At 45.6% G+C, this 143381-nt stretch overlaps 2 protein-coding genes and 1 long non-coding RNA gene across 9 annotated transcripts in view; 1 reads left to right on the forward strand and 2 right to left on the reverse strand.

Annotated features, from left to right (window-relative positions):
• Positions 1-4140: 4140 nt before the first annotated feature.
• Positions 4141-52828, forward strand: CRHR2 (corticotropin releasing hormone receptor 2). 5 transcript variants are annotated; one of them, XM_045388976.3, is made up of 13 exons: positions 4141-4341; positions 14910-14988; positions 22247-22372; positions 37308-37393; positions 38976-39085; positions 39428-39545; positions 41765-41918; positions 42392-42452; positions 43985-44057; positions 48765-48850; positions 49065-49200; positions 49683-49724; positions 51157-52828. In XM_045388976.3, the coding sequence occupies exons 1-13, from the start codon at positions 4258-4260 to the stop codon at positions 51295-51297; spliced, it is 1296 nt and encodes a 431-aa protein (XP_045244911.2). In that variant the 5' UTR covers positions 4141-4257; the 3' UTR covers positions 51298-52828. The 5 variants fall into 5 exon arrangements, with proteins under 5 accessions (XP_045244911.2, XP_045244912.2, XP_045244914.2 ...); XM_045388977.3 differs by having other exon boundaries at positions 38979-39085; XM_045388979.3 differs by lacking the exon at positions 49065-49200.
• A 12054-nt stretch (positions 52829-64882) lies between these two features.
• On the reverse strand, positions 64883-105311 carry GARS1 (glycyl-tRNA synthetase 1). 3 transcript variants are annotated; one of them, XM_074035295.1, is made up of 18 exons: positions 105003-105311; positions 104205-104322; positions 101245-101346; positions 100099-100201; positions 98930-99071; positions 97308-97396; positions 96857-96933; positions 90364-90509; positions 87839-87988; positions 84330-84492; positions 82782-82946; positions 78420-78528; positions 77454-77598; positions 73264-73349; positions 70646-70755; positions 67390-67483; positions 66494-66684; positions 64883-65191 (listed from the first exon to the last, which is right to left on the reverse strand). In XM_074035295.1, exons 4-18 carry the CDS (start codon positions 100154-100156, stop codon positions 65066-65068), a joined length of 1851 nt encoding a protein of 616 aa, XP_073891396.1. In that variant the 5' UTR covers positions 100157-100201; positions 101245-101346; positions 104205-104322; positions 105003-105311; the 3' UTR covers positions 64883-65065. The 3 variants fall into 3 exon arrangements, with proteins under 3 accessions (XP_073891396.1, XP_065398230.1, XP_065398231.1); XM_065542158.2 differs by lacking the exon at positions 104205-104322; XM_065542159.2 differs by lacking the exon at positions 104205-104322 and having other exon boundaries at positions 77454-77594; positions 78416-78528.
• Positions 105312-141299: 35988 nt separating this feature from the next.
• Positions 141300-143381, reverse strand: part of LOC135970178 (uncharacterized) — a 5054-nt gene continuing 2972 nt past the window's right edge. Inside the window, exon 2 of the long non-coding RNA XR_010585712.1 lies at positions 141300-141770. This is a non-coding gene — a long non-coding RNA (uncharacterized lncRNA). The remainder of the gene's footprint in view (positions 141771-143381) is intronic.

Here is a 143381-nt window from a genome sequence, read left to right on the forward strand (position 1 = left end):
TCATTGTCCAGCTTGGTCAATAGCATTTGGCCAATCCACAGTGGCTGGCTGCTAGCCAGATCACATGGCTGGAGAACAGCATGCCTGTTCTTTGCTCCCAAGGGAACAAAATCGGTTCTTAGGAGGCAGAATCATCTGATATGAGAATGGTCCATGGCCCTCCAAAGAGGCAAGTACATGACAGATACACAGTTTGTTTGTGGTGTTAAAATTTCATGGTAGGAGGGAGGGCAATCAGGAAAATAAATATCTAAAAAGCCTTCTTGTAAATAATAACGGGGATAAAAAAAGGCTGAGCATGGTTGGAGTAGAGGATGGAGCATTTCTCAGAAGAACAGTACCATCTTGGGACAAAACAAAGAAATTTCCTGTTTAGCTCCCACTTCCCACAACCTCTGGCCTCTCTTAACCCTGTATCCAACATAACCCAGCACCTCCCCTTTCACTGCTGGAACAGGCTGTTGTGTTTTTTTTTTTTTTTTTTGAGACGGAGTCTCTCTCTGCCGCCCAGGCTGGAGTGCAGTGGCCGGATCTCAGCTCACTGCAAGCTCCGCCTCCCGGGTTCACGCCATTCTCCTGCCTCAGCCTCCGGAGTAGCTGGGACTACAGGCGCCCGCCACCGCGCCCGGCTAGTTTTTTGTATTTTTTAGTAGAGACGGGGTTTCACCGTGTTAGCCAGGATGGTCTCGATCTCCTGACCTCGTGATCCGCCCATCTCGGCCTCCCAAAGTGCTGGGATTACAGGCTGTTGTGTATTGTAGATTTTTCTGAAGATGAAGCATAACATTCATTGACAATTCACCACCATAGGGAAGCTCCCAGTTCATCCATGCTAGGACCCGGCCAGTGCCCACAGTCCCTGTCTCCTCTTCTTTTTCCTCCTTCTTTCTAGAGCCTGGCTCCTAGCCCTCCTACACCTTCTCCATCTTGGGATGCCATGCTCAATCTAGTCATTTCAATAGCTTTGCTTTACAAAGCTAGTTAGGTCTCTTTCCACCCCCTTCTCTTTTAGATCACGCTGAGTTTGTCTTTCATCACCAAAAAGGCCCATGAAGGCATTTTCAAAAACATAAAGCCTCCTTTCCACCCTGAATCTACCCTTACTCACATAAAGCCTATAAATGACAATGTTGTTATTAACTTGCTCAGATCACATTGCTAGGCAGGGTTTCTTCTACCACCAGCAGCCTCAGAAAGTGAAAGCCTGTCTAGAGGAAACCCCACAGGCTCACGGTTTTTGTTTTTTTATTGTTGTTTGTTGTTAACACCTTCCATTTAGAGGGATCAAGTCCAGACTTCTTTGACCATTTAGGCTCCCTTAGATGGGGTTCCCCAAAGGTGAAGATTCCTGTGCAGAGATGCGTAAAGAAAGTGCTCCCAGGAGTGACTGGTAAGAGACGAGGCAAGGCAGGACAGAGAATGGAAAAGACCCCAGGCAGAGTCCTGGCCTCTGCCTGGCTCCATAAGGAGTTCTAGAATGCCCATTACACTTCAGAGTTCCTTCCACCTCCAGGCAAAGGAACACCAATCAGTCAATGCTAAGGATGCCCTTAGGGGGTTGGGAGAATGTAAACTCCTGGGTACTTTGTGCAAAAAGTGGTTCTCATTGCCCCAGAGGAGTTCTAAGAAAGTTCTAGGTTGTGAAAGGGGACCTATTTAGAATCACAAGGACAGCCAGGGGACTGGCACTGCCAGCATTGAATGTGTGTGTCCCCCCAGATTCCTGAGTTGAAGCTTTAACCCCTAATGTGATGCTATTTGGGAGGTAATTAAGGTTTAGGGTTAGGTGAGGTCATGAGGGTGGAACCCCCATAATGGAATTAGTGCCTTTAGAAGAAGAAGAAGAGACAAGAGTCCAATCTCTCTGCCATGTAAGGAAACAGCAAGAAGGCAGCCACCTACAAACCCAAAAGAGAGCCCTCATCAGAGCCTGACCATGCTGGCACCCTGATCTTGGGTGTCACAGCCTCCAGAATAGAGAGAAATCAATGTCTGTTGTTAAGGCCACCCAGAGTATGGTACTCTGCTACAGCAGCCCAAGCTAAGACAGGCACCGAGAACACCCCACCCAGAGAGCAAACGGGGCTAAGCCCCACAGCGCCTACTGCTACCTGGACCCTTCTAAAGCTGCAGAGAATCTGGCTTCCCTCCAGCCTACCTCACCCAGCCAGGCTCCCAGCTGCATGAGACTTACCTTGCTCCCTGCTTCTGCTCAGGAGACTTCCCTATTTGCAGTAAGGGTCTCCCCTTCCTCCATCTGTTTAAACCCTTCAACGTGCTCCTGCAGTACCTTCCCAGGAAGTGCCCTCTCACTCCCCTGAGCCGGCCCAGCACCTGTGCCATGTCCCGCCTCCCATCAGTTATGGATGCCCAGGTCTCATGGGTTCCCTATGCCTCTCCTTCCCATGTCCCTGCACACTCTGAGGCTGGCCTCTGCTCTTAGTGCCTGCTATAAGGCTGGCCCCTGGAGACCTCCAGCTGAAAGCTGCTGAAGGGAACTGTCCCAGCCATCTTTCAGAGTCTTTCCAGCCCTCAAAGTCCTGCCAGCTTATGATGTTTTACAGGAGGTATCCATCTTCTACAAGGAGCCCTCTCTCACCAAGCCCATCTGGCTGGGTCCGGGAAAGCCAAATCCTGCCCCAGGACTTGGGACAGGGTTTTCACTCTGCCACCTTCTAATAAATGAGGAATCTGGTCAATTCTTCCTCCACTTTTCCTGTAAAGATTTCCCTGTACCACTGAGACTAAGCTCTGTAGAAAAGAGGAGGGAAGGGAGAAGGAAAAACGAGGAGAGGAAGGTATGGGCACATTCACATTCATCCTTATCCTTGCAGAGCTTAGAGAACAGTTCACAACAGTGAGGCGAGGCTTCAGACTCATATCTGCGAGATTTCACAGGAGAGGGAGGTGGGAGCTGGAGCAACCAGGAAGGCTGCCTGGAGGAAGGGGCTGAGGGTAGGGAGGAGGCACTCAAGGACAGAAAAGTGTCCCATGTCTCAGATAGGGAGACCAGAAGGAGCACAGAGTGTCTGAGTTACTTAAATTGGGACTGAGTTTTCCAAGGTCTTGGCCCTGCCTGCATCTCTAGGAGAAAGCTTGGTGCCCCACTAATCACATTCCTCACATGCTTTCCCCTCAGATCCTAACAACAAGCAAGGTGCAACTGCGGCTTAAGCTTTTAAACCCCCTGCACCAGGCCCATCTGTCAGGAACAGCTCCCAAGGAGGCTTCCGAGGCTCCAGAAGAACAGACCTCACCTCATGAGCCATGACCCAGCCCCAGGTTGAACCTGTCCCCACAAGAACAGCACTGCTCCGCAAGATCCACCTGACATCAGGATCCCTAGCCATTTCCTGAAACATACAGACACCCGGGCCCCATCCCAAGCTACGTCATTGGAATCTCTGGGTGAGCCCTGCCATGGCTGTGTTTGCTGTCAGTTGGGTTTTTTTTTTTTTTTTTAAGCGTTTCATTTTGATAGAATTTCAAACGTACAGAAAAGTTGAAAGAATGATCCAAAGCATATCCATATACCCCTTTTCCAGATTTACCAACAATTTACATTTTGCTTCATCTGCTCTCTTGTTCTATCTATAGATCTATCTATGTGAGTGTATTTCTGAATGATTTGAAAGTACGTTAGAAACATGGTGCCTCTTTAATCCTAAATGTGTATTTTCCAAGAATGAAAACATTCTCTCACCTACCCACAGTACAGTATCAGAATCGGCAGATGTAGCATTGATACAGTACTACTATTTACCCAGCATCCACCCTCCCATCTCAGTCATCCCAGTAGGCATTAGCACCTGTTAAAACTCCCCGGATAGGTGTTAGGCAGTGCTGGCTCAGCTGAGACCCAGGGCAGCCCAATCCTGTGCTCAAGCAGGGACCACAGCCTAGGCCCCCTCCTCCTTTTCTCAATTCCTCTCTCCCACCTGGGGAGCTACAGCCCCGGCAATGCTGGAAGCAGATAGAAGGCATTAACCCCTTCTCTGCAGGCTGGAGGGAGAGCATAGCCCCTTGGCTGGCTGGGTAGCAGCAGCTGTCCTGCACCAGCTATAAATAACCTGGAGGCTGTGGGCTGTGGGGCGGGGCCACTGCTGCCCTGTGGAAGAGGTGGGTGGAGAATACCCCCTCGTGCCCAGGGCCTTACCTCAGGCCTCCCCTCCAGGGCCAGGTTGGGTGGGGCTGGCCGGGGTGTGGCCACTGTGCTGGGCAGCACTCTCGGGGCCCTAACCCCCATCCACTACTGGCATGAGGGGTCCCTCAGGGCCCCTAGGCCTCCTCTACATCCCACACCTCCTCTGCCTGCTCTGCCTCCTTCTACCGCTGCTCCAAGTAAGTGCAGGGAGTGGGAGTCCACGAGGTGGGGCACCAGGAGCGCAGAACTCCCAGCTCTCATGACTAGGGGCGGGGGTCTCAGGGCATGGTGACTGGGCTGGATCGGGGATCCCTGAGTCTTGATGATGAATTGGAGATTCCGTGCCTGGGTGAGGGGGCAGGGGAAGGGAAGATGAAACTGTGAGGCCGGCCAGGATGAGACTGGGAGTCCCCTGTGGATAAGCAGAGGGTTCTGGGGTGACACCCTAGTGTCCAGAACTTGCCTACCTCAGGGCCCAAGGTTCCCTGTCTCCTGTCCATTCTCTCCCCACCCCCATGATCCCCCCTCCATCTCTCCTGCAGGATCCTTGACTTCTTTCCCCAGCCCATTCCTAGTTCTGACCCTTACCCGCGGGGACCCGCAGAGCCACCTCCTGCCCCTGTTGCCTTGTCTCCACCCTTCCTTTCAGTGCCTGAAATCAGGCGGCCCCCAGTACCAGATGAGCGATGGGGACAGAATGGGCTCTGGGAGAACCAGCCTCTCCAAAGGTTTCTCGAGACTCTGAGCTTTGTCCAGCCACACCCCGTGCCTTTGTCCAGAGTTAGGGGCCACCGATGGAAGGTGGGGTGAAGGGACACAGAGCAGCCATCAAAAGAGAGCTGAAGAAGTAGGGGAGAGGCTGGTGGGAGTGGTCCACCATTTTACAGATGGGGAAACTGAGGCTCAGAGTGGGAGGGGGACCTGTCCTAGGCCTCACAATCTGGGGAGTGGTGCCAGAGTGGAAGCTAAGAGGCCTGTCCCTGTCCAAGACTCCCCCCACAGACCAGCCTTGGGGACCATTTTCTGGGGCTTAGTGTCCCTATATGTATAAGGAGGATAATTCATTCAACAGTAATTCAACAGATATTTGCCAACAAAACCAATCCAAATCCCTGCTTTGCTGCTTAATGTGTGACCTCGGACAGGTTACTCAAATCCTCAGTTTCCTCATCAGTCAAATGAGGATGACAACGGTGCTTACTGAACAGGCTTGTTGTGGGGAACACTGAGGTAATACAAGTAAAGCACGCAGCATCATGCTTGGTGTGGTGTGAGCACGCAGTGAATGCCAGCTACGCTTTTGTGCCAGGCACCACAGATACAGCACCACAGAGGGTCCCTGCCTTCCTAGGGGCCTGGCCAGGTGGAGGAGAGAGGTGGGAGGCAGGTACCATGCTGAGCTGTGGTCAGTGTCCCATAGGGAGATGGCCCCCAGACCGGCTGAGTCCTTTGAGTGACATTGCAGACTGCAATTGGGATGGGTGAAAGTTGTGCAGGGGGTTCACCATCCACCCCTCTGCCCCCAAAGACATCCTGGGCTTTGAGTTCTCTTGCCCTCTCCCACTTGTTCTCCAGATAAGTGCCTTCCAGGAGATCCAAGTATTGGGGCAACGGTGGCCCCCAGCCCGTCCCTCTGGGGGCCATGCCGCCAGCCACCCAAGCTAGTTAGACGGAGGAAGCTTCTGCTGGCGGCTCCAGAGGTGCCCTAGGATTCTCAGGGCAACACTGTGGGCTCAGCTTCCCTTGGGGTCATCCCAGGCCCTGTCCCCAGCTCTCCCGGGGATCCCAGACTGGGATAGAGACCAGTTACTTGCCCACAGCCACTCAGCACGTAAGCAGCTGGAGAGCACTTAAACCCCAGCCTTTCTGACGCCAAAGCCCAGCCTTCCTCTCGCTGGGCCTTCATGGCAATGGGACTTCTTCCTGGGTCCTGAGACGATGAGACCTGGAGCAGGAAGTAGAGAGAGAAGGCAGCCCAGGAGAGTCCAGCCTGGCCTCGGAGGCTTCTCAGTTATTCATCCAGTGTTTAAGGAGGACTGTCCATGGGGAGGATCCAGGGTCTGAACGCTAATCTGGTTCCTGTTCTTGTGGAGTTTATCGCCCAGAAGGGGGTGTGGCAGGAAAGAAAGGAGTCTGTATTTACAAGTTCCAGTAAATGGGCTCAGAAGAAGTATGTGTAGGTGTGAGGGCCCTTGACAGGATTGGGGGAGCCTGGTAGGAGGTGGGCAGCACAGCAGGGATGGAGATGGGTAGTTCAAGGGAAGGGATGGGGGAGAAGGTAGGGGGGAAGGCCCCAGGGCCCCAACCCAGAAAAGACATCTGTGCGAGACTGCAGAGCTGTATGGATCTGAGGACATACCCTGAAAAGACATCTGTGGGATCTGAGGACATGGGGCGCTCTCTGAGCAGGGGAGAGGACTGGTCTGATCTGCAATTGTAGGGGTTCCAGCTGCTGTTTTTGAGTGAAGAGGATGCCCTGGCCCAGGACACACTGAAGGCCTGGAGGAACCCACCCAGCCTTGACCCCAGTGCTCCCTATTCTCCAAGGAGGACTTTGGGAAGCTGCTCTGGAGGCAGGCAGTAATCTGGCAGCTTTTACGTGGTGTTAGGCGCCTTACTCAAACACTGGGAAGGTGGGGCCACTTATTCACAGACAGGAAACAGGTTTAAAGAGGCTCAGCAATGCCACTTGCCTCTCACTCTGTGAAGATCCCAGGAGCTTCTCAGCCCCTGCTGACTGAGTTCAGCTCCTTGGAGCTTTGGACAGCGAGACACCCCCATAGCGTCTCACGATGGTGCCTCTATGACCTCTTGCCCAGGTCCTGGCTTCTGGTGGGCCCATCTGCCCCAAGAAGGCTCAGCAAAGAGAAAAGAACACGGAGAAGTCCCTGGCAGTCCCTGGACCATCCCTGACTTGTCCGGCTCACACCAAAGACCAAGTCCACCGTGTGCCCTAAGACGCACACACTGAGAGTCGGCAGGGCTGGGGCTCCAGGGCCATTTGCCAGCAGCTAATGCATTGAATGACTCTTCCCAAAAATTCAACTCCCTTCGGAGCGTTTTCTAGCCTATCTAGCTCGTTTAGTCTCTGTTTTTGCCATTTTGTTGGTGTTTCGGTATTAAAAAAAAAATTCTGTCTGAGGGCAATGCCTACTTAATTTTGTATTCCTCCTAAGTCTCAAATTTGCAGCCTCTAAGAATTATGGGACTACTCTTTATCTTCTTAGCTGTCATATTCTACTTCATTTAATTTAAACCATTTTAAGCATTCCTCAGCCAGTTTATCTACAGTCACTTCTTCCAACATTCTAACTTTTTAAATGTTAATTATAATTATAATTATTTTATTTTATTTTGTTTTGTTTTAGATGGAGTCTTGCTCTGTTGCCCAGGCTGGAGTGCAGTGGCACAATCTCGGCTCACTGCAACCTCTGCCTCCTGGGTTCAAGCGATTCTCCTGCCTCAGCCTCCTGAGTAGCTAGGACTACAGGCACCCACCACCACACCCAGCTAATTTTTTTTTGTACTTTTGGTAGAGATGGGGTTTCACCATGTTGGCCAGGATGGTCTTGATCTCCTGACCTCGTGATCCACTCACCTCAGCCTCCCAAAGTGCTGAGATTACAGGCGTGAGCCACCATGCCTGGCCTTAATTTTTATTTTTAATTTTTGTGGGTACATAGTAGGTGTATATATTTATGGGGTACATGAGATATTTTTATACAGGCATACAATGTGTAAAAAACACATCATGTAAAACGGGGCATCCATCCCCTCAAGAATTTATCCTTTGTGTTACAGATAATCCAATTGTACTTTTAGTTATTTTTAAATGTACAGTTAAAGTATTGAGTACAGTCACCCTGTTGTACTGTGAAATACTACATCTTATTCAGTCTTTTTTTTTTTTTTGGTACCTGTTAGCCCATCCCCTAACACCCTTCCAGCCTCTGGTAACCATTCTTCTACTCTCTATATCCATGAATTCAATTGTTTTGAATTTTAAATCCCACAAATAAGCGATAACATGCGATGTTTGTCTTTCTCAAAATGCTAATTTTTAATGATTGCAAACCCGTGGGGAACAGATGATTCAATAAGCTTATTTTATTTTACCTAGCAGCCCTACAGGGCCTATCATGGGCACTGACTCACCTCACCTATGTTTAGTTTCACATCAACCCCACGTGTTAAAACCATCCTATCCCCATTTTACAGATGAGAAAGTAAGGTGAGCTCATGTGCCCAGGGCCGCTCAGCTGGTACGTGGCAGGGCCAGGATTCCAACCCACAGCCTGACTCCAGATTCCCTTCCTTTAACAAAAGTTTAATTTTAACGTTATTTAATTTTAATATCGAATTATTTTTAGGACATTCAGACAGATGCCAAAACAAATCAGAAGAGATGTGACTTTTAGGCAAACTGGACATTAGATGTGTTGATAATTAAGGAGATAACTTTAGGCCAAGTGGCCTGTTACAGGACCTCCTGCTGGCCAGTTCCTGCCCCTATGTTGGGCCAAGTCACCTCTCCCTCCCATCCCCGTCCCCCTCCTTCCCCATCAGTGTTCAGGGCCCAGGGCTCAGCACAGGGGAGGCAAGCAGGGCTGAGGGGAGAAGCATTCACGGGCGTTTGGAGAGAAGAGAGAACAGCAGAATGAGGAGAGGCCTAAAGCCTCCCGGGGGAGCTGGAGGGGAACTAGGAATGTAGGAAGACGAACTTGGCTGAGCACAGACTCAGGGACGACAAAGCCCCTGGGAGCTGCCTGGGGCGGGGGTGGGGGTCCTCACTCAACATCCAACACCCTACAAGTTAGAACTGAGTATCTAAAGTCTCCTCTTCCAAGGAGCCTGCCTGGACACGCCAGGAAATAATGACCCACTTCCCTCATCTGACTCCCCACCCCTCACCCTCCCCTCAGCCAGTCTCAGCTCCCATTACTGCCCCCTATGTCTATGCAGGGCCTGACTGCCTCCTCCTCCCCCTCCTTGTTCATGGCCACCTTCCTCCCTTCTTCCCCCTCCTCCCTGTTCCTGCATCCTTCCTTCCTCCCCCACCTCCTCCCCTTTCTCTTCCCAGTCTCCCCCACCTCCTTCCCCCATACTCCTCTTCCTCCCCTTCCTTCTTTCTCTCCTCCTCATTCTCCCCCTCTCCCTTTTCCTACCTGTTCTTCTCTCCTCATCATCATCCCCTCTCCTCCCCGCTCCTCCTTCCTCCTTTCCTCCCTTCCCTCTCCCTCCTCCTCTGCACTCTTCCTTCCCTCTTTTCCAGTCTTCCCCTCCAAGCCTCCTCCTTCTTCTCTTCCTCTCCTCTTGCTCTTTCCTCTAACTCTGTGCTCCCTAAGGGGCAGGGCCTGAGCTCAGGCTCAATGAAATCCACTGAATGAAAGCAAACATGGGATGGAATCCTGCCCCTCCCAGCTGAGTCCTTCTCTGACCTTGGGAAGCAGAGGGAGGGAGCTCACCCCATTCCCCTCTGGTCCCTGGCAGCCTGGGCCCAGGACGTGTGGTCCTGTAAATCTCCCCAGCTTAGACCAAGGGCTAAATATAGACAGAAGCTTTGTCGCCAGGTCCTGGAGGGAACACTAGACTGGGCCAGATCCCCAGGCTCCAGGGAGGCGACACCTTTGAGGCCTGTCTGGGCCCCGGGCACAGGTTCTGTTTGGATAGGATCCAAGGTGGAAGAAGAGCAGCTGGAGTATTGGCTCTCACTCCTGTGTGCTTCCCCAGCCAGGGCCTCTCCTTTGCCTCTTCTAAGGTGAGGGCCTCCCATGCCAGGCACTGAGAGGTGGGAACCAGGACCTGAGCCCTCACACAGGCTAGGCTCAGAGCAAAGTTCAGAGAGAAGGAAATATAGCAAGCAGGAAAAGCCCAGAACCTGGGCTCCCAAAATTAGGGGTGGGGATGTAGCTCTACCTGGCTGAGGGGGCCATGGTTTCATTAATCCATGCAAGCAGTTAGTCAGTCGACAAACATTTATTTAGCACCTGCTATGTGCCAGGCTGTGAACTAGGGACTGGGAACACAGATGTGGACCCTGGGCTCCCACAGCCTACAGTCGGTCTCACGGGCTGGGGTGGATGGTGGGGAGCTCTCTGTCCTAGGACAGCCAAGAGCTAATTAGCACACATGCCCAACATGTTTCCCTCAGAAGAGAGAATCATGGAAACAGGAAAACAGTCTATTTCTTCTCTACACTCTTACACACCTCTGACACCAAAAGTGTGGATTTTCTGCCCCAAGCAATTCTGCACTTCTCTGGGGACCCCAACTGGGTGTCCCCCAATTCAATTCAATTCTGATGCTATCTTCCTGGAGTCAGCATCAGCCCCACAGGTAAAGGCTCAGTCCCACAAGACTGCCCCCAATTCAGATGCCAATTACAAGACAGGGCTTCCCATTCTCTCGACCGACAGGCTATGTAAATCAAGAGTTCTCATAACCCTCTCTTTGGGTTCAATAATGTGCTATAACATTTTGCAAAACTCAAGGAAACATTTCTATTTCCAGTTTATTTTAAAGTCTATCACAAAGGATACAGCTGAAGAGCCAGGTGGAGAGGCACACAGGGCAAGCTGTGGGGAGGGCACAGAGCACCATGCCCTCGCTGGATGCCACCCTCCCAGCACCACCAAGTGGTCACCAACCAGAAGCCCCCAATCCCACCTTTGAGGGGTTTCATGGAGGCTCCATTACTGAGGCATATTAACCCAATCTCCAGCCCCTCTCCCTTCCTCAAGGCATAGGAAGGTGCTGAAAGCTCCAACCTTCTAACCATGGCGTGGTCTCTCTGGTAACCAGCTCCATTTGGTAGCTCACCAAGAGTCACCTCATTAGAACAAACAACACTCCTGTCACCTAGGAAATTCCAAAGGTTTTAGGGATTCTGTGTCAGGAACCAGGGGCTAAGACCTAATATTTATAATTCCTCATCTCTCTTGTGCAAGGTCCTGCCCACTGGCTGGGTCTGCCTCCCGTGACCCAGCTCTCTGCCTCCAAGGCCTCTGCTCCTCTGTGGCAAGAGAGGGGCTTCTCACTTGAGCGGCCTCCTGAGCCCCACAGCAACCCTGTTCTGGGGCTGGGGTCCTCTCAGCATCCGTGACCCACAGGTCTTCACTTCCTCACCCAGGACCAGCTCTTCCCATGGGTACCTGACCAAGCCACAACCTGCTGACTGTCTGGGCTTGAATCCTGCCTCTGCCCCTTACCTGAAGTGGGACCTTTGGCAGGTGACTTTGCTTCCCTGGGCCTCAGCAGCCTCATCTGTGAAATGGGGTTATTTGCAGCTACCTCAGAGACTGCTGTGAGGATTAAATCCGCTGTCTTCTGTAGGGCATTTAGAGGCAGGTCTAGCGCTAGAGTCAGTGCTGACTTTGCATGAAAGAAGCCTCCTCTTCCTGCCTGTCTCCCCTCTCCTTCTCTTGGCACCCCCAAACCAGATTCTGCAGTTTTCTGTGTGGGCCTTGGACTTGCCTGCCTCTGAGGCTTTGCTCTCTCAGCTCCTGCCTGTGTCCCTTTCTCCTCTTCTTGCTGCCTGCCCTACTTATGGCCCAAGTCCTTCCATCCTCTTAGATTCTGCTCCAGTGCCCAGTTCTCCTAAGGGCCTTCGGTTTCCTCAATGAGCATTCACTGAGCGCTGCTGAGGAGTGAGCTCAGCGTGGGAGGTGGAGGGTGTGCCTTCAGGGGCCCATTGTCCGAGGGAAGGCTGCTGAGGGCAAACGGAGTCCCACACTGACTAGAGAGCTGGGGAAGAGGGGCACAAGGTTTCCAGGAAGCTTTTCTGGGCAGGAAGAGCTTGAGCTGGGCCTTGGGAGTCCTCACGAGGGGACTCGACCTCCCATCACTGAGCTCTCGAACTAGCCCCCTCCTAAAGTCCTCGCCAAGAGTCACCATTCAGCATGTGCAGTCTACGTGCCAGGCTCTTGACCTACAGTCATTTGTTGAATGCACACAAAATCGTATAGGATTTGTATCATCCCCATTTTAAAGATGAGGAGATCAAGGCTTAGAGAACTTAAGTGGCTTGCCAAAGCCACACAGCTAAGCCCAGCATCCCCAGAACTCTGCACACAGGGATGAGTGCACTCTACCCGCTCTGAGAGCTCTTCTCAAGTTCTTGGAATGGGATTATCCAAGATGTGTCTGTCCCTGACTTTCCTGGACCATGTGTTTTCTGAGGACAGCAGCCTCCCTTTCCTCCTCCTCCCTGCCCAACCATCACCACCACCACCAGGGGCTCTGCCCAGAATTGACACCTGCAGGGTATATTACAACTTGGAACTGAGTCAAATCCACCCAAACAAGCCCCTTGAAGAGAATGAGTATCTTTGGCTGTGCCAGCTTTCGGGGCCAGCAGAGAAGTTATAGGAGATGAAGCCAGGATCTGGGATTATTCCAAAAATTACTTCTGATATGCCTGCCCTAAATTTTGCTCAGACCCAAAGAGCAAGCATCAGTTGCAGAATATGGTAACCCTGTGCCCACTCCCCACAAAGTGCTTGCTCAGCCAGAAGATGGCCACAGCCTGAGACCACCGAATCCAAGGCAAGGACAACCCCACATTGCCTGAGTCCTGGGGGAGGATGCCCTGACCCCATCATGGGTTCAAAGCAGGCGTCAGAACCCCCAGTAAAGTCAAACAGGAGATCACCTCAGTGATGGGGCTACAAATGTCACAGCTCAGGGACTTTGAGAGAAGGCACTAACATCTGAGATGGAATGGCTGTGTCTGCCTAAGGGCGCACCATGGACACTGCATGCTTCTGGGTTGCCCATACCCTGACCTCCAGAGGCTGGGATTCACTGGGAACCCTCCCAGGGAGGGTTCTCAAACAAGGAGGATGGGGGCCGTAAAGAGGGTGATGGGTCAGGCCTAGAACCCTCACTCTCCCCAGACCCAACCGAAAGCAGGGCCTGAGAATTCTTCCTGGAAGGTCTCAGTGTCTGGAGTGTTCCCTCCCTTCCCCACGCCCCTGACCCCTGGCAGTGGGTCAGCAAGGTCTTCCTGATGCCAGAGAAGCTGGAGCTGAGGAACTCTCAGCAGCTCCTTTGATATGCAGACAGCAAGACCATGGCCCCCAGGGTTTGTCCTGCAGGCCAAGAGGCCAGAACTCCTGGCTGACAGCTCAGGAGGCCCCCACAGTGCCAAGACACACACACAACACACACGCCTGCTCCTGTGCATTTCCCTCAGTACCTCACATTGTGGGTGGGAGTTTAGCGGAACACAGGTGCAGTGAGTGCCTCTAAATGGTGTCTGCCTCACCCTAGGCTTCCGGGAGGGGTGCAGGGGGCAGCACTCTCCTGTCTGCGCATGTGGGATCATTCATTAGAAGCTCCAGGCTGACGTGGTGAGGCTGAGCGTGCAGCTTCCAGGCCCAGCACAGGAAACAGACTGAGCCCAGTGTGGAGAATGTGATGTTTGAGGGCTTTTGGGCTCTGGCCCCTGGGGACATCCTGGGGCAAACATTGACCCAGCTGCCAGGAGGAGCACATCTGACAGGCAGCAGGAAGAGAAGGGGCTGCCCACTGATGGAGCAGTGCCTTCTGGAATCCCAGAATCAGGAATGTCAGGGTTGGGAGGGGCACAAAAGTCACACACACGTGTGCATGCACACACACACACGCTGACCACAGAGCAAGAAAGGAGTGGTCTTGGGAGGAATAGGGCCAAGGGTTAGAATTTTAGAGTGCATTGCTCTCGTTCAGTCATACACCATGCATTTTCCAGCCTCTCTGCCTTTGCACATGCTGTGCTCTCTACCTAGAATGCCCTTCCTGGCCTGATCAGCTTGGCAAGCTCCTACTCACCCTTCAAAACCCACATTAGCATGACCTCTTCTGTGATACTACCCCTGCCCTCCTCAGTAAATCATACATGCTGTGAAGCTGTACATCCTATCCATCTTTCCCACCGGAAGATGGTCCCTTCACGGGTGCACATGCCCACATCTACTTTATCCATGCACATCTAGCACCCATTCTGATTATTTTTTAGGAGATGGGATCCTGGGTGCTTCTCTGTCTTTGGATGGAATTGCCATTATTGCAACAATCACATCTCTTCCCTAGTGAGTGCCTAAGTTGGCCCTATGGTCCCTTCTTTTGTCCCTACTCATCTTTCTGGTTGCCCCAAAACGCTACCTCTTTCAGTAAGCCTTCCCTGTCTTCCTGAATCCAAGTTAGGCACCTCTGTTGTGTATTAACCTAATGCTGTCTGTTGCAAGTACCTGCTTACCTGTGTGACAGGGAAACAAAGTTAAATCATGCATTTGCCTCCTCTTCCTTCTGCACTCTCTAAGTCTAGAGGATCCCTACCTGGCCTGGGACTACCTGAAGGACACCCATCAAGTCCCACCAGCCAGGGCCTGACACACAGTAGGTGTTCTGCAAATATTTGTCGGTTGAATGAACAACTAATGGAACTCACCCTTCACCTGGCTTTGCTGACAGAAGGACATGAGCCCCATCACAGGGACACATCCCAGCCTGAGGAGGAGACAGCCTTGGGAGCTGAGGGATGGACAGAGCAGACCCTTGCCCAGGAGACAATGCTGCACTGGGCCACTTCTGAGGCCTTTCTTGGGTCTAGCCCAGGCCAGGCTGCTGCTACTCCATGTGGCCGTGGGCATCTCCCTCCTCGTCGTTCTCCCTCTCTGTACTAACAGGAGTAAGGGATGAGTGATAGGATAGGATGGGGGCAGACAGGCACTGTCAATGGCTAGCCTGGGCCTGATCTCTGACCCTCCTCCCTGCTCTCCCCTAGGCAGCTGGGCAGAGCCAGAGCCCGTGGGCACTTCTGGAGCAGTACTGCCACACCATCACGAGCCTCACCAACCTCTCAGGTAGGCACCCTCCGCCACCACCCTTCAGCAGCTTCCGGAGATGTGGGTGGATCCTAGGGGAGGAAGAGGCTTTCCTGAGGCCAGCCCAGGCTCAGCCGGGTAGTGGGTGGGGTGCTGGCTTCCAGTCCTGGTTTGATTTCTGCCTGGCTGGGGGCTCTTAGGCAGGCGCCTTCCCCATTCTAGGCTCAGGCCTGCCCCTGATAATGAAGGGCTTGACTGGGAGGCCCCTCCCCATTCCCAGCTCCCTCGAGGTCAGTTGGCTGGCATTCAGGAGTTCAAGGAGGGGATGACCCCTCTGCTTTCCAACTCCGGGGAGACTGGCAGAAGGTGCTAAACATTCTCTGGTTGCCGTGGCTACAGGTGTCACTTCCTGGTAAGGACTTGCAAAGCAGCAGCCCGGCCCTGAGTTCTGGCCCCTCAGAGGTTTCCAGTGGCTGATTCACAGGGTCAGGGCCAGCCACTGCAGAGCTACACAGAGCCCTGGATTCTGCTGGGTTCCAGAGAGGTGTCTCCAGTGTCCCACCCTGTATCCTGGCCTTCCCAGGTCTGCATCCACAGGATGGGAGTGGGGGTGACCCTCGCTCGGGCCTGGGGCCACCGCCAGGGCATGAGGAGACAAGGGTACTGGCCAGCACCCAGACCCAGCCTCCAGGCGCTGCCCAAGCCAGGCATCAAAGAGAAAGTCTTGCTGCCTGTTCTCCTTCCACTGGGGCGGTCAAGAGCTCAGGTGTTGGGATCAGGTAGACCTAAGTCTGGATCCTAGCTCTTCCACCCAGCGGCCTCACCCAGACCCTGGAAACTCACCTAACTCATCTGTGTTAGTGTCCTAGTGTCCTGGGGTCACTGGAACAAAGCACCGCAGACTGGGGTCTTGAGCAGAAGCTGATTTCCTCACCATTCTGGAGACTGGAAGACCAAGATCAAGCTGTGGGCAGGGCTGGTTCCTCCCGAGGCCTCTCCCCTTGGCTTGCAGACGGTCTTCTTCTCCCTCTGTCTTCACATGCTGTCTCCTCTGCATGTCTGTGTCCCAATCTCGTCTTCTTCTAAGAACACCAGTACTATCGGATTAAAGCCCACTTACCTTACTTTACTTTGATCACCTCATCGAAGACCCTAAATCCAAACAAGGCCACATTCTGAGGTATTGGGAGTTAGGACTTCAACATATGAATTTTGGAGCAACACAGTTCAGCCTGTAACACCATCTGAAGCTAGTTTCCTCATCTATTTAGCAATGGGTCTAAGTCCACCTCAGAGGCTCCCAGTGAAGGCTGAATGAGATCCCACATGGACACCCAGCACAGGCCATGCCAGCATCAGACAGGAAATGGAGGCCCCTCCCTTCAGGAAGGCCCAGCCTTCCCTCACCCTCAGAGGCAGTGCGGGTTTGTCAGCAGACCCACAGCCTTCTCCCTGCCTTCCCCTGCCCTCCCTCCAGCAGGTGGCACAGACCCTTCCCTGTCTCCCTTGGGGGATGGTCCCCCCTCTGAGTGCAGTGGATAGGGTCCCAGCTTCTCCAAACATACAGCCTTGCCTGTTCAGCTTCTAACAGCATTCATCCATTTGCAAAAGGGATCCACATGATTTCTATAAAATTGGGCACAAAAAAATGTAACTCTAAGAAGAAGACAGTAAGTACTTGTTCTCCCGCAACCCAGGAATTTTTATAATGCCTCATATCTCTCAAGAATTTATGCATCCATAGAGCCTCATGTTCAACTGTTTTCTTCATTTTCTTTTTCTTTTCTTTTTTTTTTTTAAATGGGATAATAGTGTGTCCATAGTTTCGTCACCTGCTTTTTCCTCTTATAACTCAGAGTGAACATTTCCCCATGTCATTAAATATTCAACCACTTCATCGCTGGTGACGCTGCCTAGCAGCCACTCTGGGGATGCATTACCCCGTATGAACCATGACTGGATGGTGGATGTAGAGGCTGTTAGGGAGCCCCTCGAGCTTCAGGAATCATTTCTCAAGTCCCCACATGATAATGACCTTCTTTTCAGTGTCCACTCTTTGAGGAAATATATCATGACTAAACAGAGTTCAAAACCAAGTAAAACCAAACACTATGTCTTTTAGATGTACATACCTGTGAGAAAACTGAAAAAAAAAAAAATATGAGCCAGAGAATGACAAATGCAATAGTCAAGGGAATGTTTCCTCTGGGGAAGGAGAATAGAAATAAATACATAAGTGACTAGTAATGATGTAGTTTCCAATTGGGTGGTAGGTTTATTATATTGTCTACTACATACAATAAAAAGATTAAATAAAATAAAGACTAAAAAATAAAGTTAAGCCATGCATGGGCTAATGCACGGGCTAATAATGACAAAGGGTCATGAAACTATGATCAATTCAATTGTATGCCCCTGAAAAAGGAAACACGTGCATAATCACAAGAGCGATTATGACTTCAGGCAGGCTTTAAATAGATTATTTCTATTTTATTCATCACAGAGGCATCTACATATATTTGAAAAATATTAGGGCATATATTATGAGGCATATTATTTATCCCATCCGTAGACAATACAAAAATCCAAATGGACTATTCATTTATTTATTATTTTTTGTAGAGATGGGGGTCTCACTGTGTTGCCCAGGCTGGTCTTGAATTCCTAGACTCAAGCAATCTCCCTTCCTTGGCTTCCCCAAGTGCTGAGATTATAAGTGTGAGCCACCGCACTTGGCCAAGAATCTGAATGGATTCAAAGATACCTTGAAATAATTCCTCAATGCAACACACACACATATACAAGGGTTGGTCAAATGGGAAGAGAGCCGTGGCCTGAAGACAGGGTCCTGGGCTTTCCTCAGCTCTTCTGCCAAGGTATCTGTTCTTTCTTAGTGATTCACTGGGCTGAAGCCTAGAGCATTCCAATGGGTGCTGCAGATGGGTTAGTGAACAGGACCAGCCCTGCCCTTGGGGAGGCATGGGCTGGTACATGAGATAATGAATAAAAAGCAACCTGGATGTGACATAGGCCCAGCACCCAGCAGATGGGGTCACCAAAGAGCTGCATGTCTGAAGGATGAGTGTGGAGCTGTAAGGCCATTTCCAGTACAGGAACACAAACAAGGAACAGATAGCGAATGGTTCCTGGTAGTGACATATTGTTCTGGAGGGTCTTTCAAATGAAGTAGGAGGGTGAGGATGGGGAACAATGATCATGAAGAACCTTCTTTGCAATACCAAAGATGGTTCCTAGGAATGACACATTGTTCTGGAGGGCCTTTCAAATCGAGCAGGAGGGTGAGGATGAGGGATAGATGATCATGAAGGACCTTCTTTGCAATACCAAAGAGGTGGTCTCCATCTCAAGGGCCATTGGGTGGGGGCACTCCTATGAGGCAGAGTGACAGGATCATAATTATAAAACATCGTTTCATCTGCCATGAGGAGACAGGGAGCCCATTTGGGCTGCTGCAGAGATGAGGATGACCTGGGAGAAGCAGGGGAGGGAAACCTCTTTTCCTTGTCTGGGAATCCTATTGTCCATTTGTAAAACAAGAATGTGGGACTGGATGTCACTAAGGGTCCTTTCTGTCCCCACAGCTTAGTCCCATGGTTTGACATGAAGACACCAGGCCACTTCCTCTGTCCTGCAGTGGAGTAGGATAGGGTGAGGAGGGGGTGCCTGGCCTGGGACCCCTGTTTCCAGTGCTACAGGGCAAGAGTGAGGCACCTTCAGGCCCCTCTGGAACCTCTGGGCCCTCAGCAACCCCATCGTAATTCCCAGGAAACACCACGACTCTTCCAGCTGTGCCTGAATAGACTCCCTGTCTATGCAGTCTAATCAAGGACAGTCCCTTAGAGAGGCAAAGATGCATCCTGTGCCTTTAAATCCTGTTTTCCAGCTGACATTTGAGTGGTAGGGGATGAATGAGAGAGAGAATGTGTGTTTATGGTGAAGATGCATAACTGTGGTTCTGTGTGCGATTCTGTTGTGCCTACATGCCTGTTTGACGCCACGTAGTAGGCTTTGCAAGTGTGTCTGAGCTGGCCTGGAACTGTCCACTGCCGCTACAGCTGACATCAGAGGTGGATCATGGGATGGGATACAGGGCACCAGAGGCACCTGCCTTACCCTGCTGCTTATGGTACACAAGGGTCTTCCCGAGCACCTGTCACACTTCCCTGAACCTATTTGCCAACATGTCCCCAGTAGCTTGGGGAGACACAAACTGTTCCAAATACTTATCCCCTAATGCCTGGCCTCCAGCTGGGATGGGGCTGGCCTGCAGCCCGGGGAACCCATCACTATCCCAAAGCCTCTAATCTACCTCTGCTTCTTTAGTTAGCAAAAAGGCCCCTGTCTTTGTTTGTTTGTACTTGGATTTAGTAAAATTGAGGGAAGTTTGGGGCTTTTCCCAATTTCCTCCTCATTTACCTATTTGCAGACACTAAAGTGAGCTGTAAAATCAATTTGTTCCCAAACTGCTACCTTTTCTAGTTTTTCCTGTGTCACATCTAGAATGACAACTGTGCCTATAATAATATCCATGAAGTAATGGCCCCACATCCAGGGGACCTTGGGTCTGTGGGTCTGTGCTCAGACCCCAACTGCTCATTCAGGATGCAGAACAGCCTTTGACTCTGCCGCTGAAATGGTTACTTCCCAGAGGAATCTTTGGTATGTGAGATCTCCCAGTTAAGAGCGATCCCGTTCACCCAGGCCAACCATCTGTTATGAGCTTTCCCAGTTAAGAGCGATCCCGTTCACCCAGGCCAACCATCTGTTATGAGCTTTCCCAGTTAAGAGCGATCCAGTTCACCCAGGCCAACCCTCCGTTCTGCAGAAATCCACATGAGATGAGAAGTCCCTGGCCTCTGGTCATTGGGAGCACACCACCTGTGGACATAGCTGCATCTCAGGAGGTGGTGCACTTTAGGCACCACCCAGGCGGTGGCTCCAGTAACAAACAAGGTTAACAACTTAAGCTTGGCTTAGGATTTCTCCCTTCCCCTGTGCTGCACTGTGCTGTGTAAAGGGCCGTCCCCTGTATATGAGGGACACTATTTCCCTGTGAATACATGGGCTCACCTGGCCAGCCATACTCTGGCCTGTGTGGGATCCTGGGTAACAGGGCTCAGTCTAGGAATGGAGGGTAGGACTCTGCCGAGGTCCTCCCCTGCTCCTGGCACTGGATAATATGAAGACCAAGGAAATTCTACCTCTGCAGCTGCCCAGAGCTGAGCATGAGCTCTCACTGTCCATTCAGGAGGCAGAGGATAGACCTGGCTGACTGCTCAGCACCTTGTACCTGCCAGTCAGCAGGCCCTGGAGAGATTCCAGGGCTCAGCCCTGGTCTTAGTGTGGCCTCGCTCGCTCTGCCTGGGCAGTGACAGAACCATTAATATGGAGGCTGGTGAGAGCAGAGCACACAAAAGCAGCCTGCCTGCCGCTTCGCCTCTCTTTGCCCAGGGCATGGTGCTGGTTCATGGTGGATTCAGCCCCTCCTAGCAGCTTAGGTTTATGTGGAGCGTGGCAGGGGAACAGGACTCATTCCTGAGACTGGGTCCCAGCTCTCCCTGCCCTCTAAAGATAGAAACACACAACACACATGTATGTATTCCCCAGTCTCTCCATCTCATAACTCAGAACCAGAGAGTCTCAGAGCTGAGAGGGGCCTGGGGGAAGATTTCACTGATGGAAAAAGCTCCAGAAGAGAGGGCAAGAGTCCTGCCTGGGGTACCATGGCAGAGAGAGCAGAGTCAGAAGCTGGACCAAAACGCAGCCTGAGTGGAAGCATGCCTTACTCCAGGCCCTGCTGCCCCAGCCAGATGCCCCACTCAGCAGGAAGACACAGCAGGCCTGCCCTGGGCACTCTGAGGGTGCAGCCACAGCAGAACCCCAAGGAGGCAGTCTGGGGTTAGGGGACGTGAGCAAGTTCCCTGGGAAAGTTTCCAGCTCCTCCACACTTGCTGTGGGGCCTAATTCTCCCGGCCCCTGCCCGTTCCTGGTGTGGAAACCAGGGTCAGGTGAGGCCCTGCCCAAGCCTGGAGGAAGAGAGACACATTCTCACTTTCTTCCTGGTGCCCAGGGCACCAACACCTGAGTGTATAAAGCCTTCCAGATAATTTCAGCCAATTTCTCCCCTAGACTTACTCCATCTGATTAAATGGCCACCCGGTCACTCAAGCGGGAGACCCGATGTTATCCCTGCTTCCGGGCTCCTGCTTAAAACCAGCCACCCACTCCAGTTCCTCCTCACCAGGTCTGGCTGCCCCTCGGAAATCTCTCTCCATTCCAGCTTCTACGGCCTGATCCAAGGTCTTCAACCCACTCAGGCCACTTGATCTCATTAGACTCTTGGGTGTCTCCCTGTTTCCCTCCAGGCCTCCCCAATCCATTTCCTTCCAGGAGGCTATAGAGGCTTTTGGAGGGTGCAGATCTGCCCATGGGCTCTCGGTCCCTGCCTCCCTCCAGTGTCCTCTCTCACGGAGGGGAAGCTCAGGCGGAGAGCTTTCGAACTTTGGGTCGCGGCTGTCCCTCGGTTAGGAGAGCTGCAGTGTTCTCCTCCGGCAGGGGGGCAGGTGGGAGCGCTTTGCTGCCCCCTGCAGCTCTGGGGCCTGCGATCCCCGAACGGGGCATTCCATCACCCCAGGCCCACGCTCTCCAGCCCACAGCCCTCCTCTGGACGCCGCGAGTGGAAGACAGCCGGGAACTGAGAAGCCGTACTCTGGGCAGGGTGGGGGGCCCGGGGGCTGGAGTCCGAGCCCCTCCGAGAGGAGCCGCCCGGCCCCGCCCCCCGGCGCCGCCATTGGCCGCGGCGGAGCGGCTGTACCCGCAGCTGGGTGCGCTCCGCAGCTCCTCTCCGGGAAGGTCCCCACTTGACAGCTCTGGGCGATCGGAGGCGGCGCCCAGAGGCTGCCCGGGAGACCGGAGCTGGGCTGGCGGGGGCCAGGTCCCCGCGCCCTCTCGGCCGCTCACTCTCGCGGCCGCTCCCTCGCAGCCACGCCGAGCGCGCACTCCCACTCCCTCTCCGCGCCCGGCTGCGGGGCGCGATGGACGCGGCACTGCTTCACAGCCTGCTGGAGGTTAACTGCAGCCTGGCGCTGGCCGAAGAGCTGCTCTTGGACGGCTGGGGGCCACCCCTGGACCCCGAGGGTAGGCGGGAGGCGAGAGGTCGGAGGCTGCCCGGGCTCCTTCTCTTGCGCGCTTAGTGCGCCCCTGACCCCGCGCTCCGAGAGCCCGGCATCCCTTGGGGCGCACCTCTGAGCCCTACTGCGCTCTCTCGCGCCGCCAGGTCCCTACTCCTACTGCAACACGACCTTGGACCAGATCGGAACGTGCTGGCCCCGCAGCGCTGCCGGAGCCCTCGTGGAGAGGCCGTGCCCCGAGTACTTCAACGGCGTCAAGTACAACACGACCCGTGAGTGCCCCCGGCTCTCGCTGCCTGCTCTATACCGGCCTCCAGGGAAGGCGGTTTAGGGAGTAAAGAGGATTCCGGACCCAGTGGCACAAAGCAGCTGAGGGCCGTGGTACCTCAGACCGCTGGCGTTAAGGACCCCTTACAATGTTGGGGGCGCGCCTTCTGCTTCTACCCCCAATACAGCGTCTAACCTCAGTAAGCCAGTGATTTGCCCACAATTCCCGTGCTCCATGCGGCGACAGCCCAAAAAGGGGAGAAGGAAATACTTCCTCCTCTTTAAGTGTAAACCTCCCTCCCTCATTGTAGGTTCCCGTTGCCTGAAGTTCCCCATTAGGGCTTCATTGTTTAGATAATGCTTCCCCTGCCCAGAAGGGGGACCTGTCCCAGGAGGGCGGATATGCTAAGTCCCAAATCCCCCAGAGTGAGTGCAGTGACCAGACCTTACTACCAGAGTGGAGAGGAGGAGGGCAGGAGGCAGGAGGGCTGGGGCGAGCGCATATTTTGTGGGAAGGACAAGCAGGCGTAGGTTATGCTAAGCCAGAGGGTGCGGGTGTTGCATCTTCCCTAATCCGAGGTCTCAGGACTGACCTGCTGGGCTGAGTCAGGGGCTGTGGGCAGCATTATTCCTGCGCCCCCACGATGACTGGTGTCTGAATCAGCCCCCACCCCTACCCCCCACCCCCAACACCACCTCTCAAGGAGAACAACCTGTGCCTGCCTTCCTCCTGGCAAGTCACGGACTGGCTTGAGGCTCTGGGGGAAAGGGCAGCAGAGGTTGCTGGAGTTACACAGCCTCCAGGTGGGGTCGTTCAGTGTGGGTTCTGGGTGTGTGCATGTGTGTAGGTGCCTGTCTGTGCCCTGTGGAACAATGGGACGGGAGCCAGGCGTGTGGTCTGCAGGAGGCTGTGGGGGCAGAAATCACTGCCCCACCTAGAACCCCCCTCACATCTCTAGCCGGACCCCAGTTGTCAAGCACGCTGAGACCCTATCTGGATTGTTTGTCTGAAGCCTCTCATCCTGGAACCATCCTTAGAAGCCATCTCAGAGTGTCTGTGTCTGAGTGGTGGCCCAGCTCCACCTCCACCACCCATACACACACACATACACACACAAGCTTTCAGAAGCTGAGGCTGAGGGCTTTGATATGAGGGATGGTTAGAAAGCAAGAGAGATGCACCTGCACCTGATGCCAAGCTGCATTCCCCTGGCTGCACCAGCTGAGGGCTCTGGTGGGCCCAGGGAGCACATGCTTCCCATCCATGATTAAAACAGATCTCCCTGGAAGGAAGTAAGGTCCTCAAGCTAGGAAGTGTGCAAGCAGAAGGAATGATTTCCCTGTACCTTCCTATTCCTGACCTTATAAAACTGTATTTTTAGGATTCCATGAGCTGTGTGGGGTGGGGCAATGGAGATCAGCGTGCCTGATTCAGACTGGGCCCGGAGATTCAGGGCCATCCAGGGTAAAGTGGGGTGATGGAGCATCTCAGCCCACAGCCTGTGAACCTCAGGGAGCTCTGCTTTGGTTCTTACCCCAGCCTGGGCTATGCCTTGTTCTCCCCAACCAGCCTGGAGGCCCCCCTTTCCCAGGGCAGAGCCTGGGTCTCTTCTTCATAGCCGAACTGAGTACAGTAATATTCAGTCAATTTGTGGAACACCCACTATGTGCCAGCCACTGCACGGGCACTGTATTGAGACTCTCACTCACAATTGCAACAGACAAAAAGAACAGAATGATGAATGCGCTGATTGGGGGGAAGCACAAGGTCTATGGAATTGGGGTGGGGGTGGGTGATAAGGAAGACTTCCCAAAGGTGCTGCAGACAGCACATATCAGGCCATTCATATCAATTAAGTCTAATGAGAAGCTGATAAAATGTTGGCGCACCACCCAGGCTGGTAAAAGTAGGGCCAGTTAGCCCCTGGTATCTAATGAACAATTTTCTTCATTTAGACCAAAGTGCTCCCGGCACTGCAACTGCTGGAGAATGAGAGGAGCTGGTGGAGGGTGGGGAGCACTTACCATTAACCAGCACCTATGAGGTCAGCCTAGGTGGGAAGAGCAAAGGCTGCTAATGGCTGTGGAAATGCATGATTGATTTCCGTCCTCCCCATTCTTCACATCAGTGCTGCTTCCTTCTTCTCTGTTTGCCTTTTCCACGGGATCCTTCCTTTAAAAAGAATAACAGAGGGAGAAAACTCCATGAGAAGCCTAGGGGAAGAACAGGAGCGTTCAGGCTCTACTTCCTGCCCCAATTTTGTCATGCTATAGCCAAACCCCCACTGAAGCCTCATTCCTTAGCGAGCAGGAATCGCCCGGGTGGGGATGGCAGTTTAGATATTAGTCTCCGCAATTTTTCAACTCAACTGAGCACACAGAATCTGCCACAAAGCTATCAAGTGTTGATCATTTTCCAGGTGCCAGCTACTACTGAGAGAGCTTTGTATCCATATCTCAGGCATCCATAATCCCACTCACCCACACTCCCTCTGAGATATACACTGCTTTTATGCCCATATGGCAGACAAGAACACTGAGTCTCAGACACATGAAGTAACTTGTTCAAAGTCCTAATCAGCTCCTGTGCACCAGTGCAGGCAGGTGAATCCACAGCCCTCACTATTAACCATGGAGCAGTACTACCTCCATAAGAGGCATTCGGTTTGTGAGAAGAGCTTAGAGATTTGGAAAGAAGACTTATACCTCCGGCCTGGAGGATCAGGGAGGACTTAGCCCTCTGAGCTGGACTTCTGGGGACAGGTTGGGTTTTAGCAGGTGAGTGTGTAATAGGCACAGGAGAGGCCCTCTAGGCTGAGGGGACTGGGCAAAGCATGGAGAGAGGCCGGGCTTTGTGCCTTGAGGGGAGTGAGTGTTGTATGGAGAACAGGGAGTAGGAGAAACAATGAGGCTGGGGAGGAGCATGGAGGTCAGGTGATGCAGGCCATTCTACAGGGCTTCACCATCTGGAGAGGGAGCCTGGGTGAGCTTGTGAGCAGGGGAGCTCAGCTTTGGGAGCACACTGTCCTCTGGAGGGAAAGGAGAGGTAAGGGGACTTCTGCACAGAGCCAGGTAGACTACAGGTTGTGGGAGCAAATGAGGATGAAGACGCCAGCAATCTTGGGCATTTGAAATTGACAAGATATGGTGAGAAACAGCAAGGTAAAGCGTTGGGCACACAAGAAACAGCTGAGCACAGCTGGGGATGTGTTGGCTTTGAGGAGCTGGAGGGACACCTGAGCAGAGATGTTCAGAAAGCAGCCAGCTGGGTTGGGAAAAGCTCAAGAGAGCGCCAAGAGTGGAGATAAGGCATTTAGAAGTCCTTAGGATGTGGGGTTAGCAAATAGCTACAGTGTGTGAGTTTGGGAGGCTGGGTCAGAGCCTTGAGCCATCTTACCCAGAGCTATTTCCAGATGCAGCAGGGCCAAGGGAAGGGAAGGGACTAGTGCATGGCCACACATGCTAGTCAGTGGCAGAGCCAAGTTAAGCACAAGAGTCTCCTCGGGTGTTCTCTACACAACCTGTGCTGGCGGTTCAGTGGCTGAGCTTCCACGTGTTTGTACTGTGGTTTAACTCATTTAATCCTTGCACCATCCAGTGACAGAGACATAGCATTATCCTCATTTTACACATGGGAAAAATGAGGTGTGGAGCAATTAAGTCACTTATAACAGAACAAGGATTCAAACCCGGGTTCTGCTGCCTCTCAAAAAGCAACTCTGCTAGGTTAAGCAGAGAAGAAATTTTTAAAAAATATATCGGGGAGCTTATGGAATCCAGAGTGGGCTAGAGAACCAGATTTGGGGCCCCAAGCCAAGAACACAGGGCAGAGCTAGCCCAGTGAGGGGACCTCCCTCTCCCTGAAAGGCCCTGCCAACACCACCAGCCCTGGCCACTAGGTGGGACACAGCCCTGCTACCACCACTGCCACCACTACCACCACTACTCTAGAGTCTTTTTTTTTTTTTTTTTTTTTTGAGACAAGGTGTCAATCTACTACCCAGGCTGGAGTCCAGTGGCATGATCAAGGATCACTGCAATCTCAAACTCCTGTGCCCAGGTGATCCTCCTGCCTCAGCCTCCCAAGTAGCTGAGACTACAGGCACATGCCACCACACCTGGCTAATTTTTAAATTTTTTGTAGAGGTGGATCTTGCCATTTTGCCAGAGCTGGTCTTCAACTCCTGGACTCAAGCGATCCTTCTGTCTCTGGCTCCCAAAGTGCTGGGAGAATAGGCGTGAGCCGCTGCACCTGGCCAACCTGGAGTCTTTTTTTTTTTTTTTTTTTTGGAGACGGAGTCTCGCTCTTTCACCCAGGCTGGAGTGCAGTGGCTGGATCTCAACTCACTGCAAGCTCCGCCTCTCGGGTTTACGCCATTATCCTGCCTCAGCCTCCCGAGTAGCTGGGACTACAGGCGCCCGCCGCCTCGCCCGGCTAGTTTTTTGTATTTTTTTAGTAGAGACGGGGTTTCACCGTGTTAGCCAGGATGGTCTCGATCTCCTGACCTCATGATCCGCCCGTCTCGGCCTCCCAAAGTGCTGGGATTACAGGCTTGAGCCACCGCGCCCGGCCCAACCTGGAGTCTTAAGCTTCCTGCAGTTATCTCTGGAGAGGCTTTCTCCCTGTCTCCATCTGGGGGCCCCCAGTTCACTAATTCCCTCAGGTAGGTGCATCTGATGGTTGGGGGAGTATGTGGAGCCCCAGGTCCCATGCCAAAGCTCTGGCTACAAGGGAGCCTGGGAAGTAAGGATCTGGCATTTTAGCTCTAGGTGGGGAGGTAGCCTCGGTCTTCCCCCAGGATTCCCCGAGCCCAGGTTCAAATCCTGAGTGGCTAGAAACAATCCTAAATGTCCATATTCAATTTAATCGGGGCAAGTCTTATCCCTTTTGTGGGCCTCAGTCTCCCTATCTGTATTCAGAAAGGAGGTGGATTAGCATGGAAGTGGTTTGGCCAGAAGTGGGGCACTTATATCCCATTTTCCTCTCACCTCTCCCCGTTCCACATGGACTTCTCTGAGCCCATCTCTGTGCACATCTCTGTCTCTGTGTCTCTCTCGTTGTCTCCCTGTTTCTGTTTTTCTCTATGTGTGATTCTGTGTCTGTGTGTATGTTTCTATGTCCTTCTCAGTTTCTCTTTTTTTTTCTACCTCTCTCTCTCTTTCTCTGTCTTTCTCCTTCTCCATCTCTCCTTACTGCCTTCTCCGTCCCCCAGCTCCATCTCCAAACCCACCATCTCCCAGCTCACATCCCTCACTCTATCTGCCCTTCTCCTGCACCTCATCTTGCCTGTCCCTGTGGTCCTTTTGGCTGCAAAGGAGGGTCCTGCCACCTCCCTCCTGGCCATGGTCCATTTTCCTTCTGTGGAACCACTAAGTGCAGCTTGGCTCAGCCTCGGCCTCCTTGACCTCAGGCTCCACAATGTCCTACTGGGAACGGCTGGGGTCATCTGTACTGAGGCATCTGCCAGGACAGGGGAAGAAGGGGCATCCCATCTAACCTAGCCACATGGGGAGGTTAGGGGTCCTCACTTCCCAGAACCCCATTCTAGAGACATGCTGAAACACTGGTTGTGTTACAATGGAAACACATAAGCTGAGTGGTCTCCAGCCAGAGGGGTCTCTCCCATTGGGTCTGCCTGCTTAATCCCTTCTTCAGTCCTCAGGGCCAGAGGTGATAAGAAAGGCTGAAACCTGCCCTCAGGAAGCCCCAGGCTGCTTATCTACCAGGCTTGTGCAAATCAACAGTCAGAGATCAGGAAGAGGGGTTTGGTGGACACTGGGACATTCCTGGGAGGCTTTCTGGAGGGAGTGGGGGTAAACTTTAAAGGTCTTGGAGCAGTTGGGATGCCATGTTTGTTGAGGACAGGCACAGTACAGGAGTACAAGCCTCAGGAGGACCCCAGATAGACCCTGCCCTCTGGGTTGAAGAAGTAGAAGCTGTAAATCCGGAAACTTAGGTCTGCATTCTCAGACACCGGTGAGACCTGATCCCGCCCTGACTTTATTCCATTCTCCAAGGCCCATCAGTTACTCCATGTGTGAGAACAGCTTCCCTGCTGGGAGAGAGGGAAGGCGGGATGGGCACAGCCATCACAGAGGTTTAGCTAAGAGAAGAAGGAAGGAAGAGAAATAAAGCAGAAGTGGATGCCCTTGTGGCCACCCTACACTCCAGAGCTGCCCGGCTGCAGAGCCCTCTATACATTGAGTCCAGCCCTCCCCTCCCCACTTAAGGGTACGAAATGAGGAGAGGGAAATACAGCTGCCCAGAGTCCTACAGCAAGTCTGGGCCCTGATGGGCCTCTGCTGGCTCCGGAAACTCCTGGCTTCTGCTCTAGCTTCTACCCACCTCTGCATGCATCTTGATCTTTCCTGTCTCCTACTCTCCCCAGGAATCCTCCAGCCACCTAATCATCTTGCTCAGGCTCACCCCTTATTGAGGTTGTATTTCACCCTTTCCCCCAGAAAGCATTGAGGAGCCTAGAGACAAGCTTTTCAAAGATGCATAAGACCTGAGCCTGCCTTCCAGGAGCTCCTGTTCTAGAAACAGTGACAGGCATTCTCTCAAAGAGAACTTTCTAATATATGCTCTCAAGTAAAATAGCGCAGTGAAGACAGTCGGAGCACATGGAAGGGAATTATTCCAAGAGGAAGGGAGAGTAAGTTTGGAAGACTTCATGGAGAAAGTCTTGTTGAACAGTACCTTGAAAAATTGAGCTAATGATGTGTCAGATGGAAGGGAGGAGGGGAGCAGAAGCCAGATCATGGAGGCCTCATATGTTGGACCAGGGCATGGGCCTTGATTCTGCTGGCTTTAGAGACAGCAGCTGTTTGTCCGTAGCCCTATGGTGCAGGACCAGAATACTCTGGCCATTTCCTCTCCTATCTCCTGCTTATTAATTCAGAGGTCCCAGCATCCTTCCCTGTGCACTCCCTACCACCAATGCCACAGGGCAGCTTGGATCCCTGAGAAAGGACTAAAGGAGGAGCCCCATCTCAGTAACCCTCAGGGAGCTCCCCACAGGGCTTCTTGTCAGGGCCCCAGGTGCAGGCATCTGGGCCCCCCTGACTGCCCACCCCCACCAGGTGCTCCAGAGTCAGGCAGGCAGTCCCTTTCACACACAGCACCTGCCAGGAGAGCCGCTGGGGCAAGGGAGAGTGGAAGGAACCTGGGCTCAGATTCAGCAGGGCTGGATCTAAGTCCTGGGTTTGTCATGACTCACTGAGGGACTGGTAGACCCTCCTTGTCCAAGTCTCGGTTTTCTTATCTGTTTGAAGGGGACAGCAAACATGCTGACCTCGTGGGGCCATGGCACACAGGGGAGATGATGCTGCTTGGGGCTCCCTGTGGACAGCTAGGACATTGTCAGCAAGGGGAGGGGAGTTGAAGGTGGCCTGGGGCCCGGAAGGAGAGGCCATCATGTCCTTGGGGAGGGGAGAGTCCCACCCACACCAAGAATGGCTATCCTCATTCTGGGGTGGTGCTCTCCTGCTGTCTCTGAGGGCACCCAGAACTCTGTGGTTTCTGGGGATGTCCTGGGAGGGGGAAGTCTGTCTATCTAGACTGAGAAGGTCTGGTGCCTAAAAGCCTATAGAGAAAGGCAGCCACTTGCCCCCCTGGAGGGATGCTGCTGGCATTCTGCCAGCCAGCTGTCTTCTCCCTGCATTACTTCACAGGAACCATGAACTGAAAGCCAGTTCTAATTCTGACCATCCTACTGACTGCTTTTCTCACTTTGGGCAGGTTGTCTCCCCCCTTCAGACCTCAGTTTATCTGCACCAGGTGGGTGGAGGACTTGATGAGTTCTAGTGATGTTTCTCAGTTCCAAGGCAACTTCTGCCACAGGGGTCCTCTGTTCGTCCTCTCCCCACCTTCCTCCATAGGCCGGCGTCATGGCGACGAGCCCACTGAGCATTGCTAGGATGGCTGGAAGGAGGGAGCCCTGTACAGTAGAGGCAGGAACATGAGGTAGGGGCCTCCTCCCACTGCCCCTTCTCTGGGGAGGGCAGAGCTTACACAGTGAGCTGGGTTCTGCTCCCCCTTCCCTTTTTCATAGACTCAGTATGGTCTTCATTAAACTGCTCAATGCCTCTATGACTCAGTTTCCCCACTGTCTCCTGTAAGTATGCTTACAGATCCTGCTTAAGGATGGCAGGGCACTGTGAGTGAAAAGTCCTGTGAAAATAGGGAGCTGAGGCTCTCTGGAGGTCCAGAACAGGCAGTTGAAGTTCAGAGAGCTGTGTCCATACAACATTAAGAAATGGAATCCAAGCTCCCTGGCCTGAATCTCAGACATCACCAACAAAGGGCCCTGGGGATGCCTTTCCCACCCATTGGCTGGGGTTGGCAATAGTAGACTCCCAAACTCAACCTAGCACTTCTATGTCAGTCTGGGTCTGAGCTTGGGTGAACATCACCAGCTGCCTGTTCCTCTCTGACCACCAATTTGCTGTGATTGGATCAAGACAGAAATATGCAAGGTGGGCCTCAACGTTGGTCAGTCCTCCTTAGCCTGCAGTGGCCTCCAGGCAATGCAGGGTACTGACTCAAGGAGATGCACCTCATTTGGGAAGCTCAGGAAAACCATGCTGTTAGCACCAGGACTATACATCTGACCACCCCAGCTCTGGCCACACTTCCCCAAAAGTCTCTTAACTGGGGATGAAAAGCAATCCAGTCCAGGAAGTGAAGGCCAAGCTGGGAGGAGACATTGGCTGAGAGGTTTTTCCCACAAAAAGCAAGAAAGATGGCCAGGCATGGTGACTCATGCCTGAAATCCCAACATTTTGGGAGGCTGAGGCAGGAGGATCACTTGTGGCCAGGAGTTTGAGACCAGCCAAAGCCACATAGTGAGACCCCATTTCTACAAAAAAAAATTAGCAAATTATCATGGCATGGTGGCACATGCCTACAGTCCCATTACTCAGGAGGCTGAGGCAGGAGGATCACTTGAGTACAGGAGTTCAAGGCTGCAGTGAGCTAAGATCACACCACTGACCTCCAACCTGGGTGACAGAGTGAGACCCCATCTCAAAAAATGTAGGTAAGAAAGGTGACTCAAAGTCAAGGTCAAAGATTTCCCCACCAGGCCCCAAGCCAGACAAGAAGATGGCTGGATCTGGAGTGGCCTAACTACAGGCAGTAAAATGAATTGAGAGTGGGATATCTGGCCCCTAAGGTATTATCTTCTGGGAATCTGGACACTAAGTGGCAATGACACTGAAGAGGTGGCATAACTGGCGGCACCTGCTGAAACACAGGGTCATAGGGAGAGCCTCTCTCCTAGGTACACCAACTCCAGGGTCTCCTGTGAGGAAGTGTGTCCCAGAGGAGAGAGATCTTCTGCCTCTTCATGGTTGAGTGACCCCAGACGTGTCAGTTTCTCTCTTCAGGTCCCACCAGACCAGATGCAGAAGTTGCCTTCCTAATTCCCAAGGAGATCCCTGATGACTCAGTTTCCAACTTGCTTCCCTTGGAACAGTCAAAGCTTTCATGCCAGGAACCTGGAGGATGGTGCCCACAAGTTTGCTGTTTGAGACTGACACCCCTCCCCCATGTGGGATTGGACTGCAATGTCTGCAGTTTGGCAGCTGGGTCAGCCTACCCGTGGTGTCTTGTCGTGTGATCTGGCTTCCTCCTGCGTGTGTGACTGTTTTGTATTTGCCATGCATCTTGGTGGAGCATGGGCATACAAGGTGGCAGACTGTCTTCCTGGCCCACTCTGAGCCTCCTACCTTCGATGAGTTCCCAAGTAACCTAGGAAACAGCATCAGCCTTGGTCCATCCTAAGATCTTGTGTACTCAGCTTTGTGCAGTACTTAAGAAAGGGCCAGAAATGACAGCAAACCAGGCCATGCCTTTAGGGGTTCTCAGCCTTGTACAAAATAAGGCAAACTTCTGCTCCAGAGAACCTGGGCTGGTTAGGAAAGTACAACACCTTTACAGGGGTCAGTGAAAGAACAATCCCAGCCTAGCGTGAGCCAGGCAGACACAAGCAGCCAGACCCTTGGGGAGCTGGAACAGTCATGGAAGCTACCTGGAGGAGCTGGGGCTGGAGCTGGGCCTTGAAAAGGGGCATGAATTGGTGTGACCTCATTGGGCCGGGCCCAGGGCCAAGATCTGAATATCAGGTGGGAAGGCTGGTTCTTAGGAGCTCTCCGAGGTCCCCAACCTTAGAGATAGGCAGGGATGAAGAATGGCATTACGCTGTCCGCGGTGCTGAAAGTTCCGATCCCATGTAGTGACTTCATTCCTTCTGTAAATACTGCTTCTGGCCCTCCCCACCTCAATGTCATCACTTTCTCTCCCTCACCACTACTACTACTAGTACTACCTCTTCTTTTTCTCCTCCTCCTCCTCTTCATCCTCCTTCTTCTTCTATAATCATCATCACAGGGTCTCACTCTATCACCCAGGCTGGAGTGCAGTGGCACAATCTCAGCTCACTGCAACCTCTGCCTCCCAGGCTCAAGCAATCCTCTCACTTCAGCCTTCTGAGTAGCTGGGACTATAGGCACACACCACCACGCCTGGTTTTTTTTTTGTTTGTTTTTTTGTTTTTTTTTTTTTTTTTTTAGAGAGAGAGAGAGATGGAGTTTCATCATGTTGCTCAGACTGGTTTCAAACTCCTAGGCTCAAGCAATTCACCCACCTTGGTCTCCCAAAATGTTGGGATTACAGGCATGAGCCACCATATCCAGCCTTTCCCTCACTTGCTGTACTTTTCTTTCCAAATAGCCAATGACCCCATTGCTGTGCCTCACCACAGTCCCATTCACTCTTTTCCCCATGCCTACCCCTGTCCCTTGTACTCCTTCCCCCAAAATTACTACCAAAAATAGCCCCTCATGGTCCTTGTCTCCTATGGTCCATGTCTCTCCAGACGGTATCAGAGATAGAAGTGCCAACCATTTGAAGGTGATGTCAGGGTGCTTGGAGTTGTCACAATAGCTTGGGGATGCTAACTGGCATTTAGTAGACTGGGGAGTCTCACATAACATATAATTGATACACCTGAGATGCCAAACATCATAGAGAATCGATTTACTGTAGTTTTTCTAAGAGGCAAAACTGAGACTAAGAGGGAAGGGACTTAGTCATGGTCACCTAGCTATCCAGAGACAAAACTATAGCTAGAATACAGGCTCTCATGTCCTATCCAGGCTTCAGGACCACCCCAGGTAACAGCCTGAACTGGGAACTCTTTGCAAAGTGTCAGCATCTGAAACGGGGAGAGCCCATTGTAATGGAGGTTTTTGGCAGGCCTCGGCCACTCTGAGCATGGAAACCAGGCCTCCCAGACTACAGAGTCCTGCAAGAGAAGACCCTGCCTGCATCATTCAGACCCTAATGCCCCTGGAAGCCCACACTCCACATCATCAGCATTGATCCTCAGCAGGGGCACTTGTGTTGCTATGGTAATGGGCACCCACCTCTCTGCATCCAGCTCCACAATTTTAGCCTTGCCATCTGCCCTCAGAGTGTGTGCCCATCCATCTATGGTTTCCAGGGAGTGGAGGGGATTCTTTCCGTCTTACTCTCTCCTGTCCAAGGCTGTGCCTGAGGGCCCAGTGCCCTCATTAGCTACAGCAGACAGCTCCTCCGAAGAGTGGGGCACATCTGTCCTCCAGTCCTTTGATACCCAGTGTCTATAGCCAGAAGCTTATCTGCAGGCAGGGCTGGGCTGCCAGAGAGGGAAGTCCCCTCCCACTACTGCATCCTACCTGCTTTCCCAGGGGTCAGCAGATCTGAGTCAATTCTGTTCAGCCCACATTTCCTCAGTGGCTCTGTCCTGAGGGAGATCTGGTGGCTCCAATATGGCTTCTACTTACTTGTCTGTTCCCAAGGAGCTCAAGTCCAGTACCAAAGAAAAGAATGATTAGGTCCAAAGATGTGAAATTCATAGTGAATTATGGCAAATGCACTAAAACAGAATTTGTGTTTTTCAAACTATGGATTGTGATGCAAGAGTGGACTGTGGAGTCAATTTAGTGGGTCATGATCAGCGTTTGTGTGTGAAATGAATAGAAGGCATTAGAATAGGCTGGATAGGAAAATAGTACAGTTGTGCTCAAGCTAAATCTTGCTTTTTGAAACTGGATTCTGTGTGTGTGTGTGTGTGTGTGTGTGTGTGTGTGTGTGTGTGTGTACTGGATTATAATATAAAATGTATGTGTTATTGTGGTTCAAGGGCAATAAAGTGGAAAAACTACATTACAAAGGAAGGGATAGAGGGGGAAACAAAGAAAGGATTGCTTCAGACCTAGGGGTGTTGGGGATGGCTCCATGCAGGAGGTGGCATTTGAGAGTGGGTTAAAGATGGGTAGGAGTTCATCCGTGAGCAGTGGGTAAGAAGGAGGAGGTGCTTTAAGAGGTGGATCCACACAAAGAGGGTATGTGCCAAACCTGTTTGTGCCAATGCCAGTGGCCATGCAGAATGCTGGAGATGGGTCAGGGCAGCTAGGCTGGGGCCTGTGTATCAAGGGCCTTGACTATCATGCTAAGAAATTAGACTTTATTCTTGAGAGCAATAAACAGCCACTGATGGCTTTTAAGCAGGAATCAACATGGTCAAGGTGGCAAGAGAAGAAGCAGGGAAGTGAGAGAGGAGGCCGTTGTGGCAGTCCAGGCAAGAAGACTAGAGAGCAGATGGAGGGATGGGCAGGAGGGGAGTGAACTCTGGAAAAAAAAAGGAGGAGAAAGAATCCATGGAACTTGGGACCCCATGGACATTGGTGTGAGGGAGAGGAAAGGTCTCTGATTTGCAGCATTTCTATCCTGACCCCCTCCCACCTGCAAGTCCACCCCACTATCAGTGCCACCACAGGATATCATATTTGGGAAACAAGTGTTCCGAGGTCCCATCCTCAGGGAGCCCCCACACTGATCAGAGTGACCAGACTCACTCACCTGGACAGCTCAGGGCTGGTCATCGGGCAAGGTTTGGAGTGTGGGGCTCAGGCGGTCAGGACTGGAGGTGCTCGGGAGAGAGAGCTATAGAGTGAAAGCAATCAAGGTCTTCCTGAAGGAAGGGGCCTAGCATTGAGCTTCAGGAAAGCTAGATAGTATTTATGAACACATAGAAGATAAATTTTTCTGCCCTTTGAAACACAGACAGGATTCTGGTCTGCCTCACCTCACATAGACTGTTCAGAGACACTGTAAACCCCCATCAGGGAGGGACTGTTCATTTCACAAAAGAACTTACCCTCCTTACACAATTACTTTTTTAGTTCGGTGACATCACCATCACCGACCCTCACAAGTTGAGGTAGCCTCTCCCTTTCATGAGCATGAATGTTGGTAAGAAAAGATGGTCCTAGGTATCAAATTCAGAGCCCACCTGGGGAGTTGGGCACCATGGCTGGGGGTGGGGAGCAGGCTTCCTCTTCCTGGGAGTCAGAATCAGCATCAGACCAGGGCATTCCCTGACTCACTTGGCAGGGGGAGGGCAGGGCCCTGCCAGGGATGGGCCTTGGCCCAGGAGGAAGGAATAGGCCAGTCATGACCCTGGGTTTGAAGAATGGATGAGCTCCAGGCACCAAACTAAAAAACAATTAAGCTAATAGAATCTTCCCCATTGATTTTGCTCTTCGGCAAGTGCTCTTTCCCAATTCCATTGCTTCAAACTCATCGGGCTCAACGGAAGTGGGTTTTTAAGTAAACTTAATTATTTCAGAACACACTGCTTCCAAAAACAACCTAAAGTTCCCCCTCCAGCTCTGCAACTCTGTGATCTGCGAGCTATTTATTTTAATTAGCTTTACATTGTATATCTAACATATGCTAAAAAGAAAAATTCACAGACAACTGCCCATTAGTCAGAGAGGTGAACCCTGGTAAAAATCACCCCCAAACAATGGAACATTCAGCATTTGTAACCCACCCGGGAGGTCAGAAACACACTAGTGAGGAAGGCAGAGCAGAGGCAGACTTGGAGAGCTCCGGGCCTTCTCCGGTGGGAGGGCTTCCTCCTGATTGGAGCTGGCGTATGGAGGGGGTGTCTTAGGAGCCAGACCTTGACAGTTGGAGCTGAGATAGAGAGAAAAGCAAATATGAGCATTTTTCAACTTTCCTACCATCCCCCTTGACAAAACCTGCACTTGTGTGCACAGGACAATGCTCCTTGAAACGTCTTTTCACACATCGTATTCCAACTTGAATACAGAGGCTGGTTCTTGAACATTGAGAGACATCACATGGTGGCCTCCCAGGCAGCAGCGGCCCAAGAGCAGCGGCCCAGCCCTGAGTGCCCAGCATTCACTCATTCCTGTTTGCCACTACTTGATATGGCCTAAAGGTTAAGAACAGAAGACCTGAAGCCAGAACTTCTGGGTTTGAATCCTCTTGTCATCTTTGTATCCTTGGCCAGCAGCTTAATCTCTTTGTGCCTCAGTTTCCTCCTCTTTGAAATGGGTTCATATTAATGCCTACTTCATGGGGTGGTTGTGGAGATTGAATGGACATGTGTATCCATAGCAGTTAGAAGAGGACCTGGCACATGGGAAACACATGCTATGTAAATGGTAGTTATTATTAAAATGGAAATGCTGATATTGGTGAAGTATGGATCTCAAATATAAAACAATTGAGGTGAGGATGTAAATTATGTGGCATGCTGAAAGCAGTGAATCTTCAGGCACAACCCACTGCTCACAATTGGATTCAGTTTTGAAGCAAATGAACAAAATGGAAGTGTACAAAGTGCTAGTCAAAGATTGTATCTAAAATGGGTTTTAGCATGCCTTTAGCAATCTTGTAAGATGAGTCTTTTGTGCTATTTTCACATAAGTGGCTTACATGTAAACTTTCAGATGCACATTGTATTTCCTGCCCTAGGAGAGCTGAGGTGTGTTTACCTTATCCTGTGGGCACTAGGGAGCCAGGGAGGGCTCTTGAGGAGGGGAGTGACCTGACTCTTGGCAGTTGGCATTTTTTTGTAGGGAATGCCTATCGAGAATGCTTGGAGAATGGGACGTGGGCCTCAAAGATCAACTACTCACAGTGTGAGCCCATTTTGGATGACAAGGTGAGTGGCCCTCACCTGCTGTGACCCCAGGCCTCACACACGTATTAGGACTCAGGTTGAACACAGAGGATCCCAAGGGGGGCAGACCAATCCTTGTGTCACCCAGCCACTCCCTTCTGTACCTCCTGCCCCTGCCCCCAGTGTCCTGCCCTGTGCTCAGTGACACTGTAGAGGAGTAGAGAAGGGGGACATGGAGTCCTACCTTCAAGAGAGCTTGGGCTGCTAGAGGATACAGCCAAGGTGGCATGTGACACAAAAAGGGAATGACCGTGTAATCAATGCTCCCAACATCTTAGACGCTGTGTGGCTGCACACCTTCCTCTCCCTCTGGGCCTCAGTTTCCCAATCTGACATTCTGATTCTGTGACTCCCCATGGAAACAAATGCAGCCCCACAAGGGCTGTCCCCATGGGAAGCTGGGTCCTGCTCTGCCTCTCCTGCTCCAGCTCTTGCTCTGGAATTCAATTCGGTGCTGCTGAGGCACCGAACTCCTCTCCTTGAGGCTACGCCTCATTCCTGACCTAAAAGGATACATCTCAGCTCTGTCCCCTCCTCATTACCCAGCACAGTCCTCAGTGGGGCTGGGACTTTTCCCCAAATGAAGTCCAAATTGAGAGGGAAAAACATTCACCCGCCCTGAGAAAGTCATTCTGCAAAATGTGAGCCACAGAGGTTCTGCAGGGAGGCCACTCAACGGGCAGGGAGGCCTCCAGCCCTCAGTTCTCACCTCCACTCTTTCTGCCCCTCCAGCAGTGGAGAATCAACACAGGGGGTGGGTAGGGTGGAGGGGTGGCTCTCCCTGGCAGGAAGGAGTATTTCATCACTGACTTTGTTTCAAATTGCCAACACTTGGTGATAATTAAAAGTCAACTGACTTTTATTCAGTTTGAATAAAATTTCTAAATTCTCTATAGACAGTGCACCCTCTCGTGTGGTCTCCAGGGCAGAGTAATCTCAATGCACCCCACCCCAGGCCTCCCATAGGCCATTGCTTCTGAGGTAGGATGGCAGGTTGGCCCCATTGTACAGACATCAAAACTGAGGTCCCGAGATAAAAATCAACCCACCCTCAGTCACTCAGCCAGCTGGGATCTGGGCTGAGACTAAACTCAGGAGAAGCATTCTAGAGTCTAGAATTTTTAAAAAGAATCTGTACCCATACCTCTCAAAATGTGCCCCCAAAATTGCATGTTGGTGCCCGGCACAGTGGCATATGTCTGTAGTCCCAGCTACTTGAGCGGCTGAAGTGGGAGGATTGCTTCAGGCCTGCAGATCAAGGCTGCAGTGCACTATGATTACACCTGTGAATAGCCACTGGGTCCCAGCCTGAGCAACAGACTGATACCCCATCTCTAAAAAAAATTAAAATAAATGCATGTTGGAAGGCCTGACCACAGCCACTTATCACAACAAGAGCCACCCAGGGCCAACAGGAATGAACTCTAAGAGCCAGGCATGGCAATGACAGCTGGAGCACTTCTGCCCCCAAGGTTAGGACACAGAGGTGGCCATGGCTGGAGTACCCAGCCCCACCCTCACGTGCCCATGCCCCCGTCTGCCCTGTCCATGTCTGTCTGTCCAGCAGAGGAAGTACGACCTGCACTACCGCGTCGCCCTTGTCCTCAACTACCTGGGCCACTGCGTATCTGTGGCAGCCCTGGTGGCTGCCTTCCTGCTTTTCCTGGCCCTGCGGTGAGTCCACCCTTTCGCCTTGCTTTCTCCTTCTCCCTCCTCCTACAGTACCCCCTTCACCTCTCCCAGACATTCTCACCTCCATTCTGGGGTCCAGGAGATAAAAGGGCCAGTGGAGAAAGGGGGGTTTGGGCGGGGTGCCAGGGCATAGATCACCAGCAGGCATGTGGGGTGCAGAGTGGGAGCTGGACTCAGAGGCCTCACTGTGGCCACCGTGGGTGGGAAGTGGCTCCTAGTGCAGCCCTGCCCTCATCCTAGGCTGAGTCTCTTCCTGGCCTCAGGGCGAACCCAGTCCCAGTTGACCCCTGACCCCGGCTGACCCCTGACCTGCACCTCCCACAGGAGCATCCGCTGTCTGCGGAATGTGATTCACTGGAACCTCATCACCACCTTTATCCTGCGAAATGTCATGTGGTTCCTGCTGCAGCTCATCGACCATGAAGTGCACGAGAGCAATGAGGTCACTGCTCGGGGAGACTCGGGGCTAGACCTGGGGGACTCTGGGCTCTGGGGGCACCCATCTCTCTGTCTGCTGTCTGCTTAGACCCCTCCTTTGACAGGAAACTCACTACCTATCAAAGCAGCCCTCTTCTTCTTGGGCAGCTTTTACTCTTACAAGCTCTTCCTAATGTTGAGCTTCTGCAACTCTACCCCATTCTTGCTCCCACTCTGAGAACAGATCCTCTGTACTCTCTCCAGGCTCTGAGACAGACCCCTTGGAGATTTGCACACAGACTGATGTTCACCAGTCCCCCCTACTCTCAGCTGGTGACACCTGACTTTCTGGCTGCTCCTTGGCTGACCCATGGCCAGAATGCTGTCATCTGGGCTGTGGCTCAGGTGCAAAACCATACCTGAGCTCGCCTCCACCCTAGCCATTGTCCCACCAGAGCTGGGCTGGGAGGAGCAGGAAGCTGCCAGGCTGGAAGCTTCACAAAGCTGACTCCAGACACATTTATCCTAGTCCACTCCTTATCTTGTGGATTCAGATGTCCTCAAAGACCTCTTTGAGAAAAAGAGGCTAGAACTAACCTCTGTTGAGCTTTCTCTGAATCCCAATGAGACTAGCAGGGATCATTTTCCCCATTACATAGACATGGAAACTGAGACTCACAGAGGTTGAGTGACTAGCCAAGGTCACATGCAGTGATGATACCTCTACATAAGGGGCTATCCCACATGCTAACTGTCCACCCTGGATTTCTGTCCATTGCTGTGTACTGTATCCAAGCCATTGTAAAAGTATAGACTAGTTTTGGGCCATCGCAGAGCCCTGTGGCACACCATTAGAGACTTCTCAGTACATTTCCTTTGGGTGGCCTGTGCCTTAGCAGACACCAGCCTGGTGTGATCCTTAACATGGTCCCACAAAGAACCTTGCCTCAGAACCAAATAGGCTCACTCAAGTTGAGGGCGCCTTCCAGCTCCCACGTGGGCCTATGCTAATAGAACATCATCAACCATGGAGGAAAAGTAGGGTTGGGAGGAGGGGCTCGGTAGCTTCCCACCTCAGCAGGACTTTCTCAGGAAAAAAGGAGACAGACCTCCACAGGAGGCTGTGCAGGGAAGCCCAGAAGACAGCCACGGGGACTGGGCAGGGAAGCCCAGAAGCAGCCAGCAGCTCAGGACAGGAGGGTTATCTAAGAACTGGGGCTGTCAGAGCCAGAAGCAGAGCCCCTGACACACAGGTCCCCGGACCTTGAGCTGGCTCCATCATTCCCCATGTCCCAGCCTTGGCTCTCAGGGTGCCCTGGGGATGAGCATGTGGGGAAGATGACCAGGTGGGGGTCTGTTGAGAGGAGCTCTGGCATGGAAGCCCAAGGCCTAGATCCTGGCCCTGCTGTGGCCCACTGTGTGGCTCTAGAGGGGCGGGGGCTTCCCCTCCCTATTTCGTTTGGGAAGGTAACCTTTGTGCTTGGGGAAGGTAGCCTTGCTCAGAGGGACAGGGACAAATTCCCCTCTGCTGGGAAGGCACGGAACCACAGCAGGCACAACCACAGCCACAACACAGCTACCCTCGTGCCTGTCTTTGTTATCCTCTGTCTCCTTCAACCACCCTGGAAGGCAGTGTTACTTTTTGAGGTTCAGAGAGGTGCAGTGACTTGCCAGGAGCCGTGTACTTTGCAAGTTTCCCTCCAGAGCCAGTAATGATTGTGCCAAGTCCAGAAGTTCCCAAACCCAGAGTCTTTGGAGTATCCCCTCCTTGGCCGCAGCCCCACTTCATACACCCTTGACTCACTTTACTCACTTTTTTTTTCATTTTTTTCTAAATGAAATTCCATATCCCATCCCTAAAAGGAAGCAGATCTGACTTGCTATGGATTGAAAATGACTCAAAAAAACTAAAATGAAAATACAACAAGGTGGCTGAATTCCAGCCTCTGTCTACAGAAAGCTCAGAGCCAGACTCTCCCTCTCTTTACTAGAAAGAAAAATTAGAGTTAGAGAGATGTTAAAAAAGCACACTGGCCCCAGTGGAGAATGGCACCTTAACTTAATCTGAAAGAGTGAAAGAGCACTGGAGAAGGATGAGGCTTTTCAGAGTGAGGTTCACTGGTATTTGATGGCATATTCACAAACTCCCTTTGGGAAGCCCTGTGTCTTGTTGCCCTGCCTGGGGATGTGTATGTCCTGCCTGGGCCCTGAGCAACCTCCTGACAGCCTGTGCCCTGCACACAGGTCTGGTGCCGCTGCATCACCACCATCTTCAACTACTTCGTGGTGACCAACTTCTTCTGGATGTTTGTGGAAGGCTGCTACCTGCACACGGCCATCGTCATGACCTACTCCACTGAGCGCCTGCGCAAGTGGCTCTTCCTCTTCATCGGATGGTGTGAGGGTCCCGGGGGCAGCAGGGCCTAGTTGGGGGGAGGACTTCTCACCAGGCCATTTCCCTTCGTCTTGGGTCCAAGGACCAGAGCCCGGCCCTGCCCTCCACCCCCAGCCCAGTCCCGCGGATGCAGCTACTTCCCTCCATGCTGGTGAGGAACAAGCAAAGGATCCCTCCAAAGGATATTCCTCAAATAGCTCTTCTCCCCCTGCCAGGAAGGACCTGTCCAAGGCCTTTGTCTCTGGCTCAGAAACTGGCTGGCTCTACTCTATCACAAAGTCACGCATCCCTGCTTGGAGAGAGGGGCGGGGGCATGGGCCAGGGGTCGAGGGACAGGGCACCCCTGGGGTTCTGGGTAACCTGCTGTTGGAAGAGTAAAAACATGGTCCCAGCCCCATTGTGGTCCACCATGATATGTCCTACAAGAAGGTCCCTGTCCATCGGTCCCCTGCAGCCCAAGTCTGTCCTTCTCTCAGGCATCCCCTGTCCCATCATCATCGCCTGGGCCATCAGCAAGCTCTACTATGAGAATGAACAGTAAGTGAATGGGCCAGCCATGGGGGCTCATGGGGAAGGGTGTGGGGTGTTAGGAAAGGTCAGCCTTGGGCTCTGGCCAAGCCGTGGAGCAGGAGTTGTAGCCACACTTAGACAGATTCACTGTCCTGTTGTCCCTAAATTGAAAAAAATAGCCCTGCACTCAGAGGTACTCACGTAGTAGGGCTCAAGGAACTTTGCTGAATTAAGTTAGGAATCATGGTTCCTTGCAGTGTCTCCCCGGCCCCTCCCCGCACCCCACCTCCGTGCCACGCACGCCCCCTTTGGTCTTTGTAAGACCTCCTCAGACTTGGATGTGGCAGCTCTGGCCCGGGGTATGTGGAAGGGGCCAAGGCCGCACATGACATCCAGAGCTGTCCATGAGCATTTAAAGAGTCCATGAGCATTTAACAGAGATTTTTTTTTTTTTTCCCTGAAGTCCCAGTCTGTGCCTGGGTGCAGTGTCCCATCCTGAGGTTCTCCCTATGCCACAGGTTGTGATATGCTGAGCCACAGCCCAAATGACAGCAACTCTGGCCATGGGTCAGCCAGGGAGCAGCCAGGAAGTCGAGTGTCACCAGCTGAGAGCAGTGGGGACTGGGGAACATCACCCTGTATGCAAATCTCCGAGGGGTCTGTCTCAGAGCCTAGAGAGAGCAGAGGGGATCTGTCCTCAGAGTGGGGACAAGAATGGGGTAGAGTTCCAGGAACTCAACATTAGGAAGAGCTTGTAAGAGTAAAAGCTGCCCAAGAAGAAGAGGGCCGCCTTGGTAGGTGGTGAGCTTCCTGTCAAAGGAGGGGCCCAAGCAGAGACCAGAAACTGTGGAAGACAGGGAGAATCCTATCTGCAGCAGGTCTGCACTGGATGACCTCCAAGATTTCAGAGGGCTGAATTCCCCAAAGTTGATGGCCCCTCCCTGTGGTCCAGTAGTTGCTGGCCGACCCAGACCCTAAAGCCTTTCTCCTGACCAGCATCCCCAGAGAATGAACTAAGCCTCTGGCAGCCAGTGAGGCCAGCAGACAGCAGCTCCCTTCACTGGGTGAACAAGTGTTGGCGCAAACACACAAAATCCCAGGCTGGAGGTAGGAAGACTCCACTTCCACATCTGCTGCTTTGTGTGGCCGAGTGAGTGCCTGGCACACAGAACAGCGGGTTTCAAGCAATATGGGAACAGGTGGCCTAACGCAATTGGCCGTGGACCAGCAAGGGGGAGCCCAGCTCTCCCTGTGCCTCCTGCATGCCCAGTCCTGTGCCTAGCAGGCTGCAATGGGGCAGGCGAGAGAGGAGGAGCAAGAGACCCATGGCCTGTCCTCAGTCTGGCTGGGGAGATTAGACCCACCGTGTAGAGCAAAAGACAGCCTGGGTGGGTGAGGGTGGTCAGTGGAGCTGGTATTTCCACCAGGGCTTTCTGGGAAGGGTCAGTCCTGGAGGCTAGGTCTCAGGAAGGGTAAAGCTGGAGGACCCTGGGCCCAAGTCTGGGGGATTCCCTCAGTTCCAGCTCAGCAGGCCCCCTAAAGCCACCCCATCTTCACAGGTGCTGGTTTGGCAAGGAGCCCGGTGACCTGGTGGACTACATCTACCAAGGCCCTATCATTCTCGTGCTCCTGGTAGGTCCTCAGTGGTGGCTGGGATGGGGCTGGGTGACAGGAGGACAGCAGAGGGTCCACCCAGGCAGAGACAGTGGCAAAGATGTGGCATGGGTAGCCCTGCGCACCAACTCTATATGCCACCCCATACCCTGTCTGTGCCACCCTATGCCCCAGCACCACCCAGCCTTCCCTTCCTCATGCTCGATGCCCTGGCGCAGCCCCGCACCACACTGGTGACCTCAGGGCTCTTTCTCTGGGAGGAGAAAGGATCTAATGGGTAGACTTCCTGTGCCCTCCTGGTCTGACACCGTACAATGCTGAGACAGCCAGGTGAGCAGGCAGCTGGTGACAACAGAAGAGTGTGCGGACTTCTGTTCATTCCAGACCTACGTTCCCCTCGGCACCCAGCGACCCTCTCTGGGTCCAGCCCACCGCCCCCAGCCTGGAGTGGAGAATACCGGGATGAAGCGTAATGAGCAATTGTTCCTTGTCCAGCTCCCCGCCCTTTGCCAAATGTATTTGCATCTAAGGTATAATTGCCACACATCTTTAATCCACAAAGAGCTTTAATTAAGGGAGAGTTTAAGTAGAGGCTGCATTCTGCAAAAGGAACCCATTATATATCATACCTTTAAAAAAAAAAAAAAGAGAGAGAGAGAGAGAAAGAAAGAAAGAAAGACATACATAAAAGCCCCGTAAGAAATTGGCATTTACGTAAGACTTATTTCAGGCTCAGTAATTTCAGGCTCCTGTATGTACCGGCTTCCTTAAAGGGCCACAGTTCCTTCTGGAAGACTCAGCGAGAGTGCCATCTCCTCCTGCACACAGAAGGTGCCTGGTGGGGCTTTCTTTTGTCTACCTTGGAGACAATTATTATGTATCTCTTTTATTTTCTTACTCTCCTTTTTCTGTGACTTTGGGTTTCATTTGACCTCCATCTTTGGAGTGTCCTTGATATATGCGAACTGATGACGACTAGGAAGTTTTTTCACCCACTGCTGGAAATTCCACTGTCAGGGCTTGTTTCACTTCAGAGGCAGAAACCAGGTTTTGTCAGCAGCTAGTAGGATTGTCCTTGGACTCCCAGGTGCGGTGAGTCACTCACCCCTCAGTGTGAACAGAAACCCCATGAGATCCATTTCTTCCCAACCAGCTGCCAAGGGCCATCCTGGAGGAATAAGGCTTTTGATGAGCTTAGGATGGAGCCAAGGAAGGCTGGCCTGGATGGTGGACCAATGGTGGCAGAGAGTGAGCCCCAGCTGTAAAGATGTTGGACAGGTGGTGAGGAAATGCCAAGAGAAAAGGAGGCGAGGAATGCAAGAGCTCAGTGTCAAGACCCAGCTCCCTTCCAGACCCCTTCTTTGGCTCCACCCCAGCGTCTGTGCTCATAAGCCCTTTCCTTCTTTCCTTTGGGCCCAGCTCTTTGCATCAACAGGGGCTTCCAGATTCCAAGCTGAGCCCTTCCAGAAGCTTTACATTATTTCCAACCCTTGCACGCTCAAGTCTTAAAAGAAGTAGGGTTATGCTCTCCATTTTACAGATGAAGAAGCCGAGAGAGATGAATTGGCTTGCCCAAGGTCACCACTAATAGCTAGCACAGCTGAGGCTCAAAGACAGGTCTCCTGCTTTGTCCCCACCATCTGCCTGCTGTCCTCAAGGTTGGACACGTGCTTGGTGTTCCTGCCATCCTTACACTCCCCAGCAGTTCACAGCTGCATTTCTGCTGCTAAGAGATACTCACTTATTTCTGGTTCTGAGAAGTGAATCAGGTGGTTGAGCTTGCAGGAAGCCTGACTTCTTGCTGGTGTTATCACTGTTGGGGTCATGGGAAAGGATTGGCAGTCACTAGGCCAGACACAGGTCTTAGTGCTCTCTGTGAGTATTGTGCTAATCTTCTAAGGCAGGCTCTGTGGTTAGCCCCCTTGGGGGTAGACAAGGCAGCAGGAACTCATGAGGTTAAGCAACTTGCCCAAGGCCACACAACTGCAAACTGGAACAGTCAAAATTTGAGCCATGAGACTAGGACTTGGTGCTTCAGTTCATGTGTGGGTGGTGGGGGGGGGAGCTTATCTTCGGTTCTTAGCCCATCCTCCATTTCTCCAGGCCTTTCTGACACCTTAGGAAAGGTGTCATCTCCCCCACCCCAACCCCTCCAGGCCCCCAGCTAGGCCACAAGCCCTCTGCAAGCAGGGGCTCCGACTGCCTGTCCACTTCCCCATCGCTGATGCCTGCCTCAGAGGCTGACACATGGTCCATTGATTCATTGAATGAATGAACAATTAAATAAAACTAGAAACAGGCTGAACAAGGGCAAGGTACAATAGACAGTTCTTACTAAAGAACTGGAGTGTGTTTTTAGGGGGAGGTGGAGTTCAAGAATGGAAAGTTGGAGAGCTCAGTGTGGGCAGGTGACCAGAAGGCTCCCTGGAGAGAGAGGAAGGTGCCTGTGGTGGTGTGAAGTGGGAGGCTGGGAAACAGGCTCAAAGGAAAGAAGGATTTTCAGGTTACATAGACCCAAGCTGAGATGAGTGGGGCCACATAACTAAATGCCTGCCAAGTGTAAGGATGGGGACAAGGCCTTGTCTCCCAGATGCTCCACACTCGACCCTGTCCCTGACCTTGCCTCAGCACAAGAAACAGGGCCCTATAGCCAAGAGGTGCTCAAGAACCACTTGTTTACTGAATAGATGGATGGGTAGATGGGTAAAATAGTGGTTGGACAATTGAATAAATTGGTTGCTAGGTAGATGGATGGATAGATGGATGGGCCAGTGGATGGGCAGATAAAACAGTAGATGGATAACTGAATGGATTGGTTATTGGGTAGGTGGATGAATGGGTAGATGGATGGGTGCGTGGATGGATAGATAAAAGAGTAGGTGGATAATTGAATGAATTGGTTGTTGGCTAGGTGGATGGATGGAAGGAAGGAAGGAAGGAACGATGGATAGATGGATGGATGGATGGATGGATGGATGGATGGATGGATGGATGGATGGATGGTTGGATAAAAGTAGGTGGGTAATTGAATGAATTGGTTGGTAGGTAAGTGGATGGATGGATGGATGGATGAATAAAAATGGGTGGATAATTGAACTGATTAGTGGGTTGATGGATGTCCAAAGATTAATACTAAATTCAAGAAAATGTGGCAGAAACGAGAGTATGTTTTGATTCCAACAGTTTCTACTCTCAGGGAAGTCAGGAAGAATCAGAAAAGGTCAAATACTTTGCATTACTTGTATGAGAAAATTAGGATTCACTTATATGTTAAGGTGACTTGTGTCTCATGATCCAGGGGAATATGCTGGAGACCCAGGAGCTGGAAATTAGGTGAGCCTTAGGAGAAAGCTGGGGGTATCAGGTCATGGCAGCCCTGCTGAAGGCTTTCCACCCCAGCCTTCCCTTGGACCCCCCAGGCCATACCACTATGTGGTAAGAGAGCAGCAGGCAGTAGCTGAGGTGGGGTGTGAGCTCTCCCTGCCCCTAGGGCTACCCGAAAGCTTGTGGGGAGCATCCAGAGGCTACAGGGTTGACAGTTTCAGGATATCTGCCTGGATCCTGTGTCCCTCCTCTCCCAGCCAGGATTCAGAACTTGGGAGGGTTAGAAGGGCCCAGCCCAAGCTTAGGAACCAATGGATTTTCTAGACAGATCCTCAGAGGGGGGTGTGAGTGGGTGTGCACACATGAGCCAGCAGACACCCGTGGACTAACATGTGTCTCCTTCTGGCCCATGAGCACTTTGTCAGGAAACAGCTCCACTGTGTCAGGCCGACACACACTCCCTTGCCTGCCTACCTACGCTCGGAAGCAGGTGAAAAGAAACACAGATGTGCCTGGGCCCCAGATCCACGCTCACGCATGCACACGCTCTGTGAGGCAAACCCACTTGCACAAGGGCTTAAAGGATAGACCCACAGACCCACATCGCAGCTCCCAGGGGACAACACAGTCACAGTCACAGCTGACACAGATGAACAGACACTCGCAGGCCCACGGGGACCCACACCCAGCAGGGAGCGACTGGGGAGCCACACAGGCCAGTTCCAGGTCCAGGGGCTGGGTGGGGAGGCTCTGGTGCTAAGGGAAAACTCAGAATGAAGATAAATGAGGCCCTTCCTGGGGCCTCAGAGCCAGCCCTGCAGCCCATCCATCTTCCCTGTCTAGGGTGCCTACGAAGACTCTGGAGTTCCTGGGCACAGGGGGATGCTGGCAGATTAATCACTCATTCAGCAACTGAGTTCTTAATCCCTCCATCTGGCCTTGTCTGCCCCACCAGGGCAGTGCTGTGCTCAGTCAGAAGGACCTCAGGCCGACCTAGAGCCAGTGACAGTGCAAGGGACTTGGAGAGCCCCTCAGTCAACAAGTAGGGACAGAGACAGGAAGGGGCTTCCGTAGGGTCCCTATGTGGGGGAGAGGGTTGGGGGCTTTCTGAGCCTCAGAGGGCACGTCCCGTGCTCTCGGTCACGACCCACAGAGGCTGCCGCCTTTCCTCCTCAAGCCCGAGCTGGAGACGCAGGCCCTGGAAAATGGGCTGTCTCCCCATCCTGGCGAGGGAGGAGCACAGGCCTTGGGATGCTGGCAGGTGCTAGGGGGACAGGTAGGATAGGTGTGTACATGGGACGTGGGTTTCCAGGGGGCTGCAGGGAAGGGGGCTGCCTCTCAGCTCATCTCAAACACGTGCTCCTTGCTTTTCCCTCTTTCCCATGCCCGCCCTCCCTCCAGATCAATTTCATATTTCTGTTCAACATCGTCAGGATCCTAATGACAAAGTTACGCGCGTCCACCACATCCGAGACAATCCAGTACAGGTATGTGAGGGGGTGCCTTGACCCCACAGTGGGGAGAGGATGAGGTCATCGGGCTGTCCCCCTGCTTCCTGGCAGAGCCCTCTGCTCCAGGCCTCACCCAGGGAGCTCACTCAAGCTCCCGGAAGAAACACAGCCACAGTGTCTCCTGCCATCCCACCGGGTGAGGCCCTGTCTGCCGCATGGGCTCAGACCTGTGTCCACCTCTTGCCCCCAGGAAGGCGGTGAAGGCCACCCTGGTGCTCCTGCCCCTCCTGGGCATCACCTACATGCTCTTCTTTGTCAATCCCGGGGAGGACGACCTGTCGCAGATCGTGTTCATCTATTTCAACTCCTTTCTGCAGTCGTTCCAGGTGGGGCCCATGACCAGATGGGGCCCCCACAGTGAGCTTTCCTGAGGCTGCTCTGGCAGCCATGCCCTCATTAAGATGGTCCCACGGGACTGGCACACCCGTGGCTCAGTTACATCCACAGAGTTAGAAGCCTGTACACGCTCAGCCTGAGCCTGGCCCGTCATCCCCACGCAGCCTGCATCTGGGTCCTACCAGCCTGCACCTACTGTCCCAGCACCTGTTCTGAGGATGCAGGCAGCCCGGCCAAATGCCCTGGGACAGGTCACATGATATTGAGGAGACTGGAGTCTGCCTGGCTCCAGGCCTGTGACCACTGCTCACTCACAGCGGACCGTGGAAGGCTAGGACCCCACCCAGCTCAGACTCCAGGGGTTCCTGGGTCAGAGCCTTCCCCCCACCATCCTGTCCCCAATGCCACCCCTCCAGGCAGAGCAGTTCTGCAGGCAGGTCACTGATCACTCCCTTCTTTCCTTCCTCTCCAGGGTTTCTTCGTGTCTGTCTTCTACTGCTTCTTCAATGGAGAGGTATGAGGCCAGGTCTGCGGGGGCGCCTGGGATATCCAGGTCCTCAGATCCCACTCCAGGGCAGCTCCAGTGGTGCTGCCCAGCCTTGCAGGAGTCCCAGGGAGGGGAAGGCTTGAGATACCACCTGGCTTTAGGGGAACAGGAATCCTCCTCGCAGGGGCTGGAGCCAGTTTAGAAGGTCAACTATGCAGCCCCGAAATAACATGCCAGTGCTCCACACATGCACTCAGAGAGCTGGATGAGCAGGGAAGCCCAGGCCGCAGGGCCTCATGGAAGAGAGAAGCCAGAGCAAAGGCAGTGACAGGAGGAAGCTTCCAGAAAGAGATGTGTATCATGCAATCAGGTCTGTATGGACTCAGGGAGCAGAAGAGAGACCAGCACATTCCCCCCTACCTGCCACAGAAAAGCCCACACAGCGAGAGCAGGCTCTGGGGAGTCAGGCGGCCGTGAAGCTTGGCACCAACCTTGAGGCCCAGAGCCCCAGTGCAGCTGACGCAGGGGAGAAGCGTACTGGCACCTGGGCTGGGGTGAATGAGAACATACAGCAAAGACGAAACACAGCCCCCGGGGCCCGGGAGCTTCTGAACACTCCAGAGGAATGCACTTGCCTGTCTTGGCGCAGGGCACTGGCAAGGTGTCTCTGCAGACCTGTGTCTCTGTGGATGAAAGCACATTCCACTTGCAAAGTCCATCAGTAGAGGCGGGTCCTGTGATCTGGATGAGAAGAAGAGAGGGGGCCAGTAAGGCAAACAAACAAAGGATGTTTATGGAGCATTTATTCTGTTCGAACCATGTACAAGCTAGGATGTGAGGGACACCATCCAATTTCTAGAAAAATTCTTCAATTGCCAAACAAATGAAGCTTAAATGGCCCTGGGTACAGCCAAGTTTAGAAATGACCAGGACAGAGAGCTTTCCTTTTCAGGCATTAAACACCATGGTTAGTCAGGCAGGGGAGTCTAGCAGGAGCTAGAGAAGGTGAGGGCTGCAGAGGGGACGGTCTCCGGGAGGGAGGAAGAGGCGCTCCAGGTGTGAGCTTGACGCACACCACCAATGCCCTGCAGGAGCAGGGGCCCAAGAAGGCTGAGGGGGCCAAGTCTCCAAGCTGCGCTCTCTGGTCCGAAGATGCTAATTTTGAGGTGGCAGAGTGAGTCAGGGAAGGGAAGGCAGTGTGTCCAGAGGAAACTGGATGATCTGGGAGGACAGTGTGGATTAAAGGAGGTGTGGCGTCAGGCCTCTCCAGGAGAAGGATAAGGAAGGGGCCCCTGGAGAGAGGCAACAGGGTCAGAGAAGGACCTCGGTTTTGGAAGCAGACAATTCCTTGGCATGAGGGTGGCAGTCGACCCATGAGAGCAGACAGCATGGAAGGAAACTGTCCCAGAAGCCCAGGGTTGGTCCCTGGGAGCCGGCTGAGCCTCTGCCTTCTCCACAGGTGCGCTCGGCTGTGAGGAAGAGGTGGCACCGCTGGCAGGACCATCACTCCCTTCGAGTCCCCGTGGCCCGGGCCATGTCCATCCCTACATCACCCACACGGATCAGCTTCCACAGCATCAAGCAGACGGCCGCCGTGTGACCCCTCGGTCGCCCACCTACGCAGTTCCCCCGTCCTTCACTTTCTTCCTCTGGGTTCTCCTTGCTGGGCAGGCTCTGGTGGGGCAGGAAATGGGAGGGGAGAGACCAGCTCTCCAGCTTGGCAGAAAAGAAGGGGTGCGGCAGCCAAGGGGGACTCCAAGGGACAGGGACCAGTGGGGGCCGCCAGGTTCAGTGCGAGAGGGAGCAGAGGGAATTCACAGGACCCCCTGAGAAGAGCCGGTCAAATGTCTGCAGGGATTTGCCCATCCCAGCCTCTCTGGCCAGAGCCTCACTGTAGAGAGGGAACTGAGGCCCAGAGCAGAGAAAGGCCTGTCCAACACACACAGCTATTTATAGTGGCAGACACGGGGCTCCCCTGCCCTACTCACGGTGCCAGCAGTCAGGTGACGGTGTGGCCCTGCGCCAGCCCTTGGCCTCCACACTCGGTGGTGCCCCTGCAGCTGGGTGGGGTATGCCAACTGGAGCAAAGGATCAGTTTGGCTGCCTTATCCCAGGCACTGTCACCTAGAGAGGCTCACTTGTGCCCCACCCTTGTTCCTCTGTCCCCTCCCCAGCCATCCTCCCGCCTCAGGGGCTCCATGAAGGATGCGGGCTTCCAGGCCTGGCTTCCTCTCTTGGGAGACCCCTTCTCTGCCTATTCCACAGATTAGGGAATCGAGGAAGACGCCATCAGGGCAGCCACATTCTTAGGTCAACCAGTTGCATCGTGCGGGGCAAAACGAGGAGCAGAGGCGTGGAGGATGGAGGCATGGGATGGGAATAGCGGAAACCAACTATGTCTTCGGTGATTGAAACTCACACCCCATTGCCCTTCACCCTCCAGCCTCCTCTTCAGAAACATCTCTGCTCTCTGTGAAATAAACCATGCCTCTTGGAAATGGCCTCCCCTCAGGTCAAGTCACCCAGGCATCCAAAGAGTGGTGTGGGCCAAGGATTGTGGCTGGGTCTGAGGGGCCACATCCATCTTCCTTAGTGGACTCGGGCCCTGGCCTCAGGCCAGTTCTGTCTCTCTCTGACCTCTGGTAGGTTTGGAGTCTTTATAGTCAAAGCACCTGCAGGCAGGTCTGTCCCTTATCACTCCAACCAGGCTAATACCTGGCCCCAGCCCCCAAACAAGGGCAGTTTGGTTCAGCCTGGAGGAGGTGTGCAGCTCATCCAGCAAGCCAGGGCCTGTCCCAAAGGCCAAGGCTCTGGAATTTGGTGGGAAGGGTAGACAAGGCCCCTCAGTCGACCACCAGGGCAGCTTCCGGGCTTGGCTTCTGTCCCTATGTCCCTGCAGCGGAGCCACAGGAGTCAGGGAGGGAGAAGCATCAGGCCATTGCTTCTAAAAGGAACCAATGCTCTAGGTACCCCTACAAAAATAAATTTTGAAAAATCATGTATTCCATCTTGCACATTTTTAAGTTGACATGTAGTATTTTTTACTTAAGCTTTAAAACCTTCAAAGGTGTGATTTCTATCATTTTGTAAATATTTACATCTTTAAATAAAACTGCTGCAACACTTTAAAATATATCAAATGAATTCTGAACACCACAGTGATTTAACACCCACCCTCATCTATTTTAAAAACACCTGACCCAGCTCTTCTTCTTCCTTTTTTTTTTTGAGACAGGGTCTCACTCTGTCACCCAGGCTAGGGTGCAGTGGCAAGATCTCAGCTCACTGCAACCTCCGCTTCCCGGGCTCAGGTGATCTTCCCAACTCAGCCTCCCGAATAGCTGGGACTATAGGCATGCACCACCATGCTGGGCTAATTTTTGTATTTTTTTGGTAGAGACAGGGTCTCATCATGTTGCTGAGGCTGGCCAGCTCAGATTTAATTGTGGGAAATGTGACTTTGTTTCCTTCCTCTTTAATGTGTAGCTTCATTCCATGGCCCTATAGAATTTTACACTAATGCATTACTTTTATGGCTCAAAGTGTTTTATTGCTCACTTTGTCATACTTCTCTGCCACACAATATATGTATGAATTAAAATTAAGATATTTCATTTTCTATGACCAAAGGTTCAAGGGTTTTTACAATAATCTTCTGGGTTGAATTATTACAATTATTTTTTGATATAAAATATAGTAAACCGCTGATTAAAACAACATAGATACCTAAAGTTTTTATAAGTAACTAGTTAAACCTAAAGAGGAAAATGTATTGAAAACACAGCTTAATGAAATGGATAGGAAGTTAATGGCTCATGAATCTCTAGGTGAATATTTATTGCTAGAATAAATTGGGACTCAGCATCAATTATTTTCCTTTTTAACCGTTTATAGTGGGCTGTGCTGAGAAGCCTTTTCAATTCAGGAGATGATCTGGCACTGCCAGTCAGTTCTCTATCCTCCTGCTGAGATGTACAGTCAAAACTGCACAGTGATCTACCACCAAAATGACCTATCAGCTGGCTGTTTAATTAAGTGTCCTTTCAATTTGGCTGGAAAAGATGAACTGAACATTATCTGACTTGCAGTAGGCTTTGGGTACCCATGTCATCAGCTCATTCCGTTTCTCACCACCAGCTGTGCGGGAGTGCACTGCAGGTTAAGTGTGAGCCCTGCTTCTCTTGTCAAGAGGGCAGGGAGGTTGGGGCGCCCTGATTTTATTTTCTCAAGTGACAGAACTCAGAACTCAGGGTATCTTAGAAAGTCTTACTGCATACCCAGCGGCAGCTTGATGGCCGCATCCGTTAGCATCATCGGGGCTCTTGTAGAGCAAGGAGCTGCAAATGGCTTGGCCCCCAAGAGGCCACTTGGAGATTTCTGTGGCCAGATGAGGCTGTGAGCAGGTGCTTATCGGAGCAGACGCTGCAGAACCTGGCACCAAGTCCCAGGTATTCATCACTGCTTCTTAATACAGCCCCCGGCTCATTATGCCAATTGTCCTTTGCTCCCTGGAGGGACCAAGGGCCTGTGATCCCTGCTGGGAGTCCAAGCCTGCCAAGGCCAACACCGAGAAAAGCATCAAAGTTGCTAACCTTTGTTCAGCAGGCACTTCGATAAGCTCTCTCTCCAGTTCAGAGGAGGCTCCTCCTTGGTCCCACCCCAGCCCTGAATCCCTCATTACTCAGTCTCCTGGTTATGGCTCCCACTGAGCTCTGCCCTTAAAATGCCAACAGAGCCATTAGGCCATCTCTCTGGGTCCCTACTTGTTAAGCTCGTTAGGCACCTGTTCCTCAAGCCAAGCCAGTCCTCATTAGCATCTGCTCCGGCGCTGGCAGCACCTCGTGGAGCCGGCCTTCCTGGAAAGTGGCCTCATTAGCAGACTCTCCTTCTCCAAAGCAGGGAAGTTCCAGCACCCAGATCCTGGGGGCTCTTAGGGCCCCTGTTTAACCCTTTCACCCACCCTGATTTACACAACTGGGGAAGACCTGAGCCAGCTGCAGGTCCTCACACAAGCCTCTTGGCCCCACTCCAAGAGAGAGGAACAGGCTCTGTCCTGACCCCAGCACAGCTCCAAGTCCCTGGGTCATCATCAAAGTGAGGCTGGAAAGTACCTGCTGAGGTAGAAGCTGGTAAATGACACACGGCAGCAGGAGTGGTGGGTGGTGGAGCATCTGTGGGGCAGGAGGTGAATGGCAGGGATGGCATTTCTCTCCCGGGTCCCCTGCTGGGAGGACCCACGGTGGAGGTGCTACCCGAGGGCCTGAAGCCTCAAGACCTGCGGGGGATGGCACTCACAGAAAGTCCCTCCAACGTACAGACTTTCCTAGAGACGGAGGCCAACAGTCCCGTGGCCACAGAGAGGGAGGCCCAGATGGAAATGACACAGGGGCAGGAACACAGAGAGACTTATAGGAACACACACAGAGACCCAGAGAGGGAGGCACACGCACCTTCCTCCATCATTCCCCATTCACAGAATACCAGGATGTGCCAGGTATGGAAGTAACAGAAAGACAAAGTTCCTGTTTCAAGAAACTCAAAATCTGGTTGAGAACAGCACAAGGAAAAGGCAGGCAAAAGACACATTGGCTCCCGCAGCCTGCGCCTGTCCTCAGCCCCCTGCCCTGTCCATCTCCTAGCCCACGCCCACAGTGGCCCCAAGCCAGCTGGCTTCTAGGCATGAGGACCTCAGCTGCCCTCCCCACTTCTTTCCCCTTCACCCCCATGCAGGCCCGGACTTCCGGATGCCCCAGAAACAGAATAGGGAAAGAAAGCCCAGCTGTGCCGCTTGTGCTTTCCCCAGCATCTTCAGAGGGCCTGGGCAGGTGGGGGATGTGTGCTGATGCAGCTGGATGGGAAGGGGGCTGTCCTACGAGGGAAAGGTGAAGACTAGAAAATGGCACGCTCAGGAGAACAAAGTATCCCCCGCACATGTCATGGGACATGGGGGCAGGCCTGGGGATGGGAGGCCCAAGGGGAGTTCTTTCCTAGAGTGACATTTCAGCCAGGGTCGGGGAGGGCTTGACGGTAAACAGCTGTCCCTCAGGTGGAACCAGTGGTGGGGGTGGCCGAGAGCGTAGGAGGGACTTGAAGCAGGGGGACCCCTTCAGCCAGGGAGCCCGGCCCGCTGTTCTGAGAGCACACCTGGAAGCAACCAGGTGGCATGTTGCACAGCAGGCTTCAGGAGTCGTGCTTGGTGGGGTCTAGGAATCCACACGCTTCACAAGCCCCCGGGTGATTCTTACAGCAGGGGTGTGGGCCAGCAAAAAAAGACACATCCCTTGTTTCTTCTTTCCAACACACACACATGTGCTATAGAAAGTGACAGCGACGCCGGGCGCGGTGGCTCATGCCTGTAATCCCAGCACTTTGGGAGGCCGTGGTGGGCAGATCACCTGAGGTCAGGAGTTCGAGACCAGCCTGATCAACATGGTAAAACCCCCATATCTACTACAAATACAAAAATTAGCCAGGTGTGGTGGCACGCGTCTGTAATCCCAGGTATTTGGGAGGCTGAGGCAAGAGAATCGCTTGAACCCGGGAGGCGGAGGTTGCAGTGAGCTGAGATCACACCACTGCACTCCAGCCTAGGGGACAGAGTGGGGTTCGGTCTCAAAAAAAAAAAAAAAAAAAAAGGAAAAGAAAGAAAGAAAACATGTGAATCTACTCATCAATATGCCCAAGATGGCTTCCAGGCTCTGCCTTGAAGGTACCACTAATTTTCCTGAGGGGGCTGTGCCACTTAGACATGTTAATTAGCAGGAGGAATGGGCAGAGGGCATCACTGCCCTGTGTTGACTGAGTTTCTGCCAGATTTTCCTCTTAGGGATTTGTTTGTTTAGGCCTCGAGGCTCTCCCACACAGCGCTGTAGCAGGCCTCCCTCGTCACAGAACCATCACCCGGCAAATCCTATGCATTAGTCGGAAGTGTCCCCTCTGGGGGCTCCTTCAGCAGTCTCCGCAGACTCCACTGCTGGGCTGGTCATTCCAGGGGGCATGTGCTGTTTCTTAGGCCCGCAGCAAGAGTTCTGCACTCAAGAGAAACCCTAGAAACATTCATTAAATAAACCAGCCTTTCCTATTTGTTCCACCCAGAGCTGGTTAACCTACAAGAATGACCAAAGGCACAAAGAAGTCCCAGAGATCTGTTGGCTTTGCACAGTGGGAGAAATCTGTCTGTGGCTCCATACCCTACCCTTACTAGAGCCCAGAGGCCAGTCCCAGACAGAGGGCATCACCTCTTCTCTACTGCACATGAGTGACAGCAGATGGGAGCGGGAGGGCCTCTGTCACACCCTGCAGACTCTCCTGCAGTTGTCTCCAGATTAACCTCACCCTAAGGGGCCCCAGGCCTCAATGGCCCTCGACTTCCCACTGGCAGAGGACGCAGGCTGCCCTTCAGCAGTTCCGCAGTTCCCTAAGCTGGGATGAGACATGGTTTGCCCCCGTTAGTCCAGGATGATTCCTGTGACCTGGTGTAATTAATAGCATACCTTTCACTCTCATGAGTCCTAGTCTGGACAATAAATTATATGATCACTCTACTTAAACCCCACATTTGTCTGTGTACACAGCAGGGTCCACAGACGCTGCTTGGATAAATGAATGATGAAAGCCAGATCCATAGGAAATTCTGAACGTTAGCTACTGCGCTTTGGAAAGGAGAACCTGAGTAGAAGGGATTTTCCGAGGTGACGTCCTGAGTTCCGTCTCAGTGTCTGCTTGGTGGACAAGTGATTGAGCAGGGGCAAGTAGGAGCTAATGATTCCAGTTTCAGAAAAAAACTGTCCTTCAGCTTCTGCTGTGAATATGACAAAGTAATTAATTGTGCTTCTTAATTAGCTCTGTAGAGCACCACATAAGGCCCCCTCTAGCTCTCTAAGGCCCAATCAAAATAAACAATAAAGCATCACGAACCCCACAGAGGCCCTTCCACCCAGGAAGGTGGAGAAATCCTAAAACTCATTATTTCTTCCTTCAATCCCAGTGTTCTAGTCTGGTGTTCTCTGGCGAAGGCCAGTGGGGGGCCCATGAGCCATCGTGCAGCCACCTCTTTTCCCTGTGCTTCCTGCTTGGCCCAAATGCTGTACCTGCAATTACAAGGGAATCCATACTCCCTCTGGCCATTCAGGGACTTTCCACATGTGCTCCATGGAGGCCCCCAATTCCTAAACAAATTAACACCCCAGCCTGGTGTCTCCAGATCCATCTCATCCTTCAGTTTGAAAGATTCTGGGCCACCCACCCCCCTTCATTGCAGACTTGAATGTGAAGGTCTTTGCATCTGAAGAAATGAGGTGCCAATGCTGGTGGGGTTCCCCATAAAGGAGCTCCATCTGGAAAGAGGCCCCCAGGACCTGCAATCAGACCTGGACTTCATTTGGGCAGCTGACCCCCTGGAGACGGGATAGATCCATTCCCCTAGAAAAACACAGATGGGTATAAATAGAGCATGACATCTCTACAGAAATCCTTGAAGGAACTACAGACCCAAGTTTATAAGCCCCTAACATCAAGATAAAATTAAAACACTCTAATTTGGCTAGCAAGAATTCCCTAAGTTGGTGGTGCTCAGGCCTGGCTGTGTTTTAGATGCCCCACCCCAGGCCCCCTGAAACACATGTTGGGAGGCATGGACCCACATGTGAGCAGGCTGCAGGAGTGCTCACGAGGCCCTGCGCTCGCCGTGACTCCCACGGGACCCACCTCCCCACTGCATGGGGCGATGTCACCTTTCGGGGCCCAGGGCCAAGCCTCCTCAGTGGCCACTCTCGCTGTATGTGAGGTTAGACCTCACCGTCAGGTCGTGAAGGGTTCGAAGGCAGGGCCACATCTGGTCCAACCCCGAATTGCCAATACCAGTTACCCAGTGTCACTGTTCCTTTCAGGATGCCTCAACCAGCCCAGGAACTCTTGTCTCTAAAAGACCTTAAAGTCTCACAGTTTCTCTGCATGGAACCTCTTCTCAGAGTCCACCAGTGTTATAAAGATTTTTAAATTTACTTTTATTTTAGTGATAATCTTTAAAAATGCTTACCAGTTACCTCTCTTTCAGTGTCAAATGGAAGATGGTCTTACAGTAAGTATACAACATTAGCTAAAATTTCTCAAAATGGGGACTCCTGGTGTACTACAGAGGCTTTGGAGGTCTTGTTTCCTTTAAAAAGGGCACCACTTCTACTAAGTTTGGAAACCTGCCTTCGTGCCCGAGCATTCAGCGGCTGCAGGCCTTTTGCAGAGTACAGACCTGGGGCTTGAGCCAAGGGGTGAGTTGAGTGTGAGAGTAGCCATTTCTAAGTAAGCCAATTTTTATACCAAAATACGGAATGTAGAGCTGCCCTGCAGGGAAAGATTCATTCGTTCATTAAGTCATTCATATATTTACTGAGGACTTACTAAGTGCTAGGCACTTCCCCAGGCACTGAGGATACAGCCAAGAACGAAACAGACCCAAATCCTTGTCCTCGTGGAACTTTCATTCTAATGGGGAGACCAAAAATTAAACAAAATAAAAAAGTAAAATACTTTTAAAGTGTTTAGTGCTCAAGAGGAAAAAGAAAACAAGGAAGGTGATTATGAAAGGGATGTGTCTGAATGTGGGGGTTGTGGGGGGGATGCAGAGCATGTTGAAACTTCAGATGAAGCAGCTGAGGAAGGCCTGAGGCGACTACTGAATGACATCCAGAGATGAGGGAGTGGTTGTGGGAACCTCATCTTTGGAGGAAGCACTGCGGGCAGGCAGAATATCACTGAGTACTAAGGTCCTGTCCTGGGCATGCTGGGGTCACTGGAAAAGGGCCAGCATGGGGGGTGGTTGGCAGGGGAGTGGGTGTAGATCCACATGTTATTCTTGCAGGACAAGAAAAGCTGGACTGGCAAGGTGGCTCATACCTGTAATCACAGCACTTTGGGAGGCTGAGGTGGGTGGATCACCTGAGGTCAGGAGTTCAAGACCAGCCTGGCCAACATGGTGAAACCCCATCTCTACTAAAAACACAAAAATTAGCCGGGGGCAGTGGCAGGCACCTGTAATCCTAGCTACTCGGGAGGTTGAGGCAGGAGAATTGCTTGAACCAGGGAGGCGGAGGTTGCAGTGAGCTGAAATTGCGCCACTGAGCTCCAGCCTGGGCAACAGAGCAAGACTCCATCTGAAAGAAAGAAAAGGAAAGAAAGAACAGGTCGGGCGCGGTGGCTCAAGCGTGTAATCCCAGCACTTTGGGAGGCCAAGACGGGCGGATCACAAGATCAGGAGATGGAGACCATCCTGGCTAACACGGTGAAACCCCGTCTTACTAAAAAAAAAAATACAAAAAACTAGCCGGGCAAGGTGGTGGGCGCCTGTAGTCCCAGCTACTCGGGAGGCTGAGCCAGGAGAATGGCGTAAACCCGGGAGGCGGAGTTGCAGTGAGCTGAGATCCAGCCACTGCACTCCAGCCTGGGCGACAACGTCTCAAAAAAAAAAAAAAAAAAAAAAAAAAAAAGAACGAACGAAAAAGAACGGAAAAGGAAAGAAGGAAGGAAGGAAGGGTAAAAGAAAGAAAAGAAAAGGAAAGAAAGAAAGAGAGAAAGAAAAGGAGAAAGAAAGGAGAAAGAAAAGAAAAGGAAAGAAAGAAGAAGGAAGGAAGGAAGGAAGGAAGGAAGGAAGGAAGGAAGGAAGGAAGGAAGGAAGGAAGGAAGGAAGGAAGGAAGGAAGGAAGGAAGGGAAGGGAAGGGAAAGGAAAGGAAAGAAAGAGAAAGAAAGAAAGGCAAGAAAGGCCACTGAGTTCTGAGGACCAATGCAATCATTCTGGTGCCAGGTGGAAAACTGCTGATGAAGGGGCAAGGGCACGAGCAGGGAGTTCAGACAAGTCTTTTTCAATAAACCAGATGGGTGATGATGGCGGCTTGCCCCAAGCTGGTGGCCATGAAGGTGGTGAGAAGTGGCCCAATTCTGGTGGAGGTGGAGTTGACAGGCTGGACAAAAAAATGGAAAATCTGGGCTCAAATTAAAAAAAAAAAAAATTAATAAAGACTTTCTAAAGCTTGCCAGTGGGTTTTTTTCTCTCCCACAATTTCATTGTACTTAATCTCACTGTCAATTAGTTCACGCTTAGATGCAGAACAGTGAGTTTTGAGGAGCCAAAAAAGGTTTTAACTTGCCTAAATTGTTTCAGTTAGCATAACTGCTTTTGTGCTAATTATTGGTGATTGAGTTTTAAGATCCAACAAATGCAGGTATAGGCTGGCAAATTCTATGCAGGCTCACTTTGCACTAAGTCTTGCACATTAAAAAAAGGAGGGCAGAGAGCTTTGGCTCCCAAAGAGAGAAGGGCTCTCTCTTCCCAGCATCAAGCTCCTGAAACTACCATTAGGTTCAGACACTAGAAGAGTCAGACACTAGAAGAGTCAGACACTAGAAGAGTCAGACACTAGAAGAGTCAGGACAAGAAGCCAGCTTACTTTATTTCCGGCCCAGAGCTCACAGCAGCCCTCTGCTCTTTGGCACCACCAACCTCATCCAGCAAGAATAAGGTTCCCTAAAATTCCCCGGGAAAACAGAAATCCTACTGCTCACTTTCCTACCCTCACATCTACTTCTCTAATTGTCTCACTGGAAACAATGTCCCACAAATTTATATTCTCAGAGGAAACCCCTTTTGAGAGAGCAACGGGTCCAGCCTCTTACACGGTTAGAAAGTTCACAAGGTGCCAACAGTGGTCGTGGTGTTTCTCCTAAGGGACTTAACATACCGATGTCCACCCTCAACTCATTAAATTGGTTTAAGGAGGAGCCCAGACATGAGTATTTAAAGCTCAAGTGACTTTAATGTGCAGCCAGGGTTGAGAACTACTGCCCCAACATCTTCTACTGAGGCAACAGATTTTCAAAGGTGTGTCCTGCAACATGCAAGGAAGACAGCCCATCCAGCAAGAGGGGTGCATGTCAGCAGCAAGAGTGAAGTGGCTCTTAGCCAGGAGCGTGAAGCTGCAGGCTGTGCCTCTCAGGCAACCTGTGGTGATACTCCCAAATCACATCCCAATTTCTAGAGGAGACATTCCTCCAGACATCCACACGGCCTTAACACAATTACTGCTTAGAGGCAGCTCAATAACCAAGAATTATTCAAAAGGCAACAACACGTGAACGTTGAGGCACAGCAAAATTAGTCATCCACTTACTTACTGAATCTTCAACTAAATTTCACTTTGGTGTTGGCCAAATGCCACAAACACCTGCCTTAAACATTGTCAGACTATCAGCAAAGATGCCGGTGCAAGCAATGCTCTCAAAGCCTCTCCATCCTAGCCCAGCCCAAGAGATACAGGTAATCATTTTTCTTTGGGAAAGAAGGTTCATTTCAGGGCAACTATAACCAGAGATAATTTGGGTTTACCTCTAGGGCATCCAGCCCTCTCAAGGAATAGACTCCACTGACTAAGACAGTTGCTGCTATTACCCTGCAATTACACTGGTTAAGGCAGTAGTAAATAAAGGTCTAGAATGAATGTATTTCATGTGACTTATAATGAAAACAATGATTTTGCAAGTTCTTATCACAAAGAACTTGAGATGTCTGACATCTCTAGTACCAGCTCGTGAAAACAGTAAGATCATTTCCATGTTCTTTAGACTTGGTGATGAATTTCTTTTCTAGAACACCATCTATAGTCACTATTTTGCTGTTATGAGCTGTTGAGCAACATTAAGGTGGTGGACTCCTGCAGAAGCCAGGCACTGACAGCCTCTCTAGAAGTAACTCCACGTTGCATTTGACTGAATGCCCCGAATTCCAACCTAAGTATTAAAAACCTAATTCCTGTGTTCTTACATAACAGTCCATGGAAATTAGCTAGAATCTGACCTTCCCCCATCACTATTTTTGGGAGAGGTAATAAACAGGAGTAACTTCTCCGAGATACAATGCTATTTATCTCGCTCTTGTTTAGCCCACAGTCTGGTAAATACAGGTATATAAATAAATTAAAAGGCCTCAGAGAGCATTAAGCCAGAAAGACCCATGCTTTAAATACACATTGGGCTTGAACAGAAGTGTGTGCATATGCATACGCAAACTCGTGTGTAAAGAGTCTCTCAATTTAGAAAACAGCACTTCAACCTCTTGTGCTTAAAGTCAAGCAAATATGGTACAGACAGAACCAGAGAGCTCTGCTGCTGGCCCGTCTCCCTCACTCAGGTATCAGTCACTTGAGAGACCCGCTTTAGAGCAGGTGTTCCAGGAGAAATCACACACTGCTACCCAGGGGAAGGAACAAAAGAGGGCTTGCAGATTCAATATCCAGCCTCTACCTCACGACAAATGTATTCGTCAATGAAAAAGGAAGAGAGGTTTGGTTCCAATTCCTTTATGATCCAAAGTATTAGGTTGGCACAAAAGTAATTGCAGGTTTTGTCACTATTTTTATTTATTTATTTATTTATTTTAGATGGAGTCTCACTCTGGGCCCAGACTGGAGTGCAGTGGCATGATCTTGGCGGACTGCAACCTCCGCCTCCCGGGTTCAAGTGATTCTCCTGCCTCAGCTTCCCTTGTAGTTGGGAGTACAGGAATGTGCCACCACCCCCAGCTGATTTTTATATTTTTAGTAGAGGGGTTTCACCGTGTTGGCCAGGATAGTCTCGAACTCCTGACCTCAGATGATACACCCTCCTTGGCCTCCCAAAGCGCTGGGATTACAGGCGTGAACCAACGCGCCCAGCCTGTCATTACTTTTAATGGCAAAAACCGCAACTACTTTGGCACCAATCTGATAGGCAAATCTCACTGTGTATTTAATGTATCTTTCCCTATTAATGAGCTTAAACCAATGTCTGAGGCTGTGGTGACTGTTTGACTACGGAGGTACCTGCTGTAAAAGGAAGTAAATAAATGCAAAGTTAGGGCAGCCCCCTGCCAATGTAAAGCTGCTAGAACATATGCCCAGTTACAAGCTATATTATATGGAATTTGAAGTGAGAGAAATCCCTAGAAAATGGGATTTCATTTTCTAGAAAATGAAAACTCAGTTCATTTAAAATCTGGCTCCTTCTAATTTAATAATGAAAGCTCATAAAAGTATGAGACAGAAGAGAAATAAGCTTCAGTGTAAAGCTTTCCTTCCAAAGAGGTTTGTTCAAAAAAGAAGTCTGTTCAAAAATTCAAGACTCATCCAAAGACTATTTATTGAAGACCTACTATGTACAGCACTGCAGTAGGCACCACTGGAGATCAGATACAAATGAGGGAAATCCCTGGGAGATTCCTACTTTACATCTAAGAAATCACAACTTCAATTGTTCTTCACACCAGAGACAAAAGGGCACACTGGAGACCACCACTCCTCTATCCAATACTGCAGGGGAGGAAGTGGGGACACTAGACACGGTAGTAGCTCTGGAAATAAATAGCTGCTCAAGTTCACACAACCTTGAATTTTTCCCTTACAAATAAGCATAGTCTTCTGAGTTTTCTATACAAAAACATAAAAGAAGTAAAGCACCTTAAAACCTGAGCCAAAAACTACTAGCCTAGAATCAAGACAGTGTGATAGTCAGGAATTGCTAAATCAGACGAGACAGATGGGTTCCCCTAGCATCAGGAGCTTAATGATTTCAGGTTACCAGTGGAGCTGAGTACAAGCATGCCTTAAGATAGAAGGCAAATCTGTCAAGGCCCTCCCCTCCTGGAGAATCTGCAGTGGGGTTAGCAGTCCTAAAGCTCCACCCCAGCACTCTGCCTCCTCCATTGCACCACCCCTGCCACCCCATCCTCGCCTCAGTCTTTCCCAGAAGTCATTTCATCTGCTTGGAGACTGTTGTCACAGTATCTGCACGATGCATCATTTTCTCAGAAAAAGATAAAGAATAGAAAAGGTAAATCAATAGACAGAAAGTAGAGGAGTGGTTGCCTGGGCTGAGGTTAGAATGGGAGTCAGGTAAATGAGCATGAGACTTCTTTTGGAGTGATGGAAATGTTCTAAAATTGGTTTGTGGTGGTGGTTGCACAACTCTGTAAATATACTAAACATCGCTGAACTCTACACTTAAAATAGGTTATTTTCATGGTATGTAAATTATATCCCAATAAAGCTGTTAATTTTTTTAAAAGTGTTAACTGTGTTTAACATTAAGCCATGAGAATGTCTACCCAAACGTGGGAGAAACAGCCTTGCTGAAAATGTAAAAACACGAGCAAATAGATCACAAGTTTGTTCAGGATTCCTTCAACTTTAATTGTGGGGGTGAAATCAGGCAGCCACTGAAGATAAAATACAGTCCCTGGGAGTAATCACAATGCTGTTTTCTTTTGTAAAGTGGACATGATAAGAGTTTTTTGTTTTGTTTTGTTTTGTTTTTCAGCGCAAGTGGTCAAAAGTTGTCAAAATTGTCTTCATTCCTCGATTGTCTCTTTTTTACCAGTCTCTTGCCCTTCAAACAGAGGATACCTGGCCTCCACATCGGCCCATGTGATGCTGCCATTGGCTAGGTCTCGGACTATGCTGGGCAGCTCAGAGACCTAGAGACAAGGAGAGAAAAGCCAAGTATCAACCAACTTGTTCAGATTTTTAAGAAGAAGATTTATCCTGAACTCAGGAAACCTTACACAGAGCCAAACAATGTCATGCTGGGCATGGGTTCATGTTCTTCTTCTAGCCCACAATGCCCACCAGTTCCCTCAGACAACTCAATTCTGCCACAAAGCCTTTCCTAACTTTTCTAAATCTCCATGTCCTTTACTTCATGTGTATTAAATTTAACTATTAGAACAAACAGGAGTCAGTCAAGTAACTCGTGTGAGGGAGTTACATAAGACTGGCAAACTGGAGAGCTCTGACAAAGGAGGCCACTGTTCCTCAGCCAAAATCAAACACTGGCTGCCACATAGCAATGGTTCTCAAACTCGAGTGCACGTCAGAATCATCTGGAGGTCTCGTTAAAACTAAAAAAGTTTTGCCTGCCCCCTCTGCCTCTCCATCCCCAGTTTATGATGTAGTAGGTCTGGGGAGGTTTTGCTTATCTCACACATTTCCAGGTGACACTGATGCTGCTGGTCTAGGGACTACACTTTTGAGAACCACACCCAGATGGGTACACAAGTCCAGAGTAGCCAGATGGTCTCTAAAAAGTCAAGTTAGAAATTCACGACTTCTGGATTAGACTATAAACTCCTTCAGAAAAAAAAAAAGCAGTCTTTTGCTTCTGTTTTCCCTATTAGTATCTGTATCAAGCTAAGTACGGAACAGGCACTTGAAATATGTGCTCAAAGTTGATAAATTAGGCAGGCAGACGTCAATTAGAGCAGCTACTCTTTCCTTTCCCTTACCACCCATCCTTCCGCTTCTGTGCTTCTACCATCTCCATTACTGCCTTCCTATTGACCAAAATTACTGAAACATCATTCACTGTTTTGAATATCTGAACACGGAAAAGTTTATACATACACATGTATACGTGTCTGTAAAAATAAAAAATTAAAATGTCTAACCCCTCAAAAGCCTACCAATAAAACTATGGCAACAAATTATTGGGATCATATTTCTCTTGCCCAATAAACAAACAAGTATAAAAGCAAACTGCTGGAGAATGAGCCCAGAGCAATACAAATGGTTATAAAATATTAGAGAAGTGCTAATGGATATTTTCATAATTAAACCAGGGGGACTTGAGAATCTGGGCTCTGTCTGATAGAAGCCGTTCATTAAAATTAAAAAGAAAAAAAAAAAGGAAAGGGAGCATATACACATCAAAATCCAATACAAATCAGTAAGAAGCAGTACACATTTCTAAGGCTAAAAATGCCAAAGAGAAGGCCAGATACCTCTGCTCTTATCTGCCGCATTGAGTCACGGTCCCTCAGAGTTGCTGTGTGGGGGGTCTTGTTCACTGTGTCAAAGTCAATGGTGACACCAAAAGCCACGCCAATCTCATCAGTCCTGGCGTAGCGCCTTCCAATTGACCCAGAGGAATCGTCTACCTTGTGAGACACTCCGTGCCTGGTGAGGGCTTCCGCTATCCAAAATAAACAAAGTAAATTAAAAATAGAACAATGGAGTTAAGCCCAATGTTACCTAACTACTGTCTTCTTACAAGCTCAGACTTATAAAAGGGACCAAGACAAGACAGCAACAAGTTGAGTTGCAACACAAAGAAACATCCCTAAAGTTTAATAAATCCCTTGCGAGAATCCAAATCTTCACGCATACCTCCATCTGATACAGCTATAGGGGGAACAAATATAGGACCAAGAGCCAAGGCCAGAAGGTGAGTCCTGACTCCACCACCTCCATTTTTATGGCTCTGAGCAGGTCAATGGACTCTCCCCACTTCCCAACTCTGAAATAAGTGGGATGTGCCAGATGACCACTAGGATTCCTTTCAGGGCAGTGGATTCTGTAGCTGTAGATCCACTAGGGTTGCTACCCTCCACTTGGGTTCCCTCGATGAACTGAGCACCAACGTCAGTATGAGAAGGAAATAATTTTTAAATCTGACTCTTGGGTCCTACCTTGACTCACTCAAATGCCAGAATAAAACATCTGAGCAAGCATACCCTCTCTCTTAGAAATAAGAGTACAGGCTAAAATCATGTACTCTTTATAAAATCATTTATATTCTTTATTCAATCTCTATTTTTATTGAAATAAACGATACATTTCCTAAGATTCAGTCTCCTGATGGTGTTCCCATGGAGTTTACCCAATTGAATTTGCTTACATAATTCCTTGACAAATGGCATGAACTCCTGGTTTTGGCTCAGTGGGAGGACGGAACATTTGAATGGAGCGACTACAGCCGGGAAACTGAAGAACTGGATGATTTAAAAAGAAAAAAATCCAAATATGTTAATTTGTAAATATCTAAATGCTAATACCCCAAACCAAAAGAGGTTAATATTCAGCAAGTGTTCAAGCATAACATCATTACCCAAATGCCAGAAAACATGACACGAAAAGCAGTGTGGCAAAAGAGAAGCAGGAGAACCAGCATCAGAAACACCTGGTTTCAGCTCCAGATTTGGGCCAACTCATGAGCTCTCTTTCTAAACCTTAGTTTCTCCATCTAAAAAGCAGGTCTCCACCACCTGCTCTGCTTGCTTCACAAGCCTGTTACTAAAAAAGTCAAATGATGTGAAAGCATTCTGAAAGCTACTACATATAAAAGACGGTAATTTTTAGTCCCACATAAAAGACAGTTTTTCTGTGGAGACTACCTAAATCATCAAACAAGTGGCAGTGCCCCAAACCAAAAGCCTATTCTGTCTTTTTTTTTTTTTTTTTTTTTTTGAGACGGAGTCTTGCTCTGTGCCCCAGGCTGGAGTGCAGTGGCGCGATCTCGGCTCACTGCAAGCTCCGCCTCCCCGGGTTCACGCCATTCTCCTGCCTCAGCCTCCCGAGTAGCTGGGACTATAGGCGCCCGCCACCTCACTCAGCTAATTTTCTTGTATTTTTAGTAGAGACGGGGTTTCACCGTGTTAGCCAGGATGGTCTCGATCTCCTGACCTCGTGATCCGCCCGTCTCGGCCTCCCAAAGTGCTGGGATTACAGGCTTGAGCCACCGCGCCCGGCCAATTCTGTCTTTTAAGAAAAGAACCTATGAGCCTTAGTGACCCAGTGAAACAGAAAAGTTTAATTAGCTCACAAACATAGGTCCAAAAGAAATAGTACAAAACAAAAAAGATGCTCCATATACCTACACTAAAAAGTACATACAGCCTTCTTAAACTGCCCTGAAATAGTTTCTGAGTAACTCAGAAATCAAAGAAAGCAAAAATAAGGCTGGGCACAGTGGCTCCTGCCTGTAACCCCAGCACTTTGGGAAGCTGAGGCAGAAGAAATGCTTGAGCCCAGGAATTCAAGACCAGCCAGGGCAACATGGCAAGACCCCATCTCTACAAAAACTAAAAAATTAGCTAGGCATTGTGAGGCGCACCTGTGGTCCCAGCTACTCGGGAGGCTGAAGCAGGAGGATTGCTTGAGCCCAGAAGTTTGAGGCTGTAGTCAGCTGAGATCATGCCACTGCACTCCAGCTGAGCAACAAAGCGAGACCAAAAAAAAAAAAAAAAAACAACAAAAAAAAAAACAAAATAAAAATATTCTGTGGAAGGCAAACCAATCTACCACTTTGGGTTGGAAATGGGAACTGAAGGCAGTTCTTAATACTTGTACAAAAGGTTCACTTGAAGGCAAAAACACAGAATAAATTTGTCCCATAAAAATAATGAATGACACAGATTCCAGTTTAGCCTCTTACCCAAAGTTCAATTAACCTTTAATGCCAAGCAATGAATATCCCACTCTAAGTAAGGCCTGTATTCCACCAACATTGCTGCTCACATCACAGAAGGTTCAGAATTATATTCCCTTCCTCCATCTTGTGATATTTCTATTTAATATGAGACAGTAATAGGGACCTGACTTTATAGAAAAATAATTTTTAGAATTTCACTAGCAATGTTTTTCAACTAAATTTATAGGTAAATAGATTGAGGAACTAGGTGCTAACAATTTAGAAGCATTTTTGGCTTCCCACAGCCTAATCAAATTTCTCTTCATCATGGGAATTCATGCAATTCATAAAACACTGTGACTAATTTATTCTTGTTTAGCCCTTACGAAATTTCTATTAAAGCTGTAGTTATATTAATATTGTTAGATTCAAAGGAACAGCTAAAAGATTTTCTAAAACCTTTTTATTAGAAAAATAAGCAGAAAAAGCTTGAAGCAGACTTGACATCTAAAAAGAACACACGCAGTTATGTTTGTCATCATTTCTCAAAAAGAACCAAGCCTTATGTTTGCGTACCTGGGGCCTAGCCCAGGTTCTTACAATCTGTTGAATGAATAGGGCTGCTTCTTCAAGGTTGGGAAATGAAGATGCAACGTTAGGGCAGAGAGTACACTACTAACTTTATTAGCTATGTATTACAATAGTGTGTCAGACTGAAGTACTGCTGCCGAGAATGTACTAGTTCATCCTTCAAGGTTAAATGTCCCAGAAAGAACCACAGGGTTGATGTCTAACGTTACATACACTCAAGCTTTAGAATGGCCAAGTGGATGACGCTGTTTCTTTCAATTAACCTAACATATACAACCTCTCCTTTTTAGCCATTCTTCTGGTTGGCTTTCCTAGCAATCTGACCAGGAGTGTAACTTCTGCAGGCAGAGGCGAGGTAAAAATGGTGAAGTAAGGCAAGGAGATAGAGAGGAAGAAGGCAAGGAGATAGAGAGGAAGAAGGCAAGGAGATAGAGAGGAAGAAGGCAAGGAGCAGTGATTCAGAAGCATCAGAACCAAAAGAAAATTCGTGGGAGCTGATGAAGACTTCTTACAATCTTCTATCTTCAGCAATACTTGAATGCTAGGAAAGGCTATACCCCAGATAACTATTATCCCATTTATGATCTGTCAAGCTTTCACAGTGAAATCACCCAGGGTTCTTATTATTAAAAAAACACCCACATCCCTGGGTCTTAGGCCTAGTGAATCAGCATCTCCAGAGTAGAACCTAGGAATTCACATCTTTATCCCAAAAGTACCCCAGACAATTTTATGCAGTTTGAGGAGGTTCCCTTTGATACTTTACCAGACTATAGATACAGCTTAGTGGTCTGGCTAAATTCTATGAGTCATCTCATCCTTCCCAAATTTCTGAAAACACAGCATATCCAGAAAGTGCCATTCCTTCCACTGACATAATGTAGATTGTTCCCCAAAGTAATTGGTTCAGTCTCAGAATAGAGAGCACCAGGCAACTAAAACAATAGCTTCTAGAATAACCTAAAGCTCAAATAAGATAACACAGGAAAGTGGTTTGTCTATAAAAACTTAAGCAAAGATGAATGTTAACAGCACTAGTAGACAATAGTAATAACTAATTGATCATTCTAGAGTCTTATTAATGTACTTCACAATGTAATTCAGAACATTTTTATTATCTGACACTATAACAGCACACTACATGATAACTTACTGTTCTCTGTTCATCTCCTTCTCGTACATGGAATGTATGTTCAAATACCGTATACATGATCCTACCCAGGCCGAAGGAGGGTTCAATTACATTCGGAACAACTTCTTCCACTGTGAGAGAGAGAGAAATTCAATAACATTCTCTCAAATACCACATAATGCATTTCAGATTCTCTCTAAACAATTCACTGGGCACGGTGCTCACACCTGTAATCCCAGCATTTTGGGAGGCCGAGGTGGGTGGATCATCTGAGGTCAGGAGTTCGAGACCAGCCTGGCCAACGTGGTGAAACCCCGTCTCTACTAAAAATACAAAAATTAGCCGGGTGTGGTGGCAGGTGCCTGTAATTCCAGCTACTCGGGAGGCTGAGGCAGCAGAATCGCTTGAACCCCGGAGGCGGAGGTTGCAGTAAGCCAAGATCGTGCCACTGCACTCCAACCTGGAAAACAAGGGTGAGACTTGGTCTCAAAAAAAAAAAAAAAATTCTTAGCACTAAAAATATCTCTATTCTAGATGGATTTTTTATCTCTGTATATCAGAACAAAGAAACCAGAAGATACCTAAAAACTATTTGCTAATAGGCAACATGCCTTCGAAGAGAAAGTTGGAGTGAAAAAATCTTTCACCAAATTCTGTTTATACTGTGTAAAAACGAAACCTGAGTTACCAGAATGTTTCTTCACCAGTTGGCAAACTACGAATAGCAGCAGCTACACTTTGTCTCTATCACCTGCCTTGGCTACCCAGAAAGCACAAAAAATCTAAGGCTTTTAATAAGAATTTGCTAGAATTTAAAATCTAACACAGCTGGCAAAATTCACAAAAACAATTCCTACACGCAAAAAGTATTACACGGTTTGTGTTTCTTTAACTTTTTAGCTTGTTATCTTGATGAGAACTTGTTCAGAACCCCATTACTGGCATTGTATTACCAATGTTCTGGGGTCAGGACACCCTTAGGGAAGAGTTTGCTCAAAGAACAGCAGTCCATCAAAGACATCTTACAGTGGCCTACAGCTCTTCCTGTGGGTAAGACAACACCCGTGGTATACACAGGAAATACATTGATAATTATTACTTATTATGTAGAAAGGAAGAAGCACTGCTAAGCACTGTCCAGGTCTAAGATAACTGGCCATAACCTTGGAGAGTTTATATTGTTTGGGAAATGAGATCATTGGAACCAAAAACTCACACATGTAGAGGAAAAGAGATCCTGTTTGTCTACGATAAAGGGTAATATTTTAGAAACATGATCAAGGCATTCCCCTCCCCCATCCTTCTGTGGTATCTGAGTAATGGTGATGTGCAGCTCTGAACTAGCTGCCAGGATCGTGGCTATAAAGCCCCAGAGCGTGATGGAGAAGCCCCTGCTTACTCCTACCACTGCTCACAGAAGCCTGGCTACAAGACAGGCCAAGAACAAAGGCTCACTCTCTCCACTGGCAGTAGCTTCTCAAACACCCACTACTATTCTGTTTCCAGGAATTTCAATTCAGCCACAAATAAACTTCAGCATCCTCCATATATGCTCCAAATTACTCATTGCCTGATTCACATAATTTGTTCTACAAAAAAACAATCATCTTCTTACCTTTTAAAAAAGCATGAAACATCACTGGTCTAAATGGCTTTTTTTTTTTTTTTGGAGACAGAGTCTCGCCTGTTCACCCAGGCTAGAGTACAATGGCGCAATCTCGGCTTACTGCAAGCCTCCCGGGTTGAAGGGATTCACCTGCCTCAACCTCCCGAGTAGCTGGGATTACAGGCACGCACCTCCACGCCCAGCTAATTTTTGTATTTTTTGTTTGTTTGTTTTTGAGACGGCGTCTTGCTCAGTCGCCCAGGCTGGAGTGCAGTGGCATGATCTCAGCTCACTGCAAGCTCCGCCTTCCAGGTTCACACCGTTCTCCTGCCTCAGCCTCCTGAGTAGCTGGGATTACAGGTGCCCGGCGCCACACCCAGCTAATTTTTTTTGTATTTTTAGTAGAGATGGGGTTTCACCATGTAAGCCAGGATGGTCTCGATCTCCTGACCTCGTGATCCACCCACCTCAGCCTCCCAAAATGCTGGGATTACAGGCGTGAGCCACTGCACCCGGCAAAATTTTTGCATTTTTAGTAGAGATGGGGTTTCACCATGTTGGCCAGGCTGGTCTCAAACTCCTGACCTCGTGATCTACCTGCTCTCGGCCTCCCAAAGTGTTGGAATTACAGGCGTGAGCCACCGCATCTGGCCCCTAAAGGACTTTTTAATAAGTTATTTTGCCAAAAAAGACAGGGAATGAGGGCTAGGCGTGGCCGCTCATGCCTGTAATCCCAGCACTTTGGGAGGCCGAGTCGGGTGGACTGCTTGAGCCTAGGAGTTCAAGACCAACCTGGGCAACGTGGCAAAAACCTCATCTCTACAAAAAATACAAAAATTCATTGGGTATGGTACCGTGCTCCTGTAGTCCCAGCTAATTGGGAGGCTGAGACAGGAGGAGGAATGCTTCAGCCCAGGAGGCAGAGGTTGTGCCACTGCACTCCAGCCTGGGTGACAGAGCGAGACCCTGTCTCAAACAACAGCAAAAGCTTTAAGGAGCAGTGACTTTTTGTTTATCATTTTTACAAATTTACCATATAGTGTTTTCTGGAATCTCTTCACATTGACCATGTCTTTTGTTAACTGAAATGTTTTCCCTTCAGTTTCAATTGTAAATTCCCTACAAAGAAACAAAATACATTTTGTATTAGTTCAAACAGGCACCCCATGCCTTAATTTAAAGGAATTTTGTAGATTGCTAAATTGTTTTTTATTTTTATAACTTGATCAACTCTCCAGATATAATAAGTGATGTCAAATTTAAATTATTTCATAAGAAACACCAAATTAAGTATTATTCTAACAATGGCACCAAAAAGTACTCTGAGGAGATACACCAAATTTTGACTAGTTTCATAAAATTCCACAAGTGACTTAATGACTAATGCCTTTGGTTTTGAGATCAAGGTAAAACCAAAAACAACTTTTTGAAATTTCAGTTTTAGAATAATAACAACTTTGTCAGAAATAAGCCTGCTGGTAAAAACACAAGGGTTCTCATTACTGTCCCAACAAATGTACAAATGAACCAGCATGCCATCTTACAAAAGTAATTTTACAGTCCAATGCCCACACTATTTTCAAAATAAATTTTGACATTTGTGTTGACGAAGATCAGTTTAAAAGAAGTTTAATGTTTCTGTTTCATACGGCAATATAAAATATTATCCCCCCCAAAATCACTGGCTGCCATGTATTTGTGTCCTGAGATATGCCCATTCAGTTTCAGGTTATAATAATTCACTCTTATAAGGAGTTTCATGTAATACCTGTATTTCAGCTTAGGAGGTGTTTCCTCACATTTTGAGTATCAATTTGGATTTCTCTTGCCTCCCAAGCAATTCAGTGCTAGGATAGAGAGCCCTCATGTGGTTGTCTCGGAAGCTGGATACTTGGCATACATAACAACTGCATTTTGCTTGTTTCCACCTGTGATAATCTCATGCCTCATCTGACTGGTGTTCACTGAATTCTTCCGTTTTTACTATTCTGTCTGAAGTCTGTGTGTGCGTGCATTAAAGGTTCCATTACATACACGGTGTTATATTCACCCTCTCTGTGAGCACAGTCTAAGTGTATCATAGTGAACAGCTATAAAAGAGTTGCAATTGGGTCAGGCATGGTGGCTCACGCCTGTAATCCCAGCACTTTGGGAGGCCAAGGCAGGCGGATCACCTGAGGTCAGGAGTTCGAGACCAGCCTGGTCAACATGGTGAAACCCCATCTCCACTAAAAATACAAAAAATTAGCTAGGCGTGGTGGTGCACACCTGTAGTCCCAGCTACTCAGGAGGCTAAGGTGGGAGAATTGCTTGAAACTGGGAAGCAGAGGTTGCAGTGAGCTGAGATTGCACCACTGCACCCCAGCCTGGGTGACAGTGAGACTCCATCTCAAAAAAAAAAAGAGTTGCAATTGGCAAGGAGACAGCCATTACTTGAGAATAAGTAATAAAGCAAACTGTGTTTATGGATAATGATATTTAATTAGTAATATAACTTAGTCCATTTTAATGGGATTTGATATTGTTTTAGTATAAATAGATGTTAATTCTAGAAGACCAGAAATGTTTTAAAATTTTTCTGAAACAGATATCTTCAACTTGCAAGAGTTCATCTTTGTCCCATCCGTTCTTTGTTCCTTTTCCTCCTCTCCCATCTTCTTGTGGAATATTTTTTCTTATTCTACTTTATCTCCACCATTGGTTTATTAGTTACACCCCCTGGTTTTTTTGTGTGTTTTTTTTCCAGGTGATTGCTCTAGAGTTCACTCTACGCATTTTTTAACTTATCACAGTTTATCTTCAAGTAATATTACACCATTTCATATATAATATATACACCTCACAAGAGTATATAGTATATTCCTAATTCTTTGCTCCCACCCTTTGTGCTATTGATAGCATACATTTTACTTCCACGTGTTATAAATTCTGTATTATTATTAATTTTATTTTATTTATTTTTATTTATTTATTTTTTTTGAGATGGAGTCTCGCTCTGTCGCCCAGGCTGGAGTGCAGTGGCCAGATCTCAGCTCACTGCAAGCTCTGCCTCCCGGGTTTACGCCATTCTCCTGCCTCAGCCTCCCGAGTAGCCGGGACTACAGGCGCCCGCCACCGCCCCCAGCTAGTTTTTTGTATTTTTTAGTAGAGACGGGGTTTCACCATGTTAGCCAGGATGGTCTCGATCTCCTGACCTCGTGATCCACCCGTCTCGGCCTCCCAAAGTGCAGGGATTACAGGCTTGAGCCACCGTGCCCGGCCTGTATTATTATTTTTACTTTAAATACTCCATTATCTTTTGAAGAAATTAAGAGATGAGAAAGAAAATGCCATTTCTATTTACCCACATATTTGTCATTTCTAGATCTCTTAAGTCTTCTGGGTAGATCTAAACTTTCATACTTCTGCCTGGAGAAGTTCCCTTAACAATTCTCATAGTGGAGGTCTGTTGGTAGTGCAGTTTCAGAGCCCTGGATTGTCTAAAACAGAGGTGTTCAATCTTTTGGCTTCCCTGGGCCACACTAGAAGAACTGTCTTGGACTGCACGTAAAATACACTAACACTAGCCATAGCTGATGAGCAAAGAAAAAAAAAAAACTGCAAAAAAAACTCATGATGTTTTTCGAAAGTTTACGAATTTGTGTTGGGCAGCATCAAAAGCCATCCTGGGCCACATACAGCCTGCAGGCTGCAGGTTGGGCAAGCTTGGTCTTAAAAGTATTTCCTCTTCATTTTTGAAAGATATTTTTGCTGGGTGTAGGAATTTTAAAACACTTTAAAAGATTTCATTCCATTATATGGTGATCTGCATAGTTTTTGATACGAATTCTAATCATTCTTATCTTCATTTGTTTTTACGTAATGAGTCTTTTTCCCCTCTAGCTGCTTTAAAGGTTCTTCTCTTCATCCCTGGTTTTTAGCTATTTGATTTTCATGTGTCTTCATATGGTCATCTTTGTGTTTATCCTGCTTGGGGATAAGCTTCTTCAATCTGTAGTTTTATCGTTTTCATCAAATTTGGAAAATTTCCAGCTATTGTATAATATTTTTTCTATACGCCCTCTCTAGGACTCTCAATTACACATGCATTAGATGGTCTGATATTGTCCCACTGGACAGTTTTTTCCCAGTCTTGTTTTTTCTATGCTTCATTTTGGATAGTTTTTGTTGCTATGTCTTTGAGTTCAATGATCTTTCTTCTGTATGTTTAATCTACTGTTAATCCCATCCAGTGACATTTTCATTTGAGATACTGCCTCTAAATGTTTCATGTTGTCTATATATATAAAAACATGTGTTTATATCCATATTACACATATATTTTTCCCTTTCTCACCTCACATGTTCATGTTTTCCTTTATACCCTTGAGTACATTAAGTATATTTATAATAAGTGCTTTAACATCCTTATGTATTTACCGCATCATGTTTTTTCTAGGTGTTTCTTTCAACTGACTTTACTCCTCATTTTCCTGCTATTTCATATATATATAGAGAGTAATTTTTATCATTTGCTGGATATTGTAAATTTTACATTGTTCAGGGCTGGATTTTGTTGTATTCCTTTAAAGGCTTTTCTCTATTTTTTCTTTTTTTTTTGAGACAGAGTCTCACTCTGTTGCCCAGGCTGGAGTGCAGTAGCAAGATCGCGGCTCATTGCAAGCTCCGCCTCCCAGGTTCACGCCATTCCCCTGCCTTAGCCTCTGAGTAGCTGGGACTACAGGCACCCACCGCCATGCCTGGCTAATTTTTTGTATTTTTAGTACAGATGGGGTTTCACCGTGTTAGCCAGGATGGTCTCCTGACCTCGTGATCTGCCTGCCTCGGCCTCCCAAAGTGCTGGGATTACAGGCGTGAGCCACCATGCCCCGCCTTCTCTATTGTTTATATTCATGCTTAAACAGAGAGTATTCTAAACCTCCAAAAAGGAGAAGTGACCTGAGAGGTAGATGTAGTTTCTAACCCTTCCTAGCTGGGTAAGTCGCTTTAAGAAAGTTAATAGGGAAAAAAAAAAAAAAAGTCTTTATATTCTACTTCAAATCTTTTGCCAGGCTATAATGCCAAAATCTCAGCAAAGACAGTCCTTCAAATGCAGCCAACAAAAAATCTTAAAAATCTTACCTGCAAAAAATCTTAAGAAATTAATCACACCCTAACTTTCAGAACCTGGCCGAAGACACAACTGACTGGAGCCCGTGGAAGACTAAACATCTGAAATCTTACCCTTTCTCATTCAGCAGCATCTCCATTTCTGTAATGTAGCACTCATCACAAATGGCAAGATACTCCATCACCAGTTTTGCATCCTTCTTATACGCCTTACCAATTGCTCCCTTATTGGGTTCAAACTGAACAACACTGACTGTTTTGTATGAAGTAGTCAAGGAATCCAAAACTACAGCACTAACTCAGTATTTCAGAAAACGAGCCTGAGAACAATCAGTCATCAACTTAAAACCACCCCAGCTCTCTATCAGTACTCCAGATCCTGTTTATGTTGATTTTAAGACAAGATGAAACACCTGTCCACAAAATCATTCAAGCAAATCTCACCCAAAATTAATACCATCAATAGAAACTTTTCCAGTTACAGTGAGAAAAAAGAGATATTATCTAATCAGTAATGACCAACCCATGGCATAAGAACTTCTGATAAGAATTTATTTCTAAAATGCCCAAAACAAGATCTATTTCCTGTCACTGACCTACCCCTAAGAAATCAGCTCATAACTTCACTGCCTAGTAAAGAAAGAAAATTTCTATTTTGCTGATTTTCAGACCAAGTGAGTTAAATTATTATTTCATCTACTATCAAATGACACTCATCTTTTAATGGAAAAAGCTTTCACCAGGTACCCTTTATTTAAAGAGCATGTAGGTAGGTGCAGGTGTGAAGCGCATTTTGGAAACAGCTGAGAAAAAAACTATTAACGCTCTGAAAGATATTCAGAGCATTTTTCTAAATATGCTTCTTTTAAAGGCCAAACATTGAGTGGGCACACATCAGACTACAAGTGCAGAGAATAGGAAAGGAACAAAGAGATAGGTAAAATAATAGGTTTAAACAAGTATTACTACGGTATCAAAAACATCTCCATTTATCCATAGAACACGGTAAAGACTTGGACTTAGTCATTAGCAAGATGTTCACATGTGAATCCTGAGTTTTTGGAGTGAACAGAAAGGATATGGGTTCTTTCAGAGGTTTCTCAGCTACAAGTGGGACTTTGGTGGCTCGTGCATGACAGGAGAGGTCATAACAGGAACGATCAGCACATCCAACAATCTCAATCCAACCCTAAAAAGATATAATCAATAAAAACATTACTTACTTATACTTACATTGTGTTCATTCACAAATGCATGCAGATTATAACCCTTTCATATATTCAAGGATAATTCGATTATACAATCTTCATTCAAATTTTATAAATATTTGAAATGGGAATAGCCTCATATATCAGGCAGCTAATAAACCTATAAAATATAATTCACACGGATCTGGGTATGATGGCTCACGCCTGTAATCCCAGGTACTTGGGAAGTTGAAGTGGAAGGATCACTTGAGGCCAGGAGTTTGAGACCAATCTGGGCAACATAGTGAAACCCCATCTTAAAAAAAAAAAAGAAAGAAAAAATATATAATTCACACTGTACACAAAATAGTCTTCCTTTCCGGATGGATTTATATTGTCATACTGAGTCTGTGGTGTAAACTAATATATTCGGGAATTTAATTACGGAAATTAAATGTGAACCTAGACAAAGCCTGTAAATTTGGTTCAAATTTGTGAACAGGAATCAAAATGAATTTGGCAGAAACCATAATTCTTTGGATGAAGTACCTACTGTTCTCACAACTTGATATCAGATGGCTGACTAAACACCTACTTCAGCTTGCCATAAATGTGGGCATTTGGATTCAATTCACTTTCTTTACTGAACAAAAGACAACTCAGTATAAGAGTGGATAAAGTTTAGGTCACACAATAAAATTATATAAGAGCATTATGATCACACTGATGCCAGGTTCTCTGTCTTATAAATACATACATAAGATACTGTTAAAAAGCAAAATTTAAATTATTTTCAAAGAACCTGCAATGAATTGAATGCTTGTGTCCTTGGCAAAATTCGTATACTGAAATCCTAACTCCCAACATGATGGAATTAGGAGGAGGTGCCTTTGGGAGGTGATTAGGTCATGAGGATGGAGCCCTAATCACTGGAATCTGGGACCCCAGAGAGCTCTCTTGCCCTCTTTCACCATGTGAGGATACAACAAGAAGTTGGCAGTATGCAACTGAGAATGGGGCCCTCACAAGAATCAGACCATGCTGGCACCCTGATCTCTGACTTTCAGCCTCCAGAACAGTGAGAAATCAATGTCCGTTGTTTATAAGCCACTCCGTATGTAGTACTTTCTTATAGCAACCCCAACTATGACAAACTCTTAAGAATCTGTTACTTCAATAAGAAAAAGAGTTTGTAAAGAGCTTATTTTGGTAGATATCTAGTTAGTCCTTCTCACGAAGATTCGTCGTTTTTTTTTTTTGTCCTTGATCCAAAGAGTTTGGGGAAATTAAACCATCAAAACTACTAAGCTTGGCCAGACACAGTGGCTCATGTCTGTAATCCCAGCACTTTGGGAGGCTGGGGCGGGCAGATGACCTGAGGTCAGAAGTTCAAGACCAGCCTGGCTAACATAGAGAAACTCCGTCTTTACAAAAAATACAAAAATTAGCCAGGTGCAGTGCCATGCATCTGTAATCCCAGCTACTCGGGAGGCTGAGGCAGGAGAATCGCTTGAACCCAGGAGGCGGAGGCTGCAGTGAGCGGAGAATGCACCACTGCATTCCAGCCTGGGTGACAGAGCAAGGCTCTGTCTCAAAAAAAAAAAAAAAAAAAAAAAAAAGGCAAAACTACTCAGCTTTCCAAGCACATGTTATCACATGGGGTGTTTGTAATAAAGCAAGCAAATATAAAACTCATATGAGCTCAGAAACTCCAACACGAAACAACAAAAGGAATTAAAGAACAAAGCCTAAAAACATGCAATCTGGCAATCTGACATTCCCTATACATGTCGACTGGTAAATATACTTATGTTCTTAAACATACAGTTTGGTGGTTATAATTTACCAAAGATGTCAACTAACATTTATGTACTGAAAGGTAAAATTATAAAACGTGCCTGAGAATAACAATGTTGGGATAGTGATTACTTCTCTGGAGGGAAAGAGGATTGGTGTGGCATTAACTACAACGGTAACTTTTTTTATTAAAAAAAAAATATAAAGCACACAAAAGTATTAAACTCTCTAAGGGAGTTCTCCCCTCTCATTAAGAGCATCTGGGACTCTGGAGCTTCTTGTTTCATTTAGCCCTGTTTTCCAGTGACTTTCCATTTTCTGATCCCCAGCCTCACAGTAGTTCTCAGATAGGGACTAGCAGGCATACAGTGGGTTTATAAAGCAGTACAGCATGACTGTTAAGAGCATGGGCCTGGCGTCAGACAGCCAGGTTTATATCCCAGCCTCACCACGCACTGGCTGTGAAACTTAAGCAAATTACTTAATGGAGACAGCAAGAACAACATCTGGTTTAATCTGAAATTAGAGTCAGAGCAAACTAAGAGAAGGAGCTGGGTATGAAACCAAAAGAAAAGAAATAATCTTTTCTCATAAAAAAGGAAAAACATTTTATTGGTTTCATCTGAAAATAAAAAGTCGTCCCAGAAAATCTAAAAAGTGTAAAGAAATTAGTGATCACCCATAATGCTAAGAATAATTACTATTATCATTTTGACATATGTCAAGCAAGCTTGCTAAGAAAATCCTAACAGATTACAGTAATTCTTTCCTAATTCCACAAGGGAAAAAGAATATATTAAAAACAACATCATTAATAGCCATTTATAAACATATGCAGATTATTATGCATTTATGCATGTGTGTGTTAGAACACATAGAAAAATCATCTAGAGAAGGCAGACATACCCAAGACCATGGAGCTAAGCATGATCTTTTTTTGTTTGTTTGAGACAGGGCCTCACTCTGTCACCCAGGCTCGAGTTCAGTGGTGCAATCATGGCTCACTACAGCCTCAACCTCCTGGGTTCATGTGATCTGCCCACCTCAGCTTCCCGAGTAGCTGAAACTACAGGGGCGTGCTATCACACCTGGCTAATTTTTGTACTTTTTGTAGAGACAGGGTCTTGCTATGTTGCCCAGGCTGGTCTCAAATTTCTGAGCTCAAGCAATCCTCCCACCTCGGCCTCCCAAAGTCCTGGGATTACAAGCATGAGTCACCACACCCAGCCAGTTTGGACATGTCTTAAAAGCTATAAAAAAAAACAACAAAGTTACGTGACAGAGACTCATAAAGCTAAAAATATTTACCATCTGGTCCTTTATAGAAAATATCTGCTCAATACAAAGAAGAGACATAAAACACCTGGGGAGAGGCACATAACTGGAAGTTTCATTTTCTACATAATATTCTTCAGAATTATTTTTTCCTTTTTGTTTTAAAAAAAGTAGTCATTACTTTTTAAAATATGACTGATTTTGATTTTTAATTTTCAAAAATCCATAAAAAGAAAGCCATTTTAAAAAGTAAAAACTGCACCTGTAGTCCCAGCTACTCGGGAGGCTGAGGCAGGAGAATGGCGTAGGCCCGGGAGGCGGAGCTTGCAGTGAGCTGAGATCTGGCCACTGTACTCCAGCCTGGGCGACAGAGCAAGACTCTGTCTCAAAAATAAATAAATAAATAAATAAATAAAGAGTGAAAACTGAACCAAGGGTGCAGTGGAACAAATGACCCTGGACTAGAATAAAGTCTCTTTCTATGCAGGTGAGGAAGTCTCTCTAACACCCAAGAAGGGAAATGCCAAAAGACTCTCAGCCTTGTTTTAGATGCCACATTTCCTCCTGCCACCAGTATAGACAGCATCTCCTATACGCAAATGCCTTTCGTCCCTCAGCTTCAGTACTGATGTTCATGTTTGGTGGTGGAGGCTGGAGGGGTGACAGGGCACAGGGGCAGCAGGGTACCTCGAGATCATCTGTGAATTGTGAGTTAAATACATAACATTTGAGAAAGGTAATACTTAAGCAAGAGATCAGAATCAACTAGTATATTCCCCAAAGCTACCACATAGCTCATTGAGCTAAGAGCACTATGACTTTCTTTACTCAACCTCTCCACCATTTCCAATGTTTGCTGGGATTCTTGCCAGGAAGGAGAGGCCAATGTGTCTTAGATCCACTCCAGGATATTGCCAGTAATGCTGCCAATACACTGTACAGCTAGTGTACACATCAGCACTGTCCCATCATCAACTAACTCTCTCTCTCAGCTGTCTAAGACTACAACGGGCTCCTTAGGACACATGAAAAGGCAGGAGGCAACTGCTTTTTCCATTTTGCTCAGGAAAAGATCTCTTTTCTTTTTCCTTTGTTCCTCTGTGGCATAAAGTGCACAAAAATCCATTTTTGGGCTCCTAAGTTAACAATGTGAAAACCACATGGTAAACAGCACTCCACTTACGTAGGATGTTTTGGATTCTGCATCCCAACAGTCACAGGCGTAATGGGCCATCTCATTCTCCATGTGCTGCCGGAAGCGGAGTTTATCTGGAGATATTCCAACCTTCGTGAGGTAGAGGTAGATGCGGCCAATGAAATAGCCTAATACTGTGTTATTAATCACACCCTAAATCAACCAGTAAGAAAGCAAGCATGGAGGAAGAAAAGAAAACACACATTAATTTGAAAGCCAAGATACCATTTTCCATTGACTCCTACTGAAAAATATTTGAAACCCAACGCAAACTATTTTATCTTGCTTTCAAAACAATTTCAAATACTCAGAATGAGATCTTGGTTATTTTTTAATGGGTTAATGTCAAGATGATGATAATGGAGTTATTCAAAATCTGTCCAACATACTTAGTGGGTCAGCAAAAATTCAGCCCAGTACCTCATACCTTCTAAATCTACAGTACTAAAAACAATATTCATAATGACACTAAAGAATGGCAAAGACGGCCGGGCGTGGTGGCTCAAGCCTATAATCCCAGCACTTTGGGAGGCCGAGACGGGCAGATCACGAGGTCAGGAGATCGAGACCATCCTGGCTAACACGGTGAAACCCTGTCTCTACTAAAAAATACAAAAAACTAGCCAGGCGAGGCGGCGGGCACCTGTAGTCCCAGCTACTCGGGAGGCTGAGGCAGGAAAATGGCGTAAACCCGGGAGACAGAGTTTGCAGTGAGCTGAGATCCAGCCACTGCACTCCAGCCTGGGCCACAGAGCGAGACTCCGTCTCAAAAAAAATAAAATAAATAAAATAAAATAAAAAAGAAGGGCAAAGACATTCCCTTCTGAATTAACCAAAGTAATGAGACATGTTGAGGGGATTTTAATGTATCCTTACCCACTGAAATTTGTGAACCCCATAGAGTACACATAATCATTTTAGTGTTTGGAAGGACCTTAGAAAACATCTAGCCCCATCTCCATACACTACAGAGGTCTTCTCCGCAATGTGGCTGACAAGCTATCGACCAATCTTGCCAGGAATATTTTCAGGGCCAGGAAGCTCACTGCTCCGCGAGGCAACTCATTCCACTAGTGGACAGCAGCTACTGTTGGCAAGTTTTCATGCACTCACTTCTCCAGGCAAATATTTACAAAGTGCTTATATGCAAGGCCTTATTCCACTGCTATGAATACAGAAGAGTCTGAAACCCAGGGGGCTTGCTCTCTGTGGGTCCAATTCTGTCTCCCCCAAAGTAGTACATACTGTTGAGAGTCAGATTGGTGAGGCACAATCAAACCAAGATCTATTTTCCAAGTGCTCTGCTAAACATTTGTTTTTCATGCTAGCCCCAAGGCCCACAAATTGAGATGTTCAGGTGATTTTTCTCTTACTATAATAATACTGTATAATAAATTCTTTACAAAACCAAGTACTGTATAAAAAGCAAATGACCGCCAAAATAAAATACTTTGTCACCCAGAACACATAGAATTTGCTAATTACTGCAAACCCTGAACAGGCACAATCTAAGTTAAGTTACCTCCAGAATCCTACCTGTTCAACAGCATCTCCCAGGCGCATTTTCCGAGCGGACTGTCCGCTGACCTGGGCTTTTGCTGAATACAAATAAAGGTGAAGGTCTGCCACATTTTGGAACTTGGGGTGGTCTTTCTCACTGGGATCGACAAAGTGCTCAATTTCTGCCATTGTGAATTCTCTGAAAGCAAAAACATAAGTAATATATCTGCATATTTAACTACAAAAAATAATAATAATAAAACAAACAGTAAATAAGGCCCCTATTTTCAACTGCATTCTAGTGATAAAGGCTCCATACTACAGTCATCTTTTTTACTAAACAGAAAGTTGGTTTCCTAAGGGAATGGCTAAAAAAATTCTGAATTAAATTTGTCTGGGTAGTTGTTATTTTTATTTTTTTGATGTATTATATTTCTACAAATGTATGGGGTACATGTGAAGGTTGTTATTTTTAAACACATTAATGAAAATTTTATTACTCACTATTTAAAATAAACATGATCTAACTTCTCTGAAGTATTAATTCCTTCCCTCCAGCTACATTCAAAAAGATTATTAGTTTTAACTGAAAATAACTTGTTAAAGGCAGATTAATACAGTTTTTTAAATTAGGAAAACATACGCAAATAGCACATGCAAAATAAGAAATAAGATATTGAATAGTGACATCCAGATAAAATGGTTTTCCTTAACGCATTAGCAAGTCTTTATAAGTATACACTAAATGAAGTTCTTCATCCCATTCAAAGAATGGGAAATTAAAAGCGAAATGAAATGGTTCTTTAGTTTTCACAGCAGTTTGATTTCTTCTTCTTTACTGCTACAAAAAAGTAAATGACTGATAATGGCATCATACAGCTGGTTTCTTTGGAGTAAGAGTTTCTTAAATAAAGTGTTATTCAAGGCAAAGGACATAAGGCATGAATTGAACAAGCTAACATCAAGCTAATTACCTAACGATGAAGTGCACACTGTAATGGTTTCCCAAAGAGATTTCTCTGAATGCAATTTAGTAGCTATTTGGGGGGAAAGTGTTTCAAGTTAATTTTATGAGTCAAAATCAATCTCTCTTCTTTCAAGAAAAATCACATTTTCTGGTGTACTTCCATGATTATCTCAGATGTTTTACAAGTAATGTAAAATTGCTTAAATGGATCCTAAAAATACATGAAATATACTGCAAAAGAGGTTTAATTTTTTAATTTTACTTTTTAATAGTGTCTCTTATTTGGTCCTGCAGCACCTATGTTTTAGCTGTCTTTCAACAACTAGGAAACATCTTCTGCGCCCATATAAATGTGAGAGAAACAAACATGATGTTTGTTCTCACATAGCTTGTAAATGGGCTGACAGCAACTGAACATCTACAATGCGGGACAGGATAAATTAAGAGCCCTGTTTAGAATCTCCAAAAGGCTGCTGCCAAAGTCTTTCCATCTGTTCCGTCACAAATCTCAGCACAGAGTCTATAGTTAATGATTCACTGTATACCTGAAATCTGCTCAAAGAGTAGATCTTAAGTAGATCTCACCACTAAAAAAAAAAAAAGTTACTATGTGAGGTGATAATTATGTTAATTAGCTTGACTGTGGTAATCATTTCACAATGTTTAAGCATATCAAAGCACCACACTGTGTGACTTGAAATCATACAAATCATACAAAATTTACTCATCAATAATCTCAGCTCATAGATAGGAGGCAGGAATCATCAGAATTCTGAGTAACTGTATCTGAGAGTTCAGAGACTGTACCTGAAACTGTAGAGAACTAAAATATACACAGGCTAGGAAGACAGACAAGTCAATCAAAATAAAATAAAATTTTAGAAAGTCTTCATATGAACAATCTAATACCCCTAAACTAACAAAAGGAAATACAGCTATGCAAAGATTAATCACCAGAGAACTCTGCCATCAAGAAGAATCAGAACACTACATGTCCTACCACGGAACAAAAGCCAGGAGGCTGCTGACTCATGAAAAAATTAGTGGACTTCTGGTCAGGAACTTGCAAGGGACATAACGAAACTAGCCAGAATTCAGACACAACACTTTGAAGTGAAAATGACCAAAGAATATACTGTTGAGAAACCCCAGAGCCTTTCCACCAGTTAACCCCTGGGATCACTCCCAAGTTCCAAGCTGGTTTCCCTACCCACCACTTTTTTACTGCACAGGCCCCAGACACTGCCTTACTTCTCAGTCCTTCTCAATAATCTTCCCATAGCTACTCTGTGTAAACCCTCTTCGTAACACTGGCTTTAGACAAGGTCAGTCTTACACAGCTTCCTCAGTTTGGGAAGGCATGCTTGCTAGATATTGAAACGGTCAAAAACAAACAAACAAACAAAAAAACACTCAGACACTGGGAAATAAAACAAAGACTCAAATCTGACAAATTTTTCATTGCTATCATACCTGGCTAAAGTTTCTGATGACCTCCTCTTTTTACATAAAAGCCCAGAGGGGTCCTTCCCCCCACTTCCTCTAAGTTGTGCACATTCTTTCCTCTGTAAGTCCCTCCTTCCTAAACTATAAGCCTGAAGGGCCTAGAGATACAACTTGCACAGAACGTAGGCATCTTCTCCCAGGTGGCATCATGGGAACTCACAAGATGAGGCAGGTGCTGTGGATGCTTTGATTCAGAGTCAGTGCCTGGGCTATGTTATGACTCAAGTCTGTAATTACAGTGAGTAAGAAGAGGAGACAGGAAATGGGTGGGTGCTGGGGCTGGGAAAACACTTTGGGGCCTTAGAAAGTTATGTTGAGCTACACCTCATATTTTATATGGAATGTATTACACTGAGAGATGGTACCAGGAATAACATGTATAGAAATCACAAAAAGCTTAAGTCATAAAAACAGCTAAGTCATAATAAATTTCTAAAGAAATGTGGAAATCACCAGCTCCAATATGCCTTCCCACACAACCCTGGATAGATCAGACAAAAGTAGGCTAATTGAATAGAGGCAAGTGAGTGAATAGAAGTCATGAGGGTAAGCTTGCTTGCTGGCCTTTCTGTCATACAGGCCCCCAAATACCTGGATGGAGGTTGTGTCCAGAACACCAGTGGGTTACTGATACATCCTCACCCCAACTTTACCAATGTTGTCTGCCCTAGACACCTAGAACAATCCTCCTGTCATAACTTTCACCCTATCCCCACTCCACACTTTCATACACATCACCATTGCCAGGAATGCCTTGGTTTAGACAATCAAGATACTACCATCCTCTAAATATATGATGAACAAGGAAAAAGGTAATTTTAGAGCAGGTGAGATTTAAGATATTCTCCATCCTCCTTCCTTTCCCTTCAAGTTCACTTTTGTCACTCAAAACTGCCTATCATCCTGGAGATTACATTTAGAGGATTCCAAATGTAAAACATGATTTTTGGAGAAGACAAAAATAAATTCATAATCAGGATTATGAAGCAGAATTGTTTCAATATAGCAAGCTTTCATTTTCAATGCAATGCCAAGGTCATTCACTAATTTGTAAGAGTAACCTGAGCAGTACCTGACTCTGATCAGTCCAGATCGAGGGGAGATCTCATTTCTAAAAGAATTTCCAATCTGGGCAGCAGCAAAAGGCAACTTTCCTTGGTTGAATTCCAAAAGTCGTTTGAAATTCAAGAAAATTCCCTGTGCAGTTTCTGGTCTCAAGTACCTATAAATTTAAGTAAATCAGTCTGTTACAAAGAAAGAAATTATGTTTTCCAACAATCCTGAAATTCTAGATACAAATCCTAAAAGTCCTAAATATACCATTTTCACGACAAAGTTGTACAGGCCCTAAAATGAAGTTTTAGAAACATTTTCCTCAGTATCAAACATTTTCACAGCAAGTATTAGAATATGTATTAATTAGTGTGGCAATACTACTGTTGGCAATGCCATTTCATTTAATTACATCAGTGAGTCAAAACCCCATTTCTCAAAAAGCAGAAATAAAAATAATTTAAAAACACCACCTCAGGCCAGGCGCAGTTGCTCACACCTGTAATCCCAGCACTTTGGAAGGCTGAGGTGGGCGGATCACCTGAGGTTGGGAGTCAAGATCAGCCTGACCAACATGGAGAAACCCCGACTCTACTAAAAATACAAAATCAGCCAGGTGTGGTGGCACATGCCTGTAATCCCAGCTACTCAGGAGGCTGAGGCAGGAGAATCGCTTGAACCCGGGAGGCAGAGGCTGCAGTTAGCCGAGATCACACCATTGCACTCCAGCCTGGGCAACAAGAGTGAAACTCCATCTCAAAAAACAAACAAACAAAAAAAAACACCACCTCTCCCATAGTGCCACCTGATGTTTTCTAAGTCATCATGTACATGAAGGCAGATGACAATCTTAGATCCTCTGGAAAATAATACCTACGCCTATGTTTAGCCCTGTTAACCCACATATTAAAACTTAACTGAGGGGCTAAAAAGAAATCAGTATGGGCTCACATTTAACATCAGCACTCACTTATCACTAACTATCACCTCACCAAGCCAGGTAATTTTCAATGTTTTTCAAATCATTTTATTCTCTGCAGTATTTTATATTTTCAACCAGAGGCTTGCACATTTCTCTGTATTTTAAAGATATAGTCAAGCAAATACACTATTAAAGCCACTGCCCTCTCAATTTCCTAGGAAATATCCTGTGCAAAACATCCACTAAGGAAGTGCTCCCAATGGCCTACTTCAAAATAAGTATTTTACTAAAATAACTTCAAAACCAAGGGGTAAAAACCCTAAAATTGTACTCTCTTCTTACTTAACAGACGAACTCTTTTGATTTTTATGGCCCTTTCCAGATTTAATCCAAATGTAAGTAAAGTTTACGTGCATATTTACAGTTACTATGTATAAAATTATGTATTATTTATTTTATACTTTTCCACTTTCTAAATAATAGCACAAATTTCTCACATTAATAGTGGCAGAATATTATACTAAACTAATCCACTTTACTATAATTTGTTTAACCACTCTCAAATTACTGAATAGGTTATTTCTACTTTTAGTTTACATACTGCTTGTAAGTATAGTTTCCTTTCCTTCTGAATTATTTCCTTAGATCAGTTCCCAGAAATGGAACGTCTGGGTCACGGGTTATGTCTCCTTTTATGACTCTCTGTACATATGGCCAAAATGAAAGGCTTGCCACCGGCCTCTTTCCATGAAATATTCCAAATCAACCTGATGTCTCATTAGAATAATTAACTGTGACACATTTTGTCACAATTAATTTTTCTTATTCTTCAGTCCCTCCTCTGGGAAACATGATCTATCTAGCTCATGTAGCAAAAACCTACTCTCTTACCGTAACATAAGAAAAATATCTAAAGCTATGAAAGGGAACATTGGCTAAGTCTGTTAAACAGTGGACAAGGAATCAGAAGATAAAGATTCCAATTCTGAATCATACTGTAAACTAACCAGATATTCTTTATCCGTGAAAACCACATCTTTCAAATCAACAGGCTACACCTATGCTGTCCAATATGGTAGGCCACTAGTCACATGTCTATTTAAATTTCAATTAAGATGAAATAAATTTTAAAATTCAGTGCCTCAGAAGAACTTGACCCATTACGAGTGCTCAAGAGCCAAATGTGGCTGGTAGCTAATCACACTGGACAACACAGATTACAGAACATTTCCATCACTGCAGAAAGTTCCATTGGACAGTGTCAGGCTAAACTAAATGGTTTCTAAAGTATCCTTCAGCAATAAGTTCAATGGCTTTCAAAACCATTCTTCAACTGTCCCTTCTGCCCTATGCAGCTATAACTAGAAGATATAGTAATCAGAGATTTTATATCTATTTTATGGCAAAAAAAATACATATATACCAAAACAGAAATTATATTCAGAAAGAACTTTTTTAAAGTAAGACTTATTTCTGCCATTATTTCTCCATAATATATTCATCTGTAGTTCTGTATATCACTTTTTAAAAGTTTTTCCTTCATAACATTGATATTTACCTTTTACTATAAGCAATTTTAAAAACTTCATTACATAAACAGGTAAACAATAAGTGATACACACCCAGGCATGTTTCCTCCAGGCCCAATGAAAGTCTTGAACATTAAGTTAAAAGATACTGGAGGGGATAGGTCATTTCCAGTAATGGGAGATTTTACATTATAGTTCACAAAAAGATCCGTAAGTTCTTGCTGTCCATAGTTATCAAGCTGAAGGACATATAAAGAAATTAGTGTAAAAGACAAAGAAAACAAGGCATAAGATATAAAGTATTATATAAAACCCTAGCAATCCACTGTTACAACTCACACAAAATTCAGGAACATCACAATTAACCTAACCTTCAGAACACCCACATTAAAACCATAACCAGCCGGGTGCTGTGGCTCACAGCTGTAATCCTAGCACTTTGGGAGGCCGAGATGGGTGGATCATGAGGTCAGGAGATCAAGACCATCCTGGCTAACACAGTGAAATCCCATCTCTACTAAAAATACAAAAAAAAAAAAAAAAAAATTAGCCAGGCGTGGTGGCGGGCACCTGTAGTCCCAGCTACTCGGGAGGCTGAGGCAGGAGAATGGGGTGAACCCAGGAGGCGGAGCTTGCAGTGAGCCGAGATCGTGCCACTGCACTCCAGCCTGGGCAACTGAGACTCCGTCTCAAAAAAAATAAATAAATAAAAATAAAAATAAAAAGCCCATAACCAATTTACACACTTTCCATTTATCAAGAGAGAAACAAAATATCTTTCTGGGACCTAAAACTCATATAGTCACTGTTTCAAAATGAAAGATAAAGCAAAATACCTCTTATTCAATTATAACAGTTATTAGTTGGCAAGAATCTGAAATTACATAAATAAGTTTACAAAGCTGAATTTTACTACTCTGAACACACTTAAGGTGCATTTCTGCATTTCTCTGTATTTTAAAGATCCAGTCAAGCAAATATACTATTAATAGCCACCACCCTCTCCTCAATTGAGTAATTAAATGTGCACTGAACTTTCCCTTAGGAGCTAAGATATTAAGCTCCTAGAAGATAGAAGCTGTATCTTATTAACCTCAGCATTTTCCAGTGTATTGCACATTCTATACATTGATCATCAATGCCAAATCCTGTAAAATGATGTATGACCTCCAATTCAAGAATTTCAAGTGGCTATGACAAACCATCTAATAGTAAGCAATATTTAAAACTTAAAAGTCTCCTAATAGAAACAAAGTAATTCAATAAATCAATTAATGGCCATAAGAACTGAAGCTTTGAGTTCAGAAAGACCTGGGTGTATCTCCCAACTCTATGCCACTTATGGGTTGTGTGACTACAGATTAAGTCTTACGTAACCTCTCTAAGAACAGGGGAGAACAGCATCTACCTCACTATGTAAGACTATTATGAAGATTAAAAACATGTAAAGTACTTAGCACAGGCAGGACCTGGTATATAATACCTACTCGATAAAGAGCAATTATGTTTGCTCCCCTCATAAATCCAATGGTATTTCCACTCCATAAAAAGGCAACTCACTCACACTAACCACATGTTCCAGGTTTGAACACGCGATTTAAAACACTAAGCCTTCTAGACTCTATTTCTACAGAATTTCTAGGGGGAATCCACAAGATAACATTATACAATTACCCAAGAGGCTGGATCAATGAGGAAACTGTTCCAGTGACCTTCAAGACACGGGTACCGTAAATATAAGCTGGTCCTACTACAGCAGAAAGTCAAAGAGCCTGAGGAACATCTATTTCCCAGGTAATTCAAGAATATATAGTGTTTTCCAATAAAAGGCATAATTTAAAAAGAAATCAGGAGGAAAAAGATTCCGCCAATAAAGATAGAAATCAAAACCCCTGGGAAAGGGAATCTGGCAATATCTGACAAAATTACATTTGTATGTATCCTTTGACCCAGTAATCCCATTTCCAGGCATCTATCCCAAAGACACAATAGCAAAAACATGAAAATATATAAGCACAAGATTATTCGATGCAGCACTATCTGTAACGTTAAAGATGGGAAATAACCCAAATGTCCAGCAGTGGACAACTGGTTATATAAAATATATCCACACAATGCAGAATTATGTAGCTATAAAATGGAAGGAGGCAATCTCTATATACTATGAGGGACCAATCTCTGAAATATTTTGTTATGTGAAGAAAACCACCATGGAGAAAAGTGTATATGGAATGCAACCATTTATTTAGAAAGGGGGGCATACAAGTATCTATGTCTTTGTTTATATTCTATTTTTTTTTAAAAAGGCAGTTGTTTCAAGTTAAAAACTCCTCAGGAAGCAGGGAAGGTGAAGGGAAGAGAGATAGTAGACTACTTAAATATACCTTGTTTTTTAGATTTGCCTTTAGAGGTATAAAAAATGCTTTATATGATTATAAAACAAATTTTAATTTTTTTAAATTATACTTTAAGTTCTAGGGTACATGTGCACAACGTGCAGGTTTGATACATAGGTATACATGCGCCATGTTGGTTTGCTGCACCCATCAACTCGTCATTCACATTAGGTATTTCTCCTAATGCTATCCCTCCCCCACCACCCCACCCCCTGACAGGTGTGTGATGTCCCCCACCCTGTGTCCAAGTGTTCTCATTGTTCAATTCCCACCTATGCGTGAGAACATGCAGTGTTTGGTTTTCTGTCCTTGTGATAGTTTGCTGAGAATGATGGCTTCCAGCTTCATCCATATCCCTGCAAAGGACGTGAATTCATCCTTTTTATGGCTGCATAGTATTCCATGGTATATATGTGCCATATTTTCTTAATCTAGTCTATCACTGATGGACATTTGGATTGGTTCCAAGTCTTTGCTATTGTGCTATATGATTATAATACAACTTTTTAAAAATGAAACCCTGAATACTGAAAATAAAATGAAATACATGCACTAACTGCATATCTAGCTGATGACATAACCACAGAGAGAGAATGACTCCAAGTGACTTTAAATACAGTTATCAGACTGTAAGACTACACACTGCTGGCATATCCCTAAAGAAAAGAATAAAAATGTTTTTAACTGTTTTCAACATTTATATTGCCGATGGTGGTGTGGGTACTGTCATTCTGAGACTGTTAACGTATACAGTGGGTGATAAGGCATGTCAATAGTTATGTTTTGTTACTGAGAAGTGGGATTTTTGGTGAGGTTTACATGAAGGAGAGAGATTTAAGATTAACATAGTAAAAACCCCATAAACCTAACTTTAAGTAAACTATTAAGTATCTACATTAACTCACGAAAATTTTATCTTTTAAAAAATACCAATTTCCTAGCTCAGATCACTGACAAGGTCTATAATTAGTGATCAATACCATCCCCACTAGTAAGTACCAGGGCTCTTTGGAGAAATGTCTGATTCCAAGTCTGGGACAGGAAATGTACAAGATGAGATGGCAATATCTTGTCATATTAAAGGAAGTTTTCAGAGACTACTAGGGCTGTGTCAAAAAGACTCAGCAGAGAACTCCTAGTCACCAAAGACTGGACAATTTCACCATCAATAAGATAAATGCAACTGACTGAATATCAAATATTTGAATCTAAAGTTCACAACAGCAGGAGGAAAAAAGGAAAAGGCAGGCAGGAACTCGTGAATTTCTGAAGGATGTTAGGGAACCAACTAATAGAAAACAGGTTAAAAAAGACAATGGGTGGGAGAACGGATTAAGCACTTTTTCTCACTTTTCTTTATAAATGGTGTCTCAGAGAAATCAAATAGTTGATAGAAAATGTTTTTCCATACAGAAATAGTCTAGCTAAAAAATATATATATAACAGAATGACAAAAATCACCATTTTGAAACCCCCTCATCAGTTAATGCACCTAAACAATGGACATCAATGGCCACAGCCCACAGAAGAGCTGACCAGGTACTATGTACCTCTGGACAGGAGGCCATAACACCACTTAATCAAATGTCTTGCCAAAAATACCTGGTCAAGCCTCTAAATCTAATACAGAAAAAGATGAACATGTGTAACCTCACTACAATAACATAATTAGCCAAATCCAGACCAAATTCCAGTAGAAAACAATAAGGAACAAATGACTCAGCTTCTTGAAAAAAATTTTAATGAAAATGCTGGGAAAAAAAGGGAATGAGGGAAGGCCATATAGATTGGAAGAGATTTAAGAAACATATCAACCAATCACAAAGTACAGACTTTATCTGGATCCCAATTCAAATTTTAAAAACTGGAAATATTTAAGACAGCCTAGAAAACATGAACACTGATTAAATATTTGATACTAAATTATTAACATTTCCCAAGGTAAGAGGATTGAAAAAGATTTTTAAATCATTTAAAAAGCCTTTATTTTTAAAGGATTTTTCTCTTTTAGAGATAGATAATGAAAAATTTACAGGTATAATAAAATAATGTTTGAGATCTGCTTCAAAAAAATTCAGGCTGGGCACCATGGCTCACATCTGTAAACCTAGCCCTTTGGGAGGTCCAGACAGGAGGATCGCTTGAGCTCAGGAGGTCGTGGCTGCAGTGAGCCACGTTCATGCCCCTGCACTCCAGCCTGTGCTACAGAGTGGGACTCTGTCCCCACCCTACCACACACAAAAAATTAGGGGAAAGAAGTCAGTAAAGTGAGAGGGGAATAGATACAAAAAAATTTAACAGTGAAGCACGGGGATAGGTACATAATTGTTTATTACGTTTTTATTTAACATATAAAATTTCGTATGTTTTGAATTTTTCATAAACAAGTTAAAAATGATTTTTAAAACTGGAACATCCAGAGATGGGCCAGCAAAAACAGAGACGAGAAACAAAAGAATTCGTTCTGAGCTGTTAAATCCACATAATAGGAGTAGAGGTCTTCCTACCACAGAAGGTGAATCAGGACCTTTAAAGAAACAATCGTGCTTCATAAAGCTGAAAAGGAGTCAGACACTAAGGTGCAGAAAACTCTATTCTGTGCTTAAGCAACAGATGGGCTTTCAGCCAGTGAATCCACCAGGGCCATTTCTGAGTGCTACACCATTTCCCATGGGTCCCTAACTTTTCATTGAAGATTATATTGACAGCTGTACATGTATCTGATATGGCAAATCAAAAAACAAATTGCTCTCCTAGAACACGGATCTGAAATAAAAGAGAAGGCCAATGCTCAAACAATAAATTGACTTGTCAAATCAACTAGTTACTTCCCAACTCTGACAACGTACTTGGAAATGAATGATACTGTTAAGGTCAAAAACATATATATACACAAAACCTCAGTAAATCTAAAATTCTGAATGGAAAATTTTAGGGATACTTAGAGGCACTTTCCATTTTTTCTAATAAAGGGCATGCCTTTGGAAAAGAAAATGAGATGAACATGTGGCTTCAACAGCATCAAAATATAAGAAATAATTTTCTAAACCATCAATAACTGTACTAAAACAATGAGCTTCAAGCAAGGGATAAAATTATACTCCACAAGGATCAAAATAAATCAGCAGATGATTCAACAGCCAAATTAAGAGAGTTTTCAATGTAAATGAAGGAGAAATTATTTTAGCTATGTTGGAAAGTTAACTATCACAGAGAAAAATAAGCATGCTAAAAAAAAAATTAGAACAGTGGAAAAGTATCCAGTAATTCCCATGAGAAAAAAACAACAAATTAGGGAGTTCTATATTCAGACACAGAGAGAGACAGAGATCTGTGTAAAGAAAATAGGTTTAATCACTGTACTGGTTTTTTTGTTTGTTTTTCACCCAAGGAAGTAAATAAAATTTAAGAAGTGAGCCTCAGTAGACCTCATGAGTAAACATGGTGTTGGAGAAACGTACTTTGCCTAAATGGAACAGCCGATAGATGAGGTGAGACACTAGCAACATATATACCTGAGCACATGCATCTTCCCAGGGAGACGTGCAGTTTTGATCATATTCTTAGGGTGGTCTGTGACTCAAAAAAAGGATAAGAACTACTTCTAATATAGAAAGTATTCCTGCAATTGGCAAAAGGTCAGAATAAATTATCTCTGTGGTCTCTTTGTTGTCTTATCTAAAATTTGTCAGCTTAAATATACAAATTATAAAACTTTAGAACTACAGGCAAACTGAGAAAAGCAAGGACAGAAAAGTAGGGACCTGCTGATGAGGTTCTAAGAATAACAGCACAAAATCAGGGTCCAAGCAGAGGCAGATCAAACAGCTAGTGAGAAAGTGCTCATCAAGTTATCTGCCCTGAAATCTCCACACCAGTGCTGAACACTACCCATCATCAGTCACTCCTGTGGTTTTAGCTATTAAATCCAGAAAAGCAGTTTCCAAGGACAGACAAATTTAATGCCTATTTACACTAACTTGTTAGTTTTGGCTCAAATAAAGGGTTAGTCACAAAAGAGAGAAGAAAATAAAACTGCAAAAAAAGAGATGCTATAAAGGACAGAATTAACCTCTGCTTCTTTACAGTGTGGCCAGGGTCAGCATAATGGGAAATGCAACAATCATTAAACACTGGAAGAAGGACAGTGACCACCTAGGTTACTCTGATAACATCTCTAGAGTACTCACCTGGGCCAAAACACTTTCCATCTCTGATTTCTTTTCGACAGAACACTTCTTATCAGACATCAATTTCTGTAAATGAGCTGTAAGAACAGTGTTGACATATGATAATCAACGGGAAAAAGGACAATGCACTTTTCAGTTTCAATGCTGGACAATTAAAAAGTAAATCCATGGATAAAGTTCTTAATTTACATGAATCCCATGGTTGATTTTACAGCAGTAGTCATGGTATTGTCTTGATTCATTTGCTAATTAGAAAAATCATCTGTATGTAACTAATTAATCTACACAAAACTTTTTTAAAAAATAAGGGACTTGATTTATATACTTAAGATCTGTGCACTTTACTCTTTGAATGTTATGCCTCAATAAAACATTTAATGGAGAACATCTGAGAGAAAGTTTAAACCTTTTATTTTGATCAATCCTACCTGAAGGAGATGAAGAACCTCACCTTTTAATAGATGGTCAGCCCGAAAACATTCTCCATTTTTTACATCTTTCACCATGAAGTCAGCAAATTTGTCTACATGGCCAGAGGTCCTAAATTAACAAACGCCAACTCAATTCGTCATTCTCATACAAATTACACCTAGATATTACCTTATAATTCCCCATCAGTGTTTATATCTGTGTATCTCAAAGATGGAAGCTCCCACATCTATAGTAATGATGTATCCATGACAGATGGTAATGTATGCCAGAGAAAATTCTTCCTCAAATCTATTTTTCACCCTCTCCCACATTCTTCCTTCCCATAAGAAAAAACACATTAACTACACAATAAAAAGACAATTCTTTTCTACAAGTTGTCATAAAGTCTGTACTATTCTTCAGGATCAATTAATCCATGCCTATGCCATTATTATTAGTGATCTAAACAAAGGTCAAAATCATTGGGAATTTGACTAGTTAAAAATTCATGGCAGTTCAGTATAGACATTGAACCTTAAGAAAGTGGTTCCTGCCACTGAAACCTGTACTGACATTGGTATTATCTCTACAAAGTTCCTATTGGTGGAACAAGTAGCTAAAAGGATAGGTAGTCTTGATCTTATAGAGCCATCATCCAGAATTCCTCATCTTAACTGGCTGAAATTATTAAGAGAACCTAACGAATGCCAATAGTAAAAATCAGCTCTCCACCAGGCAACCTTAAATGAATAATGACGAGTTACAAAATGACAAGAATTCCTCTTTGAGTTTCACATTCTGAAATTCTGCCCTACTTTGGGAGGCCAAGGCGGGCGGATCACTAGGTCAGGAGATCAAGACCACCCCGGCTAACACAGTAAAACCCCGTCTCTAATAAAAATACAAAAAAAATTGGCCAGACGTGGTGGCGGATGCCTGTAGTCCCAGCTACTTGGGAGGCTGAGGCAGGAGAATGGCATGAACCCAGCAGGTGGAGCTTGCAGTGAGCCGAGATCAAGCCACTGCACTCCAGCCTGGGCGACAGAGCGAGACTCCGTCTCAAAAAAAAAAAAAAATTCTGCCCTACTTTCAATAATGTTGGTAGGAATAATCTAAGTTTCTGCATTGAAATTTCAATACAAATAGTATTTAACTGAAAATCTCTACAAATATACCTTTGCTCAGAACTTCTAAAAACTTGTATTAAGGAAATAATCAAGGATACACCCAAAAATCCATCTATCAAGATATTCAGTGCAGTCAAAAATGAGAAACACCTTAATGCTTTCAATATGGCACAAACTAACATATTATGGTACTTCCATAAAACAATACTATGCTGTCATTAAAAATGCTTTAGATGAATAGTTAATGACATGAGTATGTATTAATCTATATTACATGAAAATAAGCAGTGTACTGCTAACACTGAAATACATAGGGACATACAGAAAAAACAGATTGGAAGGACAAACACAATCATCTTAACATGGCTATCTGTGAGCAGAAGGTATATGTTTGTTTTTCCATATTTTCCAGATTTTCTACATGAACATGAGTAGTTCTTTATAATCAGGAAGTTATTTAGATAAGCATATTAAATAATTTAACAAGTTGTTTTATTTAAAGTAGGATTCCCCCCACTCCAAAGTAGGATCTCACTTTAAAACTGGCTCAGGGGTGAGCATGGTGCAATCGATCTCCAGGATCTGTTCCTCTTGGATAAAGTGCTGCCTCCAGGTCTGAATAATATTGTTCTTCAAAGCACAGCCAACTGGCCCAAAGTCATACAGACCACTAACACCTATAGAATATGAGAGGAAAACATGTACTTTACTTTGTTACTCTGAACAATGAAGGCAAGGAGACATGAGAAACTGATACCTACAAGACTTCACATACTCCCTAAAAGTGTATTCAAGTCAACAATGCAAATCCCTCAATACTGAAGAGCCTTACTTTCAGCTAGCTGATGGAAGTAAAATAAAAAAGCTCTTACACCATTTACTAATTTCCTATTTATTCCCTAATTTCAAGCAGGACTAGCCCAAAATCTACAACAAAAGTTCCCCTTATACAAGAAACAGAATGAAAAAACAGATTATAGTTTTCTGCCATAAAAATTAGAAAATAATTTCTCACAACATCTGATAACAATGAGCTATAATTTTAGCATCCAATTCTCTACTTTATTCCTGGGTATTTGAGGCACTATTTAACCTCAAAAGGGTAAACATTTACAGATCTGCTTAGCCAAACTCAAGTCAACTTTCAGTGGCAAAGTACTATATGTCTAACGTTGTTGTAATAATCTACTGACTATGAAAAATACAGTTTTACATTTCATCAGTGAATTGCATTTGCCTATATACCTTCATATGGCATTCAGAGTGATTGATCTACATCCCTGGGACGAATGCTTTCTCCTGGCAGATGACCATAAAGAATAAACTAAGGACTGTTTTATCACCGCCCCTGTGTGAAGGGTCACAGTATAGTTAGCCAGTACTATAATGGCCCTCTGTCGCTCCTCAGTCACATTGCATTTTAAAAAGAGTACATGAGTACACAGACACATCAAATGCATACATGGGCCTCCAACAATCCCCTACATCCTAATGGAAAATAGTGCTCTCCAAGAATAAATACAGTGGGGAAAAATAACAGGTATTACACCAAATGGTGACTCCAAGCAAACAAAAGCAAAACATCTATCCCCTGCTTTGTGGCCTGATACAAGCAGATACCAACAGGCAAGCCATGTTCTCGATTTAAGTATAATATTAGAGCCACTAACAACACAACAGTTCTTTTTGTCGTTAATCCCTTACCTCCATAAATAGCAAAAGCTTGATCATAGAAAAACCTCCTCTTCAGGGTATCTTCCATTTTTGCTCGGTCTACAATATCATCTTTGGGCTGTAATGCCAGCTCCTGTTAGACATTAAATAAAAAGTGAGTGATTGGAGGGGTGGGTGGGAATCTGAACTTATGTATCTGAATTTAGTTTATTCCTCACCAGAATTAAATATAAAATTTATCAAACAGACAAGATTTTGACAGGTTAAAAACAATAGAAGCCACAGGTCTTTTTTTCCCTTTGAGTAATATAAAAGATACCTTTACTTCATCATTTAGGAAAATATATGATCATTTCCAAGATTACAAGACTAAGCTTGGCCAGGTGCGGTGGCTCATGCCTGTAATTCCAGTACTTTGGGAGGCTGAAGTGGTGGATCACCTGATGTCAGGAGTTCAAGTCCAGCCTGGCCAACATGGCAAAACACTGTCTCTACTAAAATACAAAAATTAGCTGGGTGTGGTGGCGGGCACCTGTAATCCCAGCTATTTGGGAGGCTGAGGCAGGAGAACCACTTGAACCTGGGAGGCAGAGGTTGCAGTGAGCTGAGATCGCACCATTGCACTCCAGCCTGGGCAACAGAGTGAGACTCCGTCTCAAAAAAAAAAAAAAAGACTAAGTTTACTTCGATGTAGATACTGATAAGCAATATAAGCAATATTTGAATTGTTAGTGGATTGCTATAGCAAAATGATTAATTTAAAACCCCAAACAACTTAAGTTTGGTGATGGGAGATCTATTGTTTGAAAGGTCTGGGAGCAGGTATCAAATAAACAGACTTTTTCCTTAAAACAAACAAACAAAAATCATTATTTCCAGACATAAGAGAAGTCATAAAGAAGAGCACAGTCCTTTCCATGGAAATTCATGCAGTGTATTGAGTCCAGAATTTGCAGGGTCAGGAAGGCGTTATTAAAAAGTTGACATTTTGAGTTGCATTTTGAAAGGATGAGGAGTCTACCAGGTAGAGGGAAAGGAGAAGAAGGCATTATGGATAAACAGATAAACCAAATGATACTTGTTCAGAAACTTTTCTAGGTCTCTCCCATCCAAAGAAATTAAAGATGAACAATCCTATACCTACTTACGTTCCTATTTTAGCATCCCAGGACTCACCTTTGCTTCCAGAACCCTCTTGCGGGCTTTGAGCTCAGCCACTGCCTTGTCTACATCTACTTGGGGTGCTTTATCTTCTTTGAGTTTTCGCACAAGATCTCCCTAGCCAACAAAAAGAATTTATATTCAGGATTGGTTTCAGAAGTCAAGAAATGTTAGAAATGTGTTTTTAAGCATGCCTTTTAAAAAGTCTATGTAAGAATGATACAATTCAGGTCAAGTGTGGTGGCTCACGCCTGTAATGCCAGCACTTTGGAAGGCCCTCTTCACCACCTGAGGTCAGGAGTTTCAGATCATTCTGGCCAACATGGTGATACCCCATCACTACTAAACATACACAAATCAGCCAGCCGTGGTGGTGGGCGCCTGTAATCCCAGCCACTCGGGAGGCTGAGGCAGGAGAATCACTTGAACCCGGAAGGCAGAGGTTGCAGTGAGCTAAGATCACGAACGTCACTGCACTCCAGCCTGGGCGACAAAGTGAGACTCCGTCTCAAAATGGAAAAAAAAAAAAAAAAGAATTATGCAATTCAAATGTTTATTATGCGAGTGGTCATTATGAATGAAGGTCTCTGCCCTCTTCATTTATAATCTAGAAGAACATACAGGCAAGTTAACAAATAACTGCTCACAGGGTGAATTTTTTCCTTTGGGTATAGAGGGGAGAAAAAGGAGGGGAGAAAAGCATTGATTAAAAAGTAAGAAAGAGCAAGATCTGTACTGAGAACACAGAAGAACCAATAAATTGACCACCCTCTTAAATCTCTCTCCTCTCGCTTACAAAAAACAAAAAAATATTATTCAGTTTTCCTCCCACTTCTCTGATCATTCTTCTCAGTCACTGCTGGCTCATCTTCCTTTGCCTTTCTCTTTATAGTTGGAATTTTTTCCTTGCTAATATTTCTGAATTATTTTATTAACTTCCAACAACCTATACTAATTCCATATTTATAGTAATATGGTGAACTAGATCATCTGAGAAAACAAACAAAATATTACCTATATAGGATGAAAAACTTTCAGCTGAGTAATTAAAGTTGTTAAATTGATAGAGCCCTTGGGCACCCAACAGAGTTTTTAATTTCAGTGATCCATTTCCATACAATATGTGGTTCATTTTCACACTGCATGATTGTTTTTGGTAGTCTCTTGTTCTTTGCTCATGTTTTTGAGTCCTCCTTCTATTTTAAAAAATTATCTTAAGCATTTTAAAAGTATGTGATTATTCTAATACTTTTGGAGAATCTAATTCTATTATCATTTCCCCTGAGTCTCACTCAAGGTGGCTCGTTTCCTTGTGGGTTTTTAAATTTCAAGTTTAGCACTTATTATTTTGGTAACCGTAATCTGTGAAATATCCTAGAAGACCAATGTGGAAAGTCTGCTTCTTTTGCAATATGACGTTCTGGTTAAAGTATATGAAGAAAGACATACATAGGTGGAAAAGGAAAAATAATTTTAAAAGCCGTTTCGCATAATTGTGGATATTCTTTGATACTACCTCAAAACTCTGACAAGTGTTACTTTCTTCAAGGTTATTTCTAACTCAGAAACTATAGCAATGAATTTTTTGTACTGTTAGAATAAATCTATTAATGTATCTTAAGCTTTGAATGGCTCTTTCACCAATACCTGATTTCATATCATGCACTGGTCACCTGGAAAAATATTGGTTCACTGAGTTATGCAGATTATCCAACTACTATCAAAAAAAAAAAAAATCCACGTTTGTTAATATCACCACTCATCTCATCACAAATATCTTTAAGGACTGTGAAGCTGCCAAGCTCACAGCAAAAGATACGCGTTTTCTCAGATTCTAAAATTTCCCCAAAGGTTATTATTGGCCACAAATAGTAACCACTGTTTTCTTAAAGTGACAAACTCACTCATTCATTTTCCAGATTAACAAATTTCTATGAAACGTGCTACTAACAAGACCAGTCGTTAAGTAAAAATCCCACTCCGGAAAGGTTTTCAATTGCACTTCACAATGGAATTATCCAAAATGGATAGGGGTGACAGTGTGTCTCACTTCCCCATAAACAAAAAATGGGTAAAATTAGATCCTCTTTAAATTATCTTTCAGCTGACATCGGACTCAATAATTCACACAATTAACTAACTGATATATGTATGTTCCTGGAAAATTAGAAAAAATATCCAAACTAACTTAAATCAACTAACTCACATATTCGGAAAATATCTTAAAGTACAAAACAATTAATAATCAAGACAATATAAACAGTACACAAGGCAGTAACAGCATCGGAAAGCTGCCGCGATCAAAGTTTACTTTAGTTAACTTGATCCAGTCTTAACTACCAATGGATGATTTTCACTGCAGTTCCAGGCTAACGTGGCAGAGGGAGGGGTTTGGGTGTGGTTTTTTTTCCCCCAAATTAGTTGTATGCTCCCTTCTAAAGGGAAGGATATTTAAAAAAAAAAAAAAAAGGCAAGTTAAGAAAAGACAAAGGAACCACACCTAATTTTATTTGTGGAGTGGAAGGTGGGTGGAGGGAGACAGAGAATATACAATCTGTGTTCTGACACCAATCATGAAGAAAAAAGTTAAGCCCGTGGTGATATTTCAAAATGAAAGGCTATTTATTAAAATCAGTCAGGCTCAAACCAGTGAAGAGGACAGATGGCAAAGTGGCTGAATTTGCGGCAGCTATGCCCCAGTGAATTATTTCCGAGAGAGGGTTCCACCCTCTGTAGCTAAGGCAAATTATTGCATCAGGCGCCCATGCAGGAGAAACCCGTTTGGTGTTTACTACTAGGTCATCGATCTCCGGGGTCCTACTGCAAGCTTCTGGCTCTCCCTAATTGGATATGGGAATCATCTGAAATAATCTTTTCCTCGCCATCTCTAAATTCTAATCTCTATGGCAGTGCCCTAGGTAAAGGAGGTCTACATTAAATCACCAAGCCCTCCAGCCCATGAAACCTTCCCTCACCTTCGGGAAAATCAAATTTCAAAAAATTCCATACTAAGGATGGCTGACTTCACCAAGTAACTCCGCAACATTTAGTTTCCCAGGTTTACGATCTGAGAGCTCACTGGTTCCAAATGGCCTGTTCAGAAGCCAGAAAAGATGACACCAGCAAAGGATGATGAGTTCACAGCATTAATAGAAGAAGTTCGACACCTCCCCACATCCACGTTTCAACTCTGTTTTCTCAGCCAATCATTCGGCTAAACTAAGCACTGAATGAAGGAAGATGTTAAGGAGGAAACACTATTCAAAGCGTCCTGAAGATTAAAGGGCCTGGCCGTAAGACGAAAGAACCGGCAGTTTTTCGGCTCATCATTGACCACGGAAAGTATTAGGAAGCTTTCCACCCAAGGTGCACAAAGAGTACAGCAGAGCCTGGAAAACTGAAGGTTATTCAGTTAGGAGGCGAGGAGAACCAAAGGGTCACAGATCCCAGCCCCACTGGAAACAGAGGAGACGCGGGCTGTGACAGAATGGGGAAGGGAGAACAGAGCCTGAGGAGAGGGACGCAGGAAGTCGGAGGGGTTCCAGGGAGTCATCCAAACAGAGAGGAGGACGGAGGTCCGCAGGAGATGAGGTGGCTGATGCACGGGGGACTTGGGACCAAAGTGGGGGAGGCGAAGAAGACGCCAGAGGATGAATGGAAAGAAAGGGGTAACCGAAGAGGAGGACAGTTCCTCGGGGAGGAGGGAAGGATAGCCAGAAGAGGGCCCTGGAAGAAGAGCCGAAGGCTTAGCAGAGGGCGCAAAACACCGGTACCTGCTGGCGCACTGCTAGCCTGAGAGGTGCCAGCACCTCCTCAGCCCCCGCGCCGTCCATGCTGCTCCGGGAGGCGGCGGGGAAGGAGATCGGGGCGCAGGAGGGCGCGCTGAGGGGTCGGCGGGGCGGGAGCGAGGGCCGGGCTAAGAGCCGGGGCGGCAGCAGCAGCAGTAGAGCGGCGCGAGCACCTCTAAGCAGCGCTGGACGCGGAGAGGGCATGAGCCGGCGGCCCTGGGCGGTCTAGAGAGGGTGGCGACGGAAGCGGCGAGAGCGGCCAGGCCCGGAGCATGATGAAATCGCCGCGTAAACGCCGCGGCGCGCGTGCTGCCGCACATTCCCCACCCCACGACGCGGCGCCGGGTCGCCGCCGCAGATTCGACACAAAACCCGGAAGGACACATCCTAGGGTTTTCTCCGGCTCGGGCGAGGGGTAGAGCTGCGAGTGAACAGATTTGCACAGAAGTGCGTCAAGCCACCCCAGCATCGTGGGGTGGATGTTCAAAGACACAGCTCTGAGTGAGACCTGCAGGCCGAGGCACACAAGAACCTTCAAAGCATAGGTTTTTACACGAGTGACACCCCGGCGCACCTACTTGAACGCACACTTCTGTTTCTGTTCTTTCGCGCTCTGCGCCTTAGAAGGGTCGCAAAACATCAAATCAGATAGGGACCTTAGACTTATGTTGCTCAAGTGCAGATGTTCCCCAGATGAGGAAATAGGCCCAGAGAGGTTAATGATTTTCCCAGTGTCATACATTCCTGGTCCGCCAATGTCAAGACAAACGCTGGCGAAAGGCGGAGGAGTGAGGGGAAAGGGTCACCCCAGGCTTTCTGGAGAAGGTAAATTCCAATCTGCCCTTGCGGGGCGAGCAGGATTTGAACCAGCAGAGATGAGGAAAGGCAAAAGGTGCCTGATAAGTCCTTCTGCTTGGCATAGCGTCAATCTATCTGCCTCCTGTGGTTAGGCCCCAGCAGACCAACCACCCAGAGATGGCTTCCGCCTGCCCCACACCCGGTTCCTCCTGCCCAAAGGGTGGAGGGCCTAGAAAAGCTGGGTTCCCTCTCCAGAAAAAGAAGAGAAAAATAATGTGTTGGTTATAAAAAGAGCATTGCGCACACCTGCAAAAATGGCTAAAATGAAAATGATGGAAAATGCCAAGTGACCCTCTGAGACTCTCCTACACTGCTCAGGGGAGTGTCAACTGGTGCAGCCAGCCACTTGGGAGCTCTTCGGCAGTATCCACTGAAGCGGAGCACACACATCTCCTGTCACCCACAATCCCACCCAGGAGTGTGCAGGAGTAGACGGGCTCACTATAATGAAGTCTCCTTTCCTAATAGTACGAAAGTCCATGTTAGTTCTCTTCCCATTCCAGTGTGCAGTTCTGGAGAAGTTCTTCCAATTCAACATGAGCAGGGTGGGTTGCTTAAGAACCTTCTGCAATATTGAACAGTTATATTTTTAAACACTTTTATTTCAAGATTTGATATCAATTATAATTCATTTGGCTTTTATTTTACTAGCTAATTTTGAATTTATTTTAATATTTTTAAATGTGAAAATCATTTTAAGTATTACTTTTATTTTTATTTAGATTTTTATTAAAATGTTGAAATTCTATATCCTTTGAATAAAACTGTATTTTATTTCTAAAGAATTCCTTAGATCAATAATGTCTCATCCATTTTCATGTTAGAACAGTCCTGAAAGGACTCCAAATCTGTTCTTCCCTCCTCCCCCACCAATTCATCCTCCCCACTGCTGCTTCAGTCTTTCTTTCTTTCTCTCCTTCCTTCCTTCCCTCCCTCCCTCCCTCCGTCTGTCTTTCTTTCTTTCTTTCTTTCTTTCTTTCTTTCTTTATTTCTTTTTCTTTCTTTCTTTCTTTTCTTTATCTCTCTCTCTCTCTCTCTCTCTTTCTTTCTTCTTTTCAGACAGACTATCACTCTTTCACCCAGGGTGGAGTGCAGTGGCATGATCTTGGCTCATTTCAACCTCTGCCTCCCGGGTTCAAGCGATTCTCCTGCCTCAGCCTCCTGAGTAGCTGGGATTACAGGCGCGTGCCACCATGCCAAGCTAATTTTTTAATTTCTAGTAGAGACAGGGTTTCACCATTTTGGTCAGGCTGGTCTCGAACTCCTGACCTCGTGATCCACCCGCCTCAGCCTCCCAAAGTGCTGGGATTATAGGTGTGAGCCACTGCACTCGGCCCAGTCATTATTTGTGAAAGGCAAATCTGACTGTGTCCCTTCTCTTCTCAAGACACTTCAGTAGGTCCTTCATGGCCCTTGGCAGAATTTCCCAAACAGTTTTCCTTTGAAAACTGTGTCTGCACAATAATGATAATAGTTTACATTTGTTGAGGACTCACTATGTACCATTTCGTTCTAATTTATCTCATGGAATTTATTCACCAATTTAGTGAGATAGGTTCTATAATTATTCCCAGTTTTCACATGTGGGATTCAAGGGACTGAGGTATCAAACAACTTGTCCATGGTCACACAACTGAGTGAATGTTGGGCCAGAATGTGAGCTGGGGGCAGAGGCAGATTTTCTACATAGCTAATGAAGCTTCAAGTGAGTTTAGCCCCTTTCTTGGTTGGGCTCTTTAAGTGCCCTGCAAGAGGCCCTAGTATTGTGTATGTATGATCATATATTTTTCTTTCTTTGAGGGAAATACATTTTGCATACATTAAAATGAACAAAAATGTATAGTTCAACGGGTTTCCACAAAGCAATACCCTCTTGTAACCCCAACACCAAGCAAGATAAAGAACATTTTTCCCTGACCCCACAAATTCCCTTGCATGTCATCCTGGTCGTCCCACCCTCCACAACCAGGCAATCACTATTTTGATTTATTTTCCTCTTAGATCTAGACTGTTGTATAAATGAAATTGTTTTGTTAAATTTAATTTAATTTAGGAGAACTAAATAATTAAACATGAGGCCAAAGTACATAAGAAAGCGGCAGTCTTTTATTGCAAATATGCGCACACTCCCGGGCGAGGTTCTCTGGTCCTCAGGTTTGGGGGGGCCAGGGAAGGGGCTGGCGCTCTCGGGTGAGGTTCCCTGGTCCACGACTACGGGGGCGAAGAAGTCACGCTGGCTCCTGCCAGTGGCAGACTTTTATGCATTGGTACTGGAAGGGGGAGGGCAGTGGGCGGGGTAAGGGTGTGATAGGGGCGTCTCCGTAGGCGTGGCCGGGTAAGTTTCGATCTCTTCGGATTGACATCACCTGGCGCATGCTCGGTTGATCTGCATCTTCCCGGGGCGGGCTGCATTTTTCCGCGCACGGGAAAGTTGGTGAGGAAGAACCCGGAAGCAACATGGATTATGCCTTCTTGTTCACCTTCCTCCATCTTGTCCTTTCTCCCTCACCCAAACAGAAATCATGTAATATGTACTCTGTGTCTGATGTCTTTAATTGGCCATAATGTGTGAGAGATTAATCCATATTGTTTCACATATCAGAAATTTGCCCTTTTTTGCTCTGTAGTATCCCATTGTGTGAGTATACTATAATTTATTAATTTATTCACTAGTTGATAGACATTTGGGTTGTTTCATATTCTAGACCATTATGAATAATGCTACTGTGAACATTCTCATACATCTTTTTTTGTAGATATATGTTTTAATTTATCTTGGGTAAATATCTAGGTGCAGAATTGCTGAGTCAAACGATAGGCTATTTTCACTTTTGTGGATCTTCAGTTGCTTCAGGCCATCTGGATGTATACGTGCAGGTCACTGGGGATAGGATGGCTTAGCTTGGGCTCAGAGGCCTGACACTTCCCATATAGATATCCAGTTGCTACAGCACCATTTGTTGGAAAAATATGTTGGATAGATGCATATTTAATTTTATTAGATTGTCACAAGTTTTTCCAATGTGGTTGTATTATGTTATGTTCTTATGAGCAATATGTAAGAGTTCTAGTTGCTCCACATCCTTGTTAACATTTGATGTTGCTGGCCTTCCAGATTTTAGCTATTCTAACAGCTGTATCTCTTTGTGGCTTTTATGCATTTTCCTGGTGATTAATAGAGTTGATTGTGTTTTCATGTGCTTAGTGGTCATTTGTACCTCTTCTTTTGTGAAACATCCACATTTTTTGTCTTTGCTCTTTAATATTGAATTATAGGAATTTTAGATATGCTGGATACAGTCTTTTGCTAGGTACATGTTTCATGAATATTTTCTTCCAGTCTGTGGCGTGCCTATTTGTTAATGATGATTTCGATAAGCAGAAATTTTTAATTTTGATAAAGTCTAATTTATCAATTTCTTTTTTTTTTTTCTGGGTTCTAAAAAATCTTTGCCTACACTCAGATATTCACCCATATTTTTGTCCAAAATGTTAATTGTTTTGTGTTTAGGTCTATGATGCATCTTGAATTAATTTTTGTGTATAGTTTTAGGTAAGGGTCAAAGCTCATTCTTCCCGTTTCACGTGTCCGTGTGAAGAGACCACCAAACAGCCTTTGTGTGAGCAACATGGCTGTTTATTTCACCTGGGTGTGGGCGGGCTGAGTCCGAAAAGAGAGTCAGCAAAGGGTGGTGGGATTATCATTAGTTCTTATAGGTTTTGGGATAGATGGTGGAGTTAAGAGCAATGTTTTGGGGCTGGGGGCGGATCTCACAAAGTACATTCTCAAGAGTGGGGAGAATGACAAAGAACCTTCTTAAATGTGGGGGAGATTATAAAGAATCTTCTTAAGGGTGGGGGAGATTACAAAGTACATTGATTAGTTAGGGTGGGGCAGAAACAAATCACAATGGTGGAATGTCATCAGTTAAGGCTATTTTCACTTTTGTGGATCTTCAGTTGCTTCAGGCCATCTGGATGTATACGTGCAGGTCACTGGGGATAGGATGGCTTAGCTTGGGCTCAGAGGCCTGACACTTCCCATATAGATATCCAGTTGCTACAGCACCATTTGTTGGAAAAAAGAAGGGCTTACAAAAAATTATTGCCATTGATCAGCTGTAGTGCCTTTGTCAAAAATAAGTTGACCATATAAGGTGGGTCTATATCTGGGGTCTCTATTGTGTTCTAATGATCCATTTATCTATCAATAATTTTTATGCTAGTATCACACTTCCTTGATGACTGTTGCTTGAGGATAATTCTTGAAGTCAAATAATGTATATTGTCTATCTTTTCTTCTTTTTCAAAATTGTTTTTCTATTCCAGGTTCTTTCTATTTCTATACAAATTTTAGAATTGACTTGCCAACTTTTTAAAAATACCTGCTGGTATTGTGAACCTGTAGGTTAATTCGGGGAGAATTCATAGTTTAAAGGACTGAATGCGTTTTGGCAAATAAATGTATTCCTAAGTATTTTATTATTTGAGTCTTGTAAATGTTATTTTATTTTCCATTGGTTTGCTGTTAATGTAGAGAAATAAAATTGATTTTGTATAGTGATGTTGAAACTTTCACTTATTAGTGCTATTATTTGTTTTGTAGGGGCAAGGGTTGTAGATTCCTTAGGATTTTCTATATTAATATGCATATCTTTTGTAAATAGAATCAGTTTTACTTCTTTCTTTCCAATATTTATGCCTTTTTCTTTTACTTGCATGGTTGCATAGCCTGGGTCATCTTGCACAGTATTTTTTTTTTTTTTTTTTTTTGAGACGGAGTCTTGCTCTGTCGCCGAGACTGGAGTGCAGTGGCCGGATCTCGGCTCACTGCAAGCTCCGCCTCCCGGGTTTACGCCATTCTCCTGCCTCAGCCTCCCGAGTAGCTGGGACTACAGGCACCCGCCACCTCGCCCGGCTATTATTTTTTTGTATTTTTTACTAGAGACGGGGTTTCACCGGGTTAGCCAGGATGGTCTCGATCTCCTGACCTCGTGATCCGCCCGTCTCGGCCTCCCAAAGTGCTGGGATTACAGGCTTGAGCCACCGCGCCCGGCCTCTTGCACAGTATTGAATAGAAGCAGTGAATGAACATCTTGCCTTGTTCCTGATCTCAGAGGGAAAAGTGTTCAATGTTTCTCTATTTAGTCTAATGTTAACAAATTCAACTTGATTTTGTCTTTCTTATATTCTGCTGGATTTTATTTACTAACATCTTGATAAAGATTTTTGCCTGTATGTTCATGAAAAATATCAGCTTATAATTTTCTTTTCTTGTATCTTTGTCAGGTCTTGGCCTGGCTTTATAAAATAAGAGTTTCTTTCTCTTCTATTTTCTGAAATTTCAGTCTTTGTAAGATTGTTATCGTTTCTTCCATAACCATTTGATAGAATTCACCAGTGAATTCTGGAGTTTTCTTTGTGGAAAAGTTTTTTTTGCAGATGCAGAGCAATCCATGCTTTCTATTTCATCTTTTGCCACTTTTGGTAAGTTTTGTTTTTCAAGGAATCTGGCTATTTCATGTAAGTTATCAGATTTATTGTTTTAAAGTTGTTCATAATATTCCAGTATTATTATTTGAATATATGTATAAGATCTGGAATGAAATCTCCTCTTTCATTCCTGATACCAGTAATTAGTTTTTTTCTCTCCCTCTCTTTTCTTGATTAGTCTTGCTAAAAGTTTACAACTTTATCAATTTTGTTAAACATAAAAGTTTTGGGTTTGTTAATGTTCTCTATTATTTTTTCTATTTTCTATTCCATTGATTTCCACTTTTATCTTTATAAGTTTTCCTTTTTACTTACCCTGGGTTTAATTTGCTCTTCTTTTTTAGCTTCTCAATATGAAAATGTATAAGCCTTTCTTCTAAGACAAACATTTGAAATTATGGATTTCCTTCTACTTACTGCTTTAGTTAAATCCACAAATTTTTGATACATTGTTTTCATTTTCATTTAGTTTAAAGTACTTTCTAATTTTCTTTTTGATTTCTTCCTTGACTTACTCCTTACCAAGAAAAGTGTTGTTTAATTTCCAAATATTTAGGGCTTTTTAACATATCCTATTATTTTAATTGTTGCTTTCTAGTTTAATTCCTGTGTGATCTGAGAAAGCCTTTTGAAATTTACTGACTTGTTTATGACTCAACATATGGTATATCTTGGCAAACACTCTATGTGTACTTAAAAAGTGTGTATTATCCAGTTATTGTATGTAATGTTTTATACATGTCAATTAGATCAAGGTGGTTGATAGTGTTGTTCAGGTCTTCTATATTACTTCAACCCAAATAACAGACAGAGGGAGATTCTCCAGAGATATTGAGTTTATTTGAGATGCGCAGGGGACTTGCAAATCCAGGACATGGGGCTCTTGGGACAATAGGCATATCTGAAGAGGCTGAGGCAAAGGGAAGCTTTTAAAGGCAACAGGGAAAAGTACACATAATTTGCTTTGAAACAAAGAGAATATTGGTTACAGCAGCTTATCACAGGAGTTGAAGCCAGTTCATTAGTGAAGACAGTGTGTCAGGCGGGTGTTGTTGTACATCTGGCTAGCTATCCTTGTGATTCATGTAGCAGTTTGGGAAGTCTTTGACAAAACTTGTTACAGGCATGGGGGGGTAAGAGCTCTTCAGAGAGTCTTTGTAATTGAGTTCTTATCACAGATACGTGTGCAAGCCCCGCACCCCACCCCCCGCCACTGCCTCACTTCTCAGCCTCCCAGCGTTATTTATTTATTTTTGTTAGAATTTGACATAAGTAATTCCACTTAGACTCTGACAACTTTCATAATCATTACTAATTTTTTATCTAGTTCTATCAGTAACTAAGCGAGGAAGTTAAAATATCTAACCACGACTGTGGATTTGTCTATTTTTCCCTTTAGTTCTTTCATGTTTGCTTTATGTATTTTGAATTTGTTATGAGTCATGTACACATTTATAATTGTTATATCTTACTGGCAAATGACATTTTTATTATTATGAAATATCCTTCTTCATCTCAAAATATACTTTGTATCTTATAATCTGTTCAGCCTAACATTAATATAGCCACTCCAGCTTTTTTATGATTAGTACCAACAGTCAGTGAGGAGCTGAGGCCTCCTGCCAACAGCCATGGGGGTGAGCCATGCAGGAGGTAGATTTTCCAGCCCCAGTCCAACCTTCAAATGACTACAGCCCCAGATGACATCTTGAATCTAACCTTATGAAAGACCTTGATCCACAACTTGCCAGCTAAGCTTCTCCCATATTTTTGACTTTCAAAAACATTGAGACAATAAATATTTGTTGTTTTTTAAGCTGCTAGTTTTGGAGTAATTTGTTACATAACAGTAGATAACTAATACAGGGATCTTCCCTGAACTGAGTATATGATTCCTTTTCTTGAGAAGGGAGGTCCCTTCAAGGTCCTCCTGGGGCTTTGACAATGAGTGTCACAGCAGTGAGGTAGTATCCTCCTTGAATCTTCTGTGCCATGTAAGAGCCCTGGCACCCGTCATATAGTCATTTAATCAACATTTACCCCTTGAGAAGCTTAGAGTTCCAAAGTGATATGGTTTGGCTGTGTCCTCACCCAAATCTCATCTTGAATTCCCATATGTTGTGGGAGGGACCCAGTGGGAGGTAACTGAATCATAGGGGTAGGTCTTTCCTGTGTTGTTCTCATGATAGTGAATAAGTCTCATGAGATATGATGGTTATTATAAGGGGGAGTTTTCCTGCACAAACTGTCTTTGCCTGCTGCCATCCATGGCAGAAGGCAAGGACTTGCTCCTCCTTGCCTTCTGCCATGGTTGTGAGGCTTCCCCAGCCACGTGGAACTGTAAGTCCAATTAAACCTCTTTATTTTGTAAATTGCCCACTCTTCGGTGTGTCTTTATCAGCAGCATGAAAACAGACTAATACACAAGGCTTGATTTTTTCAGTCTTATTTCCTTTGGCTCACGCAGCCCTAGCAAGAGCCAAAGCAGATAGGTGCACTGAAGAAGCCTCAGAATGCAGGATGAGTGAGCCCAGCTTGTGGGCCAGATGATCTGGCCTCATTAGTCCTCTCTCATTGACTCTCCTTTCTGGCCCGTGACCCGTTAAAAATGTTTTGCCCCAACTTCTAGCCTCCCTTAGCAAAGATTTGTTTTAGCCTCTGTCCTCCAAAAATGAGGAGGTGAGGTCCCTTGAATTCTGTGGGATAGTGTCAATAGCTGAAGCAGTGCCATTTGTTGTAAGATTTAATTCTCTTTTGATTTCACTGGTACAGAAGCCTCAGGAGGGAAGAGGTATGTTTCCCTTCCCTCCCTCCTTGATTCCCAGGGCATAGGTAAGGGAAAACTTTATCTTCTAATCTGTAAAAGTAGGGTTGGGGGGTGGCATTCAGGGGCTTGGAGAGTGAGAAGCAGAAGTGGCCAGAGTGACAAGATTTTCTCTGAGATGAAAACCTGCAGAATCAAGGCCTGTGGGTGCCAGAAGAAATGGAGACCCGTTCACTGACTGTGACAATGCCAGGGTCTCAGGAAGAAATGGTCATGTGTTGCTCTGGTGGAAACTGGGTCCTAGTGATGGGATTCTGAACCTTTGAAAGGACTCCTGTGTTTCAACTTGACACTGAGTGACCAAACTTTTGGCCTTCAAGAGACCTCTTAGGACTTAAACGTGTATGTCATGGGAGTGAGGCAGTGTCCTCTATGAATCTTCTATGCTGCACGAGAGTCCTACACCTGTCACATAGTCATTCAATAAAGGTTACCAAGCACCTACTATGTGCCAGGCATTGTTCTAGGCACTGGAGGGGCAGCAGTGAACAAAAATGATGAAGTTCCTATTTGCAAGGAGCTCATAGTCTTTGGGACCAGATTGGCAAAATAAAAATAAGCTGATTAATACATCATTTCAGATATTGATACTCTAAAAATAATAAAGTAGGGAAAATTGACAGAGCATGATGTGAGATGAAGGTGGTCTTTAGATAGGTGGTCAGGCCTCTCTGAGGAAGGAACATCTGCTCTAGGACATGAACATGACAAGGAATCAGTCATAATAAGAGCATGTGCCAAGGTCTTGAGGTAGAAACCTGCTTGGCCAGTGAAAAGAACAGTAAGAAAACCCGTCTGTCTAGAATATTGTAAGTGAAGAGGAGACTGGTATAAAATAAGAGCAGAGAGGTAAGCAGAAGCTAAATCATATAGATATTGTGGGCCATGGTAAGAAAATTGTATTTTCAGTGCAATGAGAAGTCACTGAAGCATTTTAAGCAGGGGTGTAAATGGTCTGATGTCTGCTTTAAAAGGATGATTTTGGCTGTGTGTGGAGATTGGGCTGGAATGGGATAAGGATGGAGGCAGGATACTAGTAAGGGAGTCATTGTTGGTGCCCTTTAGCTTGCCTGGGTCAAGGTACGAATAGTGGAGATGTGAAGAGAGGCTGGATTTAGAAGCTGTTTTGAAAGTGAAGCAAATCAGACTTGCTGATAGAAAGACATACTGCAGGAGGGAGGAAAATCATCAGAAGAAAATAATACTTACTTGTAGATAGTTTTACTCTAAGAAAATGACTAAATTGTGGTGTCACTTCCTGGTATGGAGGGAACAGGGAGAGGAGCAGGCTCCCTGCATCAGTGAGAAGGGATCCAAAAAAATAAGACATAGATTAGACCTGTGAAAGAACATGCTGATGGAGAACAGGAAAGGAGGATGAGTGAAGTGAGAGGTAGAAGCTGCATGAAATTCAGAGATTCCTTTCTGTGACTTCTGTAAAGTAGGAAGTAAAGTCACCTGTTGAATGTGAGGGGAAAGGTTGCCAGGCTGTAATGTTGTGGAGGATAGAGGAGGTTGCAAGAGCCCCTATAAAGAACACCATCGTAAACCCTGTTGGGGAGATGTGTAAACAATTCAGGCCAGTGCTGGAGGCCCAGCTGAGCTTGGAGACTGTTATGGATTGAATTGCATCCCCCAAAAATGTTTATTGAAATCCCAGCTCCTGGTACTTGGGAATATAAACTTGTTTGGAAATAGGGTCTTTGCAGATGTAAACAAGATGAAGTCATTAGGATGGGCCCTTAATATGACTGGAGTCCTTAGAAGAGTTTGGTCACAGACAGATTTGCACAGGGAGAATGCCAAGTGAAGATGGAGTGATGCAGCTGCAGGCCAGGGAACACCACAGGTGGCAGCCACCACCAGAAGCTGAGACAAGGCAGGGAAGGATGCCACCCGGGGACTCAAGGAAGCACAGCCCTGCTGAGGCCTTGATTTCAGACTTCCAGCCTCTAGAACGCTGGGATGATACATTTCTGATGTTTTAAGCCACCAAGCTTGTGGTACTTTGTTATGGCAGTCCCAGGAACCTAATTCATAGACTGTATACCCTAGTTCTTTCTTCATCCTCTTAATCTTTATTCTTTCTAATTACAAAAATAATACAAGCTCTTTGGAAAATACAAATATTATAGCAGCATATGGCTTGGAAATTGAAAGCCAGAGAGAGAAAGAATAAGGAGGGAGGGGGACAAGTCACATATATTTAATATATATCAATATTTAATATACACACACATTTTTTAGAGAGAGTTTCTCACTCTGACCCAGGCTGGAGTGCATTAGTGCCATAATGGCTCACTGAAGCCTTGAACTCATGAGATCAAGCCATCCTCCTGCCCTAGCCTCTCAAGGCATGTGCCACCACTCCTAGCTAATTTTTTTGGCTTTTGTAGAGAGAGGTCTTGCTATGTTGCCAAGGCTGGTCTCCAACACCTGCCTCCAGTGATCCCCCAGCATTGGCCTCCCAAAGTGCTGGGATTACAGGTGTGAGCCACTGTGCCCAGCCTCTGGTTTTAAATATTTAGAATGCATTCGTGTTGTTTATGTTTTTACAACCTAAATTACCTCTACATTTAAAAATACTTTTGTCAGCTGGGTTCACAATTTGTACTCTTTCTTTTCTTTTCTTTCTTTTTTTTTTTTTTTTGAGATGGAGTTTTGCTCTTGTTGCCCAGGCTGGAGTGCAATGGTGTGATCTCAGCTCACCACAACCTCGCCCTCCAGGTTCAAGTGATTCTTCTGCCTCAGCCTTGCTAGTAGCTGGGATTATAGGCACCCACCACCATGCCTGTAAAAATACCATGTATTTTTAGTAGAGGCGGGGTTTCTCCATGTTGGTCAGGCTGGTCTCGATCTCCCAACCTCAGGTGATCCGCCTGCCTCGGCCTCCCAAAGTGCTGGAATTACAGGTGTGAGCCACCACAACCGGCCAACTTGTACTATTTCTAAGCAAACACAAGTCTATTTCACATAGATAACACATTACATTTCTACAGAAATCATTGCATTAAGCCTATTGAAATGCATCTTGCTGTTTTTTAAACTTAAGACCACGTATAAGTGATAGTTCTTTCATATCAGTACATGAATCTGGGAAGACCCTAATTTTCAGTGACCACAGGTCTTTAATCTGTTTTGATTTTTCCCTGGCAGTGCTCAACAGCTGGGAGCTGCCCCATGGAAAGGGACTACTGGCCTAATCCCAGGCTGGGGTTTGACTAAAAGGTTGCACCAGGAGGACAAAAGGGAATGAGAGTAAGACCACTGGCAAAAGAATGACCAAAATGATAGACTTGGGCTATATTTTGGGCTAATTGTGCCCCCCAAAATATATATGTTGAAGCCCTAACCCCCAATGTATCAGTATTTGGAGATGGGGCCTTTTGGAGGATAATTAGGTTTAGATGAGATCACGAAGTAGAGCCCGCATGCTGGGATTAGTGCTCCTACAAGACATCAGGAAGTTTGCTCTCTCCTTCTGTCACGTGAGGATACAGTGAGAAGGCAGCCGTCTGCAAGCTAGGAAGAGGGCCCATGCCAGAACCTGACCATGCTGGCACTCTGATTTGGGATTTCTAGCCTCTAGAACTGTGAATAAGTACATTTCTATTGCATAAGCCACCCAGTCTATGGTATTTCCTTATGGCAGCCTGAGCTGACTAATATAGGCCTCAAGATTGGAAGGGGAAGGAAGTAAAGAGAGAGAATTGGTAGGGATAAAGAAAAGGCATCAAGAGACTTGGGGTATCTACTACTGAAGACATCAGCCCTCCATGGCAAAACTGCACAGCATGTTTGGAGTAAGAGAAAGCTGAAGTCTCAACAAACAAATAGATTCTTAATGTTCTATATCACCGGACAAACTGCAGCCCTTTTATACATATGGAGTGCTTTCTGGGCCAGTCCTGTGGCCCCTTTCAAATGTATGGTGTTGAAATGTATTAAGTTTATGTCTTCAAGGTCTGCCCCTCCCTTCTTGCATTATATAATAAACTCTTCTCATTTCTTTTTTTTTTTTTTTGAGACAGAGTCCCACTCTGTCACCCAGACTGCCAAGCTGGAGTACAATGGCGGTTCAAGCGATTTTCTTGCCTCAGCCTCCCATACTAGGGATTACTGGCACACACCACAATGCCCAGGTAATTTTTTTGTATTTTTTAATAGAGACAGTGTTGGCCAGGCTGGTCTCGAACTCCTGACTTCAGTGATCCGCCCGTCTCAGCTTCCTGATGTGCCGGGATTACAGCCATGAGCCACTGCGCCCAGCCAACTCTTCTCATTTCTAAGTGTCCTAACACCCTGCATCTCCTGCTGACTGCAAGGCAATTCTCAGGGAGGAGCCTGGATTGTGTCCATGTATGAAGAAAGACTCTGCTGCTGATGTGCAAAGGAATGTGGATGTGATAGTTTCCAGCCTGAAAGTCCCCCTCTTTTCATCTCCGCGATGTAGTTCTTAGAAACAACAAGCTTTACTTTTACAGTGAGTCCATGTCTAAAACTTTATGTGAACCCAAAATACCTGAGATAGGTCTCAGTTTAGAAAGTTAATTTTGCTAAGGTTAAGGATGCATCCAAGACAGCTTCAGGAGGTCTTGATAACATAACAACATGTGTCCATGGTGGTTGGGCACAGCTTGGTTTTATACATTTTTAGGGAGACATGAGACATCAATCAATATATGTAAGACATACATCAATTTCATCTGGAAAGATGGGACAACATGAAGCAGGGAGGGGGCTCCTAGGTCATAGGTACAACAGCATTCTTTTGAGTTTCTAATTAGCCTTTCACTGAATACATAACTTACAGGAATGGTCACTTATGCCTTAGTCTGGCTTAGTGAAACAATAGGGAAAAGGAAGCAATTAGATATGCATTTATCTCACGTGAGCAAAGGGATGACTTTGAGTTCTGTCTGTCTTTTGTCCACAAGGGATTTTCTTGTGGGCAAATTGTGAGGGAGGTACGTAGCTTTTTAATCTTTGTAGCTATCTTGTTTAGGAATAAAATGGGAGGCAGGTTTGCCTGCAGTTCACAGCTTGACTTTTCCCTTTGGCTTAGTAATTTTGGAGTCCTGAGATTTATTTTCCTCTCACATCTCCCCTCTTTTCTTTTTAAAATCTTTCAGAGAGAGCATTTTAGAAGAAAACAAGTCACTGGTCTCAGGCTTTGTCTGATCTCTCATGGCTAGGATAGCTTATTCCTAGTTGGACAAGTACCACGTTATTTGGAAAGCTCATTTTTAGTAGGTTATGAAGTCTCATGTCCTATGAAGAGAAAATAGGGGGAGGAAGGAAGAAAAACAACAACAAACAAACAAACAAAATGAAGAAGAATCCTGGAAAATTGATATAGGCTATATTACTCTGAAGTCCATGTCAGTAGGTAGGTATGAAAGTGGTTTATGTGTGTAAATAGGTTGCTATTATTTTCTTCTGAAATTTATGTTGTCTAGCTTCAGTTTGTAGGGCTTTAAGAAAGACTGCTTAATTTTGAGTGATTTCAAATCAGGAAAAATGGGGTGGGGGGAAGTAAAGGAAAGAAGAAAAAAATTGAAAACATTATTTTGGAGACTTGTAGCCAGGAAAAATTTTAGAATTCAATCCAAACTGTAGAAAATAATAAAAATTGAAAAACATTAGGCAAGGCAAGACTGGAATATAATAACAGGTGTACTATAGTTTATGTTGAAATATAATTCTCCTCTCTGCAGTCTCATTTTCACTAAAGACAAGTCATAGGAGGAATTCATTTGCAAAATAAGTTTTAGTCTTATTATACTTGGCTGGAGTATTTGCATAAAGTCAGAAGAATAATTATTAGCTATATAGGCTCCTCTTTTTTTTAATTGGCTTTGCTGGAACTTTATTCCACTCAGATTTAACTTTAATGCATTAAGCCTGGCCTGTGCCTGCAAATACTTGCATTAGTTGAGTGAATTCCTCATTTCAACGTCCCAAGAAAACTTGGGGCTCTTGGGCCTGTCAGAAAGTGACATTCTTTGCTCACTACAAGTCACCCTGTTTCAGGACTGTGTAGACAAGGTATGAGACCAGCTTTCTCAAGGAGTTTTTATTGGCTCTAAAGTCAAGTTTCATTCTTTAAAGGAGTCTGTTTGTATTTGAAAGCATCCCATTCCAGTCAAAACCTTGGTAAAATAACCAGCGTCTCCAATTGTGCCCTGTTACAAAGGAACATTCTTGAGAAAGAATCTTTCTCAAAGGGGAGATTCTAATTGCATGTATGCAAATAACTATATTGCCATAAGTTAAGAATACTCACAACTGGTTTCTAAATTTTGGAGAAATCAGGTAGAGAGAAATATGCTCCAAATTTTGTTTACAGGAATATACTTTACTCCACTGTTAAACTATAAATAGCTCAAAAGTTTTCCTGGCTCTGAAAAATAAAGGGTCAGCAATGTTTTAGGCAAAAAGTCATAAAAGGATTATTTCAGTTTTCTATTAGTTCAGTCCAGGCAGTTAACTCCTTTTCTGCTTCATATTCATGAACATTTCAGCTCTCCAATGGAGTCTTGGAAGTTTTTCCTCTCTTCTAGTGTCACAGTCTCCAAAGTTATTATAAGCCTGCATTCAAGAGCACCTGTCAGAGTCCCATAGCTGATTATAAAACCACCTTTTGAATAGGATAAAAGTTAAGCAACTGTGGATGACAAAAGTCTTAGAACAGTTATAAAGACACAATTGACAAGGATGTTTGGTTACTTCTGTGGCATACAACAATTTTACATAATTATAATTACCATAATTACATAATAATCATAATTACCATTGATAACATATGCCAAGACATATCAGAATCACAGGAATTTCATACAATTCTCAAACACATACCAATAACACATGTGCATAAATATAATCCAAAGAAGGTTAAACATTGTTTCTTACTTGATAATACTTCCTGTATGATTTTATTATATCAAATAAACCAAATATGTCTCTTTTGAACTTCAGGGGACTAATATCAAAAAATTAATCAGGACCAAAGTTAGAATTTGATTTTGGAAGATTTGTCAAACAAAAAGTTTAAAACACTTAATAGCACAAAGTAGGATCACAGGTCATTGTAAAGTCATTCATTTAGACAAAGTGATAACTCAAAGATTTTTTTTAAGGCGAAAACCCTTATTCTTTGAGAGGAGACTTCATTTCCCAAACTATCAGCCTTAATCAAAGTAGAATGAGGCCTATTAAACTTGTTTTTCAAAATTTTATAAACAGTCTATAATATTAAATAGTTTAATCATCTTGACCATAAGATGTAATTTCCATAAGCCTTTTTTATAACCTTTAATTAAGGAGTGGGTTAATGCTCCAAGAAAACCTTGTTAATCTGACTCAGAGGCCCATATGCTAGTCTTGCATCAGTGCCTTCGACATTAATGGTTAATTTATAGAGAAACTAAACTTATTTTAGCTCTCAAAATTGGCTCTTACAACGTCACACATCCATGTCTTCCATGATAGTTCCTGGGTCTTGAGGAGTTGAATAGTTTTAATTTCTGGCCCTGTTTCTCATGAACACAGTTTATTTTGATTGGTATCTTCTACAGGGTCTGAAGACAAAGCTTTAACTGCTGTCAGGGTTTAAGATTTAGCAGGACTTGGCGTCCTTTTTAGACCCAGGAGTCTAAACCCTGTAACTTGATGGCACAAGGACTTTAAAAGCACATACAGAAAGTTACACAGATGTAATAACCTTAATGAAAAATATTTTTTCTTTTAATCTCAGTTTTTTCTAAGCACACCAAAACTTAGTGATAATGACACAGGAATTATTTCAATATAAAGTGTAAAATCCGTTGTTAGGCCAGTTACCCAAAAGCAAAAGAAAAGAGCTTCTGCAGTGTGACTGCTGTTCCCTATGGAGAATCCATTTAGATTAACTGCAAGTCAAAACTAATGAAAGAGATACTTGAATTAGTTATGAGACATGAAGCCAGCTGGGCTTCTGGGTTGGATGGGGACTTGGAGAACTTTTCTGTCTAGCTAAAGGGTTGTAAACACACAAATCAGTGCTCTGTGTCTAGCTAAAAAGATTTGTAAATGCACCAATCAGCACTCTGTAAAAATGCACTAATCAGCCTCTGTGTCCAGCTAAAGGTTTGTAAGCATACCAATCAGCACTCTGTAAAAACACACCAATCAGCCCTCTGTGTCTAGCTAAATGTTTGTAAACGCACCAATCAGCACTCTAAAAACAGACCAATCAGTGCTCTGTAAAATGGACCAATCAGCAGGACATGGGCAGGGCCAAATAAGGGAATAAAAGCTGGCCACCCGAGCCAGCAGTTGCAACCCACTAGGGTCCCCTTCCACACTGTGGAAGCTTTGTTCTTTTGCTCTTCACAATAAATCTTGCTTCTGCTCACTCTTTGGGTCTGCACTACCTTTATTAGCTGTAACACTCACTGTGAAGGCCTGTGGCTTCACTCCTAAAGTCAGTGAGACCACGAACCCACTGAGAGGAACAAACAACTCCAGACATGCCACCTTTAAGAGCTGTAACACTCACTGTGAAGGTCTGTGGCTTCACTCCTGAAGTCAGCAAGACCACGAACCAACCAGAAGGAAGAAACTGTGGACACATCTGAACATCGGAAGGAACAAACTCCAGGCATACCAGCTTTAAGAACTGTAACACTCATCGTGAGGGTCCGCAGCTTCATTCTTGAACTCAGTGAGACCAAGAACCCATAGGAAGGAACCAATTCCAGACACAGTTAGACATAGGAAGAATGTTTCCTGGGTCATATGTGAAAATTTTTAATTTCATAGAACAATTTAAAGCCAAGAGCACAGAATATTATGTTGGAAGGGAAGATTTCCTTTAGACCTTTAAGAGAAAACATTTTTAGCGTCAGACCACAACAGAACCCAAAAAAAAAGAAACTTACAGAAGCTGAAAATAAGTTGAAGAATAGAGTGATTATTTCAGGCACTTTAAAAGGGGAGAGAAAGCTGAAAACAGTGAGATGCAATACAAGTTGAAATTTGCTTAAAAATTATAATGTCTTTTATTAATTTTATTAAGAATGAAGCAGTACTTCAAGAAAATTCCATTGTTCTAACCAATTCTTTTTTTTTTTTTTTGTGATGGAGTCTCACTCTGTCACCCAGACTGGAGTGCAGTGGCGTGATCTCGGCTGACTGCAACCTCCACCTCCTGGGTTCAAGCAATTCTCTGCCTCAGCTTCTCGAGTAGCTGGGATTACAGGTACCTGCCACCATGCCTGGCTAAGTTTTGTATTTTTAGTAGAGATGGAGTTTCACCATCTTGGCCAGGCTGGTCTTGAACTCCTGACCATGTGAGCCACCTGCCTTGGCCTCCCAAAGTGCTGAGATTCTTTATAATACAAATGGTTTTTAGGAAACACCAAAACCCAGTTCCTGGAAAGACCATTAAAAATAATTTCCCTTTAATTATAGACAACTTGATCATGTAAAAGTTTTTTTTTCCATAAATCCTCTTATGATTTACACAGACATGCTTGTGAGGTGGGAGAATAGGGTCTGGAGGCAGGGAACCTAAGGCCAATTTGCCCTGACTTTCTAGAACTGAATCAAAAGGAAAACACCACCTCTCCAGACCCAAGTAACGAAAGTATCAGAGGCGACTCTCTTTGCACTGCCTCACAGATTAAAAATGGAAAGTACCCCTGATTGGTCCCCTCCCGCAACCAATCAGACTGGTTGCAAGCCATGTCTTCATGTGTAACTTTGTAACTTCACTTCAGCCTCTGATTGGTCACCTCCCACAACCAATCAGACTTATCATGGGCCACTCCTTCATTTACATAGGGCATAACCAAGTAACCAATGGGAAACTTCTATAGAGTATTTAAACTCCGGCAAATTCTGTAACCGGCCTCTTGAGCTCCTTGCTGGTGCCCAATCCCAGTTTGTGGAGTGTACTTTCATTTAAATAAATCTGTGCGTTCATTGCTTCATTCTTTTGTTGCTTGGTTTGTGCATTTTGTCCAATTCCTTGTTCAAAATGCCAAGAACCCGGATGACTCATAGTCAAGACCCTCCACCAGTAACATATATTGGCGAGCCAGCCAGGAGGTAAGCCCAAAGTTTGGGATTTATTTTTCTTCTCTTGTTTTCCCTTTTCCTCTCTGCTCCCTACAGGGGAACTCTTTTCTCTCTCTCTTCTTCCCTTTCTAGCTTGGGACCCTCGGTGGACAGCGCCTAAGCACAGAGGCAAATGCAGGTTTCTAATCAGGGCCACTCCCCGGCGAAACTGAAAGGTTTCTGTGTGAAAGTGCCTGACCACCACTGCCCGGTTCGGGTGACGGACCTGAGTCCTTTTCCTTTTTTCAGTCTTTCAGTGGCTGTTTCCTAGTAGCTTCTTGGTAATTGAGGGCAACTGGTCGGGACCACTCTCTAGTGTCACCTGAAGGCCAAGGAGTGAACCTGGGATAGCTTCCCTGCCCAGAAGGCGGAGGGACTCTTTTGTATCTTTTTGAGTTATAGTCCCTGATCCCTACCTGTGATGCAATTGGCAGCAGAAGCTCATCCAGGGTGAACTCACACACATTTTAGGCGACTTAAACCCTCTTTTCTTAAGCTAAATTATTCCATAGAGTTAGCCTGTAAGGGCAAAAGATAATATCTCTTAGATGTTTTGACCTCCCTTCTACTCAGTCTATTGACTGGCTGAGGACCTTTGGGACCCACAAGCTTTAGAATACATTCTACATCTTGGACCTCCACTTAGGGGGAGCTTGGTGGTCATTGCTTTGGCATCAATTTGCTTGCCCTGAACCCCATAAAAATTCTATATATATTTTATATACCCAATATAAACCCAATCTTTTATATACCATCTGCACCATTTCTTCATGGGGAATACCCCACCAACCTTGGTACCGTTAACTCCACAGTGTTCGGGAACCTCCTTAGTCTTGCAAGGAATGCAGGAAGATATGGCCCATCTAAATTGGTAGGATGCTAGAAGCTGAGACCTTCATCCAGGGACAAAAGAAAAGCTCATATTAGACCATTGCCTCTGGAGGGAAAACATACAAAGCAACACTGGTGCCCACCTAAGGTCAGAGATGTCTGACACTTTTAGACTGGACCCCAAAGGGGGATGCCCTAGGGGATCCAACTCCAGACCTCAACCTCTCCAAACGGAATGCCCTGGGCAGAAGTTCTCAGGTCTAGTACTAAGCCCTCCTTAGAATTTTCTCTCTCTTGCAGACCACTACAGGAAACACTCCATCTATTCCACCTGACTTCCCACTTGGCTGCATCCTCAACCATTGAAATGAATTTGACCCTCATAATCTAAGGAGGAAACATTTGATATTCTTTTGCAATAATATTTGGCCCCAATATTGTTTGGAATCTGGAGTTTGCTGTTGAATTGGAAAGTGGGATGACATTGCATGTATCCAGGCTTTGGTGCTGCTGTTCTAAGAAGGGTCAGGCCTGGTCGGCATGTGATGCTGTCCTTTGGTGCTATTTGGCTCCAGTGTTCTTTGGAGTCTGAGGAGATTTGGCTTTTAAAAATCAAACTGCCACAGAAACTGCTTTACCGAAAATTTTGGTTCACAGCCTTCACTGGATTACCTATTGCGGCAAACAGTGTAACCATGTAAAACCCTGTGAGCTTGTATTGCTATCTCATGGCCAGAGTTCCAAGGTAAAAGCTATTGGATCTTCGTTTGTGTGTGTATCTACATGTCTAGATGTGTTTATTTGTATGTACACTTGTTACATGTTGTGTCAACCAAATCAGCTTATAAATAAAAGAGCACTCATAAATTAAATAAATAAGTGCAAGCAATTTTCAAGTTCATGTGACTTAAGTAAATCTTTACTAAACAAGCTGGCTTTAAAATTATTGCTAAAATGAAAATAAAAACGTCTTCAGAATTGTCAGCATACGTTTTTGTCTGGGTTTCATATTTGTCTTTGCTAGAAATGTTGACGTGTCAGCATTTGGCATAGAAGATTATAAAGCTATGAACCCAGCCAAAACAAAACGGTCTTAGTTTATGTGCCTTCTTTGACAAATGAGACTAATTTAATATTGTTAGCTAAATCTTCTGGGTTATTGGCAAAGATGCCTATGTATTTAACTTTGAGGTTCTTATTTAGGTGAACACATGATGTTCATTGGCTATTAAAAATGGTTAACAAAGAAATAACTAACTTTAAATGATGATGTTTAATATCTCAGTTTTCAGAAGTAATCTAGATAAACTGTTAAAAATGAAAGAATTAAGTACATGTAAATGGGATTAATGTTTAGGTAAATTTTGTGTAATTTAAAATCTTAAAAGTATTTTTGATGCTCATTGGGTATCTGGGTCATTTCCAATTAAGAGAGGGTTATGATATGGAGGAATATGTTCCCAAAAATTGTGGAATATTTTTATCTATAAAATGCTAATATCTGATAGTTCAGGATTTTTTGCTTCCTAAGGTTTCACTAAAATTTAAGTTTACTAAGGTGATATGGTTTGGCTTTGTGTCCCCACCCAAATCTCTTCTTACAGCTCTCATAATTACCATGTGTTTGGGGAAGGATCCAGTAGGTGAGAGGTGGTTGAATTATGCTGTTCTCATGATAGTGAATGGGTCTCAGGAGATCTAATGGTTTTGAAAATGGGAGTTGCCCTGCACAAGCGCTCCTTTTGTCTGCTGCCATCCACATAAGATGTGACTTGCTCTTCGTTGCCTTCCACCATGATTGTGAGGCTTTCCAAGCCATGTGGAAATGTAAGTCCAATAAACCTCTTTCTTTTGTAAATTGCCCAGTCTTGAGTATGTCTTTATCAGCAGCATGAAAACAGACTAATACATAAGGATATGAATTATAGTTAATATATAATTCTGTACACAAAATGTGCCCAAAAAAGATGTGTTATTGATGAGAAAGAATGATTTTGTGTAATTTGGAGGTTATCTGAAAGTTAATTCAAATTATGGACTTTTTAAAAAAAGGGTTATTTATGAAACGAGGTGGTAAGGAACCAGTAAGTAGGGGAGAGAGATGTGAAGAAAGTTATATATATGAAGATATGTTTTTGTGAGGGAAGGTTGTAGAGATGGTGGCTTTGTATGAGAAAAGATCTTGTGTGATAAATTCTTGTCCTAAAGTAAAATGACTAGTTGTTTAAAAAGAAGGATGTTTAGGAAAACTCAGAAAGTCCAAGCATTTTTTAGATGGTCTGGGTAAGTTATGAAAATAATTCATGTAAGAAAAGGAGAATGTACTTTTGGTAAAAAGCATGGAAATGTAGATTTGTTGCCTAAGTTTAGAGGGTGAAAGGAGGTTTTAAGTGAGATAGGAACAATCTAAAGGTTTGAACAAGTTGTGGAAGGCTTATGAAAAATTAATTGTAAAAGAGATTCTGTGTGTGAACATATTGGCTAAAGTTAAAGGGAAGACTGGCAATTAGACTTCACCCATATGCCAGTCTGCAAAGGATATGAGTTTTTGGTAGTACTAATAGACACTTTTACTGGCTGGGTTGAAGCTTACTCTGTGAGAACAGAGAAGGCTCATGAAGTTGCTAAGCTTGTTTTAAAGGAAATAAATCCCCTAGTTTGGATTACCCCAAAGCCTCTAACGTGATAAAGACCTATCTTTTAGAACTCAAGGGGCTGTTAAGGATCTCAGAATAAAAAGTTATTTACATGGGAAAGTAGAAAGGGCTAATCAAACTCTTAAAATGAGTGTTAGCTAAGCTATGGTAGAAAACATCAGAAATTTGGGTCAGCTTATTGCCTGTAGTCCTCTTAAGAACCCATAATTCTCCTAGAGCAATAATTAATATGAGCTCATATGAAATGTTATACAGAAGGCCATGAAGGCCATTCTCTTTTTCTTTTTTTTTGAGATGGAGTTTTGCTCTTGTCACCCAGGCTGGAGTGCAATGGCACAGTCTTGGCTCACTGCAACCTCTGCCCCCCTGGTTCAAGCAATTCTCCTGCCTCAGTCTCCTGAATAGCTGGGATTTCAGGTACACACCACCATGCCTGACTCGTTTTTGTATTTTTAGTAGAGATGGGGTTTCATCATGTTGGCCAGGCTAGTCTTGAACTCCTGACCTCAAGTGATTCACCTGCCTCAGCCTCCCAAAATGCTGGGATTACATGCATGAACCACTGCTCCTGGCTGGCTATTTTAAAATAATGATCTAATTACTGATCCAGAAACAGCCAGTTTAGTAACATCTCTGATTAACCTGGGACAATTTCAGCAGGCTTTACAGAAGTTTAGAACTCAAAGACTCCCCACAACAGGAACTAACCAGCAACCCAGAATCAGGCCAGTAGATAAAATACTTGTTAAAACATGGAATGAGGGATCACCTGTTGAACAATTACAATGCAAATGGAAGGGACTATTTTCAGTGGTACTAGCCATGTCTTCTGCAGTCAAAGTACTGAGAATAGTTAGTTGGATACATCTTTCCAGGGTCCAACCTGCAATAACTGAAGCCCCAGACCTGGAACCTGAAGATCCCAACAGCCACTAAACCTGTGAACCTGTGGAAGACCTGCAGTACCTGTTTAAAAGGCAGCCAGAAGATAAGTAAATTCCTATCAACTTTCCTTGGTGTCCTTCTTGTATATTTACTGTAAGCCATTTTTATATTTTTACATATAATATAAATATATGTAATTAAATATATATAATAGTAGCCATTTTTATATTTTTACAATTTAATTGCTTTCTTCCAAATGGATTGAATCACTTCTTTGTAATAATTAAGTGTTTTAATTAATTTTTATCTATAGAACAAAATAACAAATACATATTTTTTTATGCTATAATGGTCACCCACAGCCTGTGTATACTAAGACCTTGCATACTGAGAATCAGTTTTATTTTACAACAGAGTTTCACTTTACTCCTCTGGTGATTAATGTATTCTGGGTATTTATTAAAAACTTCAACACAAAGACTGTTAAATACCACCAGTCCAGCTTTGGCAAAGCACTGTTGGCTTTGTTTATCTCCATCATCATCCAAACACACTACCATCCTGATCCCAGCCCAATCTTGGGCCCTTGAAAAAATGACCTGTCATCCTAACTACAAGGGAGAAACTCCTTTCAAATTAATGAACCTGGCTGACTTATATAGCCTCAAAATTATGGAAACGACAAGGGTTACAATGTCAGACTGAGCACTAAACCTTCCCCAGTCCTATCAGAGCAAGCTTTCTGGGGCTGCTTCCCTCAGAAACCCATTTGGGGCCCAATATAGAAACCCCTCAGAAACCCATTTGGGGCACATAGAACTAAAATTCCAGGCACCACTTTGTATTAAGAGAAGCCAAAATTTTGGTCAGGCCCTGGGACACCTAAAGTCACCAATGTAACTACACCCTACAGATTAAACCCTCACATGCTCATGTAAGCTATGCAGTTACCCAAGCTGCATCATTTAGAAAACTTGTACAGTTTTTATGGAAAGCATCCTCAGTTAAGGACACTTTAAAGGATACAAAGTCTAAGTACTATCAAGGTGGGCCCACTAGCTGTGTTCACATTTTCCCTTGGCCACCTTAGCAGGGACCTTAATCACTTGAGAAAGTGAAAAAAGTGTAAAGAGAAGAAAAATAAATCCCAAACTTTGGGCTTACCTCCTGGCTGGCTCGCCAATATATGTTACTGGTGGAGGGTCTTGACTATGAGTCATCCGGGTTCTTGGCATTTTGAACAAGGAATTGGACAAAATGCACAAACCAAGCAACAAAAGAATGAAGCAATGAACGCACAGATTTATTTAAATGAAAGTACACTCGGCCGGGCGCGGTAGCTCAAGCCTGTAATCCCAGCACTTTGGGAGGCCGAGACGGGCGGATCACGAGTTCAGGAGATCGAGACCATCCTGGCTAACAAGGTGAAACCCCGTCTCTACTAAAATACAAAAAAAATTAGCCGGGCGAGGTGGCGGGCGCCTGTACTCCCAGCTACTCGGGAGGCTGAGGCAGGAGAATGGCGTGAACCCGGGAGGCGGGGCTTGCAGTGAGCTGAGATCCGGCCACTGCACTCCAGCCTGGGCAACAGAGCTAGACTCCGTCTCAAAAAAAAAAAAAAAAAAAAGAAAGTACCCTCCACAGACTGGGATTGGGCACCAGCAAGGAGCTCAAGAGGCCGGTTACAGAATTTGCCGGAGTTTAAATACCCTCTAGAAGTTTCCCATTGGTTACTTGGTTATACCCTATGTAAATGAAGGAGTGGCCCATGATAAGTCTGATTGGTTGTGGGAGGTGACCAATCAGAGGCTGAAGTGAAGTTACAAAGTTACACGTGAAGACATGGCTTGCAACCAGTCTGATTGGTTGCGGGAGGGGACCAATCAGGGGTACTTTCCATTTTTAATCTGTGAGGCAGTGCAAAGAGAGTCGCCTCTGATACTTTCGTTACTTGGGTCTGGAGAGGTGGTGTTTTCCTTTTGATTCAGTTCTAGAAAGTCAGGGCAAATTGGCCTTAGGTTCCCTGCCTCCAGACCCTATTCTCCCACCTCACAAGCATGTCTGTGTAAATCATAAGAGGATTTATGGAAAAAAAAACTTTTACATGATCAAGTTGTCTATAATTAAAGGGAAATTATTTTTAATGGTCTTTCCAGGAACTGGGTTTTGGTGTTTCCTAAAAACCATTTGTATTATAAAGAATCTCAGCACTTTGGGAGGCCAAGGCAGGTGGCTCACATGGTCAGGAGTTCAAGACCAGCATGGCCAAGATGGTGAAACTCCGTCTCTACTAAAAATACAAAGAAAGAAAAAACCACCCGTGGTTTTGGTTTGTTTATCCCCGCCCCCCCCCCCCCCCCCCCCCCCCGCCCAAGAACCTGCAACGGTCCCTGGACCTGTTGATCGGAATAGTTGTGCTCACCAACGCAGCAGCAGAAACACTAGTTTTCCTCCTAGACCACAAGGAGGACCGAGGAAGGTCGGATTTAGTGGCCCTTACAGATGCAGTCTCGAAAACCTGCACCGTTGCCTGTCCTCCTAGACCACAAAGAGGACCGAGAAAAATCAGATTTAGTGGCCCTTACTGACACATTCTCGAAAACCTGTTAGAGTCCTAAGTGTTCTCCTGTTAGTATTGGGACCTACCACTGTCCTATAAAGATGTTATGCCCCAAAAATGAAGTGGAGGGTGATGCCCTGAGAGAGGGAAGGGATCTCCAGGGTTGGAAGAGTGACGCCTTTTGTCCTCCCTTCTCATCATATAAATAGGAACAATATCATTTCTGAGGTTCCCCGTATCCTAGCTTTAGGAATCTCTTTTGTTAGGCCTGCTAGTCTGAGGAGGGATCCTAAAATTCCAGATAGTCCTCCCCCAGTGGGGCTTTGGGCAAAAATTATATCTTTCTGATTGGTGAGCCCAGGTGCCTAAGGAAGAGAACAGAGTCCTGAGGTTTATACTAGAAATGATTCTTATAAGAGAAACTAGGAAAGCATCAGAGACAGGGAGTGGTTTTTAGAAGCAGGACTAGCCTCGGAGAAGAGAGGCAGGAGGAAGTTTGTCTGACAGGCGTTAGGACCCAGGAGGCAAGGGTCAGGATAGATAGGCTAGATGGGTGAGTCTCGCTTGAGCAATGTGACTTTGAGAGTTCCACTCACGGCTACAGAGTCAGCCAACTTTTTGTCGGGACCCTGGAGCTGAATGGCTTTCCTCTCTGCCAACCCTCAGCTCAGCCCAGAAGTACAGGAAAAGCAGAAGCTGGTTCCAGGCAAACCAATGCTCCCAACTCTGAAGAGTCAGGGGTTGTTAGAGAGCCCTTTCCCAGAAAGCCTGACACCCGTGTCTTTAGTCTGGCAGCTGCGCTAGTCGCTTTTAACTGGCTGATAGGTGCCTGGTATTTAGCCCCCAAATTCTAAGGAAAAATAGGACAGAATAGCAAGTGAAAAGGGTCCAGTGGTACTCACTGATTGGTTATAGTCCCTTCGTGGTTGCCAAGATGTTTCCAGAATTTATTCCTTTTGGTGGGTTCTTGGTCTTGCCAACTTCAAGAATGAAGCCGTGGACCTCACGGTGAGTGTTACAGCTCTTAAAGGTGGTGTGTCTGGAGTTGTTCGTTCCTCCCGGTGGGTTCGTGATCTCGCTGACTTCAGGAATGAAGCCGCAGACCCTAGCGGTGATTGTTACAGCTCATAAAGGTAGTACAGACTCAAAGAGTGAGAAGCAGCAAGATTTATTATGAAGAGTGAAAGAACAAAACTTTCACAGCATGGAAGGGGACCCACGTGGGTTACCATTGCTGGCTGGGGTGGTCAGCTTTTATTCCCATATTTGTCCCCACCCACATCCTGCTGATTGGTCCATTTTACAGAGCACTGATTGGTCCATTTTACAGAGTGCCGATTGGTCCATTTTACAGAGTGCTGATTGGTGGGTTTACAGTCCTTTAGCTAAACACAGAGCACTGATTGGTGCATTTACAATCCTTTAGCTAGACACATAGTACTGATTGGTTTGTTTCTACAGAGTGCTGACTGGTGCATTTACAATCCTTTAGCTAGACACAAAGTGCTGATTGGTACATTTACAATGCTTTAGCTAGACACAGAGTGCTGACTGGTGCATTTACAATCCTTTAGCTAGACACAGAGCACTGATTGGTGCATTTACAATCCTCTAGCTAGTCAGAAAAGTTCTCCAAGTCCCCACTCAACCCAGGAAGTCCAGCTGGCTTCACCTCTCACTAGTAGGGGGAGATTAAAAACGAAAGCCAAATCAAACATAAAATTACAGAAATCTATCATAGGATTGTATAAGAAGACTGATTTCATTTATACAGGTAGTTCTAAATTTAGTCTGTCTTTTAACTGGATCTCTGAGCTCTGGGCAGAGCCCACACTGAATCCTGGGTCTCCAAAAAGAGAATTATTATGAGGCTAAGACCATGTGATGGTTTTATAACTGCACTCTCCTTTTTTTTTTTTTTTTTTTTTTTTTAACATAAACCTTTCTCTAAGTATCTGAAATACTCTCTTCCTTACTTTAAACAACCAAGAGTAACCTCTGTTGTTACTCTTTGACTAAAATAATTATTTTAGTAGAAAAGAAAGAAAGAAAGAAAGAAAGAAAGAAAGAAAGAAAGAAAGAAAGAAAGAAAAGAAAGAAAGAAAGAAAGAAAGAAAGAAAGAAAGAAAGAAAGAAAGAAAGAAAGAAAAGAAAGAAAGAAAGGGAGAGAAAAAGAAACCAGTAACACAATACAAAAGCAAGCAGTGTAAGATCTGAGACGAACTTTTCCGTTTTACAGTCTTTGGGTTCCATAAGGAAAAATAGAGGTTGCTCCCCAAAAAGGAGTCTGGTGCCTTCTCTGTTTTCTTTAAGGAATCCCAGGCTGTTAGAAACTATTTTAGATTCCTCATTCAGCAGAGGGTGGCAAGAGAAAGAAGAGACAGCAGAAGTAAAATGAAGAAAACAGAATTTGGTTGACGGAGAAAAAAATTTTGCTCAAAAAGTTGTAGGAGAGAAAAACAAGGCCTTAAATACACACACACACACACACACACACACACACACACACACACACCCCTGGATGTTAGCTTTTAAGCTTTTAGCCATTAAGCTCCTTAAAAAAAAATCCCTTCAAATCTCATTACTGTATTTTAGCTAGGACAAGTTGCTGATATTTCAAATGTAATGCAAATACCAAACCAGAAAGGGCTTGATTTAGGAACCAACCTTAGGCGGTCATGATGAAAATAAGGACAGAACCTTAGTTTCCAAACTGCAGCGCTGGGGGACAACCATTGCTCTTTCAGTTTGGCTTGGTTAGCAAAAGATGGCCTTGTTATGTAAATAAAGCCCCTAAGGTAATAAAAATTAAAAAAAAAAATTTTTTTTCCTTTTGCTGGCTGTTGTATTCTTTTTTCTTTTTTCTTTTTCAGTTGCGGGAATTTAGCCAATTCAGAGGTCTTGTTCTCCATAATTTGGAACTTTCCTTCGGATTTGATCAAGTTGGATAGAGTTGGTCAAACCCAATGGGAAAAGATGAAAACAACAAGAAACAGAAACAAACAACAACAACAACAAAAACAGTTAAGTGAAAAACACACAATCACACAATTTATATGGTCACTGAGTGCTCTAAAGGTAAGGAGAAATTAAGACCAGCCAGCTGTTAATCTTAACTCTAGCCAAGACAAAAACCCCAATTCAGCTACTTACCTAGTAATGGGTCTCAGGCTGAAGTCTGCTCTCTACCATCCTAGAAGCAGGAAAAAACTGAAACTCATCTTCCCTGTTGGAAACGAGCTCAAACTCCGGAAAGGAGTTACCTGCTTTCCATCATCATGGAAGCAGGAAAACTTGCCTTCCTTGTTGGAAGCAAGTAAAACTCCAAAAAAGGAGTTGCACAGAAAAATCAACTTCCGATCTCAACAAATTTGGGGAGATCAGGGATTCTCTGGGGGTGGGATGGCTCCCAGGCCTCAGCCAATTGTCCTATTGGTTTCAGCCACAAAAACAGCTCAAGCTGCTACCACGCACTGATAGAGTTGTCAAAGGTCAGGGGCATCTCCACTCAGAATCCCTCTGTGGTTACCAGTTGTGAACACAAAATATCTGAGATGGGTCTCAGTCAATTTAGAAAGTTTATTTTGCCAAGGTTAAGGACACATCCATGACATAGCCTCAGGAGGTTCTGATGACATGTGCGCAAGGTGGTTGAGGCACAGCTTGGTTTTACACATTTTAGGGAGACATGAGACATCAATCAATATATGTTAAGACGTACATCAGGTGATCCAGAAAGGTGGGATGGCTGGAAGCAGGGAGGGGGTTTCCAGGTGATAGGTAACTAAGAGAAAAACAGCTGCAATCTTTTGAGTTTCTAATTAGCCTTTCACTGCATACACAATTCACAGGACTAGTCTCTTAAGCCTTAGCCTGGCTCAGTGAAACATAGGGCAAAGGAAGCAATCAGATATGCATTTGTCTCACGTGAGCAGATGGATGACTTTGAGTTCTCTGTCCTTTGTTCACAAGGAATTTTCTTGTGGGCAAATTGTGAGGGAGGTATGTAGATTTGTTTGTTTGTTTGTTTGTTTAAATCTTTGTAGCTATCTTGTTTAGGAATATAATGAGAGGCAGGTTTGCCTGCAGTTCCCAGATTGACTTTTCACTTTGGCTTAGTGACTTTGACTTTGGGAGTCCCAAGATTTATTTTCCTTTAACATTTACAAGGAGAGGTGAAGAAATAAGTAAATTAGAGAGCTAGAAGGATGGGAGTTTGCGGTTAGAGAGAGTGGGATGTTGAAGGTAATACTGATTGCATATTCCTTATCCAAAATGCTTGGGACCAGAAGTGTTTCAGATTTCAGATGTTTTCAGATTTTGTAATATTTGCATTATACAGGTTCAGTATCCCTAATCTGAAAACCTGAAATCCAAAATGCTTCAATGATTGTTTCCTTTGAGCATCACATTGGTGCTCAAAAGGTTTTGGATTTTAGAGCATTTTAAATTTCAGAGTTTCAGATTAGGGATAATAAACCTATATCTGAGAAATGGTGCATTTCTGAATAATGACAAACTGTCATGATTTGCCATGAGAATCGTCATTAATGTCAGTGGAGATGGGGATGATTGTAGGTCAAGAGATTGAAGCAATAGGGCAGGTTTGGGTGTTAGTATGGCCCTTCATGGGAACGTGTTGATGTCATCCAGGGTCATGGGAGGCTTCCAAGTGGGGAGGAAGCTGAGAGCCTATGGTCACGGTCTTCGCTGATGAAGGCAGACAGCAGGAGGTTGGCAGATGGTGGGCACTGACTAGACTGGAAGAGCCAAGAACTTCAGTGTAGCAAAGTTTTACCCAAGACACAGAGGTTGTGGTCTAGAGCAGCCCAGGGATGAAGGAGCACCCATTGGAGAGGACTGTGGGGAAAATAGAGTCCTGGGAGATGAACCAAGCATCAGCTGAGGCCGGAACAGTTAAAATGTATACATCAAATCCTCTCCAAGGACACTGTGCCCTTGGCTGAAAACTCCCTCCTTAGTTTATTTCCCATCCCAAATTCTGCCCATCCACATTGTGGCATCCTAGGTCTCTCTAGCAGCTGAACAGGCAGGCCTCCGTAACAACTGTTCCAGCACTGACTGAGTGGTTAAGTTAAATATTGAAAGTTGAAGGAGCCAGTGACCTTATACAAAGGCTGGAATAGAACAAAAGCTTCTATTCCAAGTTTTTTGCCTAAGCCTTTCTTGTGCCTTGAACCATGACAAGAGGAGGAAGGAATTCTCAACAGGATTTAAGATTAAATACGTATTTAGGATTAAATCTCAACAGGATTTAAGATTAAATACGTATTTAGGATTAAATACGTTGTTATTGGCTGGGCACAGTGGCTCACACCTGTAGTCTCAGCACTTTGGGAGGCCGAGGCGGGCGGATCACCTGAGGTCAGGAGTTTGAGACCAGCCTTTCCAACATGGTGAAACTCCGTCTCTACTAAAAATACAAAAATGAGCCAGGCGTGGTGGCGGGATCCTGTAGTCCCAACTACTCAGGAGGCTGGGGCAGGAGAATCGCTTGAACCCGGGAGGCAGAGCTTGCAGTGAGCTGGGATCACGCCATTGCACTTCAGCCTGGGCAACAGAGCAAGACTCCATCTCAAAAAAAAAAAGTTTTTACTGGGGGTCTGAAGACACAAATTTTATTGGAGGTCTAAATGAACTCCTCAAACCTCCGTGATTTAGCAGGAGATATGGTAAGGGTAATCACCCCAGCACTTGGACCCATCTAGATTCAATACATTTACTGAGGCTCCAGAAGAAGGTCTTCACACCTTAGTTATAGATTAGAAGAAGTTAATCACTTATGTCTTTAGATGAATGCACACTTACATGCAGACGTATAGCTTAGAAGGTATATAAACCCTGGAAAACTGTAATTTTGAGTTGGTCTGGTGATATTTTTCAGGTCTTCTTCCTGTACCTGGTTACAAAAATACATTTTCTTCCTTCCCAGTTCATCTGCCTCTTGTTATTGGCCTACAAGAATCAGCAGCCTGACCCTCGGCTTCGTCGGGGAACAACATGGTCTGATGGAGCTCATCCCATGTTCCACGGGGAGATGAAATGACAAACTAAGATTCCCCAATAATAAAATGCCAACAATAAGATGCCCTACAGTGTAATAGAAACAATGTACCATTATGAAATTCCCAGTAGGCAATGAAAGTTGAAAGACTAAATTCACTTGCCATTTCAAGATAAAAAGAAAATTTCAGGTCCAAACTTTTTTCCTGCCTCAATTTCATATTCTGATCAGGCTCAGCCAGAGGATGTTTCAGTATTTACACAGAGTGGAGGTTCCTTCGGCACCATCCTGGAGAGGTGTAACATTCTCAGAGTGGAGAAGGTGAACTCTGCTCTCATATGCTATCTACTTAGAGAGTCCGGAATTAATAGGGCACCAAAGATGATCACAGTTCTGTCTCCACATCCACCAAATTTAGAAACCAAAGCTGATAACTAAGCCATTTATCAGAGACTCAGTGGACCCAAGTGAGGAAGAGTCACCGGAGACTATCTTGTTTGTGTGTGTGTGTGTGTGTGTGTGTGTGTGTGTGTGTGTGTGTTTTGAGATGGAGTCTCGCTCTATCGCCCAGGCTGGAGTGCAGTGGCGCGATCTCGGCTCACTGCAAGCTCCGCCTCCCGGGTTCACACCATTCTCTTGCTTCAGCCTCCCCAGTAGCTGGGACTACAGGCCCCCACCACCGCGCCCGGCTAATTTTTTGTATTTTTAGTAGAGACGGGATTTCTCTGTGTTAGCCAGGATGGTCTCCGTCTCCTGACCTCGTGATCTGCCCGCCTCGGCCTCCTAAAGTGCCTGAGCTACCGCGCCTGGCCATTCCCCTCCCTTTTCTGATAGGCTCACTGAACTATTGACGAGCAAAAAGTAAACTTCCCTTGTGTGTGAGCTATTAATACCTTTTTAGTCTATTTGTTAGTGCAATGAGCTTACCCTAACTACTATACTATCCCGGGGCCTCCTATGATGAGATTGGTAAGAGCCACAAACCTGTATCTGGGACACAGGAGAAGGTGGGAGAGGTGAAAATAATCTGATTGACAAAGGTTCTGTTTATAGGTGACTTTTTAGGATTGTGGAGTTAGGCAAAGCTGGGATCACTCACACAGCCTGATAGGGGATTTTCCTAGGTGAGTGGGCTGACCTGGTGGTCCTGGTTACACTGCCCACCTGCTTTCTGGTGTCTCTAGTAGGAGTAAGGTGCAACCCTCCTCCTGTGCCTTCTCTTTCTCCTCCAGGACCCCACACCTCCAGACCCTGCTGTGGGAAGGGAAGACCACCCATTTCTAGTCCCAGCTCCTCCTCTAACTATCTGTGTGGTCTTAAACAAGGCCTTTCCTCTCTCTGGCCTCAGTATCCGCCTCTGAACAATGGGACTGGGACTACTGACCTTCTGGCCCTTTTCTGCTCTATGAGTTTGTGAACTTGTGACTTAGGGAGACAAGAGTCCTCGGAAACGGAAGGAGAGCATGTTTCACTCTGTCCAGCAGAGGGCAGAAGCTACCCACAAATCAACAGCACGGCAAAGCCAGGGCTGTGCGGGAGCTAGGCACAAGTTCTGCCTCTGGAAGCCTTCAGTGACAGCCTCTGAGCCAGAGGGTTCCAAGCCGAAGAGGTCCCGCCCTTGGAGGGGGACCTCAGAGAGGTCCTCCAGGCCCCTCTCAGCTCTTATTTATAGCATCCCAGATGCTGTATTCCTCTTCAGCAAAGAGAAGGTGGGTCAAGCACTAAATGGTGCTCGGACCTTGCAGTTTGGTGGGAAGGAGGAAGCTTATTCAAACAAGGAAGATGAGACAGGCAAAAACCGACGCATAAGCCAAAAGCCTCTCCAAAGCGAGGTGTTACTCCAGGGTGACAAGTCTCCAGCAGGGTGGACTTCAGACTCCCCATTGGGAACTGAATTGTGTCCCCCAAAAAGAGAAAGTCACCCCAGAGTAGGACTTAATTCAGGAAAGGTCATTGCAGATGCATTTAATTAAATGAAGATGAGCTCCTGCTGGAGTAGGATGGCTTCTGAACCCAGTAGGACAAGCTACTTGTAAGAAGAGGGAAATCTGGACGCACACACAGCAGAGACTGCCGTGTGAAGACGGAGGCAGGGATTGGAGAGATGCTGCCACACGCCACAAACGCCTGGGGCTCCCAGAAACTACACGGAGGCTCCCCCAGCGGCTTCAGCAGGAGCATGGCTCAGCCAACACTTTGATCTTGGCCTTCCAGCCTCCAGACCGTGAGTCAGTGAGTTTCTGTGGTTTAGGCCCCCCAGTTGTGGTTCTTTCTTACGGCAGCCCCAAGAAACCAATATACTACCCCGTCCACTTTCCACGGCAGAGGTTGGGCATCACTGAATCCCACCTCCGCAGTAGATTTTGCTTGGACTGCACAGTATTTATTGGTGCTGCTGTTGGTTTTAATTTAGAATGTGTGTGCCTGTAGCTGAGCCACTCCTCCTGATGACTCACCTGGGTCCTGCAGCATCTGAGATGTGGTTCCTGCTCCACACTTCCTGGGGGAGCAGAGGAACTCCTCAGCCTCCTCTCAAACTTCTCTCAGGTTGTGCTGCTCACTTCCTCCCCAGGCTTCCGGTCCACATGGGCAGCTCTGACCCAGAGAAGATTCTTTGTCTTAGACAGACATCTGCCTCCCTGTAACTTCGGTTCACCAGTACTTGCTCTGCACTCCGGGGCCATACACAACCCCTCTGCTCCCTCTGCTTTTAGCCATTGTCTCCTAGGAGACACTTGCTTGTCCGGCCATCGCTTTAAACTGTCTAGTTCCAGCTCCCTCAGAACTTCCTCAGTGACGCAGTTTCCTGATGGTCATATTGCCTGGATAAGCTCCAGTCTGTTCAACTCCCTCTGTGGTTCAGGAACCAGGACTAAACAGGAGTCACCAGATGCACATTCGAACCAGCATCAAGAGGGCTGAAGCATCGCCTCCTGCGTTCCAAACTCAGTATCTCAATTTTAATCCTCACTTGTCAAGGGAGGGGCTTGGTGGGAGGTGATTGGATCATGGGGGCGGTTTGCCCCATGCTGTTCTCATGATAGTGAGTTCTCACGAGATCTGATGGTTTTATAAGGAACTCTTCCCCCTTTGTGCGCCCTCTCTCTTTCCTGCTTCCTTGTGAAGAAGGTTCTTGCTTCTCCTTCTGCTTCTGCCAAAGTATGACCTTATGATTGTAAGTTTCCCGAGGCCTCCCCAGTCATCTGGAACCGTGAGTCAATGAAACCTCTTTCTTTTATAAATGACCCAGTCTCAGGTATTTCTTTATAGCAGTGTGAAAATGGACTAACACGGATATTTGGCAGGCATCCAGTAGTCTTCGAAAAACACAAGCACCATCTAGTAGCCAGAACAGCTTTATCAGGCCCCACTGTCTCTGCAATGAAGAGCAGTTCCTTTCCTCATCCCTTATAGGCCAAACACCCAGCATCCTGGGACAGTGGCCCCATGTGCCCAGCTTTGAGGATGAGCTCATGCCTGGCTGCTCTGGGTGGAGAGAGGGAAGAGCTGAATCAACATCCATATATATAAATCTCCTTTTGTGCATTTAGAATCATGTCCTTGGCCGGGCGCGGTGGCTCACGCCTGTAATCCCAGCACTTTGGGAGGCCGAGGCGGGCGGATCACAAGGTCAGGAGATCGAGACCACGGTGAAACCCCGTCTCTACTAAAAAAATACAAAAAAAAATTAGCCGGGCGCAGTGGCGGGCGCCTGTAGTCCCAGCTACTCAGGAGGCTGAGGCAGGAGAATGGCGTAAACCCAGGAGGCAGAGCTTGCAGTGAGCCGAGATCGCGCCACTGCACTCCAGCCTGGGCGACAGAGCGAGACTCCGTCTCAAAAAAAAAAAAACAAAAAAACAAAAAAACAAAAAAAAAAGAATCATGTCCTTAAATTCCAATCAGTGGCATTACTGAAGCAAATTGTATCAAAAATGCAAAAAAGACCCATTTTTCCAAATTGTTTTCTAATAAGGAAGTAATATTGTTTGCCTTTTGATATTGTTCTTTAGAAAATGATGCACAAGAGTTTTACATTTCATATAGTATGTTCTATTTATTTTATATTTTGTAATTTGTGTAATTTTTAAGCACTGTTCTTCCCATACTAGAGGCTCTGCTCTATTTAGTTCTGTTTGTCCTAGTTTTCCTAAAATTCCCTTTTCCACTGGTGTGTGGTGCAAGAGGAGGCACATTTTCCATGGATGGTGCACAGAGGGAGGAGCCCTTTGATCACAACCAGGTCACCCCACTTCTAAGCCACTGCGTCTCCAGCCCCACAAGACTGAGGAGAGAGAGCACAGAGTGGTGGAGAGTGAGCCATGCTGGGACCGTTGTTTCCGTAACCTCGTTTTCTGTGTCCAGCTGACACACCTTCAAAGCGGCGTCAGGTCCTAAACTGTAGCTTGCTACGTGCCTGTTTGCCAGCAACCAAGGTGAAAGTGCTTTTAGACAGTGTTTCCGTGCAAGAGTCTCTTCCCAGCTTTTCTCTGGAAATGCATGTTTCTCCGAACTCTGAGTCCTAAGAAAAATCATTTGAGACATCAAGAAAATGGGGGAAGTGCTAAAATTGTGTGGGAATTCAAGCTTAACAATAAACATCAAGACATTTTTGGTAAAAATGAATCCACTGACATCAGGGAGGAGCAAGAGAACAGCACGCTGATAGTGGGTCAGAGGCTAAGGCCGACATTTCTGGGAACCACTCCCGGAAGGGCACAGATGAGACGCTTTCAGCCTCTCATCAGCCAGCCTGGCCTGTAGCTGCTGAGTGTTATGAGTGTGTTACTGGCATGACTGCTTCTAACAGTGAGTTTTCTGGCACATCAAATAAATACGAATAAGTCTGTATACACATTATACAAATTCTAGGAGTAACAAGTTTTGAAGGCAAAATAAGTCCAGAAATAACAAGTTTTGAAGGCAAAATAAGTCCTTAAATTGGCAACTTTGACACATAATTCCATGTAGTAATCTTGCTAGAAGATCCCAGTGTTGTTATTCTAATACAATCTGATAATGTTCACTGGCATTTTCCACTGTTGGCATCTTTGCTATAGCCTACAGTTGTTTGTTTGAGACGGAGTCTTGCTGTGTTGCCCGGGCTGGAGTGCAGTGGCGTGATCTTGGTTCACTGCAACCTCCCCCTCCCAGGTTCAAGCAGGTTCTCCTAGAAGCTGGGATTATAGGCGCGTGCTACCACGCCCAGCTAATTTTTGTATTTTTGGTAGAGACATGGTTTCATCATGTTGGCCAGGCTGGTCTTGAACTCCTGACCTCAGGTGATACACCTGCCTTGGTCTCCCACAGTGCTGGGATTACAGGTGTGAGCCACGATTCCCAGCCACCTACAGTCCTTTGTAAAGCAGACAGAATAGTTTCATCTTGTAAAGAAAGGAACTTATATGAGGCAACCTGTACCTAATTTAGGATTTCAGAAATTCCCCGGACTGCTTATACATTTTAATTTCTCATTCCTAATTCCCAAAGATTAAAATCTGTCAGGAATTTGGAAACACTGAATCACAGGCCAAAATAGAACCATGTCTCCATTCATTCATTCGTCCAACAATTATTTATTGAGCACTTGCTATTTTTCAGGCACTGTGCCACATTTTGAGAATAGAGTAGTGAGTAAGACAAAGTCATCACCTTTAGGGAGTTTATATTTTACAGGAGAGAAAGACAAATAAAAGTGTTTAGGCTGGGCATGGTGGCTCACACCTGTAACCCCAGCACTTTGGGAGATCAAGGCAGGTGGATTGCCTGAGCTCAGGAGTTCAAGACCAGCCTAGACAACAACCCCATCTCTACCAAAAATATAAGAAATTAACTGGGTGTGGTGACACATGCCTGTGGTCTCAGTTACTTGGGAGGCTGAGATGGGAGGATCTCTTGAGCCTGGGAGGCAGAGGTTGCAGTGAGCCAAGGTCGTGCCACTGGACTTCAACCTGAGTGACAGACCCCATTTCAAAAACAACCCTGGGCCGGGCGCGGTGGCTCACGCCTGTAATCCCAGCACTTTGGGAGGCCGAGGTGCAGATCACGAGGTCAGGAGATCGAGACCATCCTGGCTAACATGGTGAAACCCCGTCTCTACTAAAAATACAAAAAAATTAGCCAGGCATGGTGG

Source organism: Macaca fascicularis, chromosome 3, assembly GCF_037993035.2.
Source record: "Macaca fascicularis isolate 582-1 chromosome 3, T2T-MFA8v1.1".
In the NCBI taxonomy this organism is placed as follows: Eukaryota; Metazoa; Chordata; class Mammalia; order Primates; family Cercopithecidae; genus Macaca; species Macaca fascicularis.

Excerpts from the sequence above, each read along its gene's own strand:
- CRHR2 (XM_045388976.3), top strand. The coding sequence starts at position 4,258 with ATGAGGGGTCCCTCAGGGCCCCTAGGCCTCCTCTACATCCCACACCTC. Across the intron at positions 42,453-43,984 it reads CTCTACTATGAGAATGAACA|GTGCTGGTTTGGCAAGGAGC; the intron begins GTAAGTGAATGG and ends CCATCTTCACAG. Across the intron at positions 49,201-49,682 it reads CCTTTCTGCAGTCGTTCCAG|GGTTTCTTCGTGTCTGTCTT; the intron begins GTGGGGCCCATG and ends CTTCCTCTCCAG.
- GARS1 (XM_065542158.2), bottom strand. The coding sequence starts at position 105,221 with ATGCCCTCTCCGCGTCCAGCGCTGCTTAGAGGTGCTCGCGCCGCTCTA. Across the intron at positions 99,072-100,098 it reads AGCTTTTGCTATTTATGGAG|GTGTTAGTGGTCTGTATGAC; the intron begins GTAAGGGATTAA and ends CATATTCTATAG. Across the intron at positions 73,350-77,453 it reads ATGCTGCTGAATGAGAAAGG|GGAATTTACAATTGAAACTG; the intron begins GTAAGATTTCAG and ends GTTTCTTTGTAG.